Source organism: Elgaria multicarinata, chromosome 6 (genome assembly GCF_023053635.1).
Source record: "Elgaria multicarinata webbii isolate HBS135686 ecotype San Diego chromosome 6, rElgMul1.1.pri, whole genome shotgun sequence".
Lineage (NCBI taxonomy): Eukaryota > Metazoa > Chordata > Lepidosauria > Squamata > Anguidae > Elgaria > Elgaria multicarinata.
The window spans coordinates 55188140-55332318 of NC_086176.1; positions in this window are offsets into that span (position 1 = coordinate 55188140).

Consider the following 144179-nt stretch of genomic DNA (forward strand, 5'->3'; position numbering starts at 1 on the left):
TCCTTCCTGTTTTCAGAATAAGGTTGTTCGCCCTTTCCATGATCTTTGTCACACTTTCAGGTGTGTACTACAGCACCGAAAGGAGAACAGAGGCAGTTATGCTGCAGGCATGCTCTTATGACAATTCTAGATTCAATTAAATGGCATATACAATTTATTTAACTTTTTAAATTATTATTTTACCAAAAAACATAAGAATTCACAGAATACACTTAATCCATACTGTACAACGATCCTTCAGAAACAAGCAAAAGTGTTTTTGATGAGAAGAATTTTAGCAATAGTGATAATAAGGACATTAACATAGCTGGAAAATAGTTCTTGTATCCTCATAATTGAAAAAGCCCAAAATACAAACATACCTTTCCCCCCTAAAAGTATCACAATCAGTATCCGCTGCAACGTTTGAATATTTTAGTTACACTATTCTTGTAATTTTAGCTATTAAAGTTAATGAGACATTTACATAATTCAGAGGCATTATGATGCAAATTGGTTTATAATGTGAAATTGATAGTTGATGAGAAACCAAACATTAGACAATGAAGGGAAACCCCTAACACTAAAATTATCCCTTGTTATTGACAGATTTGTGCAAACTACATGCAACTGCCATTTTTAAAAGCATAAATGTGATGATTCCGAAATGTGATCTCCAAACAAGTGACCTATGGGGCTTTCACTGCCTTTTTAGCAGCTTAGGCTAGTGTGCCAGCTGCAACCCTACCTAGACAGTGATAGCTTGGTTATCCTTGTAACCTTCCATTTGAACTACTGCAATGGATCGTATATGGGACTGCCTTTGAAAATCCTCTGCAAACTTCAATTGGTACAGAATATAGTTGCAAATTTGCAAATGGGTCAAGGCATTATGGACATATTCTGCTAGTACTTTGTCATCTTCGCTGGCTCCCAGTCATTTTCCGGGATCATTGGGGAGAAAATGCAGGGCCACTGCACGGGTGAGTTCTTTGCCTTCGTCTGCCACTATTACCCCTGATCTGTGATCAAGGCTAACCGGGGGGGCGGGGGCTGCACAGCATTCAGGGTGGCAAAGTTCAAAAATACAAACAAACAGGTAAGGTTCAAGGAAAGACTTATTGTCCATCCCACCACCATACTGAAGAATACACAGGCCAAAAGAAAACGTCAGAGGAGGGGGGAGAACATACAGTTAAAACTACTCTACACCCACCAGAAAGAAAGAAAGAAAGAAAGAAAGAAAGAAAGAAAGAAAGAAAGAACACGCAGGCAAAACCACAGGCACAGAAAAGTGTGTGTGTAGAGGGGCGAGGTGAGAAGAAACCTGCAAAACAATCCCCAAACACGCACTTAAATCACACACACACACACACCAGCCTGCTTCCTTCACCTCCAGTGGGGCCAGATGTATACCTCATGTCATATCAATGCAATCCCTTCATGGTACCTCCCTGGAGGCTAGAATCTGATGTCTTTTTTTTTCTTTTCTTTTTTTAGTGTGCACAAGTGTTGTTGTGTGTGTGTGTTTTAAAAAAAAACATTTTTAATTTACAAAATAAAAAATGGGGCCTTGGCAGGTGCCCAGGGAGGTGCCTTAGGGCACTATGATGCCCAAAAGCACTACGTCAACAACCCCAGGCCTACACTAAAAACAGTAAAACAGTATGAAACAGCAAGAGCAGTCAGCAAAAGAGTGCCCAAAATATGTAGGAGGTCTGATTAAAAAGCCGGATTAAAAAACGAAAAGTTTTTGCTGCCCGCCTAAATGCAAGCACTGAAGGAGCCAAATCATAGCTCATACTTCCAATCACTGGGCCACAGCAAGTCTTCCTGTCAGTCCTGTTGTTCTGGGAACAGCCAAGAACCACTGCCAAGGGTTTGGCTGCTGAGAAACAGGAGGCAAGATCCTCTTCAAGTGAGTCCATCCTAAAGTCGATGATTCTGTCAGTGTCAGACACTGTGTGAGAAAACAAACTACCTACTGCCCTTAAATCATCTTAGCTGAATCGCTTACAAAACAAAACAAACTGGCATGTTTAAGATGTGCAAAATATATGCCTGTTGTCAGGGGAATGGCAATAACGGAATTAAAATAAGATGGTAATATCACAAGGCCTTAATAGACAAGGGGGGTGATCTACACTACTGCTTTAAAGCGCTTTATAACAGTTTTGACAACTGTTGGGGCCCAGGACACACTGCATATACAGGTTTCAAAACGTTTTCAAAGCGCTTTAAAGCGCTTTAAAAGCAGTAGTGTAGATCCCCCCCCCCCCCAGAGCAAAGTGCCAGTTTTAGGGCAGACTGCAGGAAGGAAACAAAAGACCAATTTTTTTAATGGTGGTCACAGCTTCTCCCAACCTGCTGTCCTCCAGGTGTGTTGGACTACAATTCCCAGCATCCACCAGCCAGCATGGTTAGGGGAATCAGGGGTAGATTAAAATGTACACGTGCCCATATATGAAAATGCACCTGCCCCTCTACTAGCCATGAAAAAGGAGCAGCACTTCCAGAACAGCTTGACCCCAGAGATGCTGCCCAGCAGCCCCAAAAGGTGACTTCAAGAGCTCAGAAGTAACTCTCTCCTGTTTCAGTCTTACTCAAAATTGCAGGTTCTTTGTTCCTTTACACACACACACACACACACACAGAGAGAGAGAGAGAGAGAGAGAGATTACATCACCATCCATAGGTGAGGAGGGTATGGCACCCCTTCAACCCCAGCTAGCAGTTCTGGTGTGTCCCTCCCATTCAAAAAAATGGAAGGAAGCAATTTCCTGAGTATTGAGGTAACATTCACCGGCCATTCTGTGCCATTAGCAAAATGCCTGACAAAACTGCATGGTCAATTCAGCGTGGTTGACACATTTGTCTAGCATTGATACCAATATCATCCTTTCTTTTCTGTAACTTTTTGAATAGGCTGTATACACGGAACCCATTCTGCTCTGTGCTCATACAGTATGTCCTGCCCAAGTAGGTTTTTGTAAGACCTACGTTGTATGTCTCATTCATTCTCCCTTTTCCATCCATCTCTAAAGAGTTCTATATCCATCTCACTTCTCTGACTACCATACATCAACATTTTTTTCACAAACTGACAGATTAAACTCTCACATTCTACAGCATCAATTTGGAGGATTGATACACCAGCTATTTATTCCTGAATAATATCAAAGTCATCCCACCAGGGCGCATGACACACAGTTGATCCTGCAGTGATCTCGGGTCCATTCCTCAGTTATTCAGGAATATCACTGACTGCTTTTGTCACCATTTTTCTGGCTATCTCAATACAATCTCAAAGTCACGAAGCTGTTGCTGTTCAGCGTGAGCTCCCAGCTTAGCAAACAGCCAACCCACTGTCAGGGGTATGTCCACCAGTTTTTGGAGTTGTGAGGGAGTTGACCATCCACTATTTTCTGCTTATTTTTAATTGGTTATCAACATGTTGTGGTGTCGACCATGTGTGTGTGTTTTTAAACCCAAACATATCTCTGCACAGCATTGCATAATCGCTGGACCTCCTATCCACCCTATGTGTAGCTGTGATTTTGTGTTCATGCACATCCCTCCTGATTCATTAATATATATATATATATATATATATATATATATATATATATATATATATACATACACCCATAGCCTCGTATGCCTGCCCACTTCTCCCAATCCACGTGCTGAAGCACCATCAGGGGACACACATTCTCCCACAATGGCTCTCCTTTACTTGTGGGAAACTTCTCCCGCATGTGCGCCATGAGCAATGTTCACGGAAGCAGGTAAACTCGCAACCACCCCTCTTCCCTTGCAAAAGGCCAGTAGATGTAGATTAGGCCTTAGTCCTATACCGTTTTTCTTCGATTCTAAGACACACTTTTCCCCCCAAATAAACATCTCTAAAAATGGAGTGTGTCTTAGAATCGATGGCGTCTTAGAATCGAAGCAATATGGTAGATGCAAAAAGACTCTATCCTATTAAAAAAATGTCTTAAACATCCATTTCAACTTTCTCTCTCTGGCTTTATTGCTTTTAGAAAGCTAAGCAAGCAGGGTTTTTTGAGATCGCTTTGCAGCCTGATTGGGGCCTACAGCGCGCCCCACGCAGCGCCAGGTGCCCCTCGTCAGCCACGCCCGGAAGACACGCGGCTCGAAGAGTCAGGAGGCTCACCCCCCCCAAAGCACTGGGTGCCTCCCCCAGCCGCCGCCCTGGGAAGACGCCCAGCTGTGTTGTACCCACCCAGCTCTGGCGGCTGGGAAGCGCGCGTCCCGAGTGGAGCCTGGAAGTAGTCCCCGCCCCCTGGTTTGCTGGAGGGCAGGACAAACTACTAATACTCCTCACACCCGCGGATGCTGGGCCAAAGTGGCCCGAAAAACCTGTGGCCAGAGGCCAAAGAAGTGCTGCTCCGCCAAAGCTGCTCTCACGCGGCAGCTCCAGTCGTCTCTCTCCTCCCGTACAGGTAGGCCTCCAAAAGAGGAAGCTCCTGCAGCAGCCGCGAGCCATGCGAGCGAAAAGGAGCTGGGAGGGTAAGTGCCTGGTTTTTTGCTTACCCCCAAGCCCCTCCCAGCCCAGTGGCACCAAAACCCAGCTCTTTCTAAGACATTCTAAGATATTCTAAGAAATTTCTAAGAAATTCTACTCATAAAAGATATTCTAAGAAATTTATTTTTTCTTAGAATCAAAGCTTTTTTTTCTGTTGGTGGTACTGAAATTAGTGTGCGCCTTAGAATCGATGGCGTCTTACAATTAAAGAAATACGGTATGTTTTCTAATACTATTTTAAACATCTTGTGCATGCCTTTTTATCAGATGTCACATTTCCAAGAATATTCTCCATCACCCAGTGTTCTCAAGTTGACTCTCAATGCCTGTTTGCAAAAATGTTACACCTCCTTCCATTCACTAATGATGGTGGAAGCGAAAAAGCTCAAACTAAAAACAACCATAAAAAAACCAGATTATTTATTATGTCTCCATTTTATCTATAATTTATTGCCCTTATAAATTTTTATGATTGACTGCATCCTTCCTGAACCCAGAGTCTCAATGAATGCAACATTTTAAAATCAACAACAGTTATTTACATAGATTATTTATATGTCCATTTAAATTTGCACAGTGCTTTATAGTAACTCGTTTTTGTCTTTACAACATTCCTGTTAATTATGCATTCATTTTTATTCTGATATGTTAGATGCGGTTTGCCAAAAGCTAGTCATGGCTGAGCAAAAGTTTATACCCAATTCTCTAAGAAATGTAGTTCAACATCCCAACTGGTGGACCATAATGAGCCATGATGAACAGCCACTTAATATGAAAAATGCATTCAACCCGCATCTAGTGTTTGGTTTGCTCCCATATAGAGGAGATTTTCTCACATGGAAGAGAGTTCTTTGCCCACAAAGAGAAGGTACGCATGTCATGATACGCCACATTGAAAATAAGCCATGGTATGTTAGTTGTTCAATCGTCAACCCATGATGGGTGCTGACAGATGATCAGATGCTCTACACCTTGTGGTGGTTTGTTTCCTCTTTAGTCCTCCCACCTACTCTCTGCTGGTGGTATCCAAGGCCTCAACTACAACAGCAGGAATTTGCACTATGAAAGTGGTATGTAAAAGGCAGGAGCCTTAAATACTAGGGGTGTGCATGGACCCCCCGCTCCGCTTCACTTGCAGATCCGCGATTTTCAGAGCGGGCCGCTTCACCCCGCCCCCGCTCCGCCCACTTCCGCTCCGCTCCGCTCGGAGCTCCGTTTTCCCCCCCATAGGGTTGCATTGAAAGCTAAAAAAATATACAACTTTTTTTCTGTTCAAGTTAGAAACCTCATGTTTGGCACCATGACACCTCATGGACGTATACACACGCACGCCAAGTTTCAAAGCAATCCCATCATCCCCTGATTTTTGGGGAATTTTTGAAAATCGGGCACCCCATTTACACCCCTTTCGATAGCTCCATCAATTTGCACGTTAGAAACCTCAAACTCACCACCATGACAGCTTATCCATGTGTCCCCATGGACGCTGAGTTTCAAGGCAATCCCATCATCCCCTGATTTTTGGGGAATTTTTGAAAATCGGGCACCCCATTCACACCCCTTTCCATAGCTCCGTCAATTTGCACGTTAGAAACCTCAAACTCGCAAACCAGGACAGCTTATCCATGTGTCCACACACACGCCAAGTTTCAAGCAAATCCCATCATCCCCTGATTTTTGGGGAATTTATGAAAATCCAACACCACTTTCCATAGCTCCGTCAATTTTGCACGTTAAAAAAAAACCTCAAACTCACCACCATGAAAGCTTATCCAGGGATACATACACACGCCGAGACTCAAGGCAGTCCCATCATCCCCTGTTTTTTGGCGGGGCTTAAATCTGCAAAATTTGGAACTTCCAAAACTCCAAGTGAGAGCAGGAAGGACTTCTCCCCTGAGTCAAAGCCACACACACACAACATCCCTGCGAGGTGGGCAGGGGAGGAGGGAGGGAAGGCAGGCAGGCATGCAGCTGGCATTTCTGGGGGCATAAGGAAGTGAGCCAAGGATAAGCCAGTAATGCATATAAAATGGAATAAATAAACTAATAAATAAACGAAGGAGGGTTGGAATTAAAAGCAGCAGTGTTGCTGAATAAACAGCAAGAAGAACTTTTTTAAAAAGGCTATATCTATCTGTCTTTTACCAGCAATAGGGGGACGTGCCCGGGGGAGAGGGAAGCAGCTGCCAGTTCAGCTCAAGAAAGCCATTGCTTCACCAACAGCTCTGAGAAGTAAATGCTCACTTCAACTCATAACAGGCATCGCTCCACCACTAAGAAGTAAACGCTCACTTCGACTCATGATAGGCATTGCTCCACCGTTTTACTCTCTTTGGAAGGCTCTGATGGCCTTCCAGTGCAGGAGAGAGTGGGGGCTCGTCCACAATGAGATGCCCTAGGGGAGCTCATCCCCTTGCACCACATCTTTTCAGTTGTTCCCCAAAGTTAGGGTGGGGAGCAGTGCTCTCTTATTATTGGCTTAGTATATGATTTCAGGTTGTGTTTGTGCATTTGGTGGGGCTACTGTGTTAAAAAACACTGGGAAAAGTCCGTTCAGATTAAGAAAGAGAAGTTTCCCAGAATCCCAAGTTACCCATTTTGCCTATGCCCTCCTCTAACTTTGGGATCATGTGATCATGACCGGGAGCTGACTCTGCCCCTCAGCCCTTTGAAAAAGATATTTTTCCTGCCTATTTTTAAAAAAATTCTAGCGTGCGACCCGCACCACGCAGAGAGGTGAGAGTAGTCTCAAAATGACCCCCATCCACGACTCTCTGTGCACAAAAATTTTCAGAACGATAGCTTAAAAATCAACCCAGTTATCCCCGATTGTTTTCCTCAATGCAATCCTATGGGCGAAAACCGCCGTTTGACCCGCGCTGTCCGTTTGTTGACCCGATTTTTAAAAAATTCTAGCACGCGACCCGCACAACGCAGAGAGGTGAGAGTAGTCTCAAAATGACCCCCATCCACGACTCACTGTGCACAAGAATTTTCAGAATGATAGCTTAAAAATCAACCCAGTTATCCCCGATTGTTTTCCGCAATGCAATCCTATGGGCGAAATGTTTCAAGATGGTGATCGGAGCGCTCCGCCTGAACTAGGAGCTCCGAAAAATGGTCGCTTCTCTTCGCCTTGCTTCTAGGGGTCCGCGGTCCGCTTCTACTCCGCCTCTGGGTAAGGCGGAGCAGGCCAATCCGCTACTGCTTCTCCGCTCCTAATCGGAGCGGAGCACATGCCTATTAAATATTACTTCTTTATAGCAGTATTGAAGTACACTGACAACTGTTGGGGCTCATGGACACAGACCATATACCACTTTCATATCGCTTTCATAGTGATATATCCTGTAGGCAGCCGAAGGCCAAAACAGACATACTTTCAAATCTGTATCTAGCAGCTATGTCTTATCTTCATTTTTATTCTAGATTAGGCATAGCCACCCCCAACCCAATCCACATTGTGACCCTAGTGTGACAGTTAGGGGACCTTTTAAAATCTGAATTTGGGGCCACTGTGTTTGGTCTAGAGTAAAAATGGAAAAGAGACAGAGGTGCTAGATAGGGATTTGAAGAAATGTCTGTTTTGGTCCCAATATAGTGCATCAGGGACCTTATCCACTGATTTACTAGAGCCACAGACCTGCTGGGAACTGGGAAGGAGTCACTGCTTACTTTGGAAAGCTGCTGACCTCCTCATCAGCTTGTTCCACCCTCTTGCCATTATGATTGGTCCCTGCCATTTCCTTCCTGAAACAAAAATTGGTCTGCAAAGTGTGATGCACATGCTGCTCAAAGGTTCTGTTCCTTGAAATGCCTGTTCCTGTTCATCTTCCAAACTGACAGGTTTCTTCACAGCACTTCAGCCCTACCAATTCTGCTATGAGAATTTCTCTGTCCACACCTGTATTTTATTTTTTACAATTTTCATCTCACCCTATTAGCATAATTTTCAGGGCAACTAATAACATTGCTAAAAACAAGCAATACAATAAAATACAGCAGTCCAACAAAAATCGTTAACAGCAATATAGTTACAACAGCAACGTTTAAAACAGCAAAGATAAATTAAAACAACAACACACATGTCAATGTTGGGCCAGTCTTTTGGGAAATGGCATTAGCTTGCACAAGTGGTTATTCATTTGCCATTCCATCTTCCCACTTGCAATAGACCTGGGACAGACTGGAATACTGTTTTCATTGGGTTATGCTGTGGATTCAGGTGAGATGTTGGGATTGCACCTGACTTGCATGGATTGGATGCTTAATCAGCACATCCATTCCCTCTGCCTTCCTCTCTGAGAGCTCTAAACAAACATTATTGGACATAAAGATGACAAAATTGCCAGATATTGAATTGGTATCAGCGGTACACAATTGTTTTCTCAGTGATTTATTTTCTCCATTCCACTTTTTACTAGAATAAGAAGATTTGACAAATCTCTCTAACCCAGGATTTAATATTAATCACATATTTCTCTTTTAATAATGCAGTAATCCAAGTCACAGGGTGAAGAACTGAATTAACATGCAAGATAAAGACTTAGATCATCTCTGTCTGGTGTTCACAGTAAATACATATGTAGGAATCAAGAAAGAAAATATAGCTATACCATATGTTCCAAGTGCAAATCAAATAGAATTTAGTCTCATGTTTTCTTTGCATTTATTTTTGAATAAAGTGCTGCAATTAATCCTACTCTCTACCTGGTAGATCTGTTAGAAGCAGCCATAGAATTGGAAAATAGACTTCAGTGCCTTTGGGAGATGAATTGAGTATATTTTGTGAATTTCCAAGCTATATTTCTAGCTGTTCATAAAAGAAAGCTGGTGTCTTTATAACTCTTTTATCATGCATGTCCTCAATGTACAATTAAAGCATTTTTTTGTGTTTCCTTTACTAAATATTGTAATCACAAATCTTGTTTTGTAACAAATATTGCCATTTTGCTTTATTACTGGTTTTTTCCTTCATGTTTTGAGCAATCTCCTATCTTTTACCCTTTTGCCTATAACACATAATATCTGCATATTTCACCTGTTCTGGCTGAAAAGATGAAAACTCCTTACAGTTCGGAAATGTTGATTTCTTTGTTTATTTTTCAGTGGCTTGCATTTTTGTTGGGCCTTGTCTTGGTTCCAAAATTCTTTTTTCAGATTTAATAACCCTTTCAATATAACCATTTCTGAATTCCAAACTCTCTAATATTGAATTTTGGACATGAACAAAGAAAATTAATTACTTTGAACATGTATTGATACCAAAATGCACCATTTGCTATGGTTCTTCGCAAGACACCTTTACCACATTTTAGAATATGAACCAGGAAGAAAACAAAAATCACAACACATTTACAGATGAACAAACAAAACTGTGGTAGAAAACCTTCCCATCAGGAAATTGTCATCTTTATTGGGCCACCAACAATTTACTCACGTGCAGAAGCCTTAATACACGGCAAAAAAAAACCATGTTGGTAATGGCACATATTTGAATGAGTGCCAGGCCTTAGCTAGACCTACGTTTAAATCCGCACCAGACGAGGGGACACCCTGTGATGCAATTATCGTGGGATGTCGCCCTCATCTACATGTCAGGTGCGATGAGCTCACGAGGAGAGCCGTCGCGTCCGCCATTTTTAATTTTTTTTAAAAGGGGCCGGATGCGCATGAACGCTCGTGCACTCGGGTAAGTGGATTTTTTTTAAAAAAAAAAGTTTCCCCTGCTCCCCCCAGCCTGCCCCCAATGGGGACAGCTTCTCCCAGCTACACGTGAGTAATTGCGTGGAGCCTAGAAAAGCAGTGGAATGGGCTACACGCTCGCGGTCTCGGGCTGAGCCTCAGATCGCAGGAAATACTGTGCCAAAAGTGGTGCCCATTATCGCAGGGCAAGGGAGGGTTGATCCCTGCCTGAGCCCAGGATCTCCTGTGTGCCATCTGGACGCACAGGGGCGATCCCGGGTATCAGCCCAGGATAACCCCTCTTCTAGCTAAGGCCTCAGAAAGAGATAATAGCACACTTTCATTAATACAGGTGCCGATGCAAAACCATGGTAGAAAACCTTACTATTTGGCAAGCTGGTCATCTGCATTGGGTCAAAAGTGCTGGACAACAAGAAGTTGCGGAAATCTATTTTGGACTGCAAGAACCTACTCCAGTGACACCTATTTGAATAGGTTGATTCAATATGTTGATTTGAATAGGTTGATTTTCCACCAACACCAGGAGACAGAGGGTGCGTTTGGATGATTGCAGTGGGGGAAGAAGCCATCATGGCTATTCCCCCTCCCACGCATGCTATGCAAAACTGCTATTTGCATTATTACCCATGCTGCAAGGAGGGTTGGCTTGTGGTCCAAACCTAGCACCCGGCGTGGTGGTGGTGATGGTGTCTTCATACCCACTCTACAGTCTCTACTGTACATTGTGGGTTGTAGGGTGGATACGAAGCTGCTCCCCCACTTGCACTGGGTTTGGATGTAACCTGGAGAAATAATGCAAATAGCAGTCACACAACTGGCATGAGTGGGGGTAGGGGGAGCAGCCACAATGGTTTCATCCCCTGCTGTGATCATCCAAACCCAGTCAAAGAGCATTAAAAATATTCTTTGGGAGGAATACTATTTAGTAGGGTGTACATGTGAACGTACATGCACAACTATGAAGCCAAATGAATATCCATGCTTAAAAGGTCAGCTTCTTCTTGAGCAGTGGTGTCCAGTGTTGACCTACGCACAGGAGCTGGATCTTTGGTTGTGTCATTTTTACTTGGGTGAAGCAGCATCCAATGACAGTTTGACCTGGTTCGCACGACAGAGCCATCCATGGTGGGTTGTCAGCCTTGTCTAGGTTCACACGATCACAGAGGGAAAATAAACCACCATGGCTTACTTCCCTCCCCATGTGTGTCAGTCATGAGCCATTTAGTTAGCACAATTACCATCACCAGAACAAGCCATGGTTTTTCAGGGTGATTTATAAACCATTCCAGCTACCTCACCAGGTTTGTATATCACGATAACCAGTGCCTGGCAAGGGTAATTATGCTAATTTGCTGTTCATGTATTTAGTCAAGTAACTCAAGTCTTGATTATTGGTAAATTATGAATTATACACACATAGCTCAATAATAGGAAGTGAGAGAATAATAGTTTTCTTTCTTTCACTCTTTTTTTCTTTCTATCTGACTAAACACTTTAAAAAAATCCATGCCCTTAGAAATGGAAACTAGCTGTGCAATTTTGAACCTGAGGTTGCACTGGGGATAATAGTTTTTCCACTTTGGTGCAAAGTGAGGAATGATTGATTGTTTTATTTAAGAAAATCAATTCTGTTATTGGGGAAGAGAGAAAAACAAAATAGTTTTTTGGTGTAGCAGTTCAATAATGACACAGAAAGCTTAAAAAGTTTCTGCAAAGGAAATAATTATCTCAAGCAGGTTTCATTAGCCATGGTGGTTATTTGGGAGGAAATTCCAGTGTCAGAGGTCAATACTATCTTGAATGTTGACTGCTATTTGTCAATTTGTTCTCACACCAGGGAGCAGGGGAAACTTAAATGTAGCAATAGGCATTGGTTAAGACTCAGTAGTAAATATGTCTGTTTTGTGAAGTTAGTAAGATTCATTGATTGGTGTGATCAGGTGCTTATACCAGATAATATGTGTTAGTTACTGAAAATTAATCACTGCATTAAACATCCTGTGCACAATTGGTTGGATCCAAACTTAGTCATGTTTTGAGTAGGCCAAATGAAATCAGTGGGACTTAAGTTAGTCATGAACCAAACTCAGTTTCACTTGCAATGTCACTTAACTAGTACAGACTAGGACTACATTTAAGTTCCAAGTATATCACATATACATATGTTTTCCATATTTAGGTCCAAAGACTTTCCAGTGAAAGCAAAAGATTTGATACAACGTATTCACACACATCTGTTCTGAAATAGAGGTTTGTTCCACAATAGCTATCTTTTGCCTTAAACATCTTCTTCACAAGCGCCAAATATGGCATATTCAATAGAATGCCAGACTTGGCCACAAAAGCCCAGGGCAGACATTCACGTAGGGTTTAACTTTAAGGGGACCATATGAACAGGATAACTGTGCTCCTGTATTTTTAACTGTTGTGATGAAGAGGGAATTTTCCAGGTGCTGCATGTATATAAATGACACCTACTGAAATTCCCTTTTCAATACATCTGTTAAAGATACAGCAGCCCTGTCCTCCTTTCCATATGGTCACCCTAGTTTGCTGGATGTGTTGAAGCTCCCAATTTGCATTCCCACCCCCACAAGTACCCCCAGTAATGTTTCATAAAACAAACATGTGGCGTGCTGCCATCACATCTCACATTTCCTCTGTCATCTGCGGGGGTGGGTGGGGTGGTATCAATGGAAAGCAAAGAAATTATGAAGGTAATGATATTATCTTACAGATTTCTTTTACCAATCATTATCAGGGAGAACCATGCTGTTAATATGTAAACACAGGAGCTGCTGGACTGCAGAGTGACTAAGAGACTGAGCTATGAATCAAGAAGTCCTGTTTGAATCCCGCCTCTGCTATGAACATACTAGATGCTCTAAAACAAACCATTCTTTCTTCGCCTCAGTCCTCCCATCTGCAATATGGGGGTGGGTGGGTGGGTGTCATAACATTAACCTACTTTAAAATCACGGTGATGAGAGCCTTTTTTGGTTTGAAGGCCGAATTCCAATTGGGGAAGGGTCTCAGGGGCCATATTCTAGCAGCAGATGGTTCGAAGAGCACAAGCTAGGGCCAAGGACAGATGTAATTCTTACCAATTTGGAGATTTCTCCACTCATCATACAAATCACAGCTCAATTCTAGGCATATATACTCAAGAGTAAGTCTCACCACTACAGCTCTCAGGCCTGCAAAAGCACAAATCAATTCCAGGTGGAATTATTTATGATGTTGGAGATAGCAGCAGAATTTTGGATGCTGGTTAAGGAATCTCCAGGATCCACACCAGGGCCACGGGCCAGAGGTTCTCTATCCATGCCTTACAGGGTTGTTGTAAGGCTTGTAGTTAAATTAACCTTAGCCAATCTCTTCTTGGACTACAACTCTCACAATACTCCAGCCAGCATAAAGAAACCTAAACACTTGTAAGTTCTATAGAAGTATTAAATATTGTTATGTGATTCTGTCCTTTTGAAATTTATTTATTTATTTTTATTTATTTATTACATTTTTATACCGCCCAATAGCCGAAGCTCTCTGGGCGGTTCACAAAAATTAAAATCATCATAAAACAACCAACAAGTTAAAAATACAAATACAAAATACAATATAAAAAGCACAACCAGGATAAAACCACGCAGCAAAATTGATATAAGGTTAAAATACAGAGTTAAAACAGTATAATTTAAATTTAAGTTAAAATTAAGTGTTAATATGAGAGATAACTAAACAAAATGTAATATACACAAGATTCCTGATGGTTTCTGTCATGTAGCGTTAGATGTGCTCTTCAGATGTGTGGCCAGCTGTGTAAGAGCTACTTAACCATGAACAATTCCCTCAGAACAGGAAGAATGTTTGAATGACCCAACCATGTGGTTGTTTCCCATGGAATTGGCACCCACCCTTTAAGGTAGTGTCAGTTCTGTGGGAAAGATAATATGTGTGGTTCATTTTAATACTTTCCCACCTACATACAAGCTATGTATTGCTTGTATGTAGAAGCTATGTACAAGCTATGTAAAATACTCCCACTCAGCCATGAGACTATTCAAAAGGCACCTCATTCATCCACAAAATATATTACATTATATATTACATTGAAGACATTCATCCCACCAGGGAATTCACCTTCTTTTATTTTACATTAAACAGCAATAGATCCCTTCTTTAAATGGACCTGTTAGCAGAACCACCTCCATTTTTAACAGGAAACTGTAAAATCTCCATTGCACTCCAAGCAAAATGTCAAAATGCCCTGTATGAGAATGTCTCCTTGTGTGCGTCCTTGCATCCTTGATTACTAATATAAACAAGAGTCCTGGCTCCAGCTGTCTGTGTTGAAGTTAACTCTCTGTAACTTACTGTCAGGCCAAAGGTATTGTTTACAGGACTGTTTAGCATAATTAGCTATGCCTCAGTGTTATGTTCTGATTGGTTAATGCTGCTACTGGGCCCTGCCCCTTGAAAGCTTTAATACTGTACCATATTCCCTATGTCTTTTGTCTGATTGCTCCCTTTGAAGAGACCAGGCCTTGATTACTAATCAATAAAGCGCTTTTGAACCCTCTGTCGCTGGAATGGTGGAGTCGTGCTTAAGGGCTGTTTGGATCTCGTCCTTGGGTGAAAAGAACATTGATCTAACAAATGGCGCCTGACTCGGATCTACCCCAAGACGGATTCATGCCTGCCAGTGGAGCCTAGATTGAGAAGCGATCGCCAAGAGAGATTTCTCTTGCCTCAAGTAGGTTAACATGCACTGTGCAGACATGGAGACCGAATTGATGGGACCATTCGAGCCAAGGTTACAAAATCGACTCCACCCGACAGATGGAAAGGAACAGGCAACAACAATTTGCAATCAGACGTGATTAGAAAGGGCGAAGACGGGAGACGGCTATTTGGTGAGTGAAACCTTTAATCCCATGGACCCTGACGGGAAATGGAGGGAGTGGGTGTTCACAATTGACCTCAGAAATGGGAAGCTTATAGTCAGTATTGGAAAAGAGTCCCCGAGCCCATTGGGGTTGTTGTCTTTGGGAAAGCTTTCATTGAAATTGAAATTGAGATTTTGAAACTGTAACAGTGTAACAATGAGTTAAAAATGTTTGTGACTGTGAATGAATGTCTTTTTTATGTTAGATTGTGGATTTTTTGAACTTGATCCAAAGTTAATTTCAGCTGTGTCATTGGAATCAATTTGCAAACATAGAAATGTAATTGAGTAAATGTACCTCTCAAAGGATCGCCCTTTAGTGTTGGAATGTGAATTACAGAAAAGTTGGTGTTGTGTTAAAGTGAAAGGAAAAAATTGTCAGTTTGTGTTTTCCACCCGGCCCAAGTGAAAGAAATTTGAAGTTTTTGTTTTCCTTCTCCTCCCTAGTGTTTTTTTTGCTTCTCCTATGCTTAGCAGCTAGAGATAAGCAGTTTTATTTTCAGTGAAAAGTTTTTGTTTTAGATTTTGAAGACTTTGTGTATTTTGTCTTTCACAAACCTCAGATAATTAGAAAATGTAGAACCCCATTTTCACGGAAGAAATGTCTTCCATAGCTTTGAAGATTCACTGCCTGAGTTGAAAAGCTCAAGTCCTTGTTGCCAACCGTTTTGCCAAGATGAGAGAAAGAAAAAGTATGTTGTTAAAAGTGGATAAGAGAAATGTCTGAAAAAGAGAGAGAGAGAGAGAGAGAGAGAGAGAGAAGGCTGTGCAGAAGAGATAGTTTGAAAGACTTTTAAAAAGGTTGTTTTGGTTGTTTTGCAAAGATGTTGATTTGAAGTGAAGTTGATTTGAAGAAGAGTAAAGTATGTGAATAGCAGAGGTGAAGAAGATGAGAAGTTGAAACGTAGTGAAAAAGGAAAGTGTTTGAAGGTTAGTGTACGTGGCATGGTTTTTGACCAGAAGGAAAAGGGGGGTGAAGAAGCCCTGCCTTGAAAAAGTTAGTGAATGGACAATCTTGCATCCTCTGCTGATGAAGATTGGAAATACTGAATTGCTATATTTTTGTGTGTGTTTTGAACGTTGTGTTCTGAAAATTGCCCAGTGGTTCTTTTTTTGGGGGGCAGAGATATTCTAACTTTGGCCTAATAGAACTTTTGAAATGCTTTGAGCCCTGAGCCTGAGCCCTAAATGCAACTACAATTGAAGCCTAAAAGCACCCCTGTGTTCTTGCATCAGTATCCTTTGAAATTAGAAGCCAGAAGAAAAATACAACTATTGCTTTTTAAAAATGGACTTGTGAAATGATTAAAGCAATTAAAAACTCCAGCTTGCATCACTGTGTTTGCCCTACCAGCCTCAAGTGTGCTGTGCCAAAAACGTGGCACAGACCAGTGGAGTACAGTGGCAGAAGCTAACACCTGAACCCTGCCTGCCAGTCCAGATATGAGATCAACCTCCTCGTGGACCCAAGGCTTGCCTCATTGAATCCTGCCACGTTGATACCTGAACTACAAAGAAAAGAAGTTCCAGAGCATGAATGCCTTGAAGTCTTGCAACTTGGCACCAAACTTCGCCCAGACCTATATGATGACCTCGAGTTGTTTACTGATGGATCCAGCTACAATTGTACAACAAGCAGCTGAACTCGTAGTATGCACAGAAGCCCTGATGGTTGTTTCAGGCAAAGGACTATATTTACTGATTCAAAATATCACATGGACAGATTTGGAAAGAAAGAAGATTTGTGACTGCCCATGGAGCAGTGACCCATGGAGAATTAACAGTTGATCTGTTAAAAGCCCTGATGTTGCCAAAAGAATTGGCTAATTTGTCTACAAGCGAGCTGCCATAATTGGAGCTAGCCCATTTCTCAGTATTTGAATCCACCTTATGAAAAAGGAGACTTGGAATTAGCACAATAACTCAAAGTTTTCAAGAACCCAGAAAGATGGGATTTGTTACCCCTGATGTGCCAAGAATCATCATGACCTCCCTGTCATGACCTCCCTGAATCAGCCAAAGAATATAAATGCACAGTGAATTGTTTTTACTGGCTTCATTTGTAAATGCATCAAAAGAAAAGCCCCTGCAGACATGGACTTGTTATCTTTTTTTAAGAATCCAGATTGACTTTGTTGAAATGTAAAAGTTTTTGAACACCTACTTGTTTTTGTTCAGGTTTTTTTCTGAACACCTACTGTTTTGTTCAGGCCTGAAACCATAGAATCAGATCTAGAAAGCTATTTTACTTCTTAGGTAGTGTAGAACATGGCACTTTTGCCCTAAAAGTAGGCTGGCATCTCATGAAGATTCCAGTCTGGAAGGCAGATAGAGTTAATAGGACCCTGAAAAGAGACCCTAGCAAATTAGAAATTTCCTTGAAATGGGTGGATGTATTTCCAATTGCATTGTTAAAATCAGAAAAAGGTCTTAAATTGTTTCATTTTGAGCTAATGTTTGGCTTTTCCTCTCAGTTTTTAGTGGGGGAACAAGAAAGAATTAAATAGGAATTGGGAAATGTTTTATTCCAAGAATATGTAATTGCCCTGCAGTTTTCTCTTTTCCAGCTCCATCGTTACCTGCACCTTTCCAGAGATTGTCGTTAGAAGAACCCTGCCTATTCCAGCCTACCTGCTTAAAGTAGGACCCCAGGATTGAGAAAGCCCTTGCTGCTTTGTACTTGTAAGTTGTAAGTGAAATTATTATAGACAGATAAATGGACACATTGTTCTAAAATAAAGCCTCCCCTGTGCCCGAAGGACACAGGCAAAGCAAAGTTCATCTGCCTTCTGGTGCACCGGAAGCCACCAGCAACATAGGCGAAGAAACCAGCACGGAGCAACCTAGGTACTCAACCCAACATTTAAAAGACACTAAAGTTATCTTACATGTGTGTGAAAATTGTGTAGTTGTAATTTTGATAATTCTTACTTTAGTAGGTTCCAAGTGTTTCTTTAATTGTCATAGCAAATGTTTTTAAGAAAGGATTTGTGCCTTTTACCACTCATAAGTGACTTGGCTTCGTTCCACAACTGCCAAATGTTCTTTGCAAAAGCTTATCTTCCTGCGCTGCAAAAGCTTGTGATCACCACACAAGCCAAAATATCAGAATTGTGTACACATATTATGATTCTACCCAAGGACTTTTAGAGCCCTACGGTAGTTGTAAATGAAAGTTAACAAATAATAGCAGAGTTGGAAGGGGCCTACAAGACCATCAAGTCCAACCCCCTGCTCAATGCAGGAATCCACCCTAAAGCATCCCTGACAGTTAGTTGTCCAGCTGCCTCTTGAATGCCTCTAGTGTGGGAGACCCCACAACCTCCCTAGGTAACTGATTCCACTGTCGCACTGCTCTAACAGTTAGGAAGTTTTTCCTGATGTCCAGCCGGAATCTGGCTTCTTTTAATTTGAGCCTGTTATTCCGTGTCTTGCATTCTGAGAAGAGATCTTGGCCCTCCTCTGTGTGACAACCTTTTAAGTATTTGAAGAGTGCTATCATGTCTCCCCTCAATCTTCTCTTCTCCAGGCTAAACATGCCCAGTTCTTTCAGTCTCTCTTCATAGGACTTTGTTTCTAGACCTCTGATCATCCTGGTTGCCCTCTTCTGAACACGCTCCAGCTTGTTTGCGTCCTTCTTGAATTGTGGAGCCCAGAACTGGACGCAGTACTCTAGGTGAGGCCTAACCAGAGCCAAATAGAGAGGAACCAGTACCTCACGTGATTTGGAAGCTATACTTCTCTTAATGCAGCCCAAAATAGCATTTGCCTTTCTTGCAGCCATATTGTGCTATTGGCTCATATTCAGCTTGTGATCTACAACAATTCTCGTTTGTAGTATTGCTGAGCCAAGTGTCCCCCATCTTGTAACTGTGCATTTAGTTTCTATTCCCTAAATGTAGAACTTGGCATTTATTCCTATTAAGTTTCATTCTGTTGTTTTCAGCCCAGCACTCCAGTCTATCAAGATCACTTTAAAGTTTGTTTCTGTCTTCCAGAGTATTAGCTATCCTACCCAATTTTGTGTCATCTGCAAATTTGATCAGCGTTCCCTACACCTCCTGACAAATCCATTTCGGCTTCTAGTAATCACTGCATTGATTTCAAGGTGTTTACAGATTGACTTCTTTACAATCTGTTCCAGAATTTTCTCAGAGATGACTGGTCTGTAGTTCCCAGGTTCCTTTTTGTTTTTTTTGAAGATAAGGACAACGTTAGCCCTCCTCCAGTCGTCCGGCACCTCACCCATCTTCCATGATTTTACAAAGATAATAGACAAGAGTTCTAAGAGTTCTTCTGCTAGCTCCTTCATTACTCTTAGATACAGTTCATCGGGCCCTGGAGATTTAAACTCATTCAGGGAAATTAGGTGTTCTTTGACCATTTCTTTATCAATCTCAAACTGCAATCCTGCCTCCTCAAACTTCTGCTTCACTTTTTCCAGGAGAGAGTCATAGACCCGCTTTTAAGAGAAGACCGAGGCAAAATAGGAATTAAGCACTTCAGCCTTTTCTTTGTTGTCTGTTATCAATTTGCCTTCCTCATTAAGCAGTTGAACCACCCACTGATGATCTATTTAGATGGCTCACTAGTTAGTTGTCCAATATGGAGTAGTTAAAAGAGGGATTTCTTGCATTGTATTTTGTTCCATTGTAATGATTTTTGTTTATCCTTGCTTTTTGCCTTCCCTGTATTTTGTCTTTTATGAAAAATCTTGCAAAGTCTGTAATCCACCAGCAAATGTATTTGTATTGTGAAGCCTTAGCCACAGATGATCTAAAAGAAGTTAGCAAGCTTGATTTTTAAATTGCTTTAAAGGGGGGAAAATGTTAGCAGAACCACCTCCATTTTTAACAGGAAACTGTAAAATCTCCATTGCACTCCAAGCAAAATGTCAAAATGCCCTGTATGAGAATGTCTCCTTGTGTGCGTCCTTGCATCCTTGATTACTAATATAAACAAGAGTCCTGGCTCCAGCTGTCTGTGTTGAAGTTAACTCTCTGTAACTTACTGTCAGGCCAAAGGTATTGTTTACAGGACTGTTTAGCATAATTAGCTATGCCTCAGTGTTATGTTCTGATTGGTTAATGCTGCTACTGGGCCCTGCCCCTTGAAAGCTTTAATACTGTACCATATTCCCTATGTCTTTTGTCTGATTGCTCCCTTTGAAGAGACCAGGCCTTGATTACTAATCAATAAAGCGCTTTTGAACCCTCTGTCGCTGGAATGGTGGAGTCGTGCTTAAGGGCTGTTTGGATCTCGTCCTTGGGTGAAAAGAACATTGATCTAACAGACCGGCTCTGTGAAAACAAATCCAATCTATTCATTTCAGCACCCTGAATTAGCCTCCACTTAAATAAAGTCACCTCTCTGTTGCAGTTTCTATTTCAAGAGCTTCGATTGTATTGATGAAGTTAAACCCTCAAGTCATATGGGCTCTGCTAAGAACAGTTATTTTGCTTCAGGCTCATGGTGTCCACCCTTAATTCGAGATGGACTGGCCCATGATGTTGCCAGTCAACAATTAAATCTCTCCGAGAGAAACATTCTATCACAATGCCAAAGTTGATGCCTAGTGGGCAGGCTTTCTAAAATATTGTTTTGTGAATTGTGCTCCAACTGAGGTTGACCTGAAAATGATTTTCTACTCCACTGTGTTTGTGGAAGTGTTGCCCTACCCCACTCCTGCCCAACCACCTCAGCCCAACTTTTTTACAACATTTCTAACCCCTGTTGTATTCGCAATGGAAAGAATGTTTCATTTCCATACTCACATCAATCTGCTGTTCCCTTTGCCAATGCCTTTCATTTCAGAGTTAATATCCAGGAGACCGGGGATTATTCCTGAGCTTTGCTTTACATTGGTAAGCAACTACTTTAAATCCTTTCTGTTAATATTGGCCATGAAGACAGATGAGCATGTTACTAGGTGTCATGAAGGGAAAAATAATAGGCTTACCATCCAGGTTAAATCCAGGACATGAACAGATTAGCTCTCAATGCAAAGTTATGAAATTCTGGTAACATATTTTTCTTTTTTAAAAAATGTATATGTCCTAAACATTTTCATCCTAACTGCGTGATCCTATGTACGTTTACCTTAAAATCCATGGGATTTTTTCAAAAGAGCTGATTAAAGTACTGCAAATGGGATATAACTAAAGCGAGTGTCACCAAGTCCAATTCCTGGCATAGATCATCCACCAAGGCAACTGAAGCAGTCTATGGGCAGTGCCCAACACTGCCGGTCTGCCACATTATTGACATACTGCTAGCATAAGTGATGTCTAGTGGTATGCCAGTTTTCCCTGGAAAACCCATTGTGCCAGCTAATGCTATTGCATCAATAATGAATGTGGACAAGCAGTGTCGGATACTGCCCATTGTCCCATAACTAGGTCTAAAGCTAAATTGAAATGGAACTAATAATCTGATTCATCCAGATACCACCACATGCTCCAGCACTTTGTACAAGAATGGAATATTGGAGTCTGGCTGGAAATTATCTACTATAGCAAGGTTCAAGGAGAATTAACAGAACAAAAACAGATACACAATTATATCTTTCATCTCCGGAACTTTCTCCAGATGTTCACGATCGTATCTCAGCATGTCTTTCAGATATCTCAGCCTGGCTGCTTCATCGTCGTTTGAAACTTAACATGGCAAAGACTGAATTGCTTGTTTTTCCTCCTAAACCTTCTCCTCACCTCTCATTCTCTCTTACTGTCAACGATGTCACGCTTACTCCGGTCAAGGAAGCTCGTAGTCTTGGCTTTATATTTGACTCCTCGCTCTCCTTTACTCCTCACATCGAGGCTGCAGCTAAATCCTGTCGTTTCTTCCTATATAATATTGCCAGGATTCGACCATTTTTGTCTGTCTCTTCTGCCAAGACTCTCGTTCACGCACTGGTTATCTCTCGGCTGGACTACTGCAACCTTCTTCTCTCTGGCCTTCCTTCGTCTCACATCAGTCCGCTGGTCTCTGTCCACCACTCTGCCGCTAAGATCATCTTCCTGGCCCGCCGCTCTGACCATGTCACTCCACTTCTGAAATCTCTTCATTGGCTTCCAATTCACTCCAGAATCCAATATAAACTTCTCCTGCTGACCTTCAAGGCTCTTCACGGTCTAGCTCCTCCCTATCTCTCCTCTCTCATCTCACACTATCGCCCCGCCCGGGCTCTCCGCTCCTCTGATGCCATGCTTCTCGCCTGCCCAAGGACCTCCACTTCCCTTACTCGGCTTCGTCCTTTTTCTTCTGCTGCCCCTTACGCCTGGAACGCTCTTCCAGAACACTTGAGAACTACAAACTCAATCACTGCTTTTAAAACTCAGCTAAAAACTTTTCTTTTCCCTATAGCCTTCAAATATTGAGTTTGTTCTGACTCTATACTATTAGCTTTACCCTACCCGGTGCCTGTTTACACTTCCCTGTGCCTGTTTGCATTCTCCTTCCCTCTTTATTGTTAACTACAACTTATTAGATTGTAAGCCTATGCGGCAGGGTCTTGCTATGTACTGTGTTATCTGTACAGCACCATGTACATTGATGGTGCTATATAAATAAATAATAATAATAATAATAATAATAAAACCAATATGTTTCTGTCACCTCTTTTAGGCAAGGTGGAATCACATCTTGTTATGGAAGGTGTGGACAAAGGACATGCAACCTGCTCCAAAGATTCTGCTTCTAAAAGACAGAGTTGGAGTCCGAGCCCCAACACATTAAACAATTCCTTTGAACCTACAGTTTTTGGCACCAACAGAAACCTATTTCATAGCAATCCCATTAGCCAGTAAGAAACTGTATCAACGTGTATGTGTGTGTGTGTGTTTTAAAAAAAAAACAGTGTGGGGGGGGTAGGGCACCTTGTTGGGCAACACGAAAGGTGACTATGGGTGCATTGGATCCAATGGGCACTATTTTGCCTACTTGGGGATTGGGCAATACTGGACTAGATGGACAGAGAGGCTGATCTGGTGTGTAGCAGCTTCCTGTGTTTTCTTTGAAACTCTTGGAAGTCATTACTTTATTTTGCTACCATCAAATGACAAGCATGCCTGTGTTGCATGCATATTTTAAAAACTAAAATAAAGTACTTTATCATAATCTGTCATAAAATAAATCTGTCCATGATCTTGCCATTCCAAATGCATGTGGATATAAATAGCAAAAAAAAACAACCACCAGACAAATTAAGCTTAAGTATTTAAAAGATGTAAGTATGTGATCAAAGACTAGGAAAATGACTCTGTAGCTCAATGATATTTTTGATGTAAACTTTAATTTGCACACAAAAACTATACAATTACATTTCACAAGAAGGGGACACTGTCCAATTTCACTTTCATTTAGTTTAGTTCAACATTGTTATGATATCCATTGCTGTCAATTATCCATCCCAGGCAACGTTGCTGAAACAATTTGCATAGCTTAAATTGCTAGTTATTTGGAAACCATTTTCTCATGGCACACTACTCCAAATGTGCAATAATTGCATCTGATGTTCCTCTGGCAGATCTAGCCATTTTTTTTCATGGTATTCATGTTATAAATATCCCATAAAAGATTAAAAAAAAAGACAAGAGAATTTTTTGCTTTGCCAAAGAACAGTGTTTCTATGTGCCCTATAAACAAGTGAACAATGAAAACCCTTTAGCTAAGAAAAGGACAAACAATCCATGTGTTCTAAGCCATGCCAAATGTTACCATCATGCTAAGTAGCCCCCAGTGTAGTCCAGTCAAAATCCCAAGGCCACCAACTATTCTGTCTGTCCTCCACACCCTGGACTGCTTTAAAGGGTCCAGTTTATTGAGCAGCAGTCTCAATAGAAAGATCAAAATGGTTGTATTCTACGTGAAGCAAGTTTCAAGGATTGGGATGGGAGTGGACTTAGTGGAAAGGATCTTGATTTGTTCCTATATTTGGAACCATGTGGTATGAAAAAATATGGGATTTCTTTTCAATGCAGAAGGTACAGACCCTGAGACCATGGCTACACAAGGGGGATGGAGGGTGACGATCTCAAGATTTTATGATCACGAGATCGTCGCCCTCATCTACACATGCCACGCAACATTGCAGCCACCATTTTGGTGTTGTTTTTTTAAAGGAAAAGGAGTGCATGAGCGTTCACACAGAAGGTAAGGGTTGTTTTTAAAAAAACAAAATGAAACCTTGCCCTCCAGCTTTTGTTACCATGTGTGCTGGGTAACACCGTCTGTAAAAAGTTTGGTAAAAAGAAAAGGGAGGGACCCAGCCGTTCCCTTCCCAGTGCATGACACTTTGGGGGGATCTACACAACTGCTTTTAAAGCTCTTTAAAGCACTTTGAAAACGTTTTGAAAACTGTATATGCAGTGTGTGCTGGGCCCCAACAGTTGTCAAAATTGTTATAAAGTGCTTTAAAGCGCTTTAAAGCAGTAGTGTAGATCCCCCCCCCCCAGGTCACTTGCTCTCCTCCCACCACCAGGTGGTGGGAAAGGAACAAATGGGTCCTTTTTCTTTTCTTTTCCCAAAAATGTTACATACATTGTTGTTGAGTTTTCTGGACATCAAACTTTGTAAAACGTTTGGGGAAAAGAAAGACAATAGGACCTGTTTGTTCCCTCCCCAATTCCAGGAAGGATGTCACCACAGAAGTGGGTGGGTGGGTGGGGGGAGTGAATAGGGCAGTGGAACAGCCAAAGCAGTGGGTGTCCTGCTGAGGGCATTTTGCCCAGTGCCTCTTCAAATCTGGCAGCAGCTGCACTGGCCTATCTTGAAGCGTGGCAGTAATTAATTTTCATCATACTTGACATTTTTATACCCTGCATAAGTGCATACATAACTCCCCAAAAGTTCACCTCACATTTTAAATACAACTGAATTCCTTTTGAGTTTTCACCCTCATTATGAAAGCTGCTTTAGGAATAGCAAATTCTAAGTTTTTCCTGAGAATTCATGATGCCTAGGAGGTCACTCGCAAATTCCGAAAGGGGATCCTAAGTGATGTGACCTAGATTATGTTCTCAAAAAACCTTGCCCTTCAAGACAGAACTTAGAGCCACTAATATGCTCAGAATAAGCTTTAAGCTGCATTTGTGTTTCCCTGTCAGATGTACCTAATCACTGTAAAAATGCCTTTGCCATATATGATACCAATTTCACTTGAAACATAACAGTCCATCTCTGGTAAAATTAAACAGATGTATATTGGAGGGAAATGTGCTGCACAGAGACATTTTTTAAAATGTCAGGGAGTAAAATCCAGTTGATATTTTAATACAACATTAATTGAACAAAGAAGGAAGTGTTTGATTAACAATTTGGAAATTGATCTCTATCATCAACTTGAGTGCCTATTAAATTACAGGTAATTACTGTCCTGTGGAAGCAATCTCAATTTAATAGCTGCAGAGAATTCTTCCAACGTCTAAACTCCTTCTAGATATAGACCTCAAATAGATTTTACATTAAAAGGACAACAAAAGAAGGGGGAGTTGTACTAATGATCTATTTATTTTTCCTTTCGTACATCTGCACCTTGCTGAGTTTTGCCAATAGTTTAGCATTACACCTGAAAAGAGCCAGTGTTTACCAGAAAGCAAAAAAGAACTGTTCCATTTATACAAATTGCCTACTCTCAGCAAACCCTTCCTTCACTGGGAAGGACTTCTGAATTGGGCATATGTCTGGGACCAAAGTGTTGCAAGGCATGAGAGGGTTGAACTTCACAGAGGTCATAAAGGGAAAGAAAGGGGTTAATGGCTATAAAACACTACAGATTTCAAGTCACCAGCATACTGAGTCACATTTGAGAGATACATCTATCGGGTCTGTACAAAGAGTGCTTAGAAAAGCAGAGGTGTGCGTTTATTGAGCCTTATCTCACCCACAGGCTTTGCAGACTGGCTTCTCAGGTGCTCCGAAGGAGGAGCATTCTCAAAGTGGAATAAGAGTGATGCCACTACCTAAACACAGGAAAAGGCCATGTGGTTTGAATCCAGACGTGCCATTGATTTCATTGGGAACTAAACATTGACTAGCCTTTCACATTGATTTCAATAGGCCCTATGTGCAACTATTGTAAATTTGGATCCAATCCCATGTGTTTAATATTTGCAATGTAATATGTAGGCATCTCCCAATCCTAAAATAAGCAATTCCATCAGTTCCCCCAAATAGTTTGTGACCTATATCTAGAGTTCCAGCATGCGTAAGAGTAGAAAGCCGGGCATAAATAATTTTCTAGTGACACTTTAAGATGTCTTTTGTTGATATGATTAACTGCAGAAAGGGGACTGTTTCTATTTTAATCTGATTTTAGTTTGAAGAAATATGCACATCTGTATTAAAATGTGGATAGTCCCAGTTTGCCTAATCAATGGATGGTCATTTTAGCATCTGTATGTGAAGCATCTATGGATCTCAGGTTATGCTTTAGTCAGCGAAAACTTTGATTCCATGTCTGTTTGGTGCCGTAATGTCTCTTTAATAAGGGTTTGTCTAAGTTGACCAAAAGCTGGGGATGTTACATGGCCAATGCTTCCAAGTGGAGAAGGAAGCATGGAATAAAGACACAGACACCAGAGACTGGGATAAACTAGGGCCTCTTTAATAAATAAGGGAACTTCACCCCTCCCTGTATCTGCATGTGAAAGTGCAGGAATCTGTTTGATCCTTTCTTCACACACCTAGCCTGCCATTATGGGCAAGCCACTCTCCAAAGCCAGGAGTCGAGAACACCTGGACCCGCTCTTGTGTGACACTGTGAAAGTGTGGGGAGAATGACCTGTGTCACCCCTGCCCAGAGTTGCACAGCTCTGAATAGGTGAGGCAGGAAGGTCCCCAAAGGCAAACCATATCCTGACATGAGAGCTGCACAGCCCCAGAGGAGCAGGTCCTCCAGATATGGCAATCACCAAAAGATGCCAGAGTGCTCACGGTCCCTATTGTAATATTATGCAAATTCCCGCACACCCTGCCATAGGAGGGGGCCAGGCCTCTGCTTCAGCACCCTACCCCTACCATCCCAGGTGAATCCTGCAGGCCCACATGCAGATCCTGCAGAAAAATATAATTGCCTGCTTGGACAGGTGAACCCATCTGTCCTATAAGGTCCCTTCTGATGAAAAAAAATTGGATGGCGGATCACACATCCCTGCCAATCCTTGGAGACATACGAATTCACCTATTGACTTTTTGTCATTGCCCTATTTAAGCTATGGGCTTCCCCACCCTCATGCCAGTTCATAACCTTGTTTTTCTATATGCTATCTCCAAATATGGAAATAATGGTTGACTCCTGTCACGAGCTCCGGAAACTACCTAATTTCCTATATGAGATCATAAAATCATAGAATAGTAGAGTTGGAAGGGGCCTATAAGGCCATTGAGTCCAACCCCCTGCAGAAATCATGATGCTTTAATCAAGATGCTTTTATCATGATGCTGATGAACTCCTATAAACCTACCCCCTATCTAAACTTATATGTGCTTATTCCTATGAATCCCCAAGCATCTAAACCACATATGTGTGTACCCTACTTGCCCCGTCACTCTCCCACCCCCAAACCATAGAAATCCCTCCCCAGAGGACTGCTGGACTTGGGCAATTCTTACCCAGCCTTTGCATAAGGGAAACTAAAAACCTAATTTAATGTTTTCATAAAATGTATTTTTGCTTCCTTCCCAGCATTACTTTTCAGTAAACTTGTCACACAAGAAGCAGATTGTTTTTCCTGAGTAATTTCCCCAGCATTTCTGACAACAAAATTGCCATAGTCCCCAAAATCTTTTTGACCCATGATAGACCCATAATGAAACAATAAGTGGAATCCCACTACTTCATAAAAACACAGAATATCACCAAATTATGTTAATAAATATCAACTTTTGTTTATATAAGTTAATTACTGAGAGATGAATACTGAACACACATTGGTAATGCAATAAGGTTGTTTTCTCTTACTTTTTTGTTTGCTGAAAATTACTCTGCGAAACTAAACAGTGAGACATAGTTTACCAAATTACTGATGTTAATTATGCAGAGAAAAATAAGACATGTTATGCATTCCCTATTTACCTTGGTAGCAAAAATTATAGTAGCATTTAACTGGAAAACTAAAGGGCAATCCAGAAGAGAGCAATGAATAGACATACTATCAGAACAAGACATTCATAAACCTGTTCTATATAGAAAAGAGGGAAAATAGGAGCTTACTAAGTAATATGGCTAATAAAAAAAAATGGGAATATAATATTAAATACATGCCAAAAATTGAATAGCATTTGGAGGACTAGTATAACTGTTATGATAAGAAGAAAGAATTGCTTTCATACCTGCCTGGACCCTAAGGTCATCCTCAGGGGGAAGTGAAGCAGGTGACTAGCAGGAGGGCCTTCTCTGCTGTGGCACCCCGTCTGTAGAATGAGCTCCCTAAGGAGGTTCGCTTGGCACCTACATTATATTCTTTTAGATGCCAGGTGAAGACCTTTTTATTCTCCCAGTATTTTAACAGTCTATAAATTAATTTTAACATTGCTGTTTTAAAATCTGTATTTTTGCATTGCTGCTGTTTTTATCCTGGTTGTGCTTTTATATTGTATTTTATATTATGGTTTTATACTGTTGTTTTGTTTTGAATTGTCTTAATTTTGTAAACCGCCCAGAGAGCTTCGGCTATTGGGCGGTATAGAAATGCAATAAATAAATAAATAAATAAATAAATATCATTACAAATGCAATCCCCCTCTTTATCTTTTTTTTTCTTTCCCTTTCCCCCCTTTTTTTCCTTTGTCTTCTGAAAATGCCAGAAAAGCTGCTCCACAGAGTTGGGGGACCCTCCAGAAAAGCATGATATGTGGCACTGGGGAATGTAGTGGGAAGGGGAAACTGACCAAAATCACCTGCTCCCCAACTTCTTCCAGCAGGAAGCCTCCACTGGATCTCTGTCCCTTCCATTCACAGAAGGGCAAGTTTGGATACAATCCATAGTTAATAACCACCCCCACCACCCCCAAATTGCCTAAAGAGTTACACTGGGCATGTCTACACCTCCCGCGATCCGGGAGGGAGGGTGGAGGATGTTGTGATATGCTGATCGCAAAATCCCCCCCTCCTGCATTCACACACAGCACACAACATCCATGAACAAAGGAGGACATCGTGCCTGACATTTTTTTTTAAAGACAGGACCTGGAGAGCACTTGCGCTCCAGCGCAAAAGTAAGTTTTTTAAAAAGAAAAAAGTCCTGACCCTGCTCCCCCCCACCCCTCAATGTCCCTGGACTCTCCTGAGCCCGATGTCCCCCCCTACTCGCGGGAAGCCGCGACAGCCAGCCACACCACCACCACCCCAGGTTGTCCCAGGACTGCGGGGAAAAGTGAGAAAAAAGCGTATGGCAATATCCTGGATAAATAGAGGTGTTAGATAAATGTTCTTGCCCTAGGGACGAGATCCAATCAGCCCCTAAGCACGACTCCACACTTCAGCGACAGAGGGTTCAAAAGCGCTTTGATCATCCCTCCCTGCTCCTGGAATCCCCTGTGCTTCATGTGGACACACAAGGACGATCCCGGGATGATCACTGTCTCTACAAATATACTCCCCAGGGCTCACTTGGGAGGAAGGCTGATATATAAAGAAAATTGATGAAAACTACAACAACCTGTTCCTATTTACCAGGGTCAGTCCCTAATTTCTGGTACTATTTTGGCCCGCATGGGAATGAGAGATACTTTTAAAGTTTCTTAGTGTAAGCACACATACAGCAAAATTCTTCTGGTTTCAGTTCATATCCATCTGTCTCCCAAAGTGGATGTATTTCAGTTACAGCTGTTCTATAATATGTACAACAGGATCTATTGTGAGATTAAACTTTCTTACATTTTTATAAAAGTGAACTGCTATTATCAGTTTAATGTGGAACGAGCAGGGAAGATGCTCAGGCAATGATCCCTGTTATGAGAATAGGGGTGTTTACAAGTATACGAGAGTGTTGCTATTTTCATCTATGATATGCTAGAAGGTATGACAGCCAATTATCTGTGAATGACCCAAGATGATTGGCAAAGCAATAAAGTCAAAACACTCTAGCATTTCTTGTACCAGTAGTCAATGTCTGGTGATCCAAGGTTACAACTGTGAATCAACCTCTTAATCTCAAATGCCCTTGTTTCTGTAAACCCCTAACCTGTATTGATAATCAATCTAGTTCATAAAGAATGAGCCAACTATTGGTCTACAGCCTGTATGTGAACACCAATTTATGCAGAAATAAGATAAAAATATGCATTTCACTTCTGCTGGTATAAGTCAGAGTTACTATTTGTTTATCAATGAAATAGTCAAGGTCAAAATTAGGTTCTCAATATTTTGTGGACCTCAAAGGTAGAACAAATCAATTTTAAAGGTCTAGGGCAGCCATATACCCTGCATAATCTATCAGCATTTATTTTAATTGATTACCCTCATGCCAAGTCTGCCTGTATTACACAAAAAACTTGCTCCCTGAAGCTTGCCCTCTCCCCAATGTACCTTTTTCATGATTTCTATGATCATGTAATTATGGTGCTGATCTAGGTGAAACTTCCCTTTGCAAATATTTTACCCCATTTTCATGTATTGTAGATAATGGAATGCCTCTTGGTCAAACATCCCGTGGTTGGGGGGAGCACATTTAAAAAAAAGAAAGAATCAGTGTCCGTGCCTTCTCTCTTTTAGGCTGTATCCAGTCTTGAGATTTTTCAAGGACGAGTGCGGTCCTCCCTGCTGCATCCTGTAGCTAGGGATGAGTGAGAAATTCATTGGGTTTGCATTTTAATGCTAACTTACCACATCTGTATTTCTCAAACCTATACATGAACCAGAACGCAGTGATATTCGTATGGTGATATTCACACTTTCCTAAATTTTGCTGTTCAATTCACAAATCAAAATGTGCACAAAAAAGTAACATACAACGGGGAAAATGTGCACAAAGATGTGTACAGTAGGGACAAGTGTATACCAAAATATGTGTATATTAGGGGAAAGTGTGCACAAACCATTATATAAGGGGGAATGGGATGCAAAAAATGTATACATTTAGAAAAGTATATATAGAAATGTGTCCACTTTGGAAAGTGCACATGAAAACATGTTCTTTTAGACACATGTGCACAGAAATATATGCAATTTTTGTGTGGACTTAAAAAGGAAATTTGTGAAATGATGTGGAAATTAATTTAATGTATGAAAAACGAGAAACTGAATGGAATTTAATTTTACAGATCTGTCCATCCATATCTGTAACAAGCCAACATTTTTTTCCTGGTTACTGCTCTATTCGAGTTTCCAGATGGGTAGCTGTGTTAGTACATTACAACAAAAGCAACAAATAGGCTTGATGCACCTTAAAGTCAAATAGATTTATTATGGCATAACCTTTCATGGACTCTAGTCCACTTCACCAGATGAATGAAGTGTTGTGCTGGGTTAATATTAGCTCATTGTCAATATGTGAATATGAATTGCTCTTTCAGGCGCTGGCAAATATTTGCATTCATCACATTGGATGAACGTATGAACCCCTGATGCTGTCAATGACATTATTACATCCAGTAACAGTGTTATCAGAGTAGAACTTGGCATCTATATCAACAGTGGAGCACCTGCTTCATCTCTAGAAGTCTATTCTGGAGACATTCTCAGGGGCTGCATTCCAGTGGTGGGTGGAGTTGAAGGCAAAGGAGACAAGGTCAAAAGCAAAAAGGGTGGAGCTAAAATACCCACATGTTTTGACCTGCAGCTCTTACTAGCAGTAACCAAGCCTTAGGGGAGTCATTTCAACCTTTCAGTATGGGGGGGGGGGCTGCACAAAACCTGGAAAACCACCTAACAATCAGTAGTTGGGGAATGGAGGCATGGCCAGGGAAAGGAGCATGGCCATCTGGAAACCCAGAGAGGCAGATTGGAAACCCAAGAGGCTGGATTTGGCCCCCAAGCCTGAGGTTCCCGACTCTTGATCTACATCTTTGTTAAGTGTCCAGATGTTGCTGGAATGCAGCTGTTTTAGGCTGGGCTGCTGCCTGTAAGCAAATACAAGCCTACCAAACAAGGCCAGCAAAAGGGAAGCACCATTGTCCAGGATGGCTTGTAGATCACCGATGAAATGTTTGAATGTCATTAAATGGGATCTGTAGGTGACAATACATGGTGTTCTGTTTTGTCTTAAGTGGGGTGACCATATGAAAAGGAGGACAGGGCCCCTGTATCTTTAACAGTTGTTCTGAAAAAGGGATTTCAGCAGGTTGTTTGTATGCATGCAGCACCTGGTGGAATTTCATCTTCATCATGACAGTTAAAGCTGCAGGAGCCCTGCCCTCTTTTGCATCTGGTCACTCTAGCTCTACTCCTGCAGCTTTAACTGTTGTGATGAAGAGGGAATTTCACTAGGTGCTGCATGTGTACAAATGACACCTGCTGAAATCCCCTTTTCAGTACAACTGTTAAAGATACAGCAGTCCTGTCCTCCTTTTCATATGGTCACTCTAAGGTTCAGTCCTGTAGGAGTTTACTACTAGACACCAATTTGCCCATTTTAGTTTCTGCCAAAATAAATGAATTAGTCGTTAAGGTGGCAGAAGAAACTTGGCTGTTTTTGCTCTGTTCCAGATTTTATTTCATTCAAGATGCACAAACACTTTATCTCCTGTGAACACAATATCATTCTTCTGCGATGAGCAATGCTAAAAGCTTGGTTACTAACAAAAATTCAAGCATCAAAACTCCAAGCCATATGAGAACAGATTCAAGGGTTCATTTGGGCTCTGTGCAAGAAGGTCTAAGCTATAAAATCACAGATGATCTGACTCAGATGCTAATATTTTGCTATTTTATTAATCTATTATTTATTGGTTCATAAAAAAAAATCCTAACCAGTCTTTCAAGGTAACAAAGCCTCTGATCATGTTTTAATGCAACAATGTTTATGACCACATGGCACTGCAAGGTTGTTGCCAAATGCACGGGACCTTTCCACCTGGTTATTGCCCTCTCTCCAGGCCAAGCAATGTTCAGGCGGGAAGAGCTTGCATGATTGTAGCCAGCACAGTCATACTTTATGACAGGAACGCAGAATAGAAAAACAGAAAAACAGCCTTCACCACTGCAGCCTACACCACTATAATGTGGGGCTCTGAAACGGTATTAGCATAAATATGAATTTCAGCCTTGGCAAGGTACTTCACAAATCTGGTATTTGGCAGGGTAGGGCATAGTATATTACAAATGACCTAATATAAATGCAGAACATAATGGCAGGTTCATTGTAAATATAATCCTTCTAAATCTTATGTCCATGGTTACACATAACTGTATTTAAATGAAATGTCTGAGAAACAACAAAAACATTGAGTAATCGTAAGTCTAGGATAAACAGTAATGCCATTTCAACAAGGAAACTTGACCTGGGTCTGTATGGGCAACGAACAGGGATTTTGCATTTTTAAAAAATCAACATTTACACAACATTTACATAATGTGGATCCTACTATTTTTGCTGGTAATTCCAGTCATAAAGTGACAAATTTCAGGATTACAATGCTGTTCTAAGAGAAATTTAACGCAATGAATTTTCAGTTAGTTTCCCCCTACATAATGAATGAATTATTGTTGAATACAAAACACACATACAACCACAAATGAGACAGGCTGCATGAGATTTCAGCTTTCCCTGGAGTGTTAATGAAGCACTTAAATAGAAACAAGTGGCTTCTCTTTTTAAAAAGAGAAATTAAAGTTTTTATTCTGAGGTTGCTTAGGAAAAAAGCACTAACTCATACCTTTCATATTATTATGAAATGCACAAACAGAACTGACCCAAATGAAATTTCCACTCCTTGCTGACTTCCCACTTTTGTCAGAAACACTGCTAGAAGGTTCAGAACAGGCCTAGAGGTGCCAACTGTCAAATTTATTATACGAATACTAGTATTAAATTACATTACTTTACAGGATTTTTGTAGTTTATATATTATGGATTATCGCACAGGCTGAATAAACATAGTATGGTGGCATCTCCTTGCTAACCAGCCTTTCTTTCTGTTCTGAAAATGAAGGATGACAAACTAACAAAAGACACCAATGAATCTTTATCAACAACAATAACAAAATAATAATAATAATAATAATAATAATAATAATAATAATAATAATAATAATATAACCCAACGTTCATGGAACTGAAGATTGTTAATAACAATCACAAGGATCCCTTTATGGGAAGGTGTTTGAGTGGATGCTACCATGCTACTCCAACCTATCTTGGATGGAACTGATTATCTGGATCAATTTCAGGCCTTAGCTAGACCTAAGGTTTAGCCTGGGATAGTCTCTGGGTCATCCCTGTGCATCTAAATGACACACAGGGGATCCCGGGAGCAGGCAGGGACAATCCCGGGATGATCCCGGGATAAACCTTAGGTCTAGCTAAGGGCAAGTCTGTTTTCAGGCCTGGTTTTGGAACAGAAGCTGCTCTGATAAATGGCCTATTCTGAGAGAAGTATAGGCGAAGTGTGACTCTGCAAATTTTCCCAACCCTTTTTGCCTTTCCTAACATTAACCTAGGTTGTCCATATGGAAAGGAGAGCAGGGCTCTTATATCTTTAACAGTTGCATAGAAAAGGGAATTTCAGCAGGTGTTATTTGCATGCATGCAGCACCTGGTGAAATTCCCTCTTCATCACAACAGTTAAAGCTGCAGGAGCCCTGCCCTCTTTTGTATCTGGTCACTTTAACTAAAGAGTTGTCTGGCAGTTGAATTGTCTAGCAGTATCACAGGCAAGGAGCATTATTATTATTATTATTATTATTATTATTATTATTATTATTATTTCTATGTTGCCCCATAGCCGAAGCCCTATGGATTGTTTACAACAATTCATAAAAATACAAAATCCAACATAATAAAAATAGTCTAAAATAAACTATTCCACCCTCAAATCAGGCCATACTTATACATTTTCCACAATGTTACCTCATGTCAAAATGTCAATATAAATTGCTATTTCATAAACTTAGGCTCACAATATTGACTTCTAAAAGATACATTCATGATCAAAACACACATACAGAAGCTTAAATATACCTCTATCAAGTTAGATACAGTTGACTTTGATGTATGCCTTTGACAACACAATGTCTTACTTATAGACATTCATATCTGAAGCTTCTGAATGTTTATACCTTACAAAATATTTTTCCTCATTAATTGATAAGCTAAAATTTACATTCACTTTGACCCTGTATAATACAGTTTGATGTTTCTCAATTTCTCACATAGCCCTTTCATCTTTAGTGATAACCTGTAATTCAGCACTTTCTCTTTCGATATTATCTAAACTGCTTTCCAATTACATTTTGATAACAGTTACCTAAAATTTACTGTGCACTCACTTTGCATCTTCCCCGTTGGCACCAGTCACCTTATGGTTTAATTCTTTGAATTCCTAATTAACTTGAATGCAACATTCTTAATTGTCTGGGTGTACAGCTCCAAAACAAGACAGCTTTTGCTTGTGTGTGTGTGTGTTGGAGAAATAGTCACTTTCTTCAGTAATTGTTTTGAGCACATTCAGGACTGTGACACCAACCTTTTGTGGCAGATCCATGACACCTTCCTGAACCCTCCATTGATGTTTAGATATCCCCAGAGGGTTCCAGCCTCCTGAGGTTAGGCAGGTGGTGGCTGGGAAGAGCACCATCTCAGTTTTGCAAAATGCAAAATGAATGCAAAATGGATGCAAAATGGATGCAAAATGGGGGCCAGGCTACCAATATAGCTGATAGCGTTACCACTTGCAGTGGCAGTGCAAAAACCCCAAAACACATAGGAAAAAGAAGTTGTTCTACAACCCTTGCTAATGGTACCTGTGAGAAATTGTTAGATAATTTCTCCTCCCCCTGGAGATATTCGGTGGAATTGTCCCCGATTTCTCTACCCACAAATAGGGTGGAGAATTTCGAAAGGCCATTTGTGCACAGCTCTACTAGTCAGCCAAGAAATATTGGTATACAATGGTATACATAGAAATATTTATGAGTTACGTAGCCAAAAGGATTAAGGACTATCAAGCCTCAGATTCTTTGACAGTAAAACAACAACAACCTGGCATCATGTGAATCATTTCCATGTAAAAACACTTCATTTGACTGGTTTCTTCAGCTTTTTTCCCCTACTTGCCATTTGGAATAATTACCGGGCAATTTAATGGTATATATACATTGTGAGTAAATCACCAGCTTCAACATTTGCCTGTAAATTGAACAGTCTGGGCTAGCAAAGCAGTGTTTTTAAGGCTATTGTTTCGATCTTCTTTGTTTAATTTCCTCCCTCCAGTAATTTTAGCTTATAGTTATTGTAGCTTCGATGTGATGTCCTGTTACCACTGATGTTGCTCTCCCTCCAGCCTTCCATTTGGTCCCTCTTCTCTGATTTGTAATACTGTACGTGCATTTCAAACCCATCAGTAAGTATTAAGCTCTATAAACCTCAAAGTACAGAAGTGAAATGAATATTTAAATTAAGCTTCATCTTGAGAAAATTCTTTACTGAGAAAGTAAACAACTTGGGGTGTTTTTTTTCCTGCTGCAAGAGCAAATAATTCAGTGCTCTAAACCCTTTAGAAAAGAGAATGTTTTTGACTTGTAGCCTAAACCTTTGGCTCTCTTCCAGCCATTTGCATTTCACATGGATTTGCACATTAGGGAGGGGAGGAAGCTGCTAATGTTCCCTCTACTTTGATGATTTCTAAATTAAATTATTCATAGTTTTCTTGTCTTTTAACTTTCAACTCTTCTTTCCAAAACATGCAGGTTCTCAAAGTTTATTGTCAAGGAAATGGGAAAGTGAAAATATGCAGTGTTCCTTGGAACACAAAGCAACTCTATAAGATATTCTCAACGGCAAAGAAATATCACAGGCAATTCAAAAGAAGGCCTCTTTCTACCCAGGTTATTATAATGTATGGAGGCAAAAATCAAGAGTTATGCTAATATTGGACTCTCTATTTGCATCAACTCTCCTTAATGGTAGGACTAGTCCTATAATCCACTTACTAAGAATTTTTATTTGTTTATTTATTGCATTTCTATACCGCCCAATAGCCGAAGCTCTCTGGGCAGTTCACAGAATTTAGACCTTATGCAACATCCTTGTGCAGTTGTTGTCATTCAGCATTCCCCCACCACTAGGGTAACCATGGCTACACTCAACGTTTGTCTCCTTCATCATCAAGAATTCAAGTATGATGTGGTCACTTTCCCCCAGAGTTCCTGTAACTGCCACTTTATCCACTAAGTCATCCCTATTGGTCAATATCAAGTCAAGAATTGCCGATCCTCTAGTTCCTTCCTCCACTTTCTGTAGGAGAAAGTTATCACCCATACATGTCAGGAATTTCTTGGAAGGGTCGCTTTTGGCAGTATTTGTCTCCCAACAGATATCAGGGTAATTGAAGTCCCCCATCACTACTACATCACACTTCCTTGAAACACTGGCAATTTGTTTCTCAAAAGTTTCATCCTCGTCTTCTCCTTGATTGGGTAGTAGACTCCGATTATCATGTTCTTTTTATTCCTTGCCCCATTTATTTTAATCCAGACACTCTCGACGGGGCTCCCCGTCTGATGCGCCTGTATTTCTGTGCAGGGATAGGTATTTTTAACATATAGTGCAACTCCACCTCCCTTTCTATTTCTTCTGTTCTTTCTGAACAAGTTATATCCTTCAATTGCTATATTCCAGTCATAGGAGTCATCCCACCAAGTTTCAGTTATACCTATCGTATTTGCCTTCATGTAATAAGAGTTCAAGTTCATTCTGTTTGTTTTCCATGCTCTGGGCATTAGTATATAGACATCAGAGACCATATGTTTTATAGTCTGGCTTTGTTCATACATTGTTGCGGACACTATTTTGGGGCACTATTGGAGCTGTTCTCTGTACTGTGGTGCCTTGGCCTTCATCCATTGTTGCCTCGAGGTTTACATCTCCCGCCCCCGTAAGATTCAGTTTAAAGCCCTCCTGATCAAGTTCTTCATGCTGTGGCCGAACACATTCTTTCCAGCCCTTGTGAGGTGCAACCCATCCCTTGCCAGCAGTCCATGTTCCAAGTAGCATAGCCCGTGGTCCCAGAATCCAAAACTCTCACGTCGGCACCACCTTCGTAGCCAGTCATTCATCCGGAGTATTTTTCTTTCCCTTTCTAATCCTCTTCCAAGAACCGGGAGGATAGATGAGAAAACTACCTGGGCCCAAAAATTCTTCAGTTTCCTTCCCAGAGCTTCAAAGTCTGAAATGATTTCTTCGTAGCTCTGCTTGGCAACATCATTTGTTCCCACATGGATGAGAAGAAAGGGGTATGTGTCCGTGGGCTTTATGAGCTTCGGTAACCTCTCTGATCTGTACTCCAGGGAGACAGCACACCTGGCGAGTCCATGGGTCTTCACAACACACTTGGGTTTCAATCCCACGCAGCAGGGAGTCTCATACCGTTAAAAGTGTTATATCCTGCTTTTTGTAGATCTGGTCAATATAAGGCAGTTTTCTATGTTTCCTAACAGTGGAGTTTTCCTTACCTTGAAAATAACACTGCATGTATATAATGCTTTTTTAAAAAAAGTTGGTTATCCCATGTGCACATCTCCAGAATTAGCTCACAGGATGTGAAATTCCAGGTGGACAGATGAGACAAAATGAATTATACTGCAGAGCAATGCCACCTCCACTTAAAAAGACAAAAGTGATGAATTGAAGGAAGGGGAACAACTAAGCATCTTATTGTCAGCAAAGTAAATGAAATTGGCTGGGGGCCTGGCAGTATCATAATGAACATTCCTGCAATTGGAAATATAGTAATTTAAACACATATACTTCAGGTGAGAACTAAACAAAAGGAATTCAGAAAATTTTGGCAGCTACAATGTACCTTTTATTATCTGCATTTTAGCAATGCCAAAACGAAGGAGGAGGAGGAGGAGATAGGGGCAAGGGAGATACATATAAGCATTTTCAGGCACATGTGCAATTACTGCTTTCAAAGCTAGTGTTGTGCAAGCAATTGAGGGGATGCATGCATGACATGTATTGTCTATTGCTAAGCAAATTTCATATCGAGAAGTGGGAAGGCAGAAACTACATGTCATGAGGTTATCATGCTTCACTTTCAGCCTCAAGAACACAGGCTTTTGACTGCTGTCCTTTTTTATCTTAAAAACCATTTGTACCATGGAAGCCTATGACTAGACACAGCCCTTGAGGGTTTGCTCCCACTAAACTAATAAGAATAGATTCTTATCCAGGCACTCTTCAAAACTGTCCCTGTGAAGGATATTCATAGAATCGTGGGAGCCGGAAGGGACGAAATGATCACCTTGTCCAAAGCCCTTACCCAAAGGCAAGTTCCTTTATATGTTTATCCACTCAAAGATTAACACACCTTATCCAGATTATTATAACACGCCACAGGCAAAGAGCAGGAACTAACATGGTACACTATGCCAGAAGTGCTTGTGGGCAAGAAGCGATCTAGTAAACCAAATAGCTAAACCCAATAAAAAAAATGCCACACACACTACAGGAGAAAAGAAAAGAAAAGTCTTTGTGTGGTCTGGAAGGGGAGGGCAGGGGAGGCCCCCTTCCTGACTCTGTTATGGGAATTAATAATGGACACAGCCATTTTCACCTACATGCAAGCATGTGTACCAATGGGTGCTTTTTTCCTGAAGTTAATAGCAACAGGAGTGGGGCCATTTTCATCAGAATCGCAGCTGGTGAAGGAACAATTGAGCCCCTCAGGCTGCAGTTCCAATTAAAACACTTTCCTTCACTTCCCCCCACCCCCATATCAATGGAGTTGACTCTCTCTTCCTGGGCACTTCCAGATGGCCCACGCCTAGGGCTTCCAGTCAACAGAGATTGTGCGGCTCCTCCTCTAAGGATTTCCCTTGGGAAGAGAAAAGAAGGAAGAAGTGAGGTGGGGAAATGGGAGGACTGAAAACCAAATACAAAGGCGACTGGGGACATGGACATGGACACACATCCTGTAAAAATATGTGAATAGGGCAGGTTGATTGCACAGTAAAAACTTTGTCTGGAAGCATTCTCTCTCTCTCTCTCTGCCTGTATATCACAGATATGTACATGTGGCCATGTCAGCTAATCACTTTGTATTTGATACATTCCAGTCAAGAATACCTTTTTCTCTCAAGATATGATGTTCTTATCCTTCACCCTGAACCAAGTTTCAAAGCCTGGCAGCTTCCACTCTGATGTGTGGATGATGGCATGTGTGTTTGTGTGTGTTGACAGTTCTACTCCATTGCCCACAGGTACATTTACCAGAGGCTTCTCTGCTTGGTAAAAGGGCTATAGTTAACCATAATCACACTGGGGTCCTTCCAGAAGAGGCTTGTATACTTGCCTCTTTCACAGAATTGGGGGATGGGGGGCGATTCAGAAGATGTCTTATGCCTTCACCCCTCTTATCCTCACAAGAATTATGTTGAGGTAGGTTAGGCTAAGAGATGGTGACTGGCCAAAAAACCTCCAGTGAGCTTCATAGTTGAGCAGCGATTTGAAACTGGCTCTTGATGCTCCTACTCTGGCATTCTGTCTGCCAGACCATACTGGTGATAACAGTGACTAGTAACAGCTCTTCTACCCAACCTGACTAAAAATGCCTATATTTTGCCACCAAAGTGAGCTTTCTACATAATTTGTTCACGAGTTAGTACATCTCCCCACTCACGTGTCAGCCATCTTGGAAAATGGCACCTATGAAATCCATGCACCAGAATGGGTATGTCTACCTAGGGTGACCATATAAAAAGGAGGACAGGCCTCCTGTATCTTTAACAGCTGTATTGAAAAGGGAATTTCAGCAGGTGTCATTTGTATATATGGAGAACCTGGTGAAATTCCCTCTTCATCACAACAGTTAAAACTGCAGGTGCCCTGCCCTCCTCTAAATCTGGTCACTGTAGTATAGCTCCTGCACTTTAACTGTTGTGATGAAGAGGGAATTTCACCAGGTTCTGCATATATGCAAATGACACCTGCTGAAATTCCCTTTTCTATGCAACTGTTAAAGATACAGGAGCCCTGTCCTCCTTTTCATATGGTCACCCTATGTCTACCTAAACTAAACGTGTTCCTATCTGGGCCTGCTACACATACAAACTTCAAGATTCTCTGAACATCTATTTATTTATAAGAGTCTATGGCATGTCCAAGACTACACTGATACTTTCATTTTTTTCCTTACCATGGAAAATTCATTAAGAAAAAAAGATGAAATAGTTGCAAAACGCCTTCTGATACTTAGTGGTGGGAACCCTCCAAGTGGAAGGGGTTGTGATGAGGGACATGACAGTTCACTGTCCATTGCTAAATTAAGGTCTCAGTACTTCAGGAGGATGAGTAGCAGCAATGAAAACAAGAGCACTGAGGTACTCCTCAATATCTGGATTAAGTTCCCAGCAGTTCAACTGGAACACCAAAATGATTCTCTTGTTTTGTACAAAGAACACCTAGTAGCTAACTAATTTCTATGGTTACTTGCATACATGTTTACTTTTTAGACCAAACAGGAATGTTTCACTTTTAACAGCTGCTACCATTGCAGTGATGGTGAGTGACATAAAGGTCTTTGTGTGTTTTGTTTATTTGCTGGCTGGCTTCTCAGCAAGCCCTGTCAGTTTGTAAAAGGTCAAGAATTCAGTGCTCCAGATCCACCACAGAACTGTCCATCAGAGTTAATAAAAAGCAGATAAACCTGTCAAAAAGTTGCTGAAGTGTAATTGTATAAACATTTATTTTCCTTCGGTTGGTCTTTTGCTGAAATGAATCGTTTACACTGTACATTTCATTGTGCCACTTAGCCTCGCTGTCTGTCTGCCATCCTTCCTAAAAGTAAAATGGATTCCATGCCCATCTCAGATGTGCTGGTTATGTTTTACATTCACTTTAGAGTATTGTCAGCTCCCCAGTGGGAACACGGTTCATCAGTAAAGGTGGCTATAAGTAGTCATTGAGGAAGGGGGTACCAAGCAACTTAATGAACAACAACAACAAAAGCACTTAGTAGCTAATAACAACCTGCACATCACAGAAAGGGTTTAATGGCTCCACATGTTCCCATGGCCAATTCTGTTATTCATAATCCCCTAATATAGGCTCTGCACATGTTTGCAAGTAAATATACATACTGTAAATACTTAAGAGCACAGTCTTGGCTGGCTGGAGAATGCCGGGAGTTGCAGGAATTCTTTCTGTCTAAAAAAATGCATAGAATTGTGCCTTAAAACTTTTTCACTGGAGTCATTTCTTTGATGCAAGACTGTATCATGACTCATTACTTAGGAAAAGCTCCCACCAGAATTGGACCTGTGGACAGGGTATTTTTCCCCCTTTCTTGTATGAGAGAGGTCATGAACTTAACTAGGTTGCTGAATGCCTGTGGGAATAATAGTGTTACTGGACCATAGCAAAAAGGCTGGCCATAAATAAAGCCTCCTTGACCTCTCTTCCCCCCACTCCCAGGAAAGCACAAAAAAGATCTGCTGCATCTATGGCAGAACACAAATGCATAGCGGTACGAGGGCACTTGCTCATTCACTTGATGCTCTGTATTGACTGGAAGTTATGGCTTAGTATAAGAAATTTATATGGGAGTAAAAGTTCTAAAATTGAACAGTATGCTTTATAGATGGAACTCCCTCTTTGCCAGGGTCATCCGAGTTTATGCTTCAGCTTCACCATCCTCCCCACACACCCAAACAACTCAAGTGCTTAATAAAACATCGGGAGGAACAAAAAGTTGTCAGTGTTAAAAAAATTTGATATCGCTAGCTATAAAATAACTGTTTTAAAGCATTAGCGTAGAGGAGACCACTAAACTCACTACGCTAGAAAGAGCCAAAGGAAAGGAGCCACTGAGGAATGGGGCAAAGAAATTATGCCCTTTGTTTCAGGAAGCAGATCCCACAGCTCATTTATTAGAGAGAGTGATATTAATAATGATGTAATAGTGGACAATCTTAGGTCCCATTTATTTCAATGGGTCTACTCTAAATAGGACTAATATTGGATATAGTCCCATGGGGATGGAAAGCAGCAGGAAATAGCACAAATGTTGTGATGTCTTCTGCTGTTTAGGCTGGGGCACCATGCCCATGGCCAAACTGATATCAGACACCATCTAGCCATAGTTTAGTGAGTTTTAAGTCCTGCTGATTTCAAAGAGAGAACTAAGCAGGTCTGGAATTACTCCCATGGAAATCAATGGGATGTAGAAGTGCATTGCTCAATCATAGCCACGGTGCTGCTGTAAACTGAGTGGATCCATGTTGCATTCAGCTGGTGCTTAAATGGTCCTGTGATGGTGTCAGCATGACTAGGCCTACTGTTCAACTCATACTGAAGGGCCACTCAGACCACTTTTGGCAGCTTAATAGCAGTGGGGTAAATGCAGGTTGAGTGGTAGATTGGACAGTTGCTGGTGCCTTCACACAATCACTTCTGGATTTTGACCTGAAAGGCCAAGGAAAACTGTTGGTACCTGAAGGCAAGTTGGAAGTAAGCACAATATGTGACAATGCACAAGATCATTGATCACGGCATAACTGTTAAGCTTCCCATTTCCTGTTTTTTTGGTGTTTGAGTCAAGATGAGATAACCTTAACTCTGGTCTTCTAAACCTGCTTTTGCTGCTGCTGTTGTTGTTGTTGTTGTTGTTGTTGTTGTTGTTGTTGTTGTTGTTTTGTTTCACTGAATACAAATCTATGGTGTGACCATACTTGAAATATTGTGTACAGTTTTGGTCACTGATCCTCAGAAAGAATATTGTGCAGTCGGAAAAAGTGCAGTAAAGGGCAACTAAAATGATCAAGGAGTTGGAGCAACTTTCCTGTGAGGAAAGGTTACAACACTGCAGACTGTTTAGCTTGGAGAAAAGGCTAGTGAAGGGAAACATGGTAGAGATAACTCATGGTGTGGAAAAAGTAGAGAGGGGGACATTTTTCTCCCTTTCTCATATCTCAGGGTCATCCCATGAAGCTGGGATGGGTTATTCAGGGCAGATAAAAGGAAGTACTTTTTGGCCACCAATTTGGATGGCTTCAAAAGCATATTGGACAAATCCACAAAGGGTAAGGCTATCAATGGATACTAGCCTTGATGGCTATATCCTACCTGCAGTATCACAGGTAGTATGCCTACACACACCAGTTGTTGCAGAACATGAGTGGGAGGATGCTATAACATGTCCCTCCTACTTGTGGACTTCCCACAGGCAGCTTGTTGGCCATTATGTCAACAGATGCTGGACTGGATGGGCCTTTGGTATGATCCAGCATGGCTCTACTTATGTTCCTTAAAATGTAACCTATGAAGTGGCCCACACAGGAAGGAAAATTTGGGCATCATTTTAATAGATCATAACTTGTTTCTTCTATTGAAAATGGTATTGTACCTTTTTACCCAAAATCAATAAAATTCCTCTGATATTTTCAACACTCATGCAAGAGAGTCATTTTAACTACACAGATGTGTACAGTTTACAACAATCATTTGCAGAATCAAAGCAAGAGAGAAGAAAATGCAACATTTGAATGGAAGACTTCCTAGGGACTAAAGAGTTTCTTTTCCCTCTGGTACATGCTATTTTTCCGCTTCAGTTTGCCTCCTAATCCAAGTAAAGCTCAAGATAAAGCATGTAAAGATGTCCCAGAACTACTTTGCTCAAGAATATATTGTCGCAATTTTAAGCTGCAACACATTAAAAAAAAATTCTTGGTCTTGATAAAGCAGGCAAAATGTCCTCACACTTGGGTTGCAAGAAATAATTCCCAGAGCTACCAAAACTGTAGAATAATAAACATTGTGTTTCTGTTTCTGTTTCTCTCTCTCTCTCTCTCTTCTTTCAACTCCTTCTGTTTTTATGAAAGCAAACCCTTAGGATTTGCTTAGCATCAAAAAAAGAAAAAGAAAGTAAAAAAAAGTAGCAGCAGCATTTCTGTATAGAAAAGGAAGTTTGGTTTGTCTACTGAAAGAAAAAGCATTCTGCCAGTAGAAATACTAATGTTCCATTCATGGGCATAAACATTTAGTGTCTCTTTTCCTCTCTGTACCAATTTAGTGACATGTTACTGTTTTGCACTGTTCTTACGACCTCCAAAGTTAATAAGTTTACTGGTTTGGATTAGTGAGGGCATTGAATTTTGGAATTTTGCAGTGTGATCAACCAGTTCCAGAATTCCAGACTCAGTTACAAGGGAAGCCCAAATTGCCTCCCCCACTTCTGAAGCTTGGGCCTGGGTCACTGCTGCTACAACCGTAGACGCATCACCAAAAAAGGGATCAAAAGAAAGCACAGGTTTGCTTAAAATTTACATACACTAATTTATATAATTGGGAGCAAATCTGGAAAGAATTACTAAAATTTAAGCAGAAATTCAATACTTCTCAACGGAATGTGGATCAGATGAGCCACGTACCTGCTCAGTATACTGCTCAGCTGCAGCTTTTGGTTGGTAACTTTAAGACACCTGGGCTAGATCTACACCAAGCAGGATATAACACTATGAAAGTGGTTTGAAAACAGTATGTGGAATGTGTCCTGGGCCCCAACAGTTGTCAGTGCACTTTAATACCATTATAAAGCAGTAGTGTAGATCCTGCCCTTTTCTCCTGGCTTCTTACAGGACAGCCCTTCCAATTAAATGTTGTGCCAAAAAATTCACATGCATTTTTTTTTTGGACCGCTCACATTCAATTTAATACAAAAGAAATTGCTTTGGAAAAGAAATTCAATGATTTTCTTGTGCTTACCTTACTTTGGAGGTGGCTGAGGAGTGTGTGTGAGTGAGCTGTCTTTCATTGCACAACCATCTCCCTGGCAGCCTCCTCAGCTTCCTCTGCTTTAATTAGAACCCAGAAGAAGACATCATGAGGTAATTCCACCCATAGGACTTTTTCAGATCAGGAAGTGGAGGAGCCTGGAATGTTGCACAGCAGTGGACACATGTATAATAAAGAGATAAAACACACACACACACACAGCACCTTTGGCCACTTCTATTGATTAGGTAAGCTCAAAAACGCCACCAAAAGAAATTCAAAATAAATTATGTAATGCCCTGAGAATGAGGCATGGGGGAAGAAAACTTTCAAGAATTTGAAGGATAGATTTTGGCTCAGCACTAGTTTTGTGTGTATGTTTTTAGTTACACCTATTCCCTAGGGCTAGATACAACAATACTCCCCCCCCACCCCCCACTCACAACTGCATTGTGAAAGATGCAACATTGGGCCTAGGCTGCTAACATAGTTGATGCTTTTGCATCTTGCAGTGGCAGTGCAAAAAAATCAAAAACAGTTGGGGGTGGGGGAGAAAGAAGTTGTGCTACAATTCCTGTCAATGGTGAGCCCTACTTGTGAGAAACTTGGAGAATTTCTCCTCCTCCTGGAGAAATTTGGTGAAAAATTTCACCCTATTTCTCTACCCATAAATAGAGTGGAGAATTCTGAGGGGCCACGTGCACACTACTCTACTTCAAATACAGGACTGTCCTCTGTAAAATAGGACACATGGCCATCCTAAACTTCCATTTCAGAAACATGATTGGCAGTGCCCAGAGGCATTCAGAAACCTAGTGGTGATGCTGACAGATGGTGCCATGCTCTCCGTTATGCCCAACAGTGCCACTGCTGCATTCCAGGCATACAGAAATGAACATATCCCTGGTCCTGATGCCTTGCTGTTGCTGCAGTTGCTTTCTCAGGCATAATGGAGAGCCTGACCCTCGCCCTTTCCAGCAGAGGGCTGGTGCCACTACTGTTGGGTATATCTGGGGGAAAGGGAAGAGTGACCAAAGAGCTCAAGGGCTCACATGGGAGGGGAACTACTTGGGTCCCATCACACCACTGTTGATATAATCAAGAGTATGATAGGGCCCAGACATGGGAAAGGCCTTGGAAAATGAAATATTTTCTGTTTTGTTTTTTGGTTTCTTTAAAAAATGTTTTAAACCCATTCCAAACTGAGAAGGGGGACTTGGCTGTCACCAATTTGGAATTTAACTGATCATTAGCCTGCTCTAAGCAAACTTGTCATTTCCCAGCAGGAGATAATCTGGACTGTAACGACTTCCTTAATGGGATATGGACAAAAGGGAACGTATGTGTTCTAATTTGCAATTCATCTCATTACTACCTGGGTGGTTTGAAAAAGGATCTTACTTAAATACTCCCAACCCTATCCCCACTTTATCTGTAGATGAGTCATCATCCATTTGTTGTCACTCAAAATATAGGCTCATATATTTGCTTCCCTATAATAAAACAAATTTATTGTCACCATCATTTTCAAGCTCTTATCTCTTAACTTAATTTTTTCTCCACTCCTCTGCCCTTGACTACCCACAACATTTTTCTTCCTGAGATGAAGGAGAACCCCTCTTCCAGGTTAGGAACCTGACAACTCATTCTACATTACAGAATGTCCTTCAGGAGTTCCACCTCAGGCTCCAGTCCAATGGATTTGGGGCTCAGGGCTAGAGTTAAATGACTTATCATTCACAGAGGGACCAGATCATGTCATCAGCTCTCATTCATATGTACCAAATGCTGTTAAGATTACTGAAATGTTCTCTGACAGTGACTTGGAAACTTCAGCTGGTACAGAATGTGGCTGCTCAAGTCCTTGTTGGGGCTAGACAGATCATATCTTGACATTCACACCAATCCTGTATCAGCTTCATTTCCGGGTCCTAAATGGGTTGGGTCCAAGTTATTTTGAAGGACATCCTACACCCATATGAACACGGCCATGTTTTAGTATCAGCTTCAGTTGTTGTTGGCCTGCTCTGGTTGTTGGCCTGCTACCAACATCAGTAAGGATGGTGGTTTCTAGAGGTAAGGCCTTCTCAGAAGTTGACCCTACCCTATGGAATTCTCTCCAATGAGAAAAATGGTTACTTCCAGCTGTTGCTGCTTTAAAGAGGGTTTAAAAACCCATCTGGTTTTTAATCTGGCTTTTAATTGAAAGTTTGAGGGGGGGGGTTTGCTACTGATGGGTAGTTTAAAATTGTATGTATGCATGTATACATGCAGAGATACCATAGCAAAGAAAGGTGGAGAAAGATTTGAAAAGGTATTGCTGTTGAACTGGAATTTTTATTGTTGTTGTTATTGTTGTTTTATATAGCATCACCCATGTTCCTGGTACTATATAAACAATGAGAAGACATGTACCTGACACCAGGGGCATACAATCTAAAAAGCAACACAGCAAAGGAAGGGGATGGATATATAGGCAGATTGAAAAGGGGATGAATTATTGCTGCAATCTGTTTAAAAAGAAAAAGAGAAAAGTAAGAAAATGCAGAGTAAGAAAAGGCCATAGATAAATGGGCAGAAAAACCTGCTTGTACAAAGTCACACTGAATTCATCACACCTGCTCAAAAGAGAATGGCATCAGGCGCGTATCTGTGGACTAGAGCTGAAGAGATAAGAGCCATACAACCATGTCTTTCTGGCTGATGCACCATTAGCCCATCCCCATTCTATGATACAAAACAATTTAACACAAGGTGAAGGTTTTAAGTCGTAAGATATGCTCCTTAATGAATTAGAGCAAACTCATTATCAGGTGTTGACTTTTCAATGTTCTCTTGGAAAAACAAAGATTCCAATGTAGGACCTATAAAACAGCAAGCACTGCAATCCGAGCTTTATCTCTGCAGCACAAGATTGCCATTAGTGAAGCAAAGTTGTAATAAAGTCAAGGGCTTTGGTTTTATTGGGTGTTTTAAGGCTAGCAGAGTGGAGATGTTCCAAGCTTCAGCTAATGCAGCACAAGGTTTTTTTATTATTATTTTTAATGCTACCATTAGCCAAACTCTGCAGAGTTTTCATGATGCTTACCTTCATAAATGAATTGGAAATACAAAGATTCTTCAGGTCGCAAGGCCAGGCCCTGAGAAGGTTTCTGTATTGTTGGCATAGAAAGAAACATTTTCTCATTGTTAGCAGGCCAGCATCTCCTATCACAGCTGCATTCTCCTCCCTAGGCCAGTAAAGGCCTATCCTGCCAGGTACACAGAACGATGCAGATCCCAGACTGTTCCCACCACAGACAAAAACAGGACAGCCCGGGAGAAATGGAATTAATTATTTATTGTATTTGGAAACTTCCCAGTAACCCAAGTTCTCTTGGAGGTGTACAATACATGAAAAACATAAAATACAAACAATACAACAATGTATAAAGACCAAGATAAAGCGATCAACAAAAAACACTACATAAAACTAAAGTAAAACCCAGCAGCAGTTTAAAGGTGAAATATATCCAAAAGCACTAAAAACAGTTTTTGAAATGTCCTGGAGAATAAAAGGTCTGTACCTGGGACCAAAACCACCACCAGGGCGGGCATTCCATAGAATGGATGCCACCACTGGAAAGGCCCTCTTTCTGTAGCTACCCACTCAACCTCATTTGGTAGGAGCACCTGGAAGAAAGCCAGAGATAATGGCCTGATAGGTAAATATGGAAGAAGACACTCCGTCAGGTAGCCTAGCCATCAAAACCATCAAGAATGTTCTCAAAGCCCTTAGAGGGTCTTGCACACTATTCTATTTGTTTTCTCCAAGTCCTGCCCCATAAAGCTTGATAAGGTAAGCAGGAGAAAATCATACTACTTACACTTCCCATGTACCCAGTTTTATCTTTCATACCAGAGAAATTCTGTTTAAGTAATGGCCTTATTTAGCAGCCAAATTGCAAACACAAGGAACTGAAAAGCAATGTAATACTTCACTAATTAGACTATTACATTTTACATTCAGATTAATGAAACTGAAGATTGTTCGGGCTTTGGACAGATAGAATGCATGGCTGTTGAAATGGTGGAAGGCTAGAAAAAGCAATACACCCTTTATGAATTAATTTTACATGGTTGCTTTGAGATAAGTCCATATTTTCCCTAACTCTAGCAATGGAGAATCAATGCTGTCGACCATTTATGGCCTCATTCGGGCATAACTAAACTGTGGGTTAGGGTTATGTGAAAGAGCTTGTGTGAGCCTCTTGTTTCCACACTCCCCACCCCCTCACCTCTCCTCCTCTGGTAGTGCTGCAAGGAGCAGATTGTAAGCATTCACTTCCCTTCTTAATTAACCACAATTTGTTGTTTCATCCAAACCCACACAAACTGTGGTTGGTTTTAACTATGATTTACTGAAACAAGCCAACTTCATTCTGTGGTTTATGAAGCTGGCTTGTTTCAATAAACCATAGCTAACATTAACCATAGTTTAGGATTCAGACATAACACTAAACTGTGGTTAATTGAAAATAGAAGCAAAAACTTCCAATCTCCTCCTCTTGGCTGGAAAAGGGTGGAAAAGGGAGGGGGAGCATTCAAGCTCACACCGCCTCATTCATGTAACCTAAAATCATTGTTTATTATTACATCCAAACAGGCTTGTGTGAGATGTTTATTTTATAGGAAATAGGGTTGTCTCTTTAGCTGGCACTGCAGCTGTCCCTTTCACCATAGCTTGATGTGCAGATAATAGCAATTGAAAATGCTTATATCATCTATGGAATGAAAAGCTCCATCTGCTGATATATTTGTACATTAAACTGCTATTAAAGAGCAAGCCCAGGCTTTTTTTCCAATTGGCAAGCATAAGAGATAGAAATCGGTGTCCAGCACTTTAGATGCCCACTCCCCTTTTGTTAGCAAAAGGGCAGAGAAAGAATGAAAGTGCAAAAGAAAGGTGAAAAAAGGGAAAGCGGACATTAAACAGAGCTATCATAATAAGATTCTACCATGGATGTGTAAAACAACTGTCACTCACAACTGTTTCTTTGAAGTACTTCTACAACTTGTCTTTAAGAATTCGTATTGGGTGTAATAATTTATAAGTGTAGGAGCGTATACAGACATCTCATCTCATGGTCTTTTGTTAAGTGTTTAACTGTACTCAGTGTATGCAGTTGGGTGCTCTTTGGGCTCTGTTCATTTTCGAAACTTTGCAACATACATACATATTGGCCTGAAATGTCTGGGAAATCTCTAAGCAGGAGAGTGCAGAATTCTGTTAGAAAGGCCAATGAGGTGGAACAGTGAACCTTGTACAGCACTCTGTGGAGCACTTCTAGGTGGCCTGCAAAACAGTTGCAGTCACAGTGGCCAGGTATCTGCCATGTAGTCTTATCCTTGCACCTGGACTATGACTTCAGGGGAAGTCCATGTCATCTATATTCCATGTTATTTTATGTTCATCTTTTAACGTTGTGACATCTTTTAACATTCCCTTTTCTCTTATAAATGATATAAAGCCAGAATGGCTTTCACTAAACATTTTACAAAAAGAACACCATTACAGACTTACTAGTTCCAAGTCATTGAACTCAGTGGGACTTATGAATGGGCCAATCCATTGAGGATCATGCTGTAAACATACAGAAACATGGCAATTCAGTGCTCTGGCAAGGATTCAACAAGCTGTGTGCATGCCTATAACATTTTCACATGCAGGCAGCGAGTTGGGATCTTGGTCCTTTCCTTCTCACCTCTTGGACTACCTTCAATGCTTTTTCAGGGGGACATTCAACCCTCAAGGGTAGTCTTCAGGTGTACAAGGAGCATCTGCCCAAGATCGGTGATGTAGTGGTAAATGCTGAAGTGCAGGCACTCATCATGACAGTCCTCATAGACACGTCCCCAAGGAGAGTCCAAAAACGTGGGCAGCTGTGTTGACCTAGATAGGCAAACCAGTTCTAGTAGTTTTTCACCTCCACCAGGAGCAGGGGTTTTGTAAAGCTAATGGGTCTTAATTGCACATTCAAGACAAGGCCATCCCAAAATAATTTGCCTGGTAACAGGGAACAATATATTGTTGATGGGAAAATTCATTTTCCACCCAACTACTGTGGGGATTACAGCTATGCTCACAGGGGATACTGACAAGGGGGGAGGCAGATGGTATCAGCGTCCTTGCTAATAAAAGAGTTCCAGGGCTTTGTTCCTGGGAGCCCAGGCTCCACTACACCGTTTTCCCCTCCCGCACCTGCTATTTGCATTGGGAGAAAAGCTCCATCATTGCCACACAACACAATTTTTTTTTAAAAGGGATCCAGGAGAGGGGGTCTGGGATATTACAGTTTGGTTAACTTGACATCTGTTCCAGGTGAATTGATTGAAAGCATTATTAAAGATAAAATTAGTAAGCATATAGAAGGACAAGCCCTGCTTGGGGGGGGGGGGGACAACGTGGCACCTGCAAAGCTAAGTCCTGCCTCACTGACCTTTTAGGGATTTTTGAGAGCATCAGTAGAGCTCACTGAGAGTTCCAACTACAGAGGTTAGTGACTAACCATTTGGCAGTCAGGGTTAGACTGTTAGCATGGCTAGGGAGATATTGAAAGAGCAACCTGTATTTTTTGTAACCTTAACATAAAACCTTAGGTTATGCAGCATCTCACTTCACAAGAGAAAAGCTGGAATTAGAACTCACCACCATCCCTCTGAAACCATCCCTCACTCTGCCATAAAGGGCTCAGGTTTGAGGTTGGCTGCCAGCTCCACATCTGAGCACTTCTTTGCTGTCTGTCAGGAGAGGGATGTTTCTGGGTAGTGGCAATGGGAAGAGGTTCCCTTTTTCATTTTCTCCTTCTAGAAACCTCCCTGTATAGTGCAGAGAAGAAGTTCCTTAACACCATGCTTCCTCCTAAACCTAGGCCCCACTGTCATGACAAGGAGGTTCAAGTAGGCCAACCCCCCCCCGCCCCATTTCTCCCTTGATATATGTCCTTCCACATCAATTTAATTGTAGAACAGAAAGAGGTGTCTCCTTTGGCTACAATATTGTCATGCAACCACATTGTGGCTGCCATGGAGAGGGAGCCTTGCCTCACCAACCTTGCAGGTGTCTTTGTAAGCCATCAGCTTCTTCTTGACACCACAGGCTCAACTCTGAAAGAAACCAGAGGCTAAATCTTTGTTGCTCTCTACATCATGGGTCTTTCTGACATAAAGGCCTGACATCTTTCTGTTCCCTTTTGCATGTCAAATGCCATTGATGCAATCCCATTTCCCACCAAAGGGATTTGTCCAATATTGCCCGTGTCCAGTTTCGGCAGTGGCTTGAGGCAAGTCTTGAGGCTTCATAAATGTTGGGTCTGGCTTATGAGAAGGTATCTCAGTTAGTCTGTGGGTTTCTTTCCTTCTTCTTTTTTTTATGTGTACTGCTGTGGAACCCTTGCAAGCTCAAAGGAAGAAGAATGAACTGGGGAAAAGTGATGTTTTTTTTCTGATGAACCCTTCTCCCTATTGGATGCACTGCCTTCTGGCACCCTCACAAAGAAAATAACATGGCACAGAGAGAATGGCCAGCATAAAAAGATGTTTAACTTGGATGCTACAGTATTGAGCTGGTAAGCATTGAAAGTGTGCCTGAAATGAGCAATATTTGGAAGGAATGGGGTTGATTTTAACGGAGGCTTACATTAGCCATTCGGGACAACGCATGACCAATAAGAAGGGGCTGCTGGTTTCATCCTCTCTAGTCTACTTACCCCTCATGGGCACTTGGAACACTTAGGCAGTTGGAGATAAGGATTGCTGACTGCCTCCCTTCCGAGTGGCCAAACATCCCTGAGGCTTCTCCCCAGCTTTACTACTAGGGGGTTGTGGGGATGCTCTGCACAGCAGCTGAGATTAACCTTGCCCACCTCTGCAGCTTCAAAGTTGGGAGGAGGAGGCTTGCTCTTCATACTTTCCAAGTGGGGTTGGGCAACCCCCACCCCAATGTCTGTTCCAGGGGAGTCTGCCACAGGAAATCCAGGCTGCTTGGGTCACTGAAGATTTCCCCAGAACCCTGACTCAACTGCTGGAGTTTACAGAGCAGCTCTTCAGCTTTCTAAAAGACATGATAGGCATATGTTTACAGCTGTATCTAAGTAAAATTAAATGCTTTATGGCTGAAAATGGTGTAAAATATGCCATGTAATTTTCCCACAATAGGCTTATGGCAGCCGCATCTTTTTGAAAGCTGGAAAGCCACCCTGTGGCAACTCTTGTAGGTGCAGAGATGAGTGTGGCTGGTCTGTTGAAGACTCTGGAGATCAGATCCTTTGGAATCAAGTCTCATTTCAGTCTGGGTTGGATTTCTCCAGCACCCCTACTTCCAGGGGAAGGTGCACACACTCCATAGCAAGCATGATGGCGAGTGTGTGTTTGAACCTGGTGTTCCATTCGGATTCAGAATAGATTTGCACATGCATCTCCTATACATAACATTTTGGGGTTTTTAATGTGTGGTGTATTCACCACTCTCATGCAAAGGATCCATTTTGACCAGTCACTTCTGGAACTGCACATAGGGATTCAATGCAATCTAAAAGTGCCATGTTGTCTTTGTGTACGCCTCTGGGAGTGACAAAAAACAACCTGTCAACATGGGGTCACCTTGCCACATATAAGGAGGGAGGAAAGAAATCTGTCTGAGACTATGACTACAGTTTCTCACTTAATAAAAAATGAAAACCATAAACACCATGTGGTAACCTGACCATTTTGGGATTCATTTTAGAACCTCCTATTATTATGTGCTGCAGCAAGACTCTATCTTCACACACACAGAGAGAGTTTCTTTCCGCCTTTTACGTTCCACTAATAAACAGCCAATTCTTTTAGTCTGCAATGAAGTATGGGTTTTATTTATTTATCAATAGGTACTCGTCTCAAAATACATCAAAACTTAAGCAAATATTTAAAAAAATATCTCACAAGAATGACAAACATTTAAATGTTTAAATATATATAAAAAAAACAACACTCAGAAGAAAAATCTGAAATCTTAAACAAAAATTTGAAAGGGAAAAAATGGAAAAAAGGCCAGGAAGACAAGCTATACCATAAAAGAACATTGTTAGACTCTCTTTCAGGGGAATGCCTTCCTTACTCGATGCTACCTACCACGGATTACTCAAGCAGGTGATCAACTTATCAAACGTTTAACTTGATAAGGAGAAATCACACCAATTTCCTCCATATTTGTGGCCTATTTTTCCAGGCCTTTCTGAGTTATCAGCAATATGACTCAGGTATATGAAAAACAGTTGTCATGTTAAGCAGCAACCTGTAGTATGAAAGTGACTAAAAGCTGGATTTAAACTATTGGCGTGCGGGCAACAGGTTCAAAGGGTTCAGTTGAACACCCTAATCTGCCACCGCCGCCATGTTGCAGTAGCAGGGCCGGTGCTAGCTGTAGGAAAGGGGGACAAATTCAGCTGCTCCCCACCCCGCTCCTCCTCCAGAAGGCTTTTTTCACCGGTGCAGCTGCTGCCCCCCTCCCCCAGCTCGCTCGCTCGCTCACCCTTTCACTCGCTCACTCACTTAGCCGCTCCTTGCTCCCACCTGCTGTACCTGACCTCTCACGACAGTTGCTGGACAAGGTGGGAGCAGCAGCCACGCTGGGGCCAGGAAGCAGCATGTGGTGGAGCTGAGGAGGGGACTTTTTCTGTAAGTAGTAAGATTGCCCTCCCCCCTTCGGAGCTGCTGCCCTCCTTTCGTCATAAGCCCTGCAGGTACTGTAATGTTTGGGAGAAAGAGAGAGAGAAGCTGTATGTTTACGTGCCTTCTCTCCTCATCGCTGCCCCACCGCCCACCCCAGTCTGAACTCCAGCAAGAGAAAAGAAAGGGGGAAGGGGGGAGAACTGCAATGCCCCCCAGGACCTCCTGGCTAAGGAGGGTTCATTCAGCAGCACCTTTTTCAGAATGCTTGCTAAAACAATTCCTATCTGCCCTTGCTTATTTTAGGGTGTCCAACCCCCTTTTTTCAAGCCGTTCTTTTGGTAAACATGGTATGTGTGTATCTTGTGTCACTTTAAAACAGAGCTGCAGCACAATCCTATGTACGTCTACTCAGAAGTAAGCCCCACTGAGATCAATCACTCTGACATAAATGTGCATAGGATGCAGCCTGAAAATGAAGAGAGGATGAGAAAAAGACAGGAGAAAAAGAATTGTAGAAATAGAATAGCAAAGTAACTGTGGGATATTTAATAGGCATGTGCTCCGCTCCGATTAGGAGCGGAGAAGCAGTAGTGGATTGGCCTGCTCCGCCTTACCCAGAGGCGGAGTAGAAGCGGACCGCGGACCCCTAGAAGCAAGGCGAAGAGAAGCGGCCATTTTTCGGAGCTCCTAGTTCAGGCGGAGCGCTCCGATCGCCATCTTGAAACATTTCGCCCATAGGATTGCATTGCGGAAAATAATCTGGGATAACTGGGTTGATTTTTAAGCTATTGTTCTGAAAATTCTTGTGCACAGGGAGTCGTGGATGGGGGTCATTTTGAGACTACTCTCACCTCTCGGCAGGAAAAATACCTTTTTCAAAGGGCTGAGGGGCAGAGTCAGCTCCCGGTCATGATCACATGATCCCAAAGTTAGAGGAGGGCATAGGCAAAACGGGTAACTTGGGATTCTGGGAAACTTCTCTTTCTTCATCTGAACGGACTTTTCCCAGTGTTTTTTAACACAGTAACCCCACCAAATGCACAAACACAACCTGAAATCATATACTAAGCCAAGAATAAGAGATAGAAACACAGCACTGCTACCCACCCTAACTTTGGGGAACAACTGAAAAGATGTGGTGCAAGGGGATGAGCTCCCCTAGGGCATCTCATCGTGGACGTGCCCCCACTCTCTCCTGCACTGGAAGGCCATTAGAGCCTTCCAAAGAGAGTAAAACGGTGGAGCAATGCCTATCATGAGTCAAAGTGAGCGTTTACTTCTTAGTGGTGGAGCGATGCCTGTTATGAGTTGAAGTGAGCGTTTACTTCTCAATCTCAGAGCTGCTGGTGAAGCAATGGCTTTCTTGAGCTGAACTGGCAGCTGCTTCCCCCTCCCCCGGGCACGTCCCCCTATTGCTGGTAAAAGACAGATATAGCCTTTTTTTAAAAGTTCTTCTTGCTGTTTATTGAGCAACACTGCTGCTTTTAATTCCACCCCTCCTTTGTTTATTTATTTATTGATTTATTCCATTTTATATGCATTACTGGCTTATCCTTGGCTCACTTCCTTATGCCCCCAGAAATGCCAGCTGCATGCCTGCCTGCCTTCCCTCCCTCCTCCCCTGCCCACCTCGCAGGGATTTTGTGTGTGTGTGGCTTTGACTCAGGGGAGAAGTCCTTCCTGCGCTCACTTGGAGTTTTGGAAGTTCCAAATTTTGCAGGTTTAAGCCCCGCCAAAAAACAGGGGATGATGGGACTGCCTTGAGTCTCAGCGTGCGTATGTATCCCTGGATAAGCTGTCATGGTGGTGAGTTTGAGGGGGTTTTTTAACGTGCAAAATTGACGGAGCTATGGAAAGGGGTGTTGGATTTTCATAAATTCCCCAAAAATCAGGGGATGATGGGACTGCCTTGAGTCTCGGCGTGCGTATGTATCCCTAGATAAGTTTTCATGGTGGCGAGTTTGAGGTTTCTAACGTGCACATTGACGGAGCTATGGAAAGGGGTGTGAATGGTTGTTGGATTTTCAAAAATTCCCCAAAAATCAGGGGATGATGGGATTTGCTTGAGTCTCGGTGTGCGTATGTATCCCTGGATAAGCTTTCATGGTGGCGAGTTTGAGGTTTCTAACGTGCAAATTGACGGAGCTATGGAAAGGGGTGTGAATGGGGTGCCCGATTTTCAAAAATTCCCCAAAAATCAGGGGATGATGGGATTGCTTTGAAACTTGGCGTGCGTGTGTATACCCCCATGAGGTGTCGTGGTGCCAAACATGAGGTTTCTAACTTGAACAGAAAAAAAGTTGTATAATTTTTTAGCTTTCAATGCAAGCCTATGGGGGGGGAAACGGAGCTCCGATCCGGATCCGGAGCTCCGAGCAGAGTGGAGCGGAAGTGGGCGGAGCGGCCCGCTCCAAAAATCACAGATCTGCAAGTGAAGCGGAGCGGGGGGTCCGTGCACACCCCTAATATTTAACCATATTTAAAGACAATAAGTACAGTAAAATTAGTGCTCCTCTACTTCAGTCCCAATCAAATAATTACAACAGGGCAGTACAGATTATTTGTTAATTAAAAAAATAGTTTACTTCAGTTTTCATTTATTTCGTTTGTTTGATGAATGCAAAAAAAGTCCTTTATTACTGTATATTCAATCAATGTTTACCTTAAAAAAAAAATCCCTGGCCAAACCACCTAATGAAATGTGCTGTGCACGCCTATGATTTAAACAAATAAATAAATTCCGTTATCGTTATAGGAATCCTGATTTAAATCTTGATGAAGGGCATGCAATTTAAAACCAACTGGGGAGAAAGGATTCCCTCTTGTTAAGCAGTCAACCACATTAGAGTGGATTCAATTATAACACCTCTGGCTCCAGTATACGACTGTTCAAGAAGGAACCTGAAAAGCCTTGGTGGTGATAGCATGCACTGTTCTTTGGATCTCAACCAACACCAATACATTTGAAGTCAAAGATCATCTCAAGATGTTTCCAGATCTTACAAAGATTGAAGAAAAATGCATTATTGATAATCACATCTGGTGTTCCGTTCATCTTTGCTTTTATATTTGCACTGAGTCCTTTCTCAGCCTAAACCTCTGCATATGAGAAAGTTCAAAGGGCCCCGTTCAAAAGCTTTCTGTCCTCATCCCTGATTAGAACTTCAGAATGAACTCTGATTCTGAGACGCTCTCATCTATGTGGCTAACGGGTAATTCTGCTCCTGTCCATCCTTGTCCCAGTCTGCTTCCATTCTCCACTGCTTCTCCAGAGCCGGATGTCAAGCTTCAAGAAGAACTTCATCCATCAATGTCCTAACTCTCCAGGTTTTACAAGCACTCCGAAGTTAAAGAAAATATTCTCTGCAGCTACTGGGCATGCACCATCAAAGCAAGATCAAAAATGAATTTCTCTGCTGGAAAGCAGTGTGTGAACATAATATTTTATTCCTTTCTGCAAAACAGGAAAGTGCTTGCTGCTCAATTGTGTTGTTTCTTACTGATAAAATATTCCTGGAATTCAAATCATCTCTCTCTCTCTCTCTCTCTCTCTCTCTCTCTCTCTCTCTCTCTCTCTCTCACACACACACACACACACACACACACACACACACACACACACACACGCACACACAAAACATAAAACAAAGAAAATGTTGAAACTTAATAAAATACGGCATAGTAATTGTGAACAATGTCATGCTTTTCTGTGCTTACAAAATAATTCTGATTTGGAAATTGCTTATTATACCTTTCATTTTTAGGGGCATTTTCTTTCCAATGTTGAATCTTGTTAAAGGTAACAGGACCCTATACAGGTTTTCTAGAACACATGAGCGTGGGTGGGGAGGCATCGGCATGCACAAGGAGTGTGCCAGGTGTGCCCAGGCACACCCTAATATCTCAGATGCAGTGGGAACTTTCTTCCAGCTACCCTCTGGCTGCTCTGCCACTGCACCAAAGAACTGCTGGGAGCCTTTCTCTGCTGGGAGCCTTTCTGCCAGGTGCTGCACTTCAAAGAGGCCAGGAAGAGGGGCTCTGAAGGCTAATATCTCCTCGTAAGCCCCTCCTCTGGCCAGTGTCTCCACAAAGCCTCACCAATGCTGGGGCTTGAGGAGTATCTCCTCATCCCCCCCTCACCTGTGGTCAGTAGGGCATTGGTATCTACAGTGTTTAATAAATATATAAATAAAAATAATGTCCTTCATGACTGAGTATACAATAAATGATTTATTATTATTATTATTATTTATTTATATAGCACCATCAATGTACATGGTGCTGTACAGAGTAAAACAGTAAATAGCAAGACTCCTGGGTGCACACCCTAATGAAATATACTGTGCACGCCTATGTGGGGAGGAGACATGAGGTCATTCACCCAACTCCGTCTATTTATTTATTTATTTATTTATTACATTTATATAGTGCCCCATAGCCGAAGCTCTCTGGGCAGTTTACAAAAGTTAAAAACAGTAAACATTAAAAATATACAAAATTTAAAACCATCAAAAACAACAGTATAAAAACAACAGTATCCATTTAAAAACAACAGTTCTGGGGTCCATTAAAAAACAAACTTGGGCCTTTGCTAGACCTATCTTAAAATCTGCGATGGAGGAGGGAAGAGCCCGTGATGCAACTATCGTGGGCTGTTGCCCTAGTCTAGACATCAGATGCAACGAGCTAAAGGAAAGACCCATCGCGTCCGCCATTTTTAATTTTCTTAAAGGGGTGATGCGCACAAACGCTCGTGCACTCAGGTAAGGTTTTTTTTAAAAAAAAAAATAACTTGACTTTCCTGCTCCCCCCACCCTGCCCCCGATGGGCGCAGTGCTCCTGGGGAGTGCTGCGTCCCATGCGCAGCTTCTCCCAGCTACGCGTGAGTAATTGCACGGAGCCAGGAAAAGCTGTGGAATGGGCTACACACTCACGGTCTCGGGCTCCCGAGACTGTGGGAAAAATCAGGCTGAAAGGGGTAGGCTATATCTCGGGGCCAGGGAGGGTTGATCCCTCCCTGAGCCCAGGATCCCCTGTGCGTCATCTGGATGCACAGGGTCGATCCCGGGTATCAGCATGGGATATAGCCTGGTCTAGCAATGGCCTTAGTGTTGTTAAATGCCGTTAAATGCTGTTGCATCACTGTGGTCCTTAGCTCTAGTTGTGTTGCAAGGTGAACTGCAGTGGGAAACCAGGACCTAATCTACACCAAGCAGGATATTGGACTATGAAAGCGGTATATAAAAGGCAGGAGCCACACTACTGAAGTGCACTGACAACTGTTGGGGCCCATTGACACACACCATATACTGCTTTCATAGTGCTATATCCTGCTTGGTGTAGATAAGGCCCTACTGTACTTGTATAGGCTTCCTGTGTGATTTGGGGCTAAAGTAGTACACACTGTATTAAATGTGTAGCATATAGCTGATGCTAACTTTTTATTTTACTGTTGTTTAAGTATGCAGGAACCTGATCTGGATCAGGACCACTGCACATAGGTTGGGAGGGGGCGTTAAACCCTCCCACCCAGCAACTTTTTCTTTGAATTCAGCAACTTTTTCTTTGAATTCACCAATGTAGCATATAGTTTAGCACTTTAGAAGCCAGAGTGTTCAATGTATTGTTGCCACACCATGTGAGTTTTAATGCCTGAATATAATCTGTTGTAAATCTGGAACTATCTTTCATCCACTGAAATGAGGAACATCTGCATAGGTCAGATTTTGTATGCGATGGAGTGGGGGGATTGTATGCACTGAAGCACACTCGGGGCTCTGTATCAGGGCAATCTGCTTTCACCGCCTACTTCAAGACTGAAATAAATTTCATTCTTTTCAAAACCAACATTTAGGGTGACCGTTTGGAAAGGAGGACAGGGCTCCTGTATCTTTAACTGTTGTATAGAAAAGGGAATTTCAGCAGGTGTTATTTGTATGCATTCAGCACCTGGTGAAATTCCCTCTTCGTCACAACAGTTAAAGCGGCAGGAGCCCTGCCCTCTTTTGTATCTGGTCAAGAATGCATTGCAGCCTAGTTAGGAACTTCTGTGTATGTTTACTCAGAAGTAAGTCCCGCTATGTCCAATAGGGCCTACTCCATAGCATTGCAACCTAGCAGATCAATCCTTTGTATGCCTGCTCAGATGTAAGCCCCATTGAGATCAATAGGACTTTCTCCCAGGTACATTTGCCTAGGATTGCAGCCTAATAGTGCAACCCTATGCATGTCTACTCAGAAGCAAGCCCCATTGAATTAACTGAGTCTTATACCAAGGAAACTGGGTATAGGATTGCAGCTTAAATCACTCTTTCTCTCATGCTAAAATGATGCCTTCTTGTTGCTAAACGGGAGGCTTCTATTTTGGCACTGATAGATGTTGGCTTGACAAAATTTCTCAAATGGCTCCCTGCCAAATTCAACACACAGTGCCCACCTGCTAGTTAAAACGGTCCCCGTGGTCCCATCACATTGCTGATGAGCAAATAGACCCATCCCTTTTATCTCTGCAATGTTGCTAATAAGCACAAGAATCCTTTGAACTGAAATAGCTATCTTTTCTCCTAGAGGATTCAATCAGCATCACTTGTATACAAACCCACTTAGTTGCTCAGGCCCATATTTGGGATTCAGTGAGATGACAACCAAAAGAGAAAGAAAGAGAAAGGCATAATAGCAGCAGCTTACTTAAAAGTGTGCAAGCTTTTATTTGCCATGAACAGCATTCCCTAATGCTTCTGTTTAATTATTTCCCATTGTTATGTATAATTTACAGTAATACTGACAGTCACAGAGCTGAAGAATATGGTAGTAAATTTAAGCCTAAAAATAAAGTGCAGATGTTTGTAATTAACTCGCTAGCAAAACTGGCATTTTGTTACTATTTCCAGCAGACCATTTTAGCTGCTCTCATGCCTGCTATACTTCAGATTTAGTAGCAGTCAAATCCTGCTCCTCTCCCATTCTTCCTTGCAGAGGAAAACCATTTGCTATTCGTTGAGCAATGTCTTGTATGTCATACCAACACAAATTAAACAAGGAAAACTACTGAAGTGAAAAGTGGCTCCAGCTTTCTCGGAACGTGACCATCAGCAAGCAGTTGCAGTCCCAATTTGTCGGCAAGTGGCAGGGGCAGCCAGTGCCCAAGCTGACTGGTAGTTCAGAGGCTGGGTCAGCATGGGCAGAGCCAAGGTGTCACCATAGGTGGAACCCCACTACAAGCACATTTGGCTCTAAAATAAGCCGAGCTCCCTGCTTAACAGGGAACAGTGAATTGTGAGGCGCTCTGGCTGGCAGCCAAAGGAGAAAGGCTGGTGGGGAGCGGTGAGGTGGTACAGCCACCACAGCAGCACAGACCCAGCAGCAGCATCTCCTTCCCAGGAGGGGACCGCTGAGCCAACCAGCGCGATGGTGGGTGTGGCCAAAGAGGCAGACCCGGCAGAGTGAGATCTCGCCTTTGTTCTGCCTCCAGTTCAGTCTCAGGCAGTCCTCCCATGCGGCTCCAGGATTGCAGTTGCTGGCTTCCCCACCCACCCACTCCTGGTAATAAGAAGTCTTACAGTGGAAGAAGTAGTCGCCAGTTAATGGGGCTGGGAAGGAATTTTACCTGCACAGCAATTGGCAAAGACTGTGCAAGGTTTTTGCCTTCCCCATTGCAAGATTAACTTCATTGTAAATAAGTTGATCTGGACTGCCAGTATATTCTGTGTGGATGCTTCCTTTTATAACATTTGTCACACCTTACGTAGGCGTGATAGGCATTGGGCTGCCTCGCAACTCTGTGGACAAGGGGAGAAGAATCAACTGAGCGCGCCAGACAGCACAATAGGCAACAGTTGCTGGGATAGTCAACGGAGCAGCAGGTTGTGTTCCTCTGTTGACGATTTCAGCAAAATAATCAACTGTCAGCTGTGTGTTACCTGACACATGACAGAATAAGCAACTCAACTGATGGCTGACTTTTTAAAAATAATAATAATATTTTTTAACATATTTCTAATTTTACCGCAGGTTTAATTCTATTTTAACTTTTGTAAATTTATATTTATTTTTTAAATTGTACATGTTTTAATCTTGTAAACCTCCTTGAGTCCTAGTACTGGAAAAAGGCAGGTTATCAATAATAATAATAATAATAATAATAATAATAATAATAATAATAATAATACTCCATTGTTTAGCATGTCATCTGAACCCAGCCTATGAAAGCTGTTTGAAAATCGTATATGGAATGTGTCCTGGACTCCAACAGTTGTCAGTAGGGGTGTGCACGGACCCCCAGCTCCGCTTCACTTCCAGATCCGCGATTCTCAGATCGGGCTGCTTTGCCCCGCCCCCGCTCCGCCCATGTCCACGCCGCTCCGCTCGGAGCTCCGGATCCGGATCAGAGCTCCGTTTTCCCCCCCATAGGCTTGCATTGAAAGCTAAAAAAGTAAACAACTTTTTTTCTGTTCAAGTTAGAAACCTCACATTTGGCACAATGACACCTCATGGGGGTATACACATGCACGCCAAGTTTCAAGGGAATCCCATCATCCCCTGATTTTTGGGGAATTTTTGAAAATCGGGCATCCCATTCACACCCCTTTCCATAGCTCCGTCAATTTGCACGCTAAAAATCTCAAACTCGCCACCATGAGAGCTTATCCAGGGACACACACGCATGCCCAGACTCAAGGCAGTCCCATCATTCCCTGATTTTTGGCTCAGCTCTAACCTCTAACGCACCACTCATAACCCTAATTCACACCCCTTTCGACAGCTCTGTCAATTTGCACGTTAGAAACCTCAAACTCAGCACCATGATAGCTTATCCACGTGTCCACATGGATGCCAAGTTTCAAGGCAATCCCATCATCCTCTGATTTTTGGGGAATTTTTGAAAATCGGGCACCCCATTCACACCCCTTTCCATAGCTCCGTCAATTTGCATGTTAGAAACCTCAAACTTGGCACCATGATAGCTTATCCATGTGTCCACATGGATGCCCAGATTCAAGGCAATCCCATCATCCCCTGATTTTTGGCGCGGCTTAACTCACCCCAAATTGTCCCATTCTACAACTATATCAATTTGCATGTTAGAAACCTCAAACTTGGCACCATGATAGCTTATCCACGTGTCCACATGGATGCCAAGTTTCAAGGCAATCCCATCATCCCCTGATTTTTGAGGAATTTATGAAAATCGGGCACCCCATTCACACCCCTTTCCATAGCTCTGTCATTTTGCATGTTAGAAACCTCAAACTTGGCACCATGAAAGCTAACCCATGTGTCTAATCCTACTGTATGTAGGGAAATGGGACAAGAAGTGTGTGTATGCTTTGCCCAAACAGGATTTGAAATGCTCAATCAGTGGCTGTTGCACTTCACAAACAGTGCACTGCACACACAGCACGCTCACACAATCACACAGTCACACACAAAGTCCAAGTAACAGAGAGAAGAAATAGAGATATATTTTTTTGGTATTTTTTTGTATTTTTTGGTATATAGAAGGAAGGAAGATGAAACACAGTCAGGCTTTAAGAGAGGGGAGGGGGGGACAACCAAACAAACAAACAAGCAAACACACACTCCAAAGTTTAAAAATAAAGTTTATATTAAATCAAAGTAAGGGAAAAACACAGAGCAAACTAAGCTAAAAGTCAGAAAGAAGCAAACAAACACACACACACACATGCGCCAAGCTAAATCCTAATCTATCTCCAAAGTCCAAACACAGCAGCAGCACCTATAACTAACTCCTCTCTCCACGAACGCCAACCCACAAAGAGACACAAAGCAGAAAGCTCTGAGGGTGCCTCTGCCTTAGTCCCCCCCTCCAACGCTGGGATTGGAGGATGCTTCATGAGGTGATCAATTCTCATCAGGATTGGGAGTTGAATGTGCCTGTCATCGCTTCAAATAAACCCCGCCGCGCCGCAGCCGGGTTTACCCTACCGTTTGTATTGTAAATGTACCCGATTTTTTAAAAAAACATAGCACGCGAACCAAAGGACACAGAAAGTTGAGAGTAGTCTCAAAATGACCCCCATCCACGACTGTCTAAGCACAAGAATTTTCAGAACGATAGCTTAAAAAACAACCCAGTTATCCCCGATTCTTTTCCGCAATGCAATCCTATGGGCGAAAACCGCCGTTTGACCCGCGCTGTCCCTGTTTGTTGACCCGATTTTTAAAAAATATATAGCACGCGACCCGCACGACACAGAGAGGTGAGAGTAGTCTCAAAATGACCCCCATCCACGACTGTCTAAGCACAAGAATTTTTTGAACGATAGCTTCAAAAACAACCCAGTTATCTATGGGCGAAATGTTTCAAGATGGCGATCGGAGCGCTCCGCGGAAAGAGAAGCGCTCCAAAAATGGTCGCTTCTCTTCGCCTTGCTTCTAGGGGTCCGCGGTCCGCTTCTACTCCGCCTCTGGTCAAGGCGGAGCAGGCCAATTCGCTCCTGCTTCTGCGCTTCTAATAGGAGCGGAGCACATGCCTAGTTGTCAGTGCATTTCAATACTGTTATAAAGCAGCAGTGTAGCTCCTACCTGAGTAAGCTGAAAGATCAGAGTGGGCATCTTTTCTTTTGTTTTGCATAAAGCTCTTCATAGATGCTCTAGACAGATGTTCTTTGAGCCCATGGGCAATTGTGAAACTTTGAGAAACTGTCCTGGACACTACAACAAGATTGCTGCCATGGTAATTGTGGTTCGTTGTCAAAGGCAAGTTACCTGCCCCAAAGGTTACAAAGCAGAGGTGAGTTTTGAGCCCCAACACACAAAACAACTCCATTGAAGCCACAGAAGGCAAACTCTTTTTTTTTAACTCTCCTCCTTCTCTAGAAATAATAGTAATAAAAAATAAGAATGAAGAAATATTAATAAACAGTTCATGTCTTACTTGACGTGGTTGTTGAACGGTTGAATTGCTGCTTGAAGCTCCTAGAAGGAAGAGTGAGATTAAACAAATATTCTCTGTACTTAGCTTAAAACATGAAAACAACAACAACAAAATATGTCCCCCGAGAAACACGCAAACACACACCATTGCCTGGGGCTGGCTCCTTTCCATTCCCTTCTATGATGTTGGGAGGTCCCTCTTTGCGAGCAGTTCACTGCTTGATCTTAAGACATCAGACTTCTTTGAAGTGTCCCAGAGTATCTCTGTGACATGACAGGTGACAAAAATCCCCTGTAAACATCACAATAGAGGTTTTAGGTCCTGTGTGTTAAACCTTTTTAATAATATGGCTTGCGTAAAGTATTCTGTGGAAAAATAAATTCCACACATGTAAAATCAAACATATTAGAATTCTACTTATTTTCTTCCCTCCTCATCTTATTTGCTTGTACTGTACAATCACAGGCTTCAGTAATCGGTTGTTAAAGGCGTGAGGTAGAACAGGGGGAATGGAAGTTTCTACTAGAGAAAATAAGCATGCAAAATTATATCAAACATCAGATACCTTTCTTTTTGGATTACCAATAGAGCATTTTTTGGAGAATGGGAATTGTATTGTCACACACCCAGAAATTTAGGTACATTTAAGCATTTCATTATATGCTGAAGTCCCATTAATTTCAGTAAGGTGTCAGGGGGATGACTGACACATGAGAAGATATTTGCAAGTGCTGCCTTTAACACCGGGTGCCTAACCTCAGGCCCATGACCCAAACCTGCCCTGCGCGGGAGCCTAATTCAGCCCCTTCAGGTTCTCCAGAAGGCCATGCCTCCTTCCCCTGGCCCCATCTCCTTTCCCTCAGCTGCTGATGTGTTGTTGTTTCCTGTCATTTGTATGGCATTTCCCATTCTGAAAGGTTGAAATGCCTCTCCCAAGGCATAGTTACTAGCAGCAATGTTAGCTTTAAGCAGGAGCCTTGAAGCTGCCCATCAGTAGTTAGTACCTGAAAAGCTAGTGCCTTCACATCTTCTGTTCTACTGCCATTTCTAAAAGAGGACACAGGGGCACCCTCCAATATAAATTCAGAGACATTTTCCTGGGATTAAAAAGCCTTATTTTTAATTTCTAGAATATATTTTTTAAGGATTCATCCAACTAACATCTTCACCAGGCATCATTCGAAAACATTTGTCCAGTTGATCTCTTATACTAAAGGCAGGGTTGCAAATACTCAGAGCATGGACATTCAGAAATGAACAGATGCAAACATGAGTCAAGAGCAGTAGAAGACCTGCAATCAGACCTGCATGTTTTTACCTGATATATTTGTCACCAGCCGTTTTAAAGGCTCGTGATCATTTAACAATGTCTCTGGATGAAAGACTAAACAAGATGGAAGATTCAGCTCAGGAATGGATGAATCACTGGAAGATTGATCATATTGTGTCCTATTACTCCTTTCATTATCTACAACCTGAGACATTTATTATTTTATTTTTATTTCTATATTGCCCTTTTTGCCACCCCCAACACTAAATTGTTCTGGTACAAAAATAACTAGCTCATGTGACAACTCTTGAAATATAACTTCTCTGCAAAAGCACAAATAGAGGACACATGAGAAACTTAAATTATAGTGTAAATTACTGGAATTTTGTTGCAGCTTATGTATTTAGCAGTCCACATTCCATCTTCTATATGAAAGTAATTTGGGATACTGAAGTTATACATTTCTTATTATCTGTAAATTATTGAGCTTACATTTTTTCTGCGTTTTTCAAACTAACTTCTAAATCTTACTATACTAGCACCTTTTATGGATGGGAATGATGGGAGCTGGCTGAGGATAATGGGAGGTGCAATCCTTCATATCTGAAGGGCAACAGGTTAGAGTATCAGACTAGGAGCAGGTAGACCGAGGTTTACATCTGCACTTAACCATGAAATTCAGTGGGTGAGCCTGGGCTGCTCATTGTCTGCTTTCAGACAACACTTTATTGGTCAAACAGTTGAGTATGCTGCGGTTACTGCCCTCACAACATGTTCCTACAAAACTGTGGGTAGTTGGGGCTGGCGTTAAGTGGACTAATAGTCAACCCAGCATTTGACTGATGCAGCCCCTGCTCTCCTTCCTCTTTCAGTCCTTCTGGTGCTATCCCAGCAGCCTCTGTGAGTTGGGCTGGCTGTAGCTGAGCTGGCGGTGCGGTTTTGGCTATTTTTGCCTGGGAACTCCGTAGCCAGCTGAGATACTCCACGCAACCCTGCAAAATACTCCACTGGATCAGTCCAGACAATATGCTAACCACCAGTTGTGCGAGTTGTGGTTTGTTTGTTTTTTGAGGAAAAAGTCAACCATGTGGTGGTATTTGCCCAAAAGACAATACAATTACCAACCATTGACTGCTCAACTCACCGTTGACAACTAAACCCACCAGTGGTTATTATGTTGTCTGAACGCAGCCATTCTCTCTCAGCCTAACTTACCTCACAAGGTTGTTATTGTTGCGTGTGTGCACATGACAGTCATCAGGATAAAATGGGGGTAGGAAGTGTGTGCATCGACCCAAGCTCCTTGGAATAGAAGCAGGATACAAAAGTAATATATATATATATATATCTTGCAGGCATACATTCATGCAGGAGTGAGCAGGGTTCTAATTCTTGAGGCTGCTGTTGTGTGCCTGGTTTATCCTACTGCAATAAGTGATGGCAAAATATGCACAAGTAGTTGCAGGTCTGTTGTTTTCAAACCCACTTTCCCCTCATCTGGATTTCTAAAGACGTTCCTTGTTGGTATACCTCGGACTGTAGGCTGTGTGAACATGCTGCTTTTTTCTTTGAGCAGAGCATTAATATTAACACTGAGAGTATATGGAGAAGCACAAGGAGCAGTTGGAAACATCCTCTGAAGCTGAAGGTGGTAACAGATGTGGACCAGGGTCCAGGCAACCGCAGAACCGTGGGCCATTTCTCTTCTCGCATTTTGTTTTGTTAACAGCAGCTATCTGTGCCTTACCTCACAAGAAGCTTTTTAAACATGGGGAAGGTTCAGAAGCTGTGGAAAGCCCCTGCTGTGTGAGTAGTATGCCTTTCACGTACCTCCTGGGCTTATTAGATTGTGTGCATACAAAGCGAGACATTCTGGGAGCAGAACGGGCAGTGTGCATGCTGCAGCATTCCATGAGTTAACTTCTGAAACAGGTTCCGCTAGCCATTCTCTCCATGCAAGCCTTCGTATATAGGGGATTGCAGAGAGAAACATTGGTATAAACCAGGCTGTGCACAGATAGGATCCTCCTGGAGCTAATTCTATGAAAAAGTTAGGGAAACTATATGCTACACATCCTACTTCACACTTTGTTGATTTGCTCTACAATATAGAAGGTGAGTGGGCAAGAAAAGTGAGACTCATAGAGGGGGAGTAGGGAAGAAAAGTGAGAATCCAGAGGTGAACGCTCAACTTTTGTACATACACAAACAAACACAGCCATTTCTGGTGGTGCCCATGACATTTTTTCCTCTTCAAAATGTCAAATGTGCCCGTAGGCCCCAAAAGGCTGCCTACTCCTGTGCTACAATTGCTCGTAAATGTGAGGGTTTGTGTGTTGTTGGGGGAGGGGGGATTAAATGGGTGGGTAGTCTAAGTGAGCCAAACCCATTTCTGAAAATAAAATGGTCCAAAATTGTGTCTACCCCTTGCTGTTTACAGTTTCTCCAAAATTTTGTGTTGTTTGTGTTGGCTATTCTTGCCAAACTTACTGGCGTGATATACGATCTGTGTAAGAATTTCAACATATTCTCCCTGAATGTTTTGATCTATTCATTTTCAACCATTCATTGAGGGGAGGGGTGAAAATATATTGCACCCAAAAATTGTGGGAAGGGGGGAGAATTTCAGAAAAAAATCTCCATGTGCAGAGCTTCAGGGCTTACCTTACCACAAGGAGGTGTCTGAGCGATGGTGGTGGTGTGTGTGCTCTGTAATTGGCCATTGCTCCCCCACACACACTTCTGTCCTTGCAACCTCTCCAGCTGCTTCAACTTTCTAAAAACTCTCCTAGAGGATTTAGCCAGGACTTTCTCCCTTGGGGCTTTCCAGTGCTGCTGCCTTCAAATGCCTACTGAAAGCTATGCGAGGACTTCTCCTTCTCCTCCTTGTTAAAAGCAGGTGGCAGCAGGGGAAGGGGGTTCAGAAAGCTCAAGCCCCCAAACAGGCTGTAAAGACAGAATGGGACAGATGAAGGGCAGGTGGGGTTTTGGCACACCACTACACAAAATCCATTAATTTTTCTGCACAATGTCTTGTAATTCGTAACGCTAGAAATCCACTGTCTGGAATTACCCCTAGGGAGAGCCCAGCACTTTCCTGTAGCTGCTTATTGCAGGAGAAGACCCAGAATGACAGACAAGCCACCTTTTGGCTCTCTTGTACAAAATTATTGATCTTCTTCTGGAAGAGCTCTTGAGATGATCTTCCATGGAACTTTACAGTTTTACAGAACACACACTGATGTACAGCCACACTTAAAAGTAATAACAGCATTATCCAAAGTATTAGGGAGGCAAATCTAAAAAGTAGATAGCTTCCCTTTATAACAATGCCCTCTATGGCTGTAAACATTTTAGATATCCCCTGAAAAACATCTGTACAATGATGATCACTGAGTTTAATTATCTTTGAAGAACAGTTTCACTGAAAGATTACAATGCTCTTTTACGAGGAGGGAGAACAGAGATCCACTTGGGAGAGCAACTTGCAAATGTACTATTAACAACTTGGCAAGCCGCTTCCTAAATGAAAGGCAAATGGTAAAACGGAAACTTATTTGAGTGCCCCTTGCTTTTAAAGGGAATGAGAGTTATTGTGATGAACATTCTTCATCAGAGAGTTATTGAGATGAACATTCTTACCTGGCTGCATATGCATAAAGGAGTGACCGAAAGCACAAGAAATACACAACTATCTCATGAGCTGATGGCAGCCTGGCCAAGGGAGGACTGTCTTCTGTACTGGAGCATTTAAAGCAGAGATGAGAAACACATGGGCCTTCCCCTAATGACCTTTTCTAATGTTGTTACTTAGGGTGACCATATGAAAAGGAGGATAGGGCTCCTGTATCTTTAACAGTTGTATTGAAAAGGAAATTTCAGCAGGTGTCATTTGTATATATGGGGAACCTGGTGAAATTTCCTCTTCATCACAACAATTATAGCTGCAGGTGCCCTGCCCTCTTTTAAATCTGGTCACTCTAGTATAGCTCCTGTACCAGTTTATCCCTGGACGATCCAGGGATAAACCTTAGGTCTAGCTATGGCCCTGGTCATTCACAAGCTGAGCCGTGGGTTTTCTTGGAAATCCGAAAACTTTTGTGGAGGTGTTCTTTTCTTTTTGAGGTCTCTCTCTATGTGTGTAAACAGACATTGTGCAAATTACAAGCACAATTTGCATAATTTACATAATTTACCTAGGTACATAATTTACCTAAGGTTTATCCTGGGATCATCCAGGGGTCAAACCTGTTCATCTAGGCAACACACAGGGGATCCAGTGCTCAGGCAGGGGAGAACCCTGGATGATCCCAGGATAAACCTTAGGTCTAGCTGTGGCCCAAATCTCCCAATGATGGACATCCCTAGGATATACCAAAACCATGTCAAAACCCTCCAGTCATGGCTCACAGGTTTGTTAAGTTCTATGTACCATATTTCTTCGATTCTAAGACACACTTTTTTCCCTAAATAAACAGCTCTAAAAATGGACTGTGTCTTAGAATCGATGGCGTCTTAGAATCGAAGCAATATGGTAAGAGGAAAAGAGGAAGCTCCTGCAGCAGCCTCGAGCCATGCGAGCGAGGAGGAGCTGGTTGGGTAAGCGCCTGGTTTTTTGTTAGGCAAATTTATTCGTAAGTCCCATCGATTTCCATGGGACTTACTCACGTGTCGTTGTCCCCTGGTGCACAGACAAGTAAAGAGCGGGACTGGAGAGTTAAGTTTACTCTTTGTTTCAACGCCCCCCCTTCTTCCCACGCAAACAGCAGTTTCTTCTCTCACAGAGGGAAAAAAGAAAAGGACACAACCATTAGAAGAAAGCGCGGAGAGGGGGGGAGGAGGTTGGCTGGGCAGTGAGGGAAGTATTTCTTTGATTCTAAGATGCCCTTTTTTCCCCAAATAAACATCTCTAAAAATGGGGTGCGTCTTAGAATCGATGGTGTCTTAGAATCGAAGAAATACGGTACTTGGGTTACCATGCTTTAAGAGAGGCATGTGCAACATACAGCCCATAAGCCCTATGCTTCCTCTATGCCACACACCCCCTGCTCCCATTGGTGCTACTGACCACTAGGGGTGTGATCCGCTCCGATTAGGAGCGTAGAAGCAGTAGCGGATTGGCCTGCTCCGCCTTACCCAGAGGCGGAGTAGGAGCGGACCGCGGACCCCCTAGAAGCAAGGCGAAGAGAAGCGCCCATTTTTCGGAGCTCCTAGTTCAGGCGGAGCGCTCCGGTCGCCATCTTGAAAACATTTCGCCATAGGATTGCATTGCGGCAAATAATCGCGCATAACTAGGTTGTTTTTGAAGCAATCGTTCTAGAAATTCTTGTGCTCAGAGAGTCGTGGATGGGGGTCATTTTGAGACCACTCTCACCTCTCTGCGTTGTCTGGGTCGCGTGCTATATTTTTGTGAAAATCGGGTCAACCGCGCGGCTCAAACGGCGTTTTCGGCTTTTCGCCCATAGGATTGCATTGAGGGAAAGAATCGGGAATAACTGGGGGGGGTTAAGCTATCGTTCTGAAAATTCTTGTGCACAGAGAGTCGTGGATGGGGGTCATTTTGAGACTACTCTCAACTTTCTGCGTCGTACGGGTCGCTCGCTAGAAGTTTTTAAAAAATCAGCGGGAAAAATACCTTTTTCAAAGGGCTGAGGGGCAGAGTCAGCTCCCGGTCATGATGATCCCAAAGTTGGAGGAGGGCATAGGCAAAACAGGTAACTTGGGATTCTGGGAAACTTCTCTTTCTTCATCTGAACGGGCTTTTCCCCGTGTTTTTTAACACAGTAGCCCCACCAAATGCACAAACACAACCTGAAATCATATACTAAGCCAAGAATAAGAGATAGAAACACAGCACTGCTCCCCACCCTAACCTTGGTGAACAACTGAATAGATGTGGTGCAAGGGGATGAGCTCCCCTAGGGCATCTCATCGTGGACGTGCCCCCACTCTCTCCTGCACTGGAAGGCCATTAGAGCCTTCCAAAGAGAGTAAAACGGTGGAGCAATGCCTATCATGAGTTGAAGTGAATGGTCACTTTTCAGTGGTGGAGCAATGCCTGTTATGAGTTGAAGTGAGCGTTTTACTTCTTCTCAGAGCTGTTGGTGGCAGCTACTTCTTGAACTGGCAGCTACTTCCCCCTCCCCCGGGCACGTCCCCCTATTGCTGGTAAAAGACAGATATAGCCTTTTTAAAAAAATTCTTCTTGCTGTTTATTGAGCAACACTGCTGCTTTTAATTCCACCCCTCCTTTGTTTATTTATTGATTTATTCCATTTTATATGCATTACTGGCTTATCCTTGGCTCACTTCCTTATGCCCCCAGAAATGCCAGCTGCATGCCTGCCTGCCTTCCCTCCCTCCTCCCCTGCCCACCTCGCAGGGATGTTGTGTGTGGGGTGCCCGATTTTCAAAAATTCGCCAAAAATCAGGGGATGATGGGATTGCTTTGAAACTTGGCGTGCGTGTGTATATCCCCATGAGGTGTCATGGTGCCAAACATGAGGTTTCTAACTTGAACAGAAAAAAAGTTGTATAATTTTTTAGCTTTCAATGCAAGCCTATGGGGGGAGAAACGGAGCTCCGGATCCGGATCCGGAGCTCCGAGCGGAGCGGAGCGGAAGTGGGCGGAGCAGGGGTGGGGTGGAGCGGCCCGATCCGGAAAATGGCGGATCTGCAAGTGAAGCGGAGCGGGGGGTCCGTGCACACCCCTACTGACCACCATCACTGCTTAGTTTAAGTGGTGGTTTTAACACTGTGGGGAAATGATCCTTTTATTGCTAATGCTTATTATGATATTTGTTTCTTACCTGATTTCAAATGAAATCTTACTATTTTCCTGTTTTCTGGTTTTACATAGGTTTTGGATAGTTTTATTACATTGTACTGTGTATACTGCTCTAAGAACAATTTGTTATATGGCAACTAATACATTGAATTAATTAATTAATGGGAGTTTTCTTCATGAGGCAAAATTTGCATGAAAAAATGCCCATCCATCAATGGGCATGTCTACACCTAAGGGTGTATAGGGAGGGAGTGGGGAGGATCACAGACTTACCTACTTTTACGATCCTCCTCCAGTATCCAAATGGCAGCATGACATCAGAGATGGAAAGAGGGATGTCCTGGCCGCCATTTTTTTTTTAACAGGGGAGATGGCGCAGAATTGTGCTCCACCAAAAAGTAAGTAAAAATAAAACTGAACCCCCTCCACCCCACATGGGTGGAACCCCCTCCTCCCCCTCCACCCCACATGGGCATGGAGCCTCCCTGTACAGCTCCGTGCCCATTTTCATAGTCCTGCCACTTGTGGAGAGGAAAGGAAGAGGCAGGAGGATCAGCCACACCACCTGTGGTCTGGAAAACATTGGGTTTTCTACGGTTCCCGATATCCCATGGAAAGCCCGTGGCCATCCCCACTTGCCCCTGGGATTCCTTGTGCGTCATATGGACGCAGGGACCCACATGAGACCAGCCCAGATTTAATGGCTAGTGTAGACATGCCCAATATTTATTTAACCGAAGGGCTCTTAAACATGACACATTATGCTGGTTATTTTACCATAATAAACTTGACTGATGACAAATTTCAGTTTGTTGTGTGGGTCAGTCTATAGTGCCAATGTCCCCCAAATTCATTAAGATGCAAAATGGATATTCCTCCAGTCATGCTGGATTTAACAATCTGATAGCTCTCCTGATAGTTCAGCTCTTTGCTCCATTCATATATCAGAACAGAATAAAATCTATATTATGGCTGGATTTTTTCTTAAAAGGAGATTGCAAGACAGTAATTGCTAATATTTAGTCAATGGGAAACTGGTGCCTAATTCTTGATGCATTGGGTTATTCCCACCCATTCACTTCATCTCCATGACCTCTGCCTTCCAGATTTTTCATTGTTCAACCAGTGGACGTGCCACAGCTTCAAACAAACTTTTAAAACTCTGCTGTAGAAGTGTTGATAACGGCTGTGTTCTGGTAGTTGAACAAATTGTAACTTCAGCAATTCCTCTAGGAATGGAACCCATTAATAGGAGAAAGAAATAAAATCGACTGCCAAGAGCAACCAGCAAATGAAATCCTAAACACTTGATGAAACCGTAGGGATCGAACTCCTGGTACACAGTTCAAAGAGTATTGAGCATACAAGAAAGGCATATGGGCCGAAGATGATTCAGAATTCTCTTATTAAGCTGCAAGGGCAAGGAACAAGATGCTCTAAAATGGGCTCATATGCATAGCTTGTTATGCACTTGTTTTAATGTAATGAGTCAGCCTCTACATGGTGCTCCCCTGTGCACTACAGCAATGAATTAGTCGGAAACTGTAAGAGCTCTTTCCCCCCCCACCACCACCTTGTACTGCCTTCATTTGCTTGTTTGCCTTGTATATCCTGAGGGTTTCTAATTGACTGTGGCAAAGTCACACATGGTGGTGTAGCAGTTTGGGGAATAGACAACCTTATTTGGGCAATAATTTAGCCAAGAGGAAGGAACTTTGTTTATGCTGCACTTTTTTACAACACGCCTTAAGTAGTGCGTAACAGTGTAGTCCTGACTAAAACACAGCATTCGACAAGCAACAAGACAGGTCACATTGCCAGTGTTAATGAAGTGTCAGCGATTCCTAAAATGCCTTTTAAAAAAATATTAAAAAGACCCCAAAACATTAATTGGGAACTTAACTCAAAGGACTGCATGCATGTAGTTAGTGGATTGATGCCTGGAATAGCTTTAAGCCAAACCCTCATTTTTTATGGAAAATACATAATTTGCATATAGATATTTTAATTTGTGGCTTTGACCTTGTCTTATGCAAGCAAGGGCACTTTTAGATTAGACCTGGAAGGAGAGGAAGAAGAAAGTCATATTTCATCTTTTAAATATGATGCCCACCACATGCTTTCCCAGAGCCAGAATACTGATATTCTCTTCAAGAACAGGGTTGTCTTAGAGGCCAATTAAGTGCAACATAAAATGAAGATAAATCCAATTATTTCCAGGGATAATGGCAACAAAACAATGGGCACATTTTGCAAATGCAATTTTAAACAGGTAAGACGTTCACTCTGTTATATATTGCGAGACATGCAGGAATGAAACTAGCCTTCCAGAATTTAGTGTCCTCAATAAGTACAACAAACACTTTTTTCTCAGTTCAACAGAAAAACTGGCCTTAATTAACAAAATATTCACTCTCTGTCACCAACATGTGAATGTGAAGGGCAAAGCATCCAAAATATCTGCATGACAAAAAAAATATGCTAAAAAACTTACTTGAACATGATTACTAATGACACTTGAAGTAATTGAATCTGATTACTAACAATGATTGAAGGATATTTCCTTTTGAGTTCAAAATCCTGCCTTTTAGAGTTTAGTCTTTTTCTCACTAAAGTTAAGCTACAATACTGATATTTCAGCAGCACAACACCACTAGCCTCATCAAGCATCACGTTAATTTTCAACCAACAATTTTATATAACTGTGTGATTCCACTGTTTTCCAGAGGTCAAATAATCCACCTCCAAAAGTTTCCATCTATACATCATTTGGGGACAGAAAACCCCTGCTGAAACACAATACAACTAAAAAACCAGTCAGCCATGCCAACACCACAAGTACATGCCCCGAGGTGAAAACGGTGTCTTCAGCCTTTTCTTGCATTCACACAAATTCTACCTTCATCCTCCTTGTGAACAGGCAGGAGAAAGCCAGTAAAAAGCTTGGGGTGGGGGGTGGGGGGCATAGTCCTTTCAGTCACTCGGGTTGCGGGTTGTGTCATTATATCGTTTAATCATTACAGGTTATATGTGGACGGAGTCAGGAATGTCCTGCAGTTATTCTGTTCCCATTTGAGAGAGAAAATAACGTTCATGTCTAGCTTCCAGATAGGTGTGCCCTTGCAGTTTTCCATGATATATAAGGTTCGATACATCAGAGAGCTCAGCAGCCTTAGCCATGCCTACGAAACCAGTTAGGGCTCCATCCATAAACATTGTATTCTCCAGTAATCTGAGGAGAATCAGGTAATTTGTTTAGCACCAATGGGAGCTTCCATTCTGAGTCTAGTAGCAACTATGTGACCAGTGTGTGTGTGTGTGTGTGTGTGGATTTTGGTTGGTTAATTACTGGTTTATAGCCCTCCCCATGTGTCATGGACCTGATTCAGGTGTCCCCTAATACCTGCTGTTTTTTTTAAAAAAAAATCACATTAATTGTTTATTTGCAACTAATGTCCCATAAACTACAGTGGCTGCAGGGGAAGAAATTGCTCTGGTGGAGGCTCTGCTGAGGAAGAGACTTCATCAGTTCTTATTAGGTGCCCACTAGCTGGTTCACAACACCTGCTCTCTAGCACAACAAGCTTTCGGTCCAGTTAAGGACACCTCAGACAGCAGAGTTGTTTATTTTTTGCTTTTAAAAAAAGCAGAATTAGGGTGGCTACTTTTGAAGTGCCAAGACAAAAGCCATAGCCAAAATGTGGACAAAAGTGAACCATTTTCCGTAACATCTGCATATGCTAATGTATATGTATAGATGCAAATTTAACAACAATTGCTACGATTTAAGTAGATCCACAGTCTGTGGATGGCCTAGCTGCTTGCTGTTCCCCAGGTACTGTTGCTGGGCAACTTCAAAGCCCAGCTCTTCCTTTACCTTTAAGCCAGACTTGGGTTGCACACCTCTCAGATAGAGGATGCCTTCAAGTAGAAACTTGGCTTCTGTAAAAGAGGTCACATTAATTTATTCATTTATTACATTTATATACCGTCCCATAGCCGAAGCTGTCTGGGCGGTTTACAAAAGTTAAAAACAGTAAACATTAAAAATATAGAAAACTTAAAACCATCAAAAACATAAAAACAACAGTATAAAAACAACAGTATACATTTAAACAACAGTTCTGGGGTCCATTAAAAAACAAACTTAGCTTTGTTAAATGCTATTAAATGCCTGGGAGAAGAGAAAAGTCTTGACCTGGTGCTTGAAAGATAACAGTGTTGGCACCAGGCGAGCCTCATCGAGGAGATCATTCCACAGTCATGGGGCCACCACTGAGAAGACCTCTCCCTTGTTGCCATCCTCCGAGCGTCCCTCGGAGTAGGCACTCGGAGTAGGACCACCCTAAGCAGAATAAAAGGCTGCTTTGTGAAGCAACACTTTATATTTTATTCTGAACTTTTATGGTATCTTTACTCTATTTGGCATGTCATTGTCCCCTCTGATTTTGGCTACACATTTATATTATTTTAATACAGAGTAGTATATATAACTGCTTATTGATTACATCAATAAAGTTTACTTGCATTGTCTTGCTGCCTTTGACATTTAGCTGTCGGGTTAGGGTTGCATTTTTAAAGTCTATAATAAGAGATCATCATCCTAATCTGCATGAGACCTGAACTACAGAGAAATTAATTACTGTTGCCCATAAAGCTAGCCCCGGCTATGTCACCCTATCATGTCTTTAAGCACATCAGGTCATGTGCATCTATTAGAATTTTGAATATCAAAGAGAAACACTTCCAAGGTGTGTTGGAAGATGAAAAGGCTTGACTGCTGTTTCTGAGCTTGAACCAAAGACTAGTTATAAAGAAGTGTGTCACTGATGGATGGAACAAGAGCTGACAGAACTCGCTTTGCAAAGAGAACACAGACCAGGAATAGGAAGCAATGAGGTGAGGAAATTCAACAGAATCCTGGCTCACTTATTCCATGTGAACTATTCAGAGACTGTATAATATTAAACAACGCTAAGATCACATATGCTTTTTCTCCCTCCCTCCCACACCCACCCTAATGTGCTTAATTTTTTGAAAGTGTTTACTTGAATAAATAGCTTTTAACCTGTTGGTTGTTTTATTATGGTTTTAATTTTTGTGAACCGCCCAGACAGCTTCGGCTATTGGGCGGTATAAAAATGTAATAAATAAATAAATAAATAGCTTTAACTATAAGACATAAACTGGTTTCTAGTTCACTGCATCAAGATTTCAACACAGACTGTCAATGGTGTGCATTTGTGTGTGTAGTGTGGTGAGGTATGAGGTTAGAAGGATTCCCTGAAGGAAATGGGATACATCTGAGGCCTGCAGAAATTACTGCTCAACACAGAATTTCAGAAAATAATGATACATTTCTCTAGCCTCCAGGCTAAATATCTGTGAGAACTCTAGTCATTCATGCTGATCACACTTTAGAGCCATGACTGTTGTGTTTTTACTTGCAATAGGGGATCTCACAATACATCAATCTGTAGTTAAGTTTGGTAAACAAAGAACTCTGGACGGAATCACCATCTTGATACCTGCTGTGACTACACTCAAGTGCTCTCTCTACCTTCATTTGTTCTCATTGACTTTCCTTTCATCTGTGTTGGATCAAAAACTCTTGTAAAGTGCTCTGTCTATTTCTGATAATTTAAATAATTAACAACGCTGTTCTCTTGGGCTCTGAGACACATGGTGTTAAGAAATAAATTACAGGAAACTGCACCCATTTTGGCAACTTACTCTAATTAAACGGAGATTTTCAAAAGGGTTTCACACAAAGTATCATCTAGCAACTGGCATACAATATATCGGTGCATATGGGCATCTGTCACAATCTGAAAAAATGACTACTTCTGTGTCTCTGTGGCAGCACAAGAAACACATTTTTGCATAGATCTTGGCTGATGTTTGATGAACAAGACAGAACACAGAGTCCGATCCTCTCAGAAAGCAACGGAAAACATCTATATTATCACAATGAATACAATAGAAGGTTCAATGGAAAGACCACCAGCTCTCCTGAAGGTCATTGACCCAAATTCCCATCTTATGATTGGGCAGTGGTATGCTCAGATACTGCCTTTCCCTTGAGAAAGAATTTAGAAGCTTCAGACTCTAAGACATGTAGACCGACTCACAGATATTCATATAATTAAACATGCTTCATGCAGGAAAGACCACATTTTCCATTACGGATGGAAAGAACTACTTGCTTCTGCTCTAAAAGGTTTGGGGAGGGAGAATGGATTCCACAATCCATTGTAAGCAGTGCTGGCTCCAGGGTTTTGGGGGCTGTTGGGGAAGATCGTTTTAATTGGGCCCCCTCACTTAGTGAGTTGACCTTCTCACCACCATTGTCACCAGCTGCTATTGTTATTCATTCTCTCACTTCATGGCTACCATTTGCTTGCTTGACAGAAAGAGAGCCAATGAAAAAGTGGGCAGTAGCATCTGCTGCTCATCCTTCTCACTTCCACCATTGCCTGGGCCAGGGCAAGAGGCAGATGAACAGCCAGGTTACAATGGCGAAGAGGAGGAGCAAGGCCAGTGAGCTCTTGTCAGTGGGTGCCTAACCTTGCTGCCATCAGAGCTAGGGTGGGGGGAGTGGAGAAAGCCATTAAAAAAATTTAAAACCCACTTACCTGAGCGCACAAGCGTTCGTGTGCATGGCCCCTTTAAGACAAAAAATGGTGGCTGCAACAGGGTCCTTTCTTGACCTCGTCATGCCTGAGGTGTAGACTATGTTGAGAGCCCGTGATAGTTACATCGCGGGCTCTCCCCTCCTCACCACCGGATTATCAGGTAGGTCTAGCAAAGGCCTCAGTCTGCAACTTTTTAACTGCATAGTTTCAGGGGGAAAGCCCGTTGTCGGTGCGAGTTGGTAGCTACATTGTATAAACTATGCAGCACCACTGTGGAGCCACCACTGGGTATTCAGTGTGCATAGACAGCCCCCTAGTTAGATTAGGAACATATGTGATGCTAACTGCAGAGCACTGACAACTGTGTGAGGATTAGAGGAGAACTAGTCATCATTATAAGAGTTGCTATGTGCCATAGGTCTGTGTGGCATGGATTTTTTAGGGAAGGAGATCAACTTGGGTGATGAAGTTTCATTAAAAAGCTTGTATGCTACCTATCTTGTCCGATTACAGTTCATATATTAAAAGCAAGTTGTCTTTCAGTATGCCAAATCCTTGCTACTCTGTTATCAACTTTATTGTCTCCCATTGTTCTAGCTGCGTTACCCTGGCCTCTACTCAGGAGGTTTACAACTGCATGACTTGTGTCACCTTCTTAGCAGGTAGTGTGTCTACGGTGCATTTTCCTCCTGAGTTTTTCTTTTGGGGCTGAGTCTAGATAAAATGCTAGATCATTTCCTGTTTTCAGTAACACAAACAATAAGAAGATGGGATTATACTTGTCACAGATGCAGAGCTACACAATTTGTTCAATAACTGGTAGACTCGAGGTCCTCTGGAGAATTTTACAGATCTTCATAAAGTCCTCAAGCTTTTCATTTTTCATTTGGAATGCTGATGCAACTGGAAAATTTGCAAGCCAAGATGCAGCTAAGCATTACTCTATTGGCTAAGCTTTTGAGATGGCTCAGGGGTATACCCATCATTGATGGGAAAGATAATAATCAGCGTTCCATAAATTGGTTCCTAATCCCCTTGATTTAGTCAGTGGAAATGAAGAAGAAACTGATCTCTTTGTCCAATCTAAGTATTGTACTGGGAATCCATATCACAGGTATGCTATATGTGTATCTCTTATGCATTCACAGAAGATAGAGGGTAAAGTGTGTTGTTTTACAAACAAAAACAAGTTAGGAAATTTGCAGCCTACAATTTAACTCAAGATTTGAAAGCACAAAGTTCTTATGAACATGTCCAGGATCATGAGGTTCAATCATTGCTCCCACAAAGTATGTTCTACTACTAGGCTATTTTTTAAAGAAAAAATATATCTACAGAGTAATTGCATATGGTTTCGGATTTGTGCTCTGAGAAGCTATTCCAAGGACAAACGTTTCAGGACTGGCACAAGATATAGAATCTGGTGTGAATGGATTCAGGTAAGCAGAGATGATCCAGAAAGATCAGGAATGGCCTGGCAAGATCCTACAAGACTTTTGTACTGAGCAGGCAATGCCCAAGTCATTGGCAGAAGAATGTTAGCCAAAGGCAGGAGTGCACAACCTCTCCAGGGATCCTAATCTGGCTCACTGGGGTTCTCCAGAAGGCCAAACCTCCTTCTCTGCCCTCCCATTTTCCCCAATACCAAACACTGGGTGCTTTCCCAGCAGTTTTTCCCCATTTTAAAAGGTTGAAATGCCTCTCCTTCACCAGCCTTTATTCCCTGGGTTGTCCCTGGATGCTCCCTGTGTGTCCAAACGATGCACAGGGACTCCCGGGGGCAGGGGGGATGGGCATGGGTTTTCCCAGGGATAAAGAAACCCTGGGAAAACCCGATTCTTCCAGCGGTCCCGGGACAATCCTAAGGACCGTGGATGGTGTGGGTGCCCATCCCTGCTTCCTCCCTCCTCCCTGTGAGTAGCAGGTGTCAGCAGATGGAAGGAGTGGGGGGGGGGCAGTCCAGAGACATCAGGGGTGGGGCGGGGAGCAAGGTTTGGGCTTTTTTGTTTTTGTTTTTTTCTCACTTTGCGCTGGAGAGCAAGTGCACTCCCAGGTCTGTTTTTTTTTTAAAAAAAATGGCGGTCGCAGTGGGCATGATGTCCCTCTTCACTTCCAGGACGTCACACAGCCATTTGAATGCAGGGCGACAATCCTGAAAGCCAGAAATCCAAGGACCATCTCCCATGTGTCCTTCTGTACCGTTAGGTGTATGGAGCCTGTCTCAAGCAGCTGGGTTCTGGGTGTCATGAAACGGCAGCAAATTGTTTAATGTGCTATAATTCAATTTTCACAGCCAGCAAGCTGTCGAAGGGCATGTGGGATGTTCTGCCTTGTGCCAAAATAACTTGGGTTGCCTCGGGTACTGTGCACCTTGACTTTGGGGCAAAGCGCGATGTGCTGATCCTCCCCAGGCACAAAATGTCTTGGGCCGGTCCTCACAACGGATGATGATATTTTGTATAACCAACGGTATTTAGTTGTGCCTAGAGTCTGCAGAATAGATGAGCACAAGCAACAGCTCATTTGGCTCGCAGAGGCATGGCTACGAGTCATCTTGAACTAATTAATTTATAAAGAGCTTTGATCATCCCCAAATGTTACAAAGCTACATTTGATTCTTTGTACCTGTTGGGGGTGGCTTCGTAAGAAACGGAACAGTCTGACATTTCAATGGATGACCTGTGTCACAAGTTGCTATTCAGCAGCTGAGTCAAGAAAGTGCATTTCACACCTCAGGTGCCAAAAAAAAATCCCTTTCTTCATTCTCAAGTCAAATTCTTCTAGGCCAGGAACGCTAAATCTTTCTTAATTAGGCATTAGGAAGATTTGTTTTTCAAAATCCTGCAATGTCCCTTGCCAGCCGCTTCTCTGTCGAAAATGGTGCATGGACAGTGCAATGCAATACATGTCTACTCAAAGGTATGTCCAATTGTGTTAAATGGGACTTACTCTCAGGTAAGTGGGTATAGGATTGCAGCTTCAGAGCCGAATTGAAGAGAGGATCCAGATGACCATCTCAGGCACTACCACAGGCAGCTCCTACCACCACTATTCGTGCATTCTGCATATGTAGGAAGAACCTCTTTGCATGCACTGACATTGTCACGTCAGCCAACTTTCATGTGAGTGGGGAAATATGAGCCATGCATGGATGAGTTCTGTGGGCATACATTGGCATGCCCACATGGCCCTACGAACACCTCACACTTTCTTATATTATGGGAGAGACTTAAGAAATTCATGATGTTACATCATCACATTCAGCATTTCCTCAGCTCTGCCCCAATCCATTGCTTGCCATTTGCAAAACGCAGAGAAACACAGGGCATGATGGTAGCATAATGCACAACTCTTCTACGCAACGCTACAGAGGAGATCTGTGGGAAGGTGCAAGAAGCCCTCAGGTTGACAGGAGCCACATGCCCATGGTCATAGGTAGTTTAGCCATGTGGCTTAGACCAGCCTTCTCCAGCCTGGTGTCCTTCAGCTGGGGCTGCTGGGAGTTGAAGTCCAAAGCATCTAGTGAGCACCAGTTGAAGAAAGTTAGCCTATGAAGTTCTATACATTGTTATTCTAGTTTTTTTAAGTAGAAGAAAAAGCTTTTTGGTCAAGCAGATAAATGTATATATTCTTAAATAATAAATATATATTCTGTACTAAATGCAGTCTGAATTTACCTGGTATATGGCAATCCTTAAACTCGTCTAGAATATTAACAAGAAATTAGTGTTGTGTTTGCAGCTAAACTGCTACTCAGGTTGATATGCTACCCAGCGCAAGCAGTAATTTATTTTAGTTTTCTCCCTATGCTGAGGACACAAATAATATGGAAAACGTGGCTTGAAATACTTGAAATAGTTTTCATTATGTCCTTTGGATTTCAGTAGATGTGAACTAAAGATGATAGATGTTGTTCCCCTTGACAATATTCATGATACATTCCACTAAAGGCCAACTTTAATGCTGAACCCTTCCAAAATCAGTATTCATCCACCACAACATAACTAAGAGTTTCTCAACCTAACACTGTTATGGTCTAGGCATCACAATATATTAGTCACTCCAAACACCTCAATGGCTCTGTCACTTTGGGGGTAAAGATAGATATTTTAAGTATGGCAAAGATGGCTTGAAAATGCTCTTGCTGACCTGAAAATACATGCACATAATGGAGGGGCTATGACTCAGTGGTGGAGCACATGCTTTGTACGCATGAACTTTCCTAAGTTCAATTCCTGGTGACTTCAAGTGGGGAGGCCTTAAACACTGGGGAGCCTCTACCAGTCAGTGTCAACAGTATTGGACTAAATGGACAAATGCTCTGACTCAATATAAGACGACTTCCTATGCTTCTGATGGCTTGGCATAAGCTCTAAAAAAGAACGGTTCAGCAGAGTTCCACAACTGTGGTGGGTGTCTATTGGCTAGCACTCATGATGCCACCAACAGTACTTCTGGAATTCCTGGAGCAGTTATGCAAATATTTTGAAAACATTGTTTATTTTTTAGTGTCAGGATGAGCGTATAATTAGATATAAATGCATATATGCCACTTTCAGATATTGTTGAAAAGCAGACAACTCACCTGAAGCATCAGGGGAAGGAGAAGACTGATATCTGACTCAAAATATTCTATATATATTTTTCTATATATATTCTATATGTATTTATGGAAGGCAAATTGTGGAGACAGGTTCATACCATGGGTGAAGGACCACTGTTGAGAATGACTGTCTTTGCTCTTTGTCAGCTGGTCTGCAAGAGCTGGAAAAAAGGCAGAAAGCGGCAACCAAAATGATCAAGGGATTGGAGCATAAGGAAATATTACATTGTTTGGGGCTTTTTAGATAGAAAAAAAGAGAAGGAGGAACTCAATAGAGGTATCTAACATTAGGCATGGTGTGGACAAAAGGGCTAGGGAAACTTCTTATTTTTTAAACCCCTCACAATACTAGAACCTTGGGTCATCCAATGAAGCTAAATGGTAGGGGGTGGGGAGGATTCAGGACAGACAAAAGGAAGTGCTTCTTCACATGGCACTTAGTCAAACTATAGCATTTGCTTCCACAAAGTGTAGTGATGGCCACCAGCTTGGATGACTTTAAAATGGGGTCATACAAATTCATGGAGGTTAAGTCTATCAGTGACTACTAGTCTTCATGGCTATATATTACTTCCACTTTGGTTCGCAATGCAAGGTTCAGGGGAACATGAGCAGGAAGGTGCTGTTGTGCTTATGCCCTGCTTAGGGTCTTCCCATAGGCGTGTGGTTGGCCAGTGTGTGAACAGAAAATTGAACTAAATAGGCCTTTGGTCGGATCCAACATGCCTCTTTTTATGTTGCTATGTAATCACAAGCTGTATGACCAAGCTGCTCCCACATTTACACCCCACTAGCCAGATGCTTCATTAGCTGTGCCCTTCTCCATGCAAGGCCCATTGCTTCAAGTCCAACTGCCCTAAACCTTTCTACCCCCATATCTTCAACCACATATCCACCTCATCTAAGGTGGGAATAATCTAGTAGCATAGTTGACAAAGAATAGATATTCACTCAGGGCATACTGTCAGGGCTGGTGCTACCATAGAGGCCACTCAGGCAGCCGCCTAGAGCGCCAAGCTAAGAGGGGTGCTGAGTACAGCGCATCACTCACACGCATTGGCTGTGAGCTGGCCTGGCCCGGGGATTCAGCTGGTCCTGGGCAGGCGAGATGGCACCCTGCGCCCGCCCAGCTGAAGTGAAGCCAGGGACGCTGGGGTGGGGGTGGGGGTGGGGTGGCTCCATGTTCAGACTTCCAGAATGCGCCTGGAAGAGAGAGAGAGAGAGAGAGAGAGAGAATGTATGGGTGAATGGGGTGCATGGGGTCTTTGAGTGAATGCATGTGTTCATGCGTGTGTTTGTTTGGAGTGAGTAATGCTGAGTGTGTGTGTGTGTGCGCATGAGTGAGTTGGGGGGTGATTTGGAGGTGATATTCCTATTAAATAATGCATTTTAGACCCATAGACGTTCCTTTCCAATTTGTTTGCTATAATTGGCATGACGTATTTCTTACATTTTAAAATAAATTTAGCAGTTTCAAGTTTTGTGCTTCTTATTTTTTCCAGGAAACATAAGTTCTTAAAAATCAAAGTTGGCATTTTGGGGGGTGGGGGTGAAAGCAGCTTACCTTGCCTAGGGCGCAAAATAGTGTGGCACCAGCCCTGCATACTGTTACATATGCCTTTGGCTCTACAAAGAGTTTACTGCTTTGGTCTTTTGCCAGTAAGGAAAGCAGAACATGAACACAAGAAAGGAAGTTTCCAAATCATGCTAAGGGTTCTACTCGCATTCAAGCACATGTAAGTATAGCTCCCTTTCAGACCTTGCCAATTCGACAGATGGTGCTGCACTCTGGACAAAAAGTTGGGGTAAGCCCCCAACTTTTTTGCTTTGGTGCTTTGGGGGAAAGCCCAGGGATGCCTGAGCAGTGACTCCTGCATCATATAATCGACACCATGCCACCGCACACCCATCCCGGGGTTTTCATCGCAAATAGACAGCCCAAGGTGTACCCCATTAAATTGTACAAAGTGCTTTACTACAATATCACACTATTAAAGTATCTCACAATTCTCTGCCTTTCATATCCTTGGCCTTATGAAAGGGCAAATTACCCTTTTGACCTTTGTATTCATTTAAGCAGATCAGGAATGCAATTTTTTTCAAGCTATAGAGCTCAGTAAAGCATAGGCCCAAGATGTATGAATTATCTCTTCTCTTCCTTCCATAAAACCTGTTAATGGCAAATCACATATCCCCTTTTTACATCAGAAACGGGCTGAAATAATCTGGACTGATATTTCTACTAATGATGAAGTAGTCTTCTGAATGCTTCACCACTAGCAGAGATAGATGATTACTGCTTTCTCTCCAGTCTCCTGAAAATGTGTAGAGCAAGACCACGACTGTTCACAATCTGTCCTTGAGGAAAAGTTCTTGAATACGTGCCAAAGTGCAGTAGAGATTCAAAGCTGTAAAACAAATAATTTCTCATTTCAGGGAGAGTAATAGGTTAGAACCAGAGTTGCCCTTCCACATATGGAAGGGATTGCAATTCAATGGAGCCTCCCACTGGTGTAAGAGGGAAGGAAATTTTACCTGATTCCCCACCCCCACCGCTGCAGCCCTCCACCAGCTCCTAGGGGGTCCCAGCCCTCCAGAGAAGAGTTTTAGGGGGGATGTAGAGGAAGGATGAATCCCTGAAAGTTTCCTTCCCCCACTTTCTTCCTGCTGGACTGCAGTGTCCGATGAGTGGTTCTGCTCACAGGAACTCTGGATCCAAGTCATTGTCTTTACAAGTCCATCATAAATCAAGCAGTTGATTGATGTTGGATCAAATCAGCCTGAATTAAACGGTTGATTCAACAGCAGCTGAATCAGATCAATGATTCATCTCACATACAACATATTCACTGCAGGTCAATTCCCATGGCCCCTTTACTGATAATGTAATACTTATTTCTTTAGCCTGGGTTACTTTTTACCTACTGTTTGCCTGTGATGTGTGGACCCTGTAAAGACTCCACCACAGGCTGAGTACCTGGCTTAGCATGCCATGACTCAAACAACCTGTACTGTCTTCTGAACTCATGGTGGAAGCCTCACACAGCCATTTAGCATGGGGCAAAATGCAGTAAAAACATAGCTGAAGGATTGTGAGAATGGGTCCTCAAAAACAGAAAATGAAAAATCCTTCAAGAAGGAGTACTGCTGATGCATGTCAGCTTTTTGCTCCTTTCACGTCTTGCCTATGTTGGTGTCAGGTTTTCAGATGCTTTAGCCTCCCCACTTGACCTCACCAACGAGAAAGGATAGCGCCATCTGTCGCACATGGATTCCTGCTATTGTGGGCCTTTCCTGTGAAGTGGTGGGAACATGTGGAGCCAATGGCGCAACATTTCTGCTGTTTCTGTGCCTTAAACTGAGAGGTTGAGGTTAGAGACCAATTTAAAACAAGCTGCTTCTTGAGCTGTTTGCACATTAAAAATCAGGATAATGACAGAAATGTGGATGTCATCCTAGAAACTTGGAGTTAGGTGAAGTAGGGACAACTGAATAATATACCCCTTTACTAAAGCATCAGAATGGACATACATGTACCCAATGTCACAATGAGGCAATTTGAGGTTCATGAGCAGATGGTGCAACTAATTAACACAGAGGAACCAGAGAAAAGTGATGAAAGCAAGCTTTTCAGCACTGTCATGAAACTACTCAAACAATTATTCTCTGTTGTATTGTAGAATGGATTTAGAGCCAAACATTCCATGGCTGACTTGAGCAAAGTCTAACTTTTGTTTTGTTTTTAATCTTCTTCAAACAATTTTTTTAAATGCAACTGACCTTCCATATCATAGAAAACTATTTTCCCCCTTTAGAAAGAAGGAAGGAAGAAGGAAGGAAGGAAGGAAGGAAGGAAGGAAGGAAGGAAGGAAGGAAGGAAGGAAGGAAGGAAGGAAAAATAACATTTAGCATTTCACATAAGAACATGAGAAGAGCCCTCCTGGATCAGACCAAAATTCTGCCTGCAGTGGCTAATCAGATGCCTAGCAGATCACAAGCAGGATATGAGTGCAATAGCACTCTTCCGCTCATGTTTCCCAGCAACTAGTACTCATTTGCTTCTGATACTGAAGGTAATAAGTAAGAACATAAGAACATTGGAACATAAGACGAGCCATGCTGGATCATAATAAAGGTCCACCTAGACCAGCTCTCTGTTACACAGTAGGCAACAAGCTGTCGACCAAGGAACCACAAGCAAGACATGGTGCAGCAGCACCCTCCCACCCATGTTCCCCAGCAACTAGTGCATATAGGCTTACTGCCTCTGATACTGGAGGTTGCACTTAGCCATCAGGACTAATAGCCATTGAGAGCCTTCTCTTCCAGGAATTTATCCAACCTCCTTTTTAAGCCATCACCACATCTTGCGGTAGTGAATTCCATAGTTTAACTATGTGCTGTGTGAAGAAGTACTTCCTTTTATCTGTCCTGAATCTCCCACCTATCAGCTTCATGGGAAGATCCCAGGTTCTAGTACTGTGGGAGAGAGAGAGAGAGAGAGAGAGAGAGAGAGAGAGAGAGAGAGAGAGAGAGATGTCTCCCTATCCACATTCTCCACACCATGCATAATTTTGTACACCTCTATCATGTTTTCCCCCAGCCTCCTTTTTTTCAAGCTGAACAATCCCAACTATTGTAACCTTCCCTGATAGAGGAGATGCTCCAGTCCCCTGATCATTTTAGTTGCTCTTTTCTGCACTTTCCCCAGTATGTTTGTTTGTTGAAACATTGTTACTCCATCTTTTCATTTGGAACTCCACAAGGCAGTTTTAGAACCCAATGCAAAATATTAAGATGACAACAATAATTAAAACAAAAAGTCAGCCACAATTCATCAAATATCAATATTAACAGCAGCAAACGAAAACTGATTCAAACCAGTGGGGTGCCTATACAGCACTGGGTTGCCACTTCTTTAAGCAAAACCCCATGCTTTCTCTGCTGTGGGGTGGCGGCAGCTAATCCCGATGTAGAGGGAGGGCGTGGGGTTTCTAGGGGCCATTGGCCAACTGGCCCACTGGGCCCAGCCCCTGCCTTCTGCCTTGGCAGTCACCAACCAATCAGGGGTCGCCATCCACCTGGGAATGCCTCTGCCGTGAATCTGGAAAGAGGATAGACAGCGGATGTTTTGTACTCACCTCGCTCCAAGGGAAAAAAGTTGGGGTAAGTTCCCAACTTTTTAAAATTGCAGCTTTGCAGGAAAGCCCTGCAATGGCTGCAAGGTGGCTGCTGCATCACATAATGAACACAGCACCACTGCACACCCATCGTGAGGCTTTCAGACTGTCTAGGCAGCCCCCTAAGTAACATACAGTTCCAAAAGGCTGATAGAATGACACAATCTTGGCCAGCCACCTAAAAAGCAATAGGAAACCAATGAGTTATATATGAGGTTCTATAGCACTGGCATTGCTATCAAAAAGGCCCTACCACAGCCTTGTGCCCTCCAGATGTGTTGGACTACATCTCACAGAATCATAGAATCATAGAACAGTAGAGTTGGAAGGGGCCTATAAGGCCATCGAGTCCAACCCTCTGCTCAATGCAGGAATCCTCCTTAAAGTATCCCTGACAGATGGCTGTCCAGCTGCCTCCTGAAGGCCTCTAGTGTGGGAGAGCCCACAACCTTCCTAGGTCATTGGTTCCATTGTCATACTGCTCTAACAGTCAGGAAGTTTTTCCTGATGTCCAGCCGGAATCTGGCTTCCTGTAACTTGAGCCCATTATTCAGTGTCCTGCACTCTGGGATGATCGAGAAGAGAGAGGAGAAGGCTTCAGCCAGCATAGTAGGGGTGCTGAGATTTGTAGTCCAACACATCTGAAGGATAACGGGGTGGGGAAGTTTACCTACCCTATATAGACATCCCTACTACTTCACATGGACAGGGATTGTCAAATGAGACCTCAAGGTGAGCATATAAGGGAGAAGGCAGTCCTTCAAGTATTCTGAACTCAAACAATTTAAAGCTTTATTGTTCAGTGCCAGCGCTTCAAACTGGCCCAGAATCCAGTTAGGAGTCAACATAGCTGTGGTAGAATTGGTTTGCTGTGTGCTCCTAGAGGCCAACTCCAGTCAACAAATTGGCAGCCGCTTTCCACACCAACAGAAGTTTCCAAACACTTTTTAAAGGCATCGCCACATAGAGAACATTACAACATTGCATTTGTGTTCACTCTGTCATGAACACCTCCTTAAGAAAGTAATACTTCAGAAGATACTTTCAGCCCTGTATCTTTTCTTCCATTCTATGATGGTCTAGATGAGCCTTTAAATATGTGGTGCGTGTCTGTTGCAGGTGTAGGCTACCTTCCAGATGTTTTGGACTACAACACCCACAGCCAACACAGGCAGATTATGGGAGTTGTAGTCCAAAACATCTGGAGGACACTGTGTTGCCTACCCCAGAGCAGTATATCAATACAGAGTAGAAACAAAATCTGAGACCAAAGGCATCCTTACTAAGGGGGAGGGGAGTGATCAGGTAACAACCTTTTAACAGAACTTTACCTGTAGGTTTATCATAAAGCAGACCTATACACCTTTCACAAAAGTGTTCCCCAAACACATTAAGCAGGTATACCATAAAATGTATGTCATTCAGGCTCATATAGGAAATCAGCTGGCTTATCAAGAATAAAAAGGACCACAACAAAATGCTTTGTCTTTACTATGTACCCTTAAGAATACTCAGCGAGACTATTCTGCTCCACCACCACCACCCACCAGCCTTTCCACAGCTTGTACCTGACCACATTTTTAAAAGGAAAGATGAAGGTTTGCACCAGCAGTCGAACAACAGCTAATCGTGCTATCGCAGCGAAAGCTGCCGGCATCTCAGTAGCAGCAGCAGTGACCTTTGCAAGTTCCAGCGAACAAACAAACCAAGTGGAGCATGTTTTCTTGGAGTGACAAAGGCACTTACACTCTTCTGAAGAAGGGGAGCTCTGCACGCCGCTTTCGTTTCTAGGCTAATGAGAACAGCCTTTCCTGATACGTCTTCTGCCGATAGATCATGAGCCTCTTCACCGGTCTGAGCTGGACAAATCTTTAAAAGCTCTGACCCTTAGTCTGAACAAATGTTCACCGTCTATATGAGTCAAGGCACTAATGATACATCGAAAGGCAGCACAGGTGTGATGTTAATTGACCATATGCTTGTGGAGCAGATTTCACCTGTTGATTAGCTTCTCTTTCTGCTATAAAGCAGAATCAGATGCAGTAAGCCTATATACAGCAGATGCTGGGGAACATGGGTGGAAGGGTGCTGTTGCACCAGTGTTCTGCTTGTGGATTCCTGGTCAACAGCTGATTGGTCACTGTGAAACAGAGTGCTGGTCTAGATGGATGCTTGGTCTGATCCAGCATGGCTCTTTTTAAGTTCTTATGTTGCCTGTATGGGATTAGGATCACTACAGCCAAAATATTTCAACTGATCATTCAGCTAGTCTGCAATATATGACCCTCATTCATAAAATCTGACCCTCAAGAGGGGGCACAGTTCGGCTTCTGTTCCCACCAACACTTGATTATGTACAAGGCACCCTTTCTTGCAGTATTATAGAGCTACTCCAGCCATGCAAACTTCATGGCCTCTGCTCTTCTTTTCACAGTCTGCCCTGTAAATGGGCATGGGAAGGAGAGGAATAAGCATGTGATAGAAGTGCCTGCCCTGGTTAGTGCACTTCAAATCTGCTGTCTGTACATGAAGTCATTTGCATCTGCCCCTGTACTTCAGGTATTGCTACAGGGAATAAATGAATCTAGGAAAACCAAGCTCAATGCACAATGAATGTGGTAGCCAGAAAGAGGCTGAAAATGGAGTGCACTTACGACGACAGCATTGGATGAATCATTGCAGACATCCAGAGCATATAATATGTGTATCTTCAGAAATGTAGGGGGAGAAAGTCAATAAACACATAAAACTAACAAAAAAAAGCACTAAAATGCATATGTACAACAAGTGCAGAAAGGAAACCTGTCATTGATTGTGGAATGACTTGAAACACACACACACACACACACACACACACACACACACACACACACACATAGATTAGCAAATTCCTGATAAAAGACACCAATGCAAGAAACTAAAAGGCGCCTTGGGAAAGTGGAAAGGAGTCATTGATGTCAGCACACACAACAAATATTGGTGGTGGGCAGATTCTCAACCACCTAGAGCTCATCTCATATTGCATGTGTGCCCAGAGGATAGTTTGAAACAGAAGAGGATGCAGAAAGACATGGATCAGACTGCACGATCTACTGCCTGTCTCTTAGCATGCTGTCCTATGGGACAGATGCCCATAGGAAGGAGAACTTTGATCTTGGAGCCCTCCATCCATACTAAGCCCTGCCACCAAGAACCTGGCAGGGCGGGAGGAACAGCAGAGGTATTTTTAGCCTCTCCGTCCTCTGAAAATGCATTTAAATTTGGCAGGCCATCTAACACAGTCACCTTGCAGCAAGCAAGGATGGGAGCTGAAAAACCTTTAGAACTGGCAGACTCTCCCCTCCCGCATCCTGCCACCGACAGATCCCTCTCTCTCTCTCTCTCTCTCTCTCTCTCTTAAATGGTTGCAATGCTGAACTCTGAGAGAGAACTGCCTGCGCACAGCAGGAAATGGCAAAATATTTTGTTTTGTTTTGTTTTGTTAAAAAAATGTTTTGTTAAAAAAATGGATTTACTGGGGTCTATTCTGTGATGGAATGAAGGCCGGAAGGAGCAAGAGATGCATGGGAGGCAGACAGTGTTGTTTAAACCCCTGTGCTGGACGGGGTTGCACTCTCCCTAAAGGATCGGGTCCGTAGTTTGGGGGTGCTCTTCGATCCAGAACTGTCACTTGAGGCACAGGTGAACTCAGTGGCAAAGAGCACCTTTTATCAGCTTAGGCTGATATACCAACTGCGCCCTTATCTGGACAGTGATAGCCTAGCTACAGTTATCCATGCTCTGATAACCTCTCGTTTGGATTACTGCAATGCGTTATACGTGGGGCTGCCTTTGAAAACGGTCCGGAAGCTTCAGCTGGTACAAAACAGGGCAGCCCGTTTACTAACAGGGACTGGCTGGCGAGATCACATTACGCCAGTCCTTTTACAACTTCATTGGCTGCCAGTCCAGGTCCGGGCCCGATTCAAAGTGCTGGTATTGACATTTAAAGCCCTAAACGGTTTGGGGCCAGGTTATTTGAAGGAACGCCTCCTCCCATATGTACCTACCCGGACCTTAAGATCATCTACAGGAGCCCTTCTCCGTGAGCCCCTGCCAAAGGAAGTGAGGCAGGTGGCTACTAGGAGGAGGGCTTTCTCCGCTGTGGCACCCCGGTTGTGGAATGAGCTCCCCAGAGAGGTCCGCCTGGCGCCTACACTGTACTCCTTTCGTCGCCAGCTGAAGACCTTTTTATTCACTCAGTATTTTAACACTTAATTTTAACTTAAATTTAAATTATACTGTTTAACTCTGTATTTTAACCTTATATCAATTTTGCTGTGTGGTTTTATCCTGGTTGTGCTTTTTATATTGTATTTTGTATTTGTATTTTTAACTTGTTGGTTGTTTTATGATGGTTTTAATTTTTGTGAACCACCCAGAGAGCTTCGGCTATTGGGCGGTATAAAAATGTAATAAATAAATAAATAAATAAATAAAGGACACACAAAAAACCATGAGTGGCAGTAATGAGTGTACAAGAAAAGGCTTGTCTTGGTTCACTTTGAAATGCAGACTGAGCAAAATCCTTGAGCATCCCCTAGTTCTGACACCTTAACTTCAATAATAGCACCTTCAGGACTTTGCCCATCCAATCTCCCTCCCGACCCTGCACCCCTTGTCATGAACATGATTCTCCACCCATCAGCATAGCTGTCCACAAATGAGAACGTGCAATGTGAGGGTTGTTGTTGTGAGGATCAAATGGAGAGGGGAGAGATTATCTACGCCGCCTTGGGTTCCTTGGAGGAAAAGGCGGGATATAAATGCAAATAATAATAATAATAATAAATAAATAAATATTTTTTAAAAAAATCAATACACCCTATGGCAACATTCCCCAACCTGGGGTTCTCCAGATGTTTGGACTACAACTTCCATCAGCCCCAGCAAGCATGGGAATTATAGGAGTTGTCATCCAAAACATCTGAGGGACTCCTGATTTGGCAAGGCTGCCCTATGCTACCTTTTTTATTCAAGTACTTCTTCTGGCATCTTCAATTTCACATGGAAGAACTGAACCACCAGGAGCGAAGGGAACCCCTTTGTGGGCAGTCCTGGGGAGATTCAGTATCAGTTTTAGAAGCTCTAATCTACCATATTCCAACAGAAATCCTACCCTTCATATTAAAATAATAATAATAATAATAATAATAATAATAATAATAATAATAATAATAACAATATCTATTACCCGGCTCTCCCTCTGGATCAAGGCGGGGAACAACACTCAATAAAATATCACACATAAAATTAGTTAAAAGAGCATATAAAACCAATACAGCTCTACCAGCACCACTGGGATTAACAAAGCATACTGGGATCTGGGTCTGTGAGTCAGAGAGCACTTAAGATAGCATAGTGTGAACTGAATCACTCTGGAGAAAAGTGCCCAGCTTTGGCAGAAATGACAGCAGTCTTGCTTTGGAAGTGGAGGCCATTTGCAGTTCAAACGGTGACTCATCTCTCCTCCTCTGCATACTAATTTACATATGTCCCATCAGAAATTGGCACACGGAAACACATTACTAGGATTAAGAGTGTCCCTGACACATGCAGAGGAAGTGATTAGAAATGGCTGTTTCACTCATACACACACAGAAACCTCTCCCAGGCTAGTGACTGGATTGATTCCATGCTTTCTTCAGCCTGGACCCAGATAAATGTGTCTGTACCAGCCAAATCCCTGACAGTTTTGCATATGTAATGTTGCACAGGTTTATAATTGATCTTAATGGGGGGAACCCCATCATTTTCATCTGCCACTCAGTTCTGTAGTAAACTCAGGCTAGTTTCAGACATTAATTGTGGGAAGGGGTGTGCAGATGCAGGTTGTCACTCATGCCCTAGCCTTATTTTTAAAATAGTGCAAGTAGAAATAAATGCATGTCGAGACCATCTGTTTTGCAATTAATTTTAGTAGATGGATTTGGTGACAGACACTTCGCACATTTTCTTTCTGGTATACAGAAGCACAAGCAAGTATTGCTGATGGAAAAACCCTCATATCATGTCCAACTCCTGCCTTCCCTTCCCTGCTTCCCTCCAGAACTACATCTCCCAGCATTCCTGGCCATTGACCATGCTAGCTAGGGCTGATAGTTTAAATATCTGAGGGCATCACATTGGGGAACCCTGTCCTCCTCTTTGACTCAAAGATGTTGTTTAGCCAGTTCTGGATTTTCTTAATGCCAGGGATGGCTCCCAACTTACTGGGGAACCACCTTAACCCTTGATTTGGTGTCATTTCCCAGACTGCGAGATCATTCTTCATTTGCAGTTGTTTCTATCCTGCACCCATTGGTCATTGGACATCGTTCTAAATTAACCATCAACTGCTTGCAATTTTGTCAATGCTGGATACCACTAAATACCAATATTTTTCAGTTACTGCAGCCAAAACTCTCCCCACGGCCTGAGTTCAATCCCAGTGGAAGCTGGTTCTCAGGCAGCCAGGTCAGGTCGACTCAGCCTTCCATCCTTCTGAGGTCGGTAAAATGAGAGCCCAGCTAGCTGGGGGAAAGGTAACTGTGACTGGGGAAGGCAATGGCAAACCACCCCGCTACAAAGTCTGCCAAGAAAACGTCAGCGAAAGCAGGCGTCCCTCTAGGAGTCAGCAATGACTCAAGTGCTTGCACGAGAGGTTCCTTTCCTTTCCTGTGAGGATAAAATGGAGAGGAGGAGGATTATGTATGCCACCTTGGGTTCCTTGGAGGAAAAAAAGGCGGGATATAAATGCAATAAATAAATAAATAAAAATCACTGAAACAGTGAAATAGAGCAGGAGACACTGCATCATTAAAATAACCCATGAAAATATTTGAGTGGCCAGTCACGAGCGTGCTATAAAACACTCATTTAAAGAAGCCCTTAATGGAGACCAATGCAGAAATTTGACACAACAGGCTTATGACTGAACACATATGACACTGGCCTGGACTGGAAATAGATTGATTTGGCCATCCCTATTTGCAATACGGTGTGGGGAAGGATAATAACACTGAGAGTTTATGATTAGATATAAAGATTACAAGTAGATTAGATATTTCACAGCGTAGTTTGTGTTTTGTTTGTTGATATTCACAATAAAAAAGTTTACAAATTTAAAAAGAAAACAGTAGATTAGATAAGGTATGCAAAGTGCTTTGAACACTTGAAAGTGCTATACAAATGTGAAGTATTATTATTAAATGTAAGCTTTGGCCCTTTTAGCAACTGTAGGACAAAACCATGACTGAAATGTGTTCCCCAAAGTCAAAAGAATCCAAACCTCATTATTTATATGCCCATTTCACATTTCGAGAAAAGCAGAGATCTTTATGAACAATTACAGAACTTTAATTCCAGACCCAACGCCTCCTGAGCTTTGTTAATTCCATTTTCTTGGAGAACTCGGGGTCTCTTCTTCTCCTACTCCTACTCCTGTTAGATTCTGTGTTTCTTTCTCTTCCTGTTTACATTCGGCTATCTGGCTCTGAATCACTGGAATTTGCCTACTTCTCTAAATATTTCCCTTCCCATGTAAATTCCATTAATGCCCCATTTGCAAGCACTGCCTCAAATGCCTCATTCCATAGTGAATCTCTTAATCTGGCAACTGGCTCCCTGTTGCACTGAAACATGCCTGTCTTACAACCCAATTCCTAACTCAGTTAAGTAAAAAATAAAGAAAGAAAAGTGCTTGGAGTTAAGCCAGATTCATTTCATCTAAGTCAGTGGGAATAAGCTGGCTTAAATCCAAGCATTTCATCTTAAGTGGCCTGCAGATTGGGAGAGAACATTTGAAACTTCACCCCAAGGAAAGATTCACTTAAATCAATGTAATTAGAATGGTGTTTTGATGCTACAGCCTGATATCAAGCTGGGAGTTTTCATTCTTAATAGGTACTGACTAAACAGAGTCTGTGATTCCACCCACCCTGCCATCACTAATATACTGTGCTGCTCTACTTAATTCTGCAAATAAGAGTCAGTAAAGCTCAAATGTCCCCCTGTGTCTTATTAGGCCAATAAAATAATTTTAGGAATATAACATGGTAGGAACTAGAACGATGGTTGAGAATCTACCTGGCTGAAACATTGGCAGTTGGTTTGTAACAATGGTTCCATACCAGTCTATCTATTGCTGAAGCATGTTTTGTGTTTGGCAAGACCTGGGTTAATGTTCAGGCAGTCCAGGATGCAGCTGACATGTTCTGGGAGGGTTTGCACAGATGTCAACTTAAAAGACCCTGAAACAAAGGCCACTGAGAACCATTCAACACTTCCCATACCTTCCACATTGGCTGACTGGTTGAGATCAATGGTGCTGGATAGTGACGTTGCTAAAATTCAGACTAACCCAATTCAAAGTATGAATGTGTCCATCTCTTAATGCTAAGTTGTATTATATACCAAATGCCATTCCTCTAAAAATATTGTTTGTTGAACTGGATTTCATAGTTCAAGCTGGTGTGTCCCCCTCCTGTGGGAAACATTGTCTCCCAGGGCACCCAAGTCCATGTACAGCAGTATTGCAGCCCTGTCATCTGAGGTATGAACTCAGGTGGCCTGAAGGAAATCATTTCCCAGGATTCCTGGCATCTCGGATGCTACCACAGCAGCATCAAGGATGGGGGTTCCCACATAAATGCCTTCTCTATGGATTAGTGAATGTGCAATGTTCAAATCCATTGAGGTTCTTCAAATTCCCCTCGAAGCTTGGCTTTGCACATTTGAATTCCTGAATGCAAGCATATAGGGAAATGTGCTTTTTTAGAAGTGTGCACCCAACATGTACAATTTCCTCCCATTCATTAAAGTCTCGGAAATGCACTTTTTTTTTTCAAATGGGCTGCACAGAAAAGAGAAGAGCCACTAAGAAAGGAAAATGTGAGACAACTCTTGCTCCTTTGGCAACAATTCCAGTCAAGGATTAGTATTGCAACTGTGACAAGCACCTAGATCACATCAAAAAGCATAAACTGTGACAAATTTTAAAAGATGAGGAGGAGGAGGTAGTGAACAGGCAACAGACCATGGAGGAACTACTCTCTAAAACGTGCACTTTAACAAGAACATTGCCATGGTGAGCTGATGAATCTGACAGACATATTTGTCTGGGTAAATGTGCCTTTTTACACCCTGGGTTAATCGACCATGGAAGAAAAACACACACAGCCTGCAATGTAAAGGCTAAGAGGGTTCTCCATGCAGTGTTTCCAGCCAAGAACATTCAATGCATCTTCCTTCAATTAGGAGATAAAATGGGTGACAGAATTCATATGTCCACAGGTGATGTTTTGGATATAGGATTTCAGAAAGCCATTTTGGAATTGTGGCTAGAAGCAGGGGCAGGTCCAAAAATATCAGGTTGCCTACACCTGGACTAGAGCATTGGATCTGGCCCAGCAAGACCTGGATTCAAATCCCTTTTCAGCTATGAAATTTATTAGCTGCTTTATATGAGTGCTGTGCTGAAAAATTCTCCCACGAAAAATTCAACCATTCTCATTCAATTGGGTAGAAAAGAAATTGCTTTCAAAAAGAAATACAAAAGAGAAGGAATTTTTGGAGAAATTCTCATGGGCTTGGTTCAGGGTTCTTGTGCTTGCCTTACTTATGAGATGGCCAAGAAGTGTGTGTGAGTGTACTGTCTTTCGTTGTACAGTCATCTCTCTGACTGCCTGTAGCCTCCATGGCTTCCCGCACTTCCTGCCCTGGGAAAGACATCATGAATTTATTCCTTCCATAGGGCCTTTTCAGATCAAGAAGTTAAGGCAGCCTGGGAGAGTGTAAAGCAATGGTAACATGTGCAATAGAAAGAAAAATACAGGCAGTACCCTCAGCCACCTGGCAGTCAAAAACACCACCAACACACATTCAAAATAAATTATAAAATGTCCTGAGAATGAGGCAGAAAAATTGAAGCCCCTTTCATGGGGAAAGAAAACTTTCAGGAAATTCTTGATATTTTTCTTTTCTTATTCCCTGGAAATAAAAGGGCACATTTCAAAACTTTCTCCATCTTTTCTTCACCATTATTTTTTGTGGTGGCTGCTTTCCCTCCCCTCATTGTCCTGGAGTGATGCTAAGTAGATGGGGCATTGTGGAGGATGCAAAATGGGGGCCAGGCTGCCACCACAGTTGATGCTGTTGCCACTTGCAGTGGCAGTGCAAAAAAAAACACCCTTCGGAAAGAAAGAAAGAAAGAAAGAAAGAAAGAAAGAAAGAAAGAAAGAAAGAAACTGTTCTACAACCCTTGCCAATGGTTCTACCTACCTACCTCTGAGAAATTGTTGGAGAATGTCTCTTCCCCATGGAGAAATTTGTTGAAATTCTCCCCCTAATTTCTCTACCCACAAATAGGGTGGAGAATTTTTAGAGGCTGCTTGTACACAGCTCTACTTTATACTAAGTTAGACCATTGGTCCATCTCGCCCAGTTTTGTTGGACACTGACTGTCTTAAAACAGCTCTCCAGGGTTTCAGGCAGCCATTTTTCCAGTCCTACCTGGAGATGCCAAGGATTGAAATGGGGAGCTTCTGAATGGAAAGCATGTGCTCTACTACTGAGCTACAACCCCTCTGAAGACAATCTTAAGTAAATCAGAATCTCTTCATTGCAGATTGTCCTGATGATAAAATGGTTTAACTTTCATCTAGGTTGCTCTGAGCTCCTTGAACAAAATACAAGACATACATAGTGCAACTCCTAATGCAAATTTGGCCCCTGTGCCTTTAAAAGTTGTGAAGTTGTTAAGTCACAGATGATTGACATGTGCAGCTTCTCCCATGGAACCAGTCCTAAACATCATTGTAGGCTTCAGACAAGACATCATCAGCAATCATTTTGGTCATTTCTATGAGAACAGCTTTTTTTTTCTCCTCCTGAAGATGAAGAAAGCAGCTTATTCTCCTTCTGTTGTCAATTTTTGAATCTAAAAGCAAGCTGGAAGTGAAATTACTACCTTGCCTGTATGACAAGAAAATGAAATGCAATTTCAGATAAATTAGGAGAATAATAAGGAGTGAAGTACTGGTTCAAAAGGTCAGCAAACCTTATTAATTCTTTGTCTGGACATGCTGCTCTATAGGTAGGTCAAGCCAAGAAAAATGCAACTCAGAAAAATAATCTGTCACTAGACCCACTATGTAAGACATGAGGTTGCCAAATGAAATATCATGTTGTTTAGGTAAACCAGAGACCCCCAGACAGGACTGCAGACTGAAGTCAACCTTCAGAAAATGATTTCGTTGACTAATCCTGTCCTTTTTCCATTGACGTGATTTCTTCAGGTTTTAAGATGCATTCTAAATCTGAATGCATGTTGTATTTATTCTTCTGTAAGAGCTGATTGAATTTAGGAGTGGGCAATCTGTAGCCCTAAGGGATCCATGCTAATTCTGGCTTGATTTCAAAAGGCCCTTTGCAAGCTATTAGTTCAGATCTCTGGTAAAGGTGGTTGACCCTTTCCCTTGCAGCCCTTCCATGGGTAGGAAGGAGGAGAGAGAAGGGGTAGTTTGCCCTCTTTTGCCTCTGCCCCTCTCACAGTTGGGTTTGGCTATGCCCACTGGTGGTTCGTGGCCCCTGACAGAATGTAGTCCTCAAAAGAAAACTGTCCTTGACATTTCACACAAACAGGTTTCTTTTTGGATCCAGATCCCTGGTTCTACCAGTAAAAGGACACTGCTTATGGAAAGGGATTTCCACATCATCACCTTGCACCCTGCAGTCCTCCATGCACCCTACAAATCTGCTGCGGGTGGTCTCCCAACCCTCCAAAGCAGTTTTGGAGGATAGATGGGGAGGAGAGGACATGGAGATCCATTCTGCAAGGGGTGTCCTTCCGTTGGTGGAACCAAGGCATAGTATCCAACTGTGTGTGTCATCCCATTAGTGCAAATATCATTGTGCTTGCTGAAAGTAGGTTCCGAACTGTGCACAAGAAGAGAAGCCAACTAAAGTTATTTTTCTGTAAGCAAGTGTTTGTGTATTATGCTTGCACCAGCCATGGTGCAACAGGTTTCACATAACTCTTGTGCAACCCATTGTGCATTACGCTTACATAACCCATGGTGCAGCCAGAGATTCGGTAGAGGTCCACTAGTGCTATTTGACTTTGCAGAACGACATCATTGGATACTGCCCAAGGATCTGAATCCAGCCCCTTCTGAAGTGTAGTCATTCGGGGCCGAGTGAATGGGCTGTGAGCCCCTGAAGCTCACGCGTATAGAGCCATGGGGCTCTATAATACAGGGAGGGGTAATCCATTTTTGATTACTAAGGCATTAAAAAACAGGGACCATTGTACAATTCCCTGGATTTTAAGATAATTCTCTGCTTTGATCTTGTGCTGCCGAAAGGTTTTACTTACAATTCCTCATTTTAACATCTTGTATTGAAGGCAGGATTTGCAGATAAAGATTTATCCTTGGCCACTGAAGTTAAGAAACATGAAAGGTAGTTAGGCACACACTTGGGGTGCCATTATAGGAGCCCTGGTACGAATTTTTGATGAGCATTCATCCAAAGTACTGTGATAATTAGAGTGATAAAAAAAAAAGCTAGAGACCCAAAACAGTTTTCGAGGCAAAGATAATCTTGTTTAAATCTATAAGGAACATTTAATTTTCTGGTGCAAAAAAAAAAAAAGCAATTATGAAGGCAGGTGTGTCAAATTTCAAGCTGCAGGGCTGAAAACAAGATAAATACCATCATGAGACCACAAAATAGAAAGGGTTGATACCTGTGGAATTTCTTAGGGACATATGTGGATCTAGGCCTGGCAGCTACTCAGCTGGCTTAGCTCTAAGCAGCAGTCAGTTCCCCAGGGGGATCGGGAGAAGGACAACTAGTCTGGCAGGGGATGCACTTGGCTTAATTTCCTCCAGATGTAGCCAAAGAAAACTTTAGGAACTCACAGATACACAAGCAGAATGCAACAGGTCATTCTTGTTTTGCTCCTAGAAATAATTTCTTTAAAAAACCCAAAAACACCTAGCTCAGCTTGTGAGAGGATAGGGTGGCGGCTCACACACTGGGCCTCTTCAGACAACATGCTAAGCCATGGTTAGGCCGCTAACCCTTTTGCAGCAAATGGTTAGTGAGTGTGTTTAAACCGTGGTTATGTAGCCACCATGGTTAGGAATGGTTCGCATCACATGCTAAGCCATAATGTTTAGGTCAAAATGCTTAACCATTGTGGTTTTAGCATGTTGTCTGAATAGGGTCAAAGCCTGTTCATAGGAAATGCATAACTAAAAAAGAGGGCACCAATTTGCATAATATTTGCATGTGCTCAGTTATATCTATAGGTGCAAATTTTAAAAAAAACAATTGCTATAATCTAAATCAAAATGCAGCAACACATCCCACCACATTGACTAGGCGACCTGTATGCCTGCTGCTCAGTTTGGTGTCCAGGGAATAACCAGAAGGTGGGAATAGGGTTGTTAGCGGGGCCCTGCTGGTGTGTGGGCCCTCAGCAGGGGCCCATTTCAGCCAACTGTTGATGTTATCTTGTGTGGGATAACAAAATGAATACAGTAAATCACCTCAAGTGCATTGACCAATAACACTTTAACAAGGTTTCTTTCCAAAAGCACCTGAAGCTAGCATAAATAAAAAATACTGATTTTGTATTTGTTTGTTTGTTTGTTTATTTATTTATTAATTAAATTTATATCTTGCCTTTTCCTTCCAGAAGCCCAAGGCAGCATACATTTATTTTATTATTTATTTATTACATTGATATACTGCCCCATAGCCAAAGCTCTCTGGGCAGTTTACAAAGATTAAAATCATTGAACATTAAAAACAGATATACAAAAATTAAAACCATAAAAAGAGTAAAAACAGATTACATATCAACTCAACATAAGTTGTTAAGTGTCTGGGGGAAGAGAAGCATCTTGACGCTGAAAAGGTAACAATGTTGGCGTCAGGCGAGCCTCGTTGGGGAGATCATTCCATAATTGGGGGGCCACCACTGAAAAGGCCATCATCTGAGCTTCCCTTAGAGTAGGCACCTGGAGAAGGGCCATAGGTGTTTTATTCTCACAACAAATCAGTGAGGTAGGTTAGGCTGAGAGTCAGTGGCTGGCCCAGAGTCAGTGACTGGCCCAGCGATTTTCATAGCTGAATAGAGACTTGAACCCGGGTTTCCCCAATCCCAGTCCAGCACTCTAACCACCAGACCACACTGGCTGGAAGACTAATTAGAAGACAGTGGCAGTTTAGTTTAGCCAGAAACAAAAAGGATGCCCACAGCCAATAATGGTGTTTAATCTTCTGGTCAGAAGTGTCTTCACTTGAGGCCTTCTGTACAGTGTTCCAGAGGCAAGGTGCCACAACCAAAAAGGCACTGCTCTTGGTTAAGATACACCTTTCTTCAGAAGACAGGAACACATTCTGGACAGGGCCTCTGAAGATGGTATTAGTGGTTGGGCAAATTTGTGTGAAAGCAGGCTTTCCGTTTAAGGAAGGGGTGGGCAATTTTTCTTCAGTTGAGGGTCACATTAGGGGCCACATGTCACTGGGGAGTGGGGAAAAGCCAGCAGTAGGTAGGGTCAAAACCCAAAGTGGATAGGTCACCCCTTTTCTTGTTCTCCCACCTTCTTTTATCTCCCTTTCTGTCACCCGCTTTTCTCTTTCTCTCACTCCCTCTTCCTTCCCGTGCCGTCAGCTGACAGGAAAGGACCAGATTGCTTGTCAGTGATCTGAGCTGAGCACATATTGGAAAGTGAATAATATTTGACACAGGCTTCTTAATAACAAGTATGTCTTTACTTGTCACAGCATAAGCATGGCAAGCACATAGCCTTTTGTCAACAAACAATAGAGATTCCAGGTCACACTGTTTTTTAGGCATACTTAAGCTGCAGCATCACACTGAGGCCAAAGTAAACATGACGTTAATTGAGTGAATGCAATTAACGGACACATTTTTAAAAATGTAAAATAGCAGCCGTGCAGGATGTGGGGCAGTGTTGGGACCATAGGAGATGGTGAGTTCCGTTATTCCCCCCCCCTTCCCCCCAAAGCGTCCTATCTCAAAGAGAAGTTCTGGGGGGATGTTTGTAGGGATCATAGCAGTTGGTTCATCTCTCTCCCCATCACCAGATATTAATTCCACTCCTCCATCCTCACATTTTTCTTAAGTGCATGTTAATTGCACTTTAGCTTCAGGGAGCACTGGCATTCACCATGGGAACACTGGAATGCGTTTGCCCAATAGCTTTGTCAGCCTCTGAGCTCTGCAACACAGAGGCTTGTTTTGGATTTCAGTCTTCTCAAGTACAGACGGCACAAATCTTTGACCTACAACTGCTTGAAAGAAATAAAAAAAGACGTATGTTCTATCAGGGCCATGCTGTGGGATTGACAGGATAAGACCCAGTTGTGTTTTCAAATTGGCAATCATTGTACAGCGTTAAAGAGCAAAACAGCACGAGAGCCGTCGCATGCTGCTGAGCTTTGTGGCTCTGTGCGTATACTTTGCATTGCAGGGGTTTACATGAATGGCATTTCTAGCCTAACGCATTGCCGCTCTCACAGGGTGAAATCCAGAAAGCCAGTTCTGAGCTGACTCACTACATCTGTCAAAGAAGGGGGAAAGTGACCAAAACAAAGGGGCCAGCTAAAGTGATAATTGGGAATGGAGCATCTTTCTTGAGGGTTCAACTGATGGGGCTTTTTAGTTTAGGAAAAATAGTTAACAGCTTTTACACTAGACTTTAATAAAATTGTGAATACTAGGGAATAAATGGAGAATAATTATCTATTTCCAAACCCTAAAACAGAGGTGGGGAACCTATTAAATAGGAAACAAAAGAAAAGAAAGGAAAAAGAAAAGTCACATGAAAAAACTTTATTTTATTATTTTTATTTGTTACATTTTTATACAGCCCAATAGCTGAAGATCTCTGCAAGGAATTTCCACAGACTTTCCTTTTCTCATGATTTGATCAAAAATCTTAAGAAGCACTTTTAAAAACACTATTTACTTTTTGAAATCCCAAGACTTTCATCATTTGTTTTGTTTTTTTAAAAAGTTTTTAACTTCTGCTACTGGTGTAAAGTTCAGAAACCAGAATACACTTTTTTCTAGGAGAGGAAAAGAAAAGAAAGCAACATAGCACTATAGATATGATGCCTTCACAATGTCCTTGGCAATTCTATCACCCACTAATCATGACATTGCACATCATCAATGTCCCCACCTTGGCCATATGCAGAAGGAGCTAATTTAGCATATGCTAAGATGATATCACCCTAACGTTCTTCAGACCTTCCCGCTCAATGTGCAAATATACACATTGCTGAGAAGAGCCCTGGTCCCTTGACATAAGTGTTCGTGACTCATGGATGGAAGGCCAGCAACTAACAGATAGGGATCAGCTTGCCTAAATTCTCCAAAAATAATTTAAAAGTTCATTTCAGCTCACTCCTGTTTTCATTTTCAACCTGTTTTTTGGCTTGTTTAAACACGAAAAGCATGCATTGCTGTTCTTTTTTTTCCAAAAGAGTGCACTTCTTCCCCTTCCCTCATTGACTTAAGTGTGTGTGTGTGTGTGTGTGTGTGTGTGTGTGTGTGTGTGTGCACATTTCAAAGAGCACTTTTTAAAATAAAATAATAATAATAATAATAATAATAATAATAATAATAATAATTCTCAAATACAAGAATTTGCTAATGTTTCTCCAAAAAAGAAAAGAAAAGAGCCTTCCTGCTAGCATTCACGTTCAGGATTGCAAATGGGACGTGCTTGAATAATTTGTGAATAGAAACAAAATTCTCATGCATCCCTACTGACACACATGCAACCACACGGTCACTGGTCCTCCTCACAGACAGGGTTTAGAGTCCGGGATGGCAGCCTCAACACAGATCACAGCAACAGAACAAAAAGAATGCAACACTGGCTATGGGTGTCCAGGAGAAAGGGCTGCACATCTGAAGGAGTGCAGTGTATAAGCCAAGAAGAATGAGTCATTCTTATAAGTAGATGTTTTCTTGATGGTTAGCAGACAGGGAACTGTGCCAGCCTCATCAGTCTTCATGATGAGATGCTGTTACCATGTCTCCTCATCCACATATGTAATGTTCACATGTACAGGAGGAACACGTGTTTGCCAGGTCTGTAATTAAGAATCATAGGCCAGATCTACACCAAGCAGGATATGACATTTTGAAAATGTTTTGAAAACTGGAATGTGTCCTGGACCCCAGCAGTTGTTACTACTGTTATAAATTATTTTAAAGCACTAGTGTAGATCCTGTCACAGGACATGTCTACACCATAGGGTGTAGAGGGAGGGACGGGGGAGGATCTCATGATATGCTGATCATGAGATCCTTCCCCTGGATTCACACATGGTGCACAACATCCGGAGAGGAAACAGGGACGTTGTGGCCGCCTTTTGGGAGCTGGGAGCAGAGGGGTTGGACGAGCAAGAGCGAGGCCCTGCTCCAATGAAAAAGTAAGGAAAAAATCCTTTGCCCCTGAAATCATCCCCCAAACCACCTCCCTGCCATCCCAGGGGTGGCAAAATTGCTGCCACCCCCACCCTGATGGGCATGGAGCTGCGCCATATGGCTCCATGCCTGTTTTTGGGCTGCGCTTACTTGCGAGTAAGCAGGCACCAGGTGGGACAGGTTAGGGTGACCATATGAAAAGGAGGACAGGGCTCCTGTATCTTTAACAGATACATAGAAAAGGGAATTTCAGCAGGTGTCATTTGTATATATGGGGAACCTGGTGAAATTCCCTCTTCATCACACCAGTTAAAGCTGCAGATGCCCTGTCCTCTTTTAAATCTGGTCACTCTAGTATAGATCCTGCACTTTAACTGGTGTGATGAATAGGGAATTTCACAGGTTCTCCAAATATACAAATAACACCTGCTGAAATTCCCTTTTCTATGCAACTGTTAAAGATACAGGAGCCATGCCCTCCTTTTCATATGATCATGCTAGGACAGGTGCCCACACCTCCCTCAGTCTCGGGACGATCCCGGGACCACGGGCAAAATCAGGATAACTGGGCAACCAGTTATCCCATGAAAATGGAGGGGTCATCCCTGGTTGCCCCTAGGATCCCCTATGCATTATGTGGATGCACAGGGATGACCGAGGGACAACCCCAGGATAAAAGTCTCATGTAAACATGCCCAAAGCATGACACAAGGAGGCTATACTTAAAGCAAGGGAAATTAGCAATCAGACAATGGACTAGAGCTCAGAATCAAGAATACAATGCTGTATAAAAGAAGAATTGGTGTGTGAGGTTGTAAGAGAAAGAAAAGTTTGATTACACAAGCAGCATTCAGCTTGGACCAACAACTGTTTGGTCCATTCTAAGGAGAGCCTAAGGTCAACGATATTAAGGGGAAAGCAATAGGCGCCAGATGCACATGCCAGTGGGCAGGATACACACACACACACACACACACACACAGAGAGAGAGAGGGATTTCGACAACAAATGGAGGTAGAACAGAGAAAAAAGAACACAGATATCACCTTTCTTGGAGAGGAGGAAAAGGGCTCTCCCCTTCTTCTAGGGCAGAGATGGGCAACTTTTGGGATGTTGGGGGAGCTACATTGCCCCCTGGAGCCCACTGGGGCACACCCATGCCAATAGTCACCACTGTTGAAATTTTCCAGGTCTTTTAGCCATCACCATGTGTTACCTAGTACCTTCCATGCATGGCTACTATGGGGGCCTTGTTGCTAGATAGGTAGTGGCACCTGGGGTTGGCAGGTGGCGTCACTATTTCCAGGGATGTTGCAAGAGTGTCAGGGCTGCTCTTGTTTCTGCCACTGTTGTGTTGCTTACTGTTGGAGCTCAGCTATGTTATGTGTCAACCACAGTGACTGCAACCATAGGAACGACCGGCCTGCCTGTCATCTTAGCATTTACCACATGAAAAAGAAAATTCTGTGGTGATGATGACGATGATTTTCATTTCTAAACCGCGCAATAGTGGGCAATTCACAAAAATTACAAACCACAAATACAAAATGAGAAAAAGCATATTTTAAAATCTTCACATACAAAATTTAAAAACTATTTCAAACAGCAAAAAATAGTTGCAGTAAGATACTCGATGTAAATGCCCCATCACATGCTATCAAACGCTTGGGAGTAGAGGACAGTTTTAACGGTGCCAAAAAGCTGACAGTATTGGCACCATGTGGACCTTAGTAGGAAGAGCCTTCCATAATCAGGAGGGGGGCACCACTGAGAAGGCTCCCTCCCTTGCTGTCACCTTCCAGGCCTCCCTCAGCACTCAGAAGTCCTCAGATGTTGATTATAGTATCTGGGTAGGTTCAAGTTGGGAGAAGTGCTCCTTTGGGTGTGTAATCTTCCTGCTTTGAAGTACACGTTGCCCTACACATCACTGTTCTAGGAGGAATATAAAATTCCTGGTGTGGGTTTTTTTCTCTCTAAATTACTTAAGAATATGTTCTTGAACACTTCACTCTTGTACATTATTTGTTCTGCTCAGGAAGGATCCCCCCTCAAAAACACCAGTTGCTGAGGAACATGGGTGGGATGGTGCTGTTGCACCATGTCCTGCTTGTTCATCCCTGGGCGATGACTGGTTGGCTACGGTGTGAACAGAGTGCTGGACTAGATGGACCTTTGGACTGATCCAGCGTGGCTCTTCTTATGTTCTTATTCTACATTTTGTCAATGTCTTCCTTGTTTAGGCCAAAAATAATTTGACAAGCTTTTGAAATGTTTGGGGGAGCTCATCTTTTGTCAAGCGGTAAAAAGCTCTCGTATGCATGTATATTCTGAGTTGAAGAAAAACACACACACACTGCCCTAGCAGAGTATTACTTCAGGTTTGCTTCAGGTTTATTGATCTTCTCTTTCCTCCTCCCCTCCCCCTGCCTTCTCCTGCCTCAAATCCCCTTCCGTTCTTAGCCCACTTGCTCTGCCTGCTGAACACAGCTTTGTGATTCATTCACACAAGTCTTTCCTCCACTTTATTTTGCCTGACAGGTAAGTGTTATTTCTAGAAAGGAGTAATGTTTAATATTATCCAAGCCTTGTATGTAATAGCACTTTTGATTGGTTCCCCCCTCCCCTGCACTCCACTACTTTACTTTCCACACTTACGGCTTCTCTACTTTGCCACACATCAAGGACTTTTCTCTTTTCTTTTCAATCCTAATGGTAGGTAAAAGTTTAAAATAGCTACTATCCTCACACAAAGAAGTGTGGGCAGAGGCTACTTTCAGGTGCACCTTTTAAAGATCACGGCAGCCTGTAGTTAGTTTGACCGAAAGTGCTCCAGTTTTTTAAAGGCCATATCTGAAAATAGTCACGTGTAGTTCAGTGAGATGTCGGCATGAAAGTTATAAGTATGAAGTTTCTTCCCTTTTTCTTTTTCCTTCATCGCTCCCTTCTCTCCACAATTTGTGCATGAGGCTAACCTTAATCTTCTACTCCCTCTGTCTAGGAAGACCAGCCTTACACAGAGTCAGATCAACGGTCTATTTAGCCCAACGCTATGAACCCTGACTTCAGTTATCAGTGCATCAGTCTTATCCTACTATGTCATGCAATGACATTCTGTAGCGTGTATGGTGTCTCTATGAAGACCGAAGACAGGAGGAGAAGGAAATAGAGCCAGTTCCCAACAACAAAGCAAGAATGAAGGAGTCCTCTTGCACTTGGAGGCTGAGCAAAGACCTGATCTGGCTAAGCAGAAGAATGCATGTAAGTAAAGTAATTCAACTCAATAGTAGCTGTGAAGGATCCAGTTTTGTTTAAGAAATTTAGCTGCTGGTAGCAAGCTCCATTTCGTTCAGAGGGGCTGGCATGCATTCATAAAACCACCTTCGTGCGTTATCATAAGGTGTCTGGTCTTCAGGCCTTCAAGGTCTGAGTTGAAGTCCAGCCAAAATTAGATGAACCGATTCCAGCTGGGTTACAGTGAGAGCCTTTCACTCCCTCCTCCCCTCCTGAAAGCCAAGGTAGTCATCTAGCCTGATAGTAATTCACTAGGGAAGCTCACCTCACTCATCGCAAGGGCCTGTGGGGTGGGGTATAAAGCTAGGGGGCGGGTTACTGTTGCCATTTGGTCTTCACTCAGGTCTTCATCTGTGAATCTGATGCTCAGTTCAGTCTTTGTTTTGATCTCCAGTCTTCGTTTTGCAGCTGGCTTTGGGCCTGGGAACTTTGGATCCTATCCAAAGTATAGGATAGGATAGGTAGTATATTATTGTTTTTGCCTGCAGCATTTTTTTCAAAGGGCTTCTCCATTGGTTTGGGTTTCTTAATTTCCTCTCCTATTGTACCCTTTCCCCCTTCCTTATTGTTAATGAATTTCACATCTATTTTAAAGCTCGTGTGTGCTTTAATCCATTGAAGCTTCAGAACTAAATCTAGAGCCTTCTGCTTGGTCCTGCTACTGTTTAGAATTCTAGGCTTGAGGAACAAAATAGAGGGTGTTGGCTTGAGCCCTTATTTCTGTGCTCCAAGGTCTGAGTATCCCCTGCCTCAAGCTGGGTTGGACGTTAAGGGGTGTTCACAGTCTACTGGATAATTTGCCTGCTGCCCACAGAGCAGTGGAGAGCTGGGTGTTTTGGGGTGACTCCTCTTAACCCTCCTACTCTCCCCCTCCCTCTGGGGGTTGATCTTCACAGTAGGTATCTACATTATAGGCCCTATGTTAATGGTGAGGCAGATGAAATACATCCCACCATTCTAAGGGGAGGGGGCAATAGAGTCTATGGCTTATAATCAGAAAACAGCTAAACAGATTGAACTGAAACTTAGCAGTGTAGGAGGGGCCAGATTGAGGATGGTCTTGTTAGATCAATGTTCTTTTCACCCAAGGACGAAATCCAAACAGCCCTTAAGCACGACTCCACCATTCCAGCGACAGAGGGTTCAAAAGCGCTTTATTGATTAGTAATCAAGGCCTGGTCTCTTCAAAGGGAGCAATCAGACAAAAGACATAGGGAATGCAGTACAGTATTTGAGCTTTCAAGGGGCAGGGCCCTGTTGCAGCATAAACCAATCAGAACATAACACTGGGGCATAGCTAATTATGCTAAACAGTTCTGTAAACAATACCTTTGGCCTGACAGTAAGTAACAGAAGTTAACTTTGACACAGCAGCACTTGGAGCCAGTGGCTCTTGTTTATATTAGATAAGACAGATGCAAGGATGCACACAAGGAGACATTCTCATACAGGACATCATGACATTTTGCCTGCAATATGAGGGCTACGTTTCCTGTTAAAAATGGAGGTGGTTATGCTAACAGTCCTTGCCAATTCTGATGTAGGAAGGATGAGATAATATGAGTTATGCATAAGACTTTAACATTTGAAAAGGCTGGCATTATTGGTTACCAGTTGGATACTTCTAACAATGGAATGGTGGTTTCAGCTGCATGATAGGTTCAGTTGCACAGACTGTCTTTTCTGTTGAATAGACAAATCTGGACTTGGGTCCATACTCTGCCACTGACAGCCATCGTGCTCCAAGATAGTGCTTAAGTTGGAACTAGATGCCACAACATACTGTATGCCTATTGCCTTAATAAGGTTCCAAGTTAACAGAGCCCCTTATAAGGCATTTGTTAAGCAACTGGCCCTTAATATCTGTAATTTCCCAGCATTTTAGAGCCTGAGTGTACAGTGAAAACCTGACTCAATTAAACTATGGATTTAAACACAACCAAGAATTCCAGGTTCAGACGTCATGTAAATAACCCAAACTATGGGTTGTTTACTGCAGTGGAGGTGTATGCAGGAACCAGCATGCATGCTTGCTCCCACTGTATTTCTAACAACATTTCCAAGAAAGCCTGCATGGTTTAGTGGTTAGAATGTCAAACCAGGACTCAGAAGATCCTGGTTCTAGTCCCTACTCAGCCATAAAGCTCACTGGGTGACCTTCAGCCTAGCTTACCTCACAGAGTAGTTGTGAAGATAAAACAGAGAAGAGGAGGACCATGTAAGCTCACTTTGATTCCTTGCAAGAGGAAAAAGATGGGATACCAATGTAAACAAAAATAAATGTGAATCATGTTGTATTTTATGGTGGGATGGAGTGGGAGCCAGGAGGAAAGCATTGCGGCAGCAGGCTCCTTCCCTTCCCTACAGGCCTCTGTGAGTACAGCTGTATGCATGGCTCTCTCTACACACATTCTAATGAATGTGCGTAGGTCAGGGGAGGAGCCTGCTACCAAAGTGCCATTCCCCACAAACACATATGCATTAAATCCTATAAGAACACCTGAAATAAGGGCTAATGTTTATAAAAATCTGTGGGATCTTCATGAGAGAGAAAACATGGAAATGCAAAGGAACATTCTTTTACTAGTTCTAGTGTGCAGTTTTGAATTTTAATTATGATATGAATATATTACTAAATTCCCATCAGCAACATTATGTTTTCTTCACAATGTTCTTGGCCTTGCAAAGCACAGGGCTGGTCATCTAAGAGATGCAGATGCTAGAAATGACATCTGACTCCTTGGCAGGCTCCAGAGACATCACTGTTAGCAATTCTGCTAGTGCCTTGGGCTATGTCACCTGCTTCAGCTGCTGTTCATTGCGTAGTTTGCATTAGGTCTCATAACCCACTATTCACGATTGGGAGCAGGCACATAGTTGCTGCGTCTATGGACACTGAACTTAAGATTTGCTTCTTAGAAAAGAACATCCTGACAGACATGCAATAATTTATAAACAGCAACTAGCACATTGTGCATGAACAGCAAACACAGTCAGTGGCCCACTTTTTAAATACATTTTGAAGGGGCTGTTTACACCATAAACCATAGGACTCATGCACTCCCTACTTCTGATCTGGCACAGCTGCAAGGAGGAGATCAAAAGAATCTGTTTCCATTTTAAACTAACTACAGTTTCTCATTTCATCTGAACTGGGACAAACTGTGGTTAGTTTAAAATATGATTTCTCCAAACAAGTCAAAATCAAACAGTGGTTTCCAATCCTGGCTTGTTCAGAAAAACCATAGCTAAACTAAGAGCTTTTCTACAAGAGGCATTTATTGTGCACTCGTGATTCCTTACTCATCGTTAGTTTCAGGTTCTTTTGATGATGTTGTGATCCTCCAGTTTTGCTTCTGTTTTTTAAGAGCCCTTTCCCGGGATTTTTAGAGAGGGGGAAATGGTGTATTATTTCTGAAAGAAAAGGTATTTTCCTGCTTGTGTATTTGCACTATTCCACTATAGCACAGCACCACCTTGAGGTTAGGTGGTAGAAAAGCAGGAAAGGAAAAGCTCTTTGTGTAGCACTCAGAACTTAATTTTGAAACAGAACCAAAACTAAAAACAGTGATTAACAGCCTCGTGTAGAAAAGCTCTAACTAGTTCAGTTGAAACAACAAACTGGATTCAATGGAAATAGTAGCAAATACTTCTGATCTCCTTGCAGCCACAGTGAAGGAGGAGAAAGCAGAGAGGAGCAGATTCATGAACATTATATCTCAACTTGATTGCAGGGGCAAAGCACTCTTTTTCACATTCATTTTCTTCCCTGACTCTTTTCACACAGGGCAGAAAGAAGAAACATAATGATGCTTTGGAAAGTACTAATAGCACACTTTGCCACTGTAGCCAACAAACCCCAGCATTCCACCCTATAACGCTCTGCCATGTTGTAAGGGTGCGAGTGTTCACTTCTCCCTAGTATTAAGAATTCCTCATCTACATCATCATCACAACTGATCAACACTCACATTTAATCACGGTTCACAAAATAAGTAATGATACATCCAAAGAGAGAGCGTACACCACACAAACACCCACTCATCTTTATGGAAATAAAGGCATCACAAGGATGCTGAACAAAAGCAAAGCTTTTAAACTATAGGAATGGAGAAACAGGCTAAACAATACTAATAGTAGGGATGTCAGACGAATCCATCCAGAGTGGGTGAAGCTCGTTAGGTTTTTAGCAGCTGCCCCCACCAGCTTACTTGTGAGCAGACCCAACTTAATCCATATCCCAGACTTTCAAGGCTCCTGTGGTTTTTTAAAATCACCATTTACACAAATTATGGCCATAATTTGCAGAAATGGTGGCCGTAATATGCTTAATTTACACAAATTTGGTTCAAAATTTGCACAATTTGGGGGGCATTATTTATGCAAAATTAAGCAAAGTACGCCCGCAATTTGTGCAAATCAAGCAAACTTAAGCTGCAATCACAGCGTAAAAGGCAATTTATTTATTTGTTTAAAATAAGGAAGTTCCTGGATTTCAGGAAAAAGCCCGTGGCAGGGCTCGCAAATGCAACCCAAGCTGGGAGCTCCAGGAAAATCCGGTGAGCCCCCAAAGGGCTGGATTTCCCTGCAACAGCCATCCCTAACTAATAGTGGGGATAACCCAAACTCTAACATCAGTCTGCCAGTAGGATAAACTGCCTAGGAAAGTTGTAGGATGAACAGATATGTATTAGGAATGCTTTAAGTATAAAATATCCTATTCAGGCAGGGAGGTTGAACTAAATACATCCGCAGGGTTGCTTCCAGCACTGGGATTCAATAAACATGCTGACCTGCAAGATACATTCCACCATTTCCCATAATCTAGACTAGGCCAAGGCTGCTTCCAGCCAAAGCTTTTGTCACACCATTGCTCTGCCTCACTCACAGAATTTAATGAGGGGGGGGGGGCACATGACAATGACCCTGTTCAGATGACATGCTAAGCCATGGTGGTTAAGCATTTTGAGCTAATTATTATGGCTTAGCATGTCATGTGAGCCATGACTTGACGTATCATGTGAACCATTCCTAACCATCGTAGCTACATAACCGAAGTTTAAACACGCTCACTAACCATTCCCTGCAAAAGGGTTAGCAGCCTAACCATAGTTTAGCATGTTGTCTGAACAGGCCCAGTATCTTCTAGTCTTAACAGAAATGTGGAAGAGAATGAGGTGCATAGTAGAAGGTTTGTGATTTCTACATCCACAAAAAAATGGAGGAAGGGATGAAAATGACTACTTTTGGTGCCTTTTACCTTTGCATTTGATTTTCTCCCTGTGTTAGCTTTGCAGGGCTGCTATTTAAGAAACAGGACTTGGTTTGCACAACACATCCCAGGTCATCACCATTATCAATCATGCAACCCCCAATCAGAGAGACAGAGGGTTGCACTATGTCAAGCAAACCCGACCATTGTGGCTTATTTGGGGATTAAACAACACTCACATAACCCTCAATTAGTAAAAGAGGTATGTGAGGGTTGTTTAACCCTCAAATAACCCCAATGGCCAGGTTCACATGACATGGCGCAACCTTCCCACTTGGGGTCGCACATTGAAAATGCCGGCCGCACACACCTGCCACTCACATGGCTCATCGTGAGTTAAATAACCACAATGAGCCAGCCATGTTACATGAACTGGCTCAGAAACACAAAATCCATGCTAAGTTTGCAAATATAGGTCTGGACCACACTACCAGAGGCGGGGTAGGCATTTTTTTTCATGCTCTCCCACTTTTTAAAATAATAAGAATCTTAAAAGCTAGCACATTATAGAAAAAAAGGTTCTAGCCTGGCCAACTCCTTGCTATGCTAGATCTCTGCAGGAAAACATGTGGCTGTTTGTGATTGCCATTTTTAAGACAAGGGAACATTCACACATGCAATTTCCCCCTTGCAGTCTGAAGTAGTTCTACACCTCAGAACTCTTCTACCTCACCTTGCTGCATATATAGATCAGGCCTATTTGGGCAGGCAAGCTTTGAAATCAGATGGTAGCCGTCAGGGTAGGACTTTGGGGCAGAGGTCTAGGGTGTCACTCAGCAGAATAAGCAGAAGGGTCCCCAAACTCAACGGGGCTGGCTTACCACATTTTGAAGTGAAGCAATATACATTTCCATGTAAAATGGGGGATCCGAAAAACCATTAAGCCCAGAGGCTAAAATTACCACTGGTGGTAGCCCTAAAAATGTCCCTCTATCCTGCTGTTCCCGGTGGTGGAATCTCTGATAGGACAAAAGTTTGTTATTATTATTATTATTATTATTATTATTATTATTATTATTTATTTATATAGCACCATCAATGTACATGGTGCTGTACAGAGTAAAACAGTAAATAGCAAGACCCTGCCGCATAGGCTTACAATCTAATAAAATCATAGTAAAACAATAAGGAGGGGAAGAGAATGCAAACAGGTACAGGGTAGGGTAAGCAGGCACTGGGTAGGGAAAAACTAACAGTAGAAAGTAACAGTAGAAGTCTGCACAACATCAAGTTTTAAAAGCTTTAGGAAAAAGAAAAGTTTTTAGTTGTGCTTTAAAAGCTGTGGTTGAACTTGTAGTTCTCAAATGTTCTGGAAGAGCGTTCCAGGCGTAAGGGGCAGCAGACGAAAATGGACGAAGCCGAGCAAGGGAAGTAGAGGCCCTTGGGCAGGCGAGAAACATGGCATCAGAGGAGCGAAGAGCACAAGCGGGGCAATAGTGTGAGATGAGAGAGGAGAGATAGGAAGGAGCTAGACCGTGAAAAGCTTTGAAGGTTAACAGGAGAAGTTTTGCCTTACTATCCTCTAGCAATTGTAAACATTGCCCTTCCATATGGAAGCAAGTGTTTTAAGAATGGTTTTAAGTAATGATTTGATCCTTCCTGCGTACTCAAGTTGCTGGAGTGCTAAGTCTCTCTGATGTTCATTTGATATTGAGCAAAAGATTATTACAGTCCCTTATTTATCTGAGTGCCCTGCCAGGGTTAAATTTATGCAATTCTCTCTGGTGGAGTGAAAGGCAAGATCATAAAGTAATTGGGTGCATAAAAGAAGACAAAAGAGCTCTAGCATGTAGGTGTTTTCACAAATACATCCTATTTATGCTACTGCCTGTGACAAAGTCATTCTGATAAGGCTGTGGGACTTTGTCTCACCTAATTTCCTTTGGCAGAGTGAGGCAGGGTGGTTTTTTTCCTCCGCAGGATGATTGATCTCTGGGTTTTCAAGATATTCTCATTTTTAGCTGCTGTGGGAAAGACTTGAATAATTTACAGTCCCTGCCATGGACTTGGCAGCTCTTTTCAATAGTCCCTGATTTATTGCACCTAACAAAATGGTGGCTTCAGTTACTTCTCTAGTCTATACAAAAGCAACATGTGGTTAAAGAGGACAGCAAGACATACAGTGGGAGATTTAGAACTCCTCAGTGTCCTGAAGCATTCTTTTTATAGAATGGCATATTGTTAACAAGTAAAGGCTGATTCACACATGCAGATTTGTCACTTGGTGGCTGCAGCATCATGTAATCATCTGCCTATGTGAATGAGGCTTCCGAGCTCAAACACCACAGGTGGAACGTTCATGTGACCTCAACCACCATGCCTTTAAGTAGGAACCATTCACACATTCACAGCTATAAGTCATTGCACGGTGAGAAATCAAGGGATTACATGCATTTGGATGATTCTAGATGACCATCCACACACCCACAACTCAGATAAAGTTATTTTGGTTGCTTAGTTAGGGTGACCATATGAAAAGGAGGACAGAGCTCCTGTATCTTTAACAGTAGTATTGAAAAGGAAATTTCAGCAGGTGTCATTTGTATGCATGCAATACTTTGTGAAATTCCCTCTTCACCACAACAGTTGAAGCTGCAGGAACCCTGCCCTCTTTTGTATCTGGGCACTCTAGTATAGCTCCTGCAGCTTTAACTGTTGTGATGAAGAGGGAACTTCACCAGGTGCTGCATGTATACAAATGACACCTGCTGAAATTCCCTTTTCTACACAATTGTTAAAGATACAGGAGCCCTGTCCTCCTTTTCATGTGGTCACCCTAGCTTAGATAAACTGGGTGTTTTGCAACAGGCATTTCCTTGTCACTTAGGCCAGATCTACACCAAGTAGGATATAATACTTTGAAAGCAGTTTGAAAATGGTATATGGAATGTACCAACAGTTGTCAATACTGTTATAAACCATTATAAAACATTAGTGTAGATCCTGTCTCACTCTGGCATTATCCCATTCACTTCCATGGGAATATGAATATATATATGCTATCTTATAAAGTATATGTCTAGAAGAGAACTGAGGAGAATCTTGTTAAGGCTTTGTTTGTACAGTCAGGGTTCACGGGCTATTATCTTAGGGTTGACCTGAATCAAGAGCCTTGGCTAATGACTACACAGCAAGAAAGCACAGAGAGACCAATAAACCCTTGGGTCTGGGATATTCCTAGACGATAGATGTCTCTCTACGTGAACTCCACCTACCTCATCATACCAAGATTCATATTTCCCACCCAGGATATGAAAGTAAAAAACAAAGCAAGTAAAAAACAAAAAAAACAAAAAAGTTTTTCAGCAAACATCAAACTTAGATTGAACCTTGAATGCATAAACAAGTCATAAGTTGACGAGAGGCAAGAGAATGATATCATGGGACAAGTGATATATTGAAATGACTGTTTAGGGTCAGTTGAGCAACTGCTCCGTGACTGTTCTGGATCAATAGCTGTCAGTTGGCACAAATATAGTTCTTTGGCAATTCTGAGCTTAGAGAGAGAGCATAGCTAATTGGACTTGATGTTTATGATGTCTATTTCACTATCCAATTTCCTGCAGAAACCCTTTGAGCTGTTGGGTTTGCTGGTATACACTGAACTTATTTTATAATCAACATGGAGAAAGATTTTCTTTCATTAATTAGAGTTGACATGTACTGTACTGCTTCTGACAGTTTAGGAATCACTTTGCACAGACCGCAAAAACAAGGAAGTAAAAGTAGAATTACAAAGAGAGTGACAGGACAACATACAATGTTGTGGTTTATTGAAACAAACAGGGATAAATGAAGAGCCTTTTCCAGAAGCTATGTCCAATGTTGGACATTTTTGTTTGTTCCACTGATTCATAAGCTTACAAACAATGGAATTTTCCCACCCAACCCATATGAAATGAATTGAACCAAGTGAAAACCAGGAAAATTCACAGAAAGGATTAATCTTCAAAGTTCTCAACTGAGCCATACATGGACACTCAGTCACACACCCATCACATCATTTATTCACATGTACACAGAGAACAGTAATCCTATTCATTGATTCATACACTGCTCTCAGGCCTATCATTCACACACGCAGCTGGTTCAAATTTCATTCACCATGAGGTGGCAGCTGTTATCAATGGCCTCTTTAATGCTTCATGCGGAGTGATTAATATCTGCAGGTAGAGTTCAGATGACTTTTCAGAGATATTTGATATGGGAATGGGAGAAAGTGAGGACTGGCACGAACCCCTGGAAGTATGATTACTTCATCTTGCTTCATGAGGAACATCTGACATAGAGTAGAAATAACCCTCCCCTATCCCAGAGATCAGGCACAAAGCAGGATATATGACTAGCAGCCTGAGAAAGGCTAAACATTCCAACATCACTCCTCACGTGTCTTTTGCTGTGTAGATGGTATTCAGTTTGCAGCACGTTAGCCACATGTAGTAACCTTGCATGTTTCTTAGTGTTGCTGAAACAAAGCTATTGTATCATATTGCTTGGAATTCTGATAGGAGAACATATCTGTTCAACAAGCATTTTCTATTCCAAATGGTATGGGTGGGTGGGTTGTTGTTTTTAAGCAAACCTCAATAAGGTAACGTTTATTCCAAACTCTAAGTTGACTACCTTCATTTTCACAAAGTATGCCACCTACATCATCATCATCATCATCATTAACCTAGTCACTGTACAAAATCGTTTTTATTACCCTATTTGAAAATGTAGAATCTTATCAAAAACACAAGAGAGAAAGGGGAAAGAAAGAAGAAAACAGGGGATAAGGCTAATGAGATAACTGAAACAACGTGAAAGACTGAGAAAGTCAAGTGCATGGCATACGGTTGTTGACAAATGACTATCTCCACTCTCAGTGAAACACTTACAGTGCAATCCTATGGATGTCTACTTGGCAGTCATTCTCACTGATTTAAACAGATCTTACTCCCAGTAAGTATGTACAGAATTGCAGCCATAGGGAATTAGGCCTGATATTAGCCCATCTCTGTACTACAGAAATGCCAGTGCTTTTGAAAGAGGCACCATTTTCATCTCCTTAACAGCATAATTCTGTACATGTCTACTCAGAAGGGAATCCCATTGAGTTCAATGGGGTTTACTCTCAGGTAAGCAAGTATAGGATTGCAGTCCAAATCTCATTTTGGATGTTGGATTTCCAAGGAGTAAGTCATGAAAAGTTATTTTATACAATAAAGTTACCACAATCCTTTCTAAGGACATTTGCGGGGCAAACTGCTTCCATACCCTAAAATCCCCCATATAAGACAACTTGAATGGACTTCACCATAACTAAAATGGTTGTGACAATTTGTCTTGGATTGACAGTAATGTATCTGAATTAATCAAAGCACTACATGTGGATGACTCTCAGAAAGCCACACTGCCTCCCCACCCTTTCCCAAAAGCTGATGACACGGTACTACCCAATTTAATACCAGCACTGCTTTCTTCGCATGCTTGCCAACTAATTTTCCATGTGACACAGCTCTTTTCCAAACCAATTTGAATTAATGACTCATATAAGATTGAGAGTTGTGTCAAATGCTTTGTTAAAATCTACACTTACAGTTGCTTCATCCGCTAATTCTACACTTTGATCAAACAAAGTCAATTTCACTGGCTTAATTTGTGATTTAAAAAAAAATCAATGATGTTTATTGCTAACGGCTCTATTACCCTCTACTTGTTTAAAAGAGTCCATTCATGTGTGTTGAATTTTATGTTAAAGGAAGGAATTAGGCTTGCTGGATACTAACACCTAGAGGTATCCATCTTTCTTTATTTGAAAAATAAATCAATACCACATGTGCTATTTCCAGGCCCTTGATCTTCTTAGCTCCTCAATCATTAATTCATCTTAATGATCTGAATATATGTGAGTGTGTGTAAGGTGGCCAGATACAAAAGAGGACAGGATTCCTTCACTTTCAACAGTCATGTAGGAGAAGGAAATTCAGCAAGTGTTGCTTATATGACAAGCATTCACATTAAGTAGGGTGACCATATGGAAAGGAGGACAGGGCTCCTGTATCTTTAACAGTTATATAGAAAAGGGAATTTCAGCAGGTGTCATTTGTATGCAAGCAGCACCTGGTGAAATTCCATTTTCTATAAAACTGTTAAAGACATGGGAGCCCTGTCCTCCTTTCCGTATGGTCATCCTACATTAAAGAGCTTACTCGAGAGAAAATGTGTCCTCAAAGTGCAAGCCTTTAAAACTAATTTTCTTGAGCTTTTGGTTAGGGTAGCCATTGCATCACCAAAAAAGAAGACCAAAGATGATACAGATTTGCATAACATTGGCATATACTGTTTTATATGTATATATGCAAATTTAGAAATAATTACTATAAACAGAAATACAATACATCTCACCATAGTGGGGAAGACTGACCCAGACTGCTGTCCAGATGCTAGATGTTAGTGGGTAACTTAAAAAAAACCTGCTCTCCCTTCTTATAGTTCTTTATCTTTAAACCAGACTTGGTCCGGACATCCCTTCATTCAGAGGACTGTCTTCTCTAAAGCAGCACACCCACTCTATTTGGTTAGTGGTATCATGATGCTCTGCCTTTGTAGAACTGATTCTGTGTGTCTGGTTGTAAAACATTTTTTATTGATTTTATGTCATTTATATGTTTTTTACATTGCTATTTTATTCATGGTAAGTCAGGGCAAGCACAAATTGAAGAAAGAGAAGATCAACATTTTTAAACTAAATAAATAAATAAAGTTTGTGAAATATTGTGTGCAATGTGTTCTTTCGATTTATTTCAACCATCAGCCAAATGTCACTCTAAAACAATCCTTCTCTGCTTTGCAAATTGATGTGTTTTTTACCAAGTGAAGCCACAGAAAGGTACATACTGCTGTTCCACTCATTCTTTGCATTTTCAAGTCACTTTAATATCATCACTATATCAAGAAAGGATTGTAGTCTCATCCTCACCTATACCTGTCTTCATCCTTTTGTCTATCCTTCATTGCACTTGGAGAGATAACAGGCATATCACACAATTTTTAAGTAGTAATTCTCTCTCTCTCTCTCTCTCTCTCTCTCTCTCTCTGAATTCAATAGGCAGTATGCCAGCAACCAATGTGTGTGCATTGTACCACACTGCATGTTCAGAAAAATCACTTTCTGGACGATGCTGCTTCAGAATATAGGTGCAGAATCCCATATACAAATTGGCTTTGGCTGCAGGAGTAGAAACAGATTATGTATTTGTTAAGTGGGGTGAGGTCAGCAAGCTCTACCATAATTAGAAAATTTAGGCATGGGGACAGTAATGGGAAAAGAGAGAAAAATAAGAGTTGAATATGGCAATCCTTAACACTAGAAAACAAAGGGAGTCCTATTATATTACATTAACAATGTGGCTTTACTTTATATCCAGAAAGGGCCAAGAAATGTTTTTTAAAAAAAGAAAAAAAAGTTCATAAATAAAATTAGAAAAGAAATACAAAGCAACTTTTTATGTCCAGCTAGGAAAGTTTACTATGATATCAAAGATGCCTAGACCTCCTTTGATTTAGATGTTTATTTGTTAATCTGTCTATATGTTTCAATCAGAAAATGCCAGATATTCCAATGCTGCTTCACAGGATTATAGAAATCTACTATACTGAATTAGACCATTGGGCCGTCTAGTTCATTGTCTAGACAAGCAGTTCAGAGCCTCTTTCAGCCTGAGGGTGAAACTCCATTTTGGAGAAGCTTTCAGGGACCACATTCCAGTGGAAGACGGGTGCGGTATTTGCAAGATTACAAAATGAACCACAGAATGAACAAACTTTACTCAGCAGTGTGCTGCTACCCAACTATCTACAAAACTGAAAGTGGTCGGATACTCCTTAGCTTCCTGTCACACCCAGAACTTATTCTCCCCACACAACCATTATAAATCACTTTAGTTCCTACTCTCATTAAACGGAGACCAAAGGCAAAAGATGTGGAGCCAAAAACAAAAATACCAGCTTCTTTAGCTTAAATCTCTTACCGCCAGCAACCAAGCTTTAGGAGCGCCATTTTGGACTTTTAGAATGGAGAAAAAACAAAAGCCAGGAAACAAATGATCAGTAGTTGGGGGAGTGAATGGGGTGGGGCAGGGGAGGGGCTTTCTGGGGGCCCTAGAGGGCTAGGTTTGACCCCCAGGCCTGAGATTCTGCACCCCTGGTCAGCACTAACTGGCAGCAGCTCTTTCCATGGTTCAGACAGGAGTCTTTTCCAGCCATACCTGAAGATGCTGGGGATGGAACCTGGGACCTTCTGAATGCAAAGCAGAGCCGGATCTACACTACTGCTTTAAAGCGCTTTATAACAGTTATAAAGCGCTTTAGCGCTTTAAAGCAGTAGTGTAGATCCGGCCCAGGTGCTCTTCCTTTGAGCTCGGCCCCTCTTGGCGGTCTAAAACCTGAATCTATCCCTTCTGTTGCAATGTGGAGTTGGCTGAGTTGAAACGGAAGACACACATTTGTGGCTGACATATTTCTACATCACAGTCCTAAAGCGAAGGCAACAATTACAATCTTGAGCAAGTATTCAAGGCAAGACATTTGCGCTCCACATGGAACAGAGCTCAATTCACAACGTGGAACTGCAGCCCTCTTTGCAACACTATGCTTTGTATTCGGACCTCACCAAAGTGTTGTCGTTGCGTTGTTAGCCATCAATTTGTCATTTGCTTTTCATTATTTGGTTTTCTAAAATTCATGAACTCGCAGCAGTTTGATTTTATAAGCTTTCCCTGTCTCAAAGTAGATTTCATTTTAAAAAAATGCAAGGCATAACGTGCAAAAATAAAGTATTTCTACAATGAAACTATGGTGGAGAAATCACATTTAACATGCACAAATTTGTGATTGGTTAACTAAAACAAAGGTAAACTGCCCAGTGACGTTCTTAAAGGGTGCAAGTTTCTCATTAAGGAAACAAAATACAGTGTACCCTGTTACACACGTGGTTGGTACAGCTAGTTGCTTCTGCCCAGTAAAACCTTGTGAGCATTTACGAGAATAGTCAGTGTTCAATGCTGGCCTGTTTATACAGTCTGGCTCTATCACGCGCCAGATTTATTTATTATTTATTTACAATATTTCTATACTGCTCCCTATCCAAGGATTTCGGAGTGGTGAACAAATGAGGGAATGATTATGTAATATCTAACAATGATTATGTAGTGTTTAACATGGTATATAATGTGATATATAATTTGAACTCAATACTGTGATGAATGCTGGGCTGCCAGGCCAACAGTCATCTCTTTAGTTAAGCAGATTATTAGTCAATGGCCCAGAATGGCTAGTAAGTGTAAGTGCACAGAAATCATCCAGTGGAATCCCGGGAAAGCAAGATGACTCATCCTCTTGTCCCTAGGGATGTCCAGATTTAGTGGATTGTGCAGTGTCATTCGTTCTGGCATCCATTCACAGGTGGATGCAATTTTTTCCCCTATTATGCAGAAAAATACACAAATAATTCCATAAGAAAGTTCACAACAATTTATGTAATGTATGTTAGCACGTAACATTCAGAGTATCTACCCCATTCCATTCAACTTCCCCCTGCATATATTTTCCAGCATGGCATACATCTCAGGTGAAACTTGCGTATTTTTGAACCGCGAGCTCAATTGAAGAAGCCGACGGACCGCGGACGGATGCAGGTAAGGCCCCCCTCCTCCTTGGTCCCTTACTGGGCTCTGCCGCCGTTGCCGCACGGGCGGCGACGGCAGCAGGGCCCGGTAAACCCCACCGCCCTCCTCTCCCGGCCTTACCTGGCACCACTCCCCTCCACTGCAGAGCTCTGATTCGGAGCCGGAGCTCCGCGGCGAAAAGGAGCGGAGTATGGGCGGAGCGGCATGGAGCGGAGCGGGCCGATCCGAAATTTTCGGATTGGCCCGCGGGGCGGAGCGGGGGGTCCGTGCACACCCCTACTTTATATGCCAACAGCAAGCCCTTGAATTTGACTCAGTAGCTGATATATGTAGCCAGCGTTTCACTTCCATTCTCAAAAGCAAGTCCTGGGATCTGTTTTAGAACTTTCCATCTTGCACATGCTCAGACCTCAGAGGCCCTTTCTGAGACTTTGATTTCACAAAGATCGATTTAATAGAAATGCAAAGTGTAGCACTTGGTGAATTTACATTTAAAGGTGAATTTTAAATGACCTTCCTTCCCCTCATCAAAAGAAGCCATCACCTTTATTCATACTAAAAGAGAGCCCAGTCAAGAATGAGCCACTGCAGGCCTAAATGCAATGACTCACAGCTTAAAGCTTGACTGAAATTTCTCATTCAACTGAGTTTTTCTTCTTCTTTTTTTTAGAAAACATAAAATTACAGCTGTTCAGACATGACCTTTTAGATCACCTTTGCCAAGAAGGGGAGATTGGACAGAGGCAATAATTAATAAGCTTTTCTTCCATCCTGAAAGAAGGCTTTTTAGCAAAGGAATAATAGCCGCTTCATTGGGTTGATGAGAAACACTCTTGCTCCAGAAGACAGTCCTAATTGCCATAATACGAGGTGTAGAAGGCCTACAATTTTGAAGAAATGACAAACAGGGAGTCAGTCACATCGGAATCAAGCATCACTAAGAGGAATGAAATCAATGCAATGTTGCTACCCTCTCAGTAAATACAGAAATGATAGATTGGGTACCTGCTGAAACAAATCAGCAAGGCTTCAACTTGGGACAGTTGATAGTGAGGTAGAACAGTAGCAGCTGGTACGTTTTGGAGAAGGCACAAATTGGAAATGGAGGGAAATCCTTACACAGCAGCCAAAATTGTTATTGTTGGTGTTTGGAGGGAAAGAACATTTCAGATATAATGGGAGATTGGTGGGAGCTTCAGGAAGATAAAAGAAAGTACTTTTTTCACCCAGTGCATAATTAAACTATGGAATTTGCTACCACAAGATATAGCGAGGACCACCAATTTGAATGACTTTAAAAGGGGATTAGACAACTTTGTGGGGGGAAAGGCTCTCAATAGCTACTAGTCCTGATGGCTCTATGCTACCTCCAGTAACAGAGGCAGTATGCCTAGGTACACCAGTTGCTGGGTAACATGGGCAGGAGGGTGTTGTTACACTCATGTCCTGCTTGCGGGTTTCCCACATGCAACTGATTGGTCACTGTGTGAGCAGAATGCTTGACTAAATGGACCTTGATCTGAACCAGCATGGTTGTTTTTATATTCTTAGTGGAAAAGCTTAATTTCCTATTATGAAAATGTGCTGCCATGAGCCTCAGGTTCACATCTCTCCCCACCCATTCCTGCTCCTTGACACATTAGGAGAGTAAGCTTATAGCTCCTGTTGATTCAAAGCATAGTGATATCAAACCAGGGTTCCTGGTTTGTTAACTTGGCAGCTGTGAGTCCTCTTGTAGAGAGCACAGTCCTCTATCAGAAGGGCTCCCAGAGAACTGCCCTCTATTTTGAAGGTGCCCTCTATTTGAAGGGCTGAACTGTCCAAGTCTGCTATCAAGATAAAGAACTAACCGAAGGAAGAGCTGGACCTTGAAGAGCCCCTCAACAGCACCTGGACAGCAGACTGAGCAAGGCACACAGGTCACTGATCACAATCTTCCTCACTATGGCGAGATGTACTGGGGCTCTTCCACACGTCGTTCTCAGGGCGCTTCCATCCGCCCCCAGTGCACCCCGAAAACAGTCGTGTAACTTGCCTGTAAAAGAGACAAGGAAGAAGCGTCCTTGCCGGCGTCGCCGGTGCCACCCAACTCCCTCCTCGCCGGCCGGCTCGGAGACCCCGCCTTCTTCTGCTGAGCTCTCTGAGCCGGCCGGTGAGGTGGGAGGTGGCGCTGGCAAGGACGCTTCTTCCTCGTCTCTTTTACAGGCGAGTTACACGATCGTTTTCGGGGTGCACTGGGGGCGGATGGAAGCGCCCTGAGAACGACGTGTGAAAGAGCCCCTGAATTACTCTTTAAATGTATCTTGTACACTGCTCTGAAATTTTCAATGGGGAGCAGTATATAAATATTGAAAATAAAAAATAAAATAAATAATAATTTCTAAACTGGCATCTGTACATATAAATTAACACATGCAAATTTAATGCAAATTGGTATCCTCTTTTGCGCTCTTTTTGGGAGATGTATGTCCTCTTTTTTTTTTTTTTTTGGCAATTCACAAGTGGCCAACTTATTTAACTTTTGTCATTCGAGCAATCCAGTTTCCTGTATGAGGACGTAATGGGCAATGGTGCTTTGTTTCAAACCAGGAATGGAAGTTTTAAATTTCTTACTATTCCCTAGATGAATACAAAATACATAAAATATGAAGACTGTGTGTATGCATTCTTAAAAATAATGTGCCTAATACTAGTAGTAGTAGTTAGTAATGCATCACTTATGTTTGACATGGTGATCATGTGTATTTTATACCTGGATATGCATACTAAAGAACAAAAAGCAAAATTAAAATCAGCCTGCCTAAACAGGGTGATTTTGTAGTAAAGTAACCCCAAAGGACTTTGGTGGGTCATCTTTGGAAGAGAATTAGAAGAGATTTTGGAATTTAGAAGAGAAAGCCACCATGGAAAAGATCCTCCTCCATCATTTATCAAGTTGCATGTGCCACATAGAGAGTACCTTGAAAGGTTGCACTATGACATATACCCACCTCCTTGTTCCTCATTTCCTTTGCCCCTTGTTCATACTTGAAACCAGATTATTCTTTGAAAAATAGCATTGGAGAGGAAGGTGTCTGCTTTTGTGCCACCTGAAAGTTATCTGAAGTGCCAACTTTAAAGTACTTGCAATGAGGAAGTACTTCCTATGAGGAAAAAAATGACAGTGGAAATCATGAAAGCTTAATGCACTTGCAAAATAAATCATAGACTTCATCGATAATAGCATCTTTTGACAGGGTGCTGACATCCATCAGGGGGGAGATGTCCACACAAAATGATCTAAGACATAGCTATTTATGAACTATATTCTTCTCTAAAGCATTTAAGTGTTTGGTATGCAGAGTCAGAAGAAACAATTTGAAGGAGGGGGCAAATAAAGCCTTTTCTAAACTTACTACAGCTGCACAGGCATTTTAAGCTTTTCTGCATGAGGGTGTTAATCAGCTACTAATCTGCAGTATCTACTTTCAGGTTTTTTGCTGAAGTAAGATCCGACCAGTACACTAAGAGCATTTCCTTTACTGCTTTTCTGCTTCATAACTTCTAGATGGCAATGTGGTATAATGGAATAGCACAAATACAGAAGTGAAAAAGTGGTTTCTTTTGCAATTAAATCCTGCATTTTTCCTGCTCTAAAAAAATCGCACTGAAAGTGCTCATTAGACACAAAAGCAAAACTAGAGAATGAGTGAAGAATGACGAGTGCATGGTAAATGCCTCCTATAGCAAAGCTCTCTGACTTAAATCCCATTTAAGGATATCTTGATCAACCAGATTTCACACTACCCTTATGCATGGTTGGGTATCGCTAAAGCCAAAGACAAACTATCCCCAATGTCTTTGGGTCAGTGGGCATATTTGGGATGTTGAGAGAGTGTCGTGGGCATGCTCAGAAAATGGCTGTCATGTGAGGGAGTTTGCCCTGTCACTAAATGGCAGAGGTGGGGTCTGAGCTGCAAAACACAAAACCACTCTTTTGAAACCACATTTTTCAGCTCCAACACTCATTTCAATGAAGACAAATTGTTGAAGATGAGAGACATAAGACCCACAGGCATTTTTGGAAATAAAGATAGTGCCGGAGGCTGGCATTTTGTTTTGCAGTATGCCAGCCTCTCAGTTAACTTTTTAAAACTATAAAACATCTTCTAAAACAACAACAACATTAGGGACAGGGAGCCTGATGGGTGCCAACAGAGTTGTCCATGGTGCACCACATTGGAAACCCCAGGTCAAAACTATGATGATGTGCTTTGCTGCTATTAACTAATACGGAGTTTTAGTATTTTTACAGCACAGACCTGTACAATTGTAGTAAGAAGTCATTTCCACAGTATTCAATGGAGCTTACTCCCTAAGTGCAATTGTTTAGGATTGCAGTTTTACAGTGTAAATCCTAGGCATGTTTCCTTAGAAGTAAACCCCATTGAGTTCAATGGGACTGAGCCTCAGGTATGTCTTATAGGACTGCAGCCTTAGGGTTTGATCCAGAAAACACTGCCAGAAGGGGAGTAGACAGAAGATGACTTTCCCATATCCTCCTCTCCCCAGCAGATTCCCCAAAAGCCTCTCCTGAAGATTGGGGGACCCTGCTGAATGAGGTTGGCTGTGGCATGTAGGGTTGAGAGGGAAGGGGTGCTGACATATGGCTGGAGGTCATCTCAGAAAAGGTGCCCCCATTGAACCTATGGTGGCATGTGCTCTCTTTTACAGAAGACTGCTCTCTATTTTAAGGGCCGCCAGAGGATTGTCCTCCATTTCAAAGGTATCTGCCATTTGAAGGGCTCTCTTGTCCAAGTCCAGTACAAAGATAAAGCACAATCAGAAGGAAGAGCTGGGCCCTGAAGTTACCCAGCAACAGCACCTGGACAACAGAGCAAGGCACATGGGTCATCTGGACGCAGCCTTCCACACTAGGCTGAGATGTACTTTATTTCTAGGGTGACCATATGAAAAGGAGGACAGGGCTCCTGTATCTTTAAAAGTTGCATAGAAAAAGGAATTTCAGCAGGTATATACGGGGAACCTGATGAAATTCCCTCTTCTTCATTTAAAGCTGCAGGTGCCCTGCCCTCTTTTGTATCCAGTCACTCTAGTATAGCTCTTGCACTTTTAAATGTTGTGATGAAGAGGGAATTTCAGCAGGTTCTCCATATATACAGATGACACCTGCTGAAATTCCCTTTTCTAGGGTTAAAGATACAGTAGGGTGACCATATTTGGGAAACCAAAAAAGAGGACACCTAGTGTGTGTGTGGGGAAGCAGCTTTCTGAGTCCTGCAGAAAGTACGTTATTCCCCCGCCACCTTAAAGAACCCGATTGGAGTGGAGGAGGGGAAAGGATTTCATTCTGCACCACCACCATCCACTCCAATTGGGGCCTTTTCTATAATGTCCACGAATGACCCACTTTCCCCTTTAAGACCTCAACTGGAGCTCGGGGTGGGGGAATGATGTGCCTCAAGAAAGCATGTCACTCCCTCCTGCCATGCTAATGGCAGCCTTAAAGGGGAAGGTGTGTCATTCCAGGACATTATTGAAAATTATAGAAAATCCCCCCTGACACCATGGAAAGAACGAAAACCAGGACAAATCCGGGGAAATCCTGACAGTTGGTCACCCTAAGATACAGGAGCCCTGTCCTCCTTTTCATATGGTCACCCTAGTATTTCTATTAAAATTATAACAATTATTTCTAAATTTGCATTTATACATATATATTAACATATGCCAATTTTATGCAAGCCGGTGTCTTGCTTTGTCCTTTTTTCTTTTCTTTTTTCCTTTCTTTTTTTTTTTGGGGGGGGGGGTGATTCATAACTGGCCACCCTAATTGAATCCTCCTTCTCACTCAGCCTCCCACATCTCAGCTTCTTTTGCTCAGCAGGGTCACCCAATTGTAGGGGGAGGCTTTTTAAAGGGGCTGAGGAGGTTGGCAGGTAGAGCAGAGGTGGGCAAGTCCCTTCCCAGCCCCTGCTGTTCCCCTAGATACAACCCTCAGTGTTTGCTTGTTCATTTGTTCTAATTACTAGTAGGATTTTCAAACTGCCTGAAATATCCAATGTGGGGAAATAAGCAGGATATTGTAGCCATGATATAAATTTTATTTGTATCTAGCCTTTCTACCCAAGTCGGGCACTTGAGAAAGCTTAAATCCTGTAGTTATTAATTTGATACTGAGATGGGCCTATCCCAATGGAGATAAGACAAAAATACATTCTAATAATTCAGTTAGAAAGCAGTGCAGCTGTGGAGGGGGGGTGCATGGTTTTGGTTTTTTCCTCAATTACACTTACTTACTCCTTGCGGCTGCAAATCGCTACAATTGTTAAAGCTTAAACAACTCTTTTCAATTACCTCAGCAATCACATCCCCACCCCCAATCTTTTCTGGCATTCACAAACACTGTGGGCAGAAATCTGATAATACACTATTTTATTTGTCAGAAGTTGGCCTTTGCTGAAACCAACGGAGTTTCCCCCTTTTAACTCATGTGAGATCAGAATCAAATGCAATTTTTTGCCTTCTTTGTTAATAAATTCTGCCGCAGTGCATAGTTCTTCCTCTTAAACAATATGTTGAGCTGGTATATAAAATTATACAGCATAAAATTCCATGTTATGAGTGCAGTGCAATCACCTCTGTGATGTGTGTGTGTGTGTGTGTGTGTATTCCTTTCAATACAAGAAAAAAGTGCCAGTTCAGATCTTTTCTTTGATCACCTAAAAAACTTAAGAGAATCTTTAAAAAATGAGACTGCAGCTTGGGAACTTGAAGTATAACCATTCATGCAGAAAAGCCATTAGCTGCGATTTCACCTCATTCCAGCCAGATCTCTGCAGCTTATCATTCACAATGGGCCAAAAACACAGGGGTGTAAATGGAGCTGGATGTTCCTGCTGGCTTTATGGAATGACTGGATTATTAGAATTTTAGAGCTGCAGCCATGTTGTGAATAATTAAAATGATCAGGGCGCCTTCCGAAGTTAGGCGGACTCTTGGTATTCACAAAGTGAAGTCCAACTTTACAGGAAGGCAGGAAGTATCCCAGCATAAGTGCTGTTGTTTAAAAGATGCTAAAAACAAAAACAAAAAATGGGCTGCAGTTGGAAAGATACGAATAAAGACAGAGCCCAAAGAGCACCCAACTGCATACACTGAATACAGTTAAACACTTAACAAAAACCAAAAGAACATTAGGTGTCTGTGTAGGCTCCTATAAATTATTATACCAAATACAGATTGAAGTTGTAAAAGTTTTTAAAGCAAAAACATTTAAAGCAAAATAGCCAATTATATTCACACTGAAAGTGACTGCAGGCTCCCATACAAACCTGTGTGTATGTTGAGATAACCTAACCCTCTTCTGGATTCTTTTACCTGCTGTGGCTCCTTGGGTGGTGATCAGGGAACAACCTGATTCTGGATTCTAGCTCTGTAAATCTGATGCACATTGTGATGTCCTTCTGATACCAGTTGAAAAGATGTCTTTTCACCCAACCATTTTAATGGCAATGAGTTTTAATGCTGCTAATTGGAGATCCAATTATTTATAGTCCAATATTTTAATCATGTAGACTATTTCATCTGTTGCCGCTTTTATGCTGTTTATTATTATTATTATTATTATTATTATTATTATTATTATTATTACCCTTATTCTTATTTAAACTTGTACTGGAATCTGTCGTATGTGTTTTATACTTCATCTGTAAACCACCTTGAATTAATTCTGAAACAATGTGGTATAAAATAGGCAAGCTAACAAACAAATAAAACCATTTGGTCTTCCCAATATGGAAATAAAAGACAAATGGTTCCCATGGATATGCTCATTCTTGTTCTTACTTTCAAAGGCCAGAAGAGGGGAATTGATTCTACATGGGTCTGCAGCATGGTGTTGCATCTAAACATGCAAGAACTGTTATTGGCAGCACTTTGGGCGTGGCAGTACGTCCACCACACACCCTTGACCCCACCAAGAATTGCTCTAAATGGCCATCCCATCTCAGGTCCCTGCTGGTGACCAATGATGTGGGAAATGTGTATAATCAATGACACCAGGGCATAGTAGGCAGTATCTTATACAGCTGCTGCACCTCCACTAGTTCTGTTGTCCTAGCAGAAAGGACCAGTAGAGCAACAGGAATGAGCAGTTCCTGAAATAAGCATGGAAACTAGTGGAAATGCTCATTTCCAGATGGAGCAGGTCAGCAGAGCTTCCGTCTAGGAGATCCACTGACCTATCCCATTCCAGAAATGTGTATTGCCACTAGTTTACTTTTGTTTCAGGAAACAAACAGTTCTTGTTGCACTGGTGGTCCATTGTGCTAGTACTTATATAAGATGAACTACTACATCATCATCAACAACAACAAACCAACTAGGCATGTACTGTGCAAAATGTTAATTGCATAGGGCATTTCTCTATCAAGTACCTTGTAAATGCACCCTAACTTTGCTAAATCCAGGTCTCTTTTGCCTAAAATTATATACTATATTGCATACTAATTAAGATGTGCATTCCTACCATTAGTTGTGACGTTAAGTCCCATTGATTTAACTGGTACTTATACACAAGTAATTAGGTGGAGGCCTGCAGCTTTAATGATTAGTATCTGATAAATAACAAGCATTAGTACCTGATAAATAGCCACTCCTATGAAAACTTTCTTGCATGCATGTCTCTATGAACACCTATGGGGAACAGTTTTCTCAGTGTTAATAAATACTGGTTCTCACAGCAGTCCATGAAAATAAGCTTCATTTGTTCTAATTTGAGGAAGTGATGAGACCCTGAAGGCACCAACAGGCTTGTCTACACAAGGACGATTGATTCAATTACACCAGGCAATTTAACACATCACACAAATTACTTTACTATTACCATGTGAAGACCAGAGGGATAATGTAAACAACATATGTTCATGGATTATGATCATTCTGGCTGTAAAAACAACACTAGATAGTATTAAGTGTTATTTTAAATCTTAACTAAATTAAATTCTAAGTAGCAGGAATGAACTACCAAATATCCTGCTCTTTTTTAATAATAATAATAATAATAATAATAATAATAATAATAATAATGGCCAGATAGCATTTGGATCATTTAAAACAGTCATAGGGAACCTCCAGCATGGCAGCCAGATATACCTGCAGGAGGTCCCTACCCAGCACCTGTCCTTATCTCAGATTGGAGCAGTAGATACTGGTGGCTCTGATTGTATTGGGGGCAGTGAATCCATTCTGGATTTAAGAACTCTAACAGAGCTATTCATGGTTTGGGGGTTAGGGTTCAGCACTGCGGATAGCTCATATAGAGTTCTGGGTGGTTCTGACTGAAACTCAGAATGGATTTACAACCCCACCTGAAATCGAAGCCACCAGCTTCCAGTGGATTGGAGGTAAGGGATTTCCCTATTCAATGCCACACTGCAAATGAGGCTTTTAAAAGGTGTCCACTGGTGGCAATGGAGGCTTTTAAAAAGCCTGATTTCAGCGGAGAACTGCTGATGTGTGAGCGTGTACATGAGTGAATGTCCATCCGTGAGAGTGTGAGTGGGGTCGGGGAAATTGCATTGGGGCTGCATGCCAGCAGTTGAAGTGGGCCCACGTTGGGACGCACTCCTGCACACTTCTTGTATCGCCCAATGTGCTTGCCTGGTACCAATTTGGCTCTGTTGCTGGAAAGGGTTCTCCCCCTGTTTTGAAACCACAACACTGCTTATTTATTTATTTATTTATTTATTTATTATATTTTTATACCACCCAATAGCCGAAGCTCTCTGGGCGGTTCACAAAAATTAAAACCATAATAAAACAACCAACAGGTTAAAAACACAAATACAAAATACAGTATCAAAAGCACAACCAGGATAAAACCACGCAACAAAATTGATGTAAGATTAAAATACAGAGATAGAACAGTAAAATTTAAATTTAAGTTAAAATTAAGTGTTAAAATACTGAGAGAATAAGTATTCCGAAATAAGTATTTTGTCTTCAGTTGGCGACGAAAAGGGTACAGTGTAGGCACCAGGCGGACCTCTCTGGGGAGCTCATTCCACAGCCAAGGTGCCACAGCGGAGAAGGCCCTCCTCCTAGTAGCCACCTGCCTCATTTCCTTTGGCAGGGGCTCACGGAGAAGGGACCCTGTAGATGACCTTAAGGTCCGGGCAGGTACATACACATGCTTTGCTGTGTGTTCTGCTGTCGGTAGATTTAACACATGTTACAGGAAGATTCAATTCATTTTTCCAAAGGAAAGCCAATTAGATCTAAAATCCTCCTCCATCTGAAAGCCAAAACAGGGAGCTATGACTTTTAAAGTGAGAGACACTAGATGCCTACCTACCTTAGAAGCCATGATCTGTGGTCTAGAAGCCATTCTTCCAATGGCTAAGAAGTGACAGGATAATAGCACTTACCTGACAACAATATGTTGTCAGGTAAGAGACAACATACCTGCTTAGGTGTGTTGTCACTTATTCACAATTTATACCCTGCCTCTCCACCCAAAAGCATCTGTAAGGCACCTTAACAACAATGGCCCAGTTCAGGCTTTACTATCCCTTTCCAACGAATCACTATTTATTGACTGGGAGTCAAGCCGGGTGCCTGCGTTCTCCCTCCTTACCCCTGCCTTCCCTTCCAAGCCCAGCTTCAACAAAGCTATCTTATAATATAATCCTGCACAGGTCTACTCATATGTGAGCCCTAGTGACCTCATTGGGACTCACTCTATGGTACGTGTGTGTGTGTAGGATAGCAGCTGTGCAGATACAGATACTAAAAATAAAAAGAAATGGGGGGAGGAATGGGCAGCCAGAGGGAGGACACGGGGAGAGGGGGCAGGGACTGTGGGCGAACCACCTCTCCTCTCCTCTCCTCACTCTGGCTGCTCGTTCCTCCCCCCACCATTTATTTTTATTTTTATTATCTGTATCTGTGCAGCTGCAGAGATACAGATAATATCATTTTTTAAAAAGTCAAGGAGGAACGGCCCCATTCCTCTCCTCCCCCACTTTTTTGTTTTTTTGTTTTTTGTTTTGTTTACAGTCACGGAGCCGCCCATGGTGCCCAATCACAGGGTGACATGGGCTCCACTGCCAAAAAAGTTGGGGTAAGTGCCCGACTGCTTTGGAGCGGGGGGTTCTAGGATTTGAAACTGCATTGTTCAAATGATTCCCACATCTGCATCTCTGGGTAGATTCCCTCTTCCCCCAGCTTGGGTGAACAGATGTTTAGTATACTTAAGCAGGCAAGTTGCAAAGAAGTCAGCTGTGTACCAACAGTGTATACTAAGCAGACACCACTGCTTACAGATTCAAGAATTAAACCACAGGGTATATGCAACTAGACACTAAGGCAGAGAAGGTCCGGCGAGCACTGTTCACCTATGACTTTGATCTGCTTCAGACACTTCTTTTTCTGACACTGTGTCAGAAAAAGCATGTTTGTGATAATATGTGCACAAATCTATTTCGTCTTGCAGTGAAAAGCCAATAGACAAGACAAATCCACTGTTCATATACCTAGAGCAAAAGATAATATAGGAGGCATGCACTTTCCAATTTAAGAGATTAATATCGATGTGGGAGAAAACGCTTCATACAAAGCAACCCTAATTCAGCTAGTTACTGATCTCAAAGGATAATGCTAACACATTGGCCCACCAGACTATAGTTCAAGGCTTCGTAAATGATGATTTAAGAAACCAGAAGCAAACATCAGGGGTAAGTGCTCTTCCCTCAACCCTCCCCTACTCTCACCCCATTGCACACCAGCTATGGTGCCAAGATCTTGGCTTATATTAAGCCAGAGTTACCTCTTATGTATGAACTGGGGATCTCTGGCTTAATGTCAGTTAACAAACTAAGAAATAGGCCAGGATCATGACTCTTTTGAGTGTCTGTGGCTATGAATAGGAGCTGTCATCCCTTTTCTTGGCTGTGGAAGATGTCAGAGATTCATCATCACACAGTTGTGCTACGTTCAAGCTCAGTGTCTCTGGAGAGGTGGAATACGGTATTAGCAAAACAAAGTTTGTCTGGCTACCAAGGCAAGCCAAGATGTGTTGATCCCCTGCTACCCATCATCTAACTTTAATCTTACATACAACTCTCCCTCCATCTTCCCCTAAAACTCCAGTCCTTATTCAATTTCAAACTTCAGAATCATGAAAGCAGAATTATAAATTGCAGGATCTTTATTATGTTATAGGCATAGTCCATTACAATAGAATATACACACAGAAGGACATGGTCCACATGTCACACTGAAATTCCTGGGTTGATTAAGCCAGCAATTGCCAGAGATGAGTGAAGTGACGAGTGCACTAACTCCTGTGCACTCATTTCTGCTTTCACTTAAAGAACCCAGAGTTAACACAACTATTGCCCATGGCTTGTTGTTGGGTTAACTCTGAATTGTTTAACCCATAAGCAACTTAGAGTTTCCTGGTTCACACATCATGAAAACACCCAGGAACAGGTCATGACAAGTGTGCAGGAAGCAGCGCTCATCATTTTGGTCATCCCCAGAATTGCAGTGTGACATGTGAGCCTGGTCATTATATACACCCATACACCCATACAACCCAATATATACAAAGATTTCTGAGATCAGATGGATTGCCTTTTTAAAATAGACTGGCACAACAATCTTAGAGAGCCAGCCAGAAGGAAGGTTACCAGTTGAGTTGATATATGTGAACAGCTTGTCTAGAGTTGAAGTCCACCAATCAACATCTAAGGTAAAGACTTCAGGAGGGATCATCTCTTCCCCAGATGCCTTACCTGTCTGGAGGAACAAAATCAAGTATTGACTTCTGTTAAGGAAATAGGCAACCACTTCAGGAGATCATTAGGTGTATTCAAGTTCTCAGATGATTGAGAACTCAAACAATCTCCAAAAATGCCACTGAAATGGGAACTTTATTCTCCAGGAATAACTGGGACAAAGCAGAATTATGCCAGGTAAATATATGGGAATATGCTTAATCTATATGCATATTTTAATTTTAGTGGGGAAAGTGGGGGACGGAGGTGAACCCATCAGCCTCCTGTGCAACTTCTGCTCCATTTTCCGGTGTTAGTGCTAAAAATAAAACTTCAGAAAACCTGATTCTTCTGGGATATATCAATATTTGTCGGGTTTTCCTGCCATGTGCAGGAAAAGTCACACTATAAAGGCCCACTAGAGGGCGCTGTCCCATTCAACTGCATTGAGGCTGTACAAGCCATGTGGTCACTGCTGTCTTCCTCCTTGCAGCTCTTTGCAGAAGCAGAAGAGAATCAGGAAGCAGAGGCACGGTAAGGAAATGTGATTCTTTCCCCACCCACCCTGTCTGAAGGAGCTCTTAGCCATACTTCGAGCAGACGTGTAGTTACAGGGAAGAAAAGCAACACTAGATGGGAAAAGAATGGGAGCCTTTTACAAAAAAGAAGCATTAAAGATTTTAACTGTTTTCAGCAGCACCAGAGCTTGCCTCCTGTTCTTTTTCCATACTTAGAGCAGACCGACTGAAATCTAACTTAAGTCCCATTGATTGCTATTTCTTAAACAGCAGGTCAGCTTCTACTGCAGGTACTATGGGTTACTTACAATAGGTTCCAACTATGCAGGCCATGTTAAGGTACAATAACCTTTGGGGTTATTGTACATCAACAGACTAAATGCATCCATCCCTGTTGTGAGATGTCTCCTACACCTGAGTGTGTTAAAAGCTGAAGCAGGGGGCAAAGCAGGCGGATTTGACTGAAAATTTACTGGTGCTTCTTGACTTGCTAGGCTACCTTAATGTAATTGTTTTCAGATTATTATTATTTTGGTTTTAATCTATCTGTATTTACATAAAGATAGGGGGAAATCCAGAAAGTCTTTAGCACCCTCTAATGGTAAAACCTCTTATTTAAGACAATATAGAAAACTAAATATTCACGATGGCAATATTTAGTGTTATTTCTGTGACCGCATTAACCTTCTGTTATATGTGAAGGAAAAATTCACACATAGAATACAATGTTACAAAACAACAGATATAGGATTCTAATTGTTCGACAGCGCATGTCATTGTATTGATGAAGGTTTGCAGACAGTGTCAAATAAATCTGCAATACAACAGATTCCAGGGTAGCAGGTTATAAGTAAATGATCGTCTTTATACTACTGCTGTGCCAAAAAATTCAATTATTCCATTTTTGGCATTTCATGGAGGGTGGAGGGGAAGTGAAAAGTCTGGTGAAAGAGGCAGAAGAGGTCAGAATTTCAGAGAATTTTCTCCTTGGAGTGAGGGAGAAGGTTTCCACATACCTTTTTAAGTGTAAGAAGTTTTGAGGGGTCTTCTTTCTATTATTATTATTATTATTATTATTATTATTATTATTATTATTATTATTATTATTATTTTAAAGAAACCACACCGCTGGCACTTGCAGGAGCCCAGGAGTTCTTCCTGAATGCCTATTGGAGAGGGTGAACTGTTGGGCTCCTCCAAGTATCAGTGGTGTGCTATATATATATATATATATATATATATATATATATGTGTGTGTAAGAAGACCCCTCAACAACTGACGACACTTTAAAAAGGTATGTGGAAATGCTGTCCTCCTCCCTCCTCTAAAATTCTCCCCCTCTGTGCAAAGGAGGAAGGAAAAACAATGCCTCTTTTTCAGGGAGGAAAAAAGTTCCTGTAAATAGGGGGCAGGATTTGGCACAGCACAGCTTTATACTCTTTTGAAACAAAGTCCCAGCAAATATCAACATTTGTTTTCACATTGCAGGTATATGTTTCAGTATGCTGTGAACTCTGTGTTCCCTACATTGTTTTGTACAGAAACCAGTCTGGCGGGGTATCTCTCCAATAGATATGTGCAAACTGCAAAACATGCACACACACACACACACACACACACACACACACACACACACACGGAACACTATTTATATCTCAAAAACTACCTGCCATGGGTGACAGCAAGGGTCACCGACTGTCATCAAACAATCTAAACACAGGAACTGTCGAAGACAATACCAGCCAGAAAATCTTTAAGTACACAGCCATTGCCCTTTACTGTACCAGGCAGGGAGTCAGGCAGTGTCATTACAAGACGTAGCAAACGTATTTCTAGCCTGGGACATCTCTGTGTGAAATTATGTACTGGGCACATGCCCACTCACAGGCAGCTGATAAGATGCATACGGCGAATGTTTTGTGCTAAGTTTATAGACGCAGAACGTGTTGCTGTCTCAATTGCTCGACTACAGAGAAGTTTGCCAGCCATCTAAATTACTTCTGAACGACTAGACGCATTTTGAGAAGATAATCGAAAAGAGAGACCATGTAACAGCCATCACCCTGTAACAAGAGATCAGGGCCATTTACCATCAGTGCAATGCCTATGAAGGGTTTTTTTCCATTGTTATTTTTTGCTCAGAAGCCACTCAGACCTAAGAAGCAACAAAGCATAGTAATAAGTAGGGGTGCGTACCGACCCCCAGATTCACCTTGGTCCTTATTCCATGCTTCAGAAAACAACCCGATTGTGTTTGGACCAATTCAAAGGCCATCCACTTTGACCTGGGTATTGAATCCGAGAGCTTGTGTTGACAAGGGGTTTGCCCCAGAGTGGATTCAGAGTGGTGGCAGGTCGTCTATATGTTGGAGCCTCCATCCCAAAGCCATCCAGGGGCAAACCCCCTAAACTCCGCTTAAAAATAGTCCGGTACTTACCCCAACTTGTTTTAAGCGGAGCCGTGCCACAGCTGATGGCGCCCCCTCATTAGTCACCATCACCTGGAGGAGGGCCGGTTAGGCACTGCGCATCCCTCTCTTCCTCCCCCTCCAGCTGCTCTGTTACTTCCCTCCCTCTGTTTAGTGTTTTAATCAGCCATTGCCCAACATAGCAATTTAAAAAAGCACAGTTGTGACTTGTTTTTTGTTTGCCAGAATTTGATGATATTTGCAGATATAGTAGCCCCATAGGAAGGAATTATGATTGCCCAATGTCAGAAAAATGGGTGCAAGTTTCTTTAGTGCTATGTATCTTAATTTATATATTGAAAGGGAACTGCTGATAACTTTTTTCTTTCTTGGAAGAATTGCTTAATTACACATAGCAGCTCACTATTTTGCAACAAGGGTTACAGGTGTGAGGACTTTGATCAAGACTGGGCCCATAACAAAGTGGGGGGAGTTAAAAATAATGCTAACTTCTCATTCTAGGGACCCAAACTGGATCAGGCCTCCTGCATCGATTCTAGAAGTTTAAAAAAACACTAGCTCTTAGCTATATTTTTAAAGTAATGTCTATCCATTTTTGCCCCATTCCTGCCCCCATGCTAATCCCTCTAATCCCTCTCTCTGCCATTTCCCTGGCACCACCTCCATTCCGTATTCAGCAAATGGCAATTTCCCCAATCCGTGTCTTTTCTATCCATTAGTTAGACCTCTTAGGAATAAGTATACCACAGCATATGCTTGGGAGCTGCATATATTAATCAAACCATTTTTGTCTACTGTAACATTTGCACATGTGTGTGTTTGAGAACAATCTAAAAATGAAATCTTATTGTTGTTTTTAATCTAATGAGAGAGTGTGAGCTAATTTCCCCAAATTTAGCATGTTTGGGGTGAAGTAGCTATTCCACATTTGAACAAGAGCTCAGTGCATAAATCCAATGAGTGCACACTACATCTCATGCTAAGGTTCCTTTTTGGGTACTTTTCATGTACATGTGAAACCTGTTCATCAAGATGCACACATGAGTGAGGACATGTGGCAAAATACCTGACATGAAGGACACTTAATCCCAAAGTGAAGAACAGATTTTGAAGGAGGCATTCCAACCTTTGTGTATACAAAATGTCCTAAGTATACAACTTTTGCTCATGGAAACCATGTTGGAGAATGAAAATATGTTCCAATACAAATAATTTCATTTATGCCTAGTGAGATATGTATTTCTTAGTTGATATAAACGTCTTCCACTGAGGATCATCTACTAGCTAGGATATGCCAAATTAGGTGCAATATAGCGCATGAGAAAGCCCACTAGAATTTAAGCAATTAAAAGTAAATGTAACTTCACGCTGATTATAATCCTTCCCCCAAATCACCCAAATTGCATACAGTTTCTTTCTAAATTAGTCTTAATTAACATCCAATCCAAATTTAATAAGGGGAGTTATTTCATGTATATAATAGTTCACAAGCAAAACACAGTGCAATAATCATCATTAGGAAACCTTCAAGATGAAATACATTTGTGTTACTCAGGATTATTTAGCAGTCTCCAGTGCAGAAATGATTGTCAGAAAATCAGA